Genomic DNA, 108,690 nt, shown 5'->3' on the forward strand with positions numbered 1-108,690 from the left:
GGTTCCCTAGTCGAGGTCATCAACAACAAAAATGGCTTCTAGTTCTGGAGTGTCTGGTATCTTGTCACCTTTCTCCGACTGCCTCCTTCCTCCTTTTCTTCTGCAAGAAGCGCAAATCCAAATTCCACCCCAATAGTAAGGCCTATGTCCAGTACCACACCCTCGTCGCCGAGGAAGGCACTAGCGTCCCTCTCCATGAGTACGTCAATGTCGAATACCTCCGCCCTTTGCCTCTTCCTGACCCTCTTTCTTCTGAACCCTATTTCGACCTAGGCGACGTTGTCGATACTTACTATAGGGACGGCTGGTGGACTGGTGTCGTCACCTCTCTTCTTCTTCAACACCAAGACGCCAACCACCACTACCACCACAAAGCAGCCCCAATCCCCTCCTCTTCTGAGGTTTGTCGTCACCTTTCACAATCCACCCAACGAACTTCACTTTGCTTCTTCCCAATTGAGATTTCTCTTTCTCTTGCTCCCACCCAGTCTCAGAGAGCTTTCAGTTGGAGCAGTGGGTTGAATATCATTTTCTTATCTTACGATCCCAGTAGTGACGTACCCAAAATACCCTTACTTAATTTCTCAATTAGAAGATTGATTGAAATTACATGGTGGCGTCGCCGCGGCGTTCCTCAATTGGAACCGCTAAACAAGTATAGGGATTAAAATGGACAAAAAAATTAAGTAGGAACCAAATTAACACTATATAAAAGTTTAGGGGCGAAATTAGCCATTTTCCCTATATGTTTTTATCTGGAGACTAAATTTGGGTCGGCAGTCGGGGGTTGGGCAGCTAGCAAAATGGATAATATATCCAGTACATGTGTATAGTGCGGTTGGATCGGGTTACAAACTTTGACTGGCCTAACTGACATAAGGCGGAGCCTTTTTTTTTTTTTTTTTACCTGCCTAACCGAATACAACTTTCTATGCTTCATTTTGAGTAGATCCATCAATCGTGCCTAATTAGTCAGACTTTCATAAGTTTGAGGACTTTCATAAGCTCGAGTTTAGCTCATTTAATTTGTAACATTTTCGAGTTACGAATTAATCAATGTGAAATTCATATTCAATTCACATAATATTCAGGTTGTGAGCTTTATTCGGATTTAATTCAAACTCTCTTATTGCTCTTTAATTTTCTTAATATAATTACTATAACTATTAAGTTGTAAAATTAATTTAACATTTCCAAAACTACTACATAAAAACTAAACATGAATAAATAATAGTTTTTAAAAAATATACAAATAAAAAATTTTCAACAATATTTATATTTAATTCATTCAAAATACATAAAACTGGTAATAAAACATGCAATCATAATCTAATACATTTTCAAAGGTTGAAAATTCTTTATAATCTTGTGATTTGAATCCAAATATACTTAATGATTTGTGTTTCTAGACCAAAAGAAAATTAGCCAATATTATATCAATACAAAAATTTACTCAACCATTAAGAAAAGTTAGAGATAAGTTATGCATTACTAATGTTGGTTCTCAAGAAGTTAGTAGAAGAGTCTTCAGATGTATTTTTGTATTTTGTAATTTGTATATATTTAGTATTTAGTAATAATATATATAGAATTTTGGATATATAATTATACATAATATCAAAATATAAATATTATATATAGGTAATTAAAGGGTCGCACTTATATTGAGTTTAAGCCTAATCAGGCCCAAACTTAACTCGTATTTAATTTGAACCTAATTTTTAGACTCAAACTCAGACCAGTTCACTAAACTCAGACCAGTTCACTAAAAGATCGGACTCATTGGACTTTTTCTCCCTACCGAACGATCGAAGTCGGGTTGGTCTGCCCCATTGACAATCCCAATTTTGAAGCACTTCTCTTCTAGTTCTGCGAAAAGATAAAAAAAATACCCCTGACTGCCATAGGTAGAGCTTTGTGGCCAGTTTCGACATTTCACCAATCTGACCACGTTTGTTCACCCTGATCCATACTGAATTAGCATTTGGTCAAAACACAGAAGTTGTAGTGCTATATCTTAGCTTTCCAACGGCTCTGAAAACACCTTAATCGGACTTCGGTAGTCTGAGTTATTGTCGTTTACGCATAGTGCAGTTAACTAGCCTGAATGTGAGATTCTGGTTCTGTAATTTGAAATTTTGACTTGGATACACTATGAACTGGATTGAGTGGTCTTCATCAAAATTTTAGGCCTTTGTTTTAGCTTCGAAACGATATAAATTTCACCCTAATCCGATAAGCGTAGTTTCGGTTGTGCCCGTTACGCTAAGCGACGGCAAATCTGTCTTTTATTTTATGACTTAAACTTCATTTCCGGACATTTTCCTAACTTAATTTTGTACTTGTATGACTTTGAACCTATTGAATGGCTATTGAAATGAGATGATTTTTGTGTGTGACTTTGGGACTGATTGAGGAAAAAGAATGAAATCATAAATGGTTGAAAAATAGGTAAATACAAAGGGCGTGCCGCCCAAATTTACGCTTGAAAACTAGGTAGATATACTTGCGACTTGAGTAAGACTTGAGAGTTAATACCACGTGAACCATCTAGGACAATTGCGTCTTCTTTTATCGAGGTATATAAGTTAGAATTTGGTCAAACTTGTACCCTTGAGGAAATTAAAATAACGACTACTTGAAATATGTTTTCCTCATTCTTTCGACTCCAATGGGAGTTCTAAAGTTTTAACCGCTTCCTTACCGAAACTAAACGAGCGAGCATGAATTTTTCGAGATTTGATAAGTATCTTGAATACTACATAACGAGTTGCATTTATTTAATTTTCTTGAACCTATGTTTCGAACTCTAGAAAGGTTTACATTCGTAAATGATATTTTATCGCATATTTGGACTCCAACTAAGAAGTTGGACCGGAACGTGATTTTTTTTTAGAGACACTAGACTTTTGGTGAGTGCTTCCAAATACCTGATTGAACTGGACACTTGTTTTCAATACTTGACCAATGTGATTTAAGGATATGTACTTTATTTGATCGGGTAAGAGTGTACTTTATCGCACTTGCCCTAATGTGATATATACTTGTTTATTATTGCAATTGACTTGATATACTTGTACTTGAGTTGTAAGTGCGGAGCGGCAGTATGTACCACACTCAATCCTAGTGGGAGGTGCCTCTCATTCCCGTCTCCGTACTTTTATTTTGATTCAGTCAATTTGAGATGTTATCTCATCGACATCTTGGGGATCCAAACTTCACTGGCTAGTTAATCGAATCGAACCGGTAAGACTTGGTCGATTAGATAACGAACCATGGGTAGTTAGTGATGTCGAGTGGAGTGCTATCTCCTCACTAATCGGTATACTCAAGTATTACCACCAGTGCTTAGTTGGTGTTCGGACCCGGTAAGGGGGTTGAATGGTGGATAAATTGGAATTAAACGAAGTACTACTGGATTGGTTACTTTACGTGAAAGTTGACGGAGTGTCAACTAGTACTTGATCAAGCTTTGGTGAAGCAACGGGAATTTGGCTCCTGAGAGCCATCTGTATCCTTATATTTTGATTGTTATGCATAGTGTTATTGTTTCTTTTTAAAAAAAAATTTTACACTCGTTCCTTTTGAAATTGGCTGCTTGAAGTGTATTGTTCACTTTTATGAACTTGTTATGCTCGTTCTTTTGCTACGTTGATACTTGTACTTTTAAATAATGATCAATTTGCTCTTTGGAATCTCACTGGACTTTTAACTCATTCCATTCCATTTATTTTCCTTACAGGGGGTACGAGCGAGGCGTGAGACTTGTACAAACTAGTGTAGTCTAACTGTTTTGAATTTTGACTTGTACTCGCGCTATCACTCGCTTATGATGATTTGTACTTGGATTATATACACTTTGAAGTATTTCGGGTGTATAGAAACTTTGTATCTTGATTTGTGCATCGATGTATATTATAAGGTTGAATTGCGATATTACTTATTGTCTATAGATGTATGTGTGAGATACGAGTGAGTGAGTTCTGGCGAGAGTTGGGCAGGCGGTCCGCCGAACCCTTTGGTACGCCCTAGGGGGAGGTGGGGCCGTCACACTAGCGATGCAGTGCACTATTTGGAAATTACTTGTATTTCGAATTTAAATGATCTAAGTTTAGTATGGAAAACAATAACACAAATGATCAACTCACATTTGCTCACTCTAACAAATGATTCGCATGTCCTTCAACCCTCAAATGTTTCATTACTTTGATTTTATAACCATATTGAATAAAAGGAAACAATCAATGTAAAAATTTAAGTAGACACCAACATAGAAAATCCACATTCACATGTTTCTTATATCATCATCCTAAAGGATATTTTTTCGGTGTTTTTATAATATATGGTCATGTACCATAATGTTGTTGTCCTATTTTGTAAATACCATGTAAAAGAAAAACAGAGGAATAGAACAATTTGATCATTTAAATCGAAATGGTCAAAGCTAATATCTTAGGAGCCATTTGATTCAAATTTTAAAATCACTATCCGTATGTAATAAATTGGGTAATGACAATGAATTTGATAAAAACTCATAAAATGCTTGATAAATTTACGGTAATGGATTTTAGTAATTAAAAACTAGAAAAGTAAAATATTGGATCTATTTGAATGATGTGTTTTTTTTTGGTAGTTTCTATAAAATTTTACTATATAGCATACTATAGAATTTTTAGAAAAATTCATGTACTTGTATGTTTAGGAAATGTATAAAAGACTTCTTCTTTTTCTTTTTTTCATTTATTCCTCCCTCCCCACAGCCGCTACAGTACTCTCGCAGCGCCATCTCTTTCCCTACCTTTTTTTTTTCTCTTTCCTCCTTCCTCTTCGTCCACTCCTATCCACCATTGTCCTTTCCCATATCACCCATTTTTCCCATCCTTTTTCCTTCGCCATCCTTTCTCCCTCAATCTCTTCACCGATCTCACTTTTCTCCCTTCTCTAATTGGTCGCAAGATCAAAACCAGTTGCAACTTTAGTTGCACAACCAAATACAACCAATGTAGAAGGGAGAGGAGATGAGAATAGGTGAAAGAGGAGGAGGTAGTAGGGGAAGAGGAAGAAGAAGGAGAAGAAAGATGGAAGAGAAGGGAAAAAATGGAAAAAATGGAGTAATGATTGTTGGTGGTGGGTTGAGGTAGGAAATGAGGGAGGAGAAAGAAATGGGAAAAAACTTTATATGTTTTTAAAGGTATGTATTTTAAAAAACTTTGGAAATGTTTTTAAAGGATTATTGTGGGCAAAAGTTGTAAAAAAAAGAGCTTATCTATTAAATACAATAGTGCAAAATACAGGGCTTCAAAACAGAGCCAATTATTCTTTAATAGTTAGTTATGAAATAATTATGAAACTATAGAAGGGGTTTATAAAATCCATTAACTTATCAACCTTAGACAAATAAAAGTATTAGTATGTTTAAAAATTGAACCCCTTATTAAGCACCTCATTCTACTTTTGAAAATATATAACAAATTCCTAAAAAAAGAAAGACAAGAAATACATGTAAGCATATTATTGATCTATATGAGGAAAACCTTACCTTACCCTTCAAATTCACATTCCACAACTTTAACTTACCCTTTAAATTCACATTCCATCCATACATTTTAGTCAACATTGGTGGTCCACAATTTGTGATCCTCAATTTGTCAAATTGCACCAAAGTCTATTGGGAGTAGATTGGACGAAAACTAATTTGTTAAACTCATTTTGGTTGGTGCAAGTAATTTAATTTGTCATCTTTTAAGGTTTTTTTTTTTTGGTGTAGGAATCTTGTTTTGGGTGGTGTAAATAATAATTTATACTAGATAGAAGATATTTTCTTGGGATGATTGGAGAAACCTCCTGTGAGCTTTCTGATTATTTCAATGATCGCCCTTTATATTTCAAAAATTACACTAATATCTCTTGAGATTTATTATCTTATAACATCTAGATCCAACAAACAATTAAAAAATAATATCAAGAGAGAGAAAATAACATGATTTCACCATTGCCCCTTATCTATTATATTATTTAGTTAATTTAATACCAACCCACACATTAAAAAAATATTAGAATTTATCATCAGAAATCAAATCACATATAGTATCAAAAAATAGTATATCATTATATATATATTTCATTTAATGTAAAATCCAAATGACTTTTTTCACTCATAGATCTATTGTCAAACATCAGTAACAACAAATAATCAAAAAAAAATCTACAACCAAAATATTACAAAAAATAAATTTTAATACCATAAAAATTCAAAAATTACACTTAATATGTTGACGGGATACTTATGATGTTAAAGTGTACACTTTGTAATGTTTCAGTTGCAAATGTTTTTAATTATTTGCTGTTGATCACATTTGATAGTCGCTATGTAATTGAAAAAATAATTTGAAACTTGTATCAAGTGAAGAATATAGAAGATATACTATTTTTTGATACTATATGTGACATGATCGCTAATGATAAGTAGTAAATTTTAGTATTTTTCTTTAATGTGTGGATTTGTATTAAATTAACTAAATAATATAGTAAATGAGGGGTAATGATGGAATCACATTATCATCTCTCTTCGAATGCCTATTTTTAATTATTGATTGGATGTAAATATTAGTGTAAGATAATTAACCTCAAGGAAAGTTAGTATAATTTTTAAAAATTAAAGGGAGGCCAATGAAATAGTTGGAAACCTTTGGAGAGGTTTCTGAAATTTTCCCTATTTCCTTCTGCTTGAGTTTCACATGCTTAGTCGATGAGGTGGTGTTTAATTTCGGCACTACCACTCGGAAATAGGAAGCCGCTAAATGCTACGAACGACGGGGTTATAAATAGACAGGAGCCCAAGTGCCTACTTCCTTTTCACTTAACAGGCACTAACCTGAAAACGCTATCTCGCCTGCCTCCAAACTCTCATTCTCTCTCCTTACGATGGTGGCGGCGTCAACACTTCTCAGATCCCCCTTCCTCTCTTCTCCATTATATCCTCAACCTCACCAACCCACCGCCTCTAAACACCCCACAACCACCCACTTCACCACAGTCAAAGCCACTGCCTTCCCCACGTCCTCACCTGATCCTTCGGCCGGCACCAGCGCCTCTCCACAAGCCATCAAACACCGGCGCCCAACCAATGAGAACATCCGTGACGAGGCGCGCCGACACACCTCAACCCATAACTTCTCCGCCAAATATGTCCCTTTTAACCCCGACCCGAGTTCCACCGAGTCCTACTCTCTCGACGAGATTGTCTACCGGAGCCGCTCCGGTGGGCTTCTCGATGTACAGCATGATATGGATGCATTGAAGAAATACGACGGCGAGTATTGGCGGGCCCTTTTTGACTCCAGGGTTGGGAAGACCACGTGGCCTTATGGGTCCGGTGTGTGGTCCAAGAAAGAATGGGTCTTGCCAGAAATTAATAGTGATGATATCGTCAGTGCTTTTGAGGGAAATTCGAACCTTTTCTGGGCAGAGCGTTTTGGCAAACAGTTTCTGGGCATGAATGATTTGTGGGTCAAACATTGTGGGATCAGCCATACTGGGAGCTTTAAGGACTTGGGGATGACTGTTTTGGTGAGTCAAGTGAATCGGTTGCGCAAAATGAAGCGGCCTGTGGTGGGAGTGGGCTGTGCTTCAACCGGGGACACGTCTGCAGCGCTATCCGCTTATTGCGCCTCTGCCGGGATTCCCTCCATTGTGTTTCTGCCTGCAAACCGTATATCCATTGCTCAGCTGGTTCAGCCTATAGCGAATGGGGCTTTTGTCTTGAGCATAGACACTGATTTTGATGGTTGTATGCAGCTGATTCGCGAAGTCACAGCTGAGCTGCCTATATATTTGGCAAATTCATTGAATAGTTTGAGGCTGGAGGGGCAGAAGACCGCGGCTATTGAGATTTTGCAACAGTTTGACTGGGAAGTCCCTGATTGGGTGATAGTTCCAGGTGGAAATTTGGGGAACATTTATGCATTTTATAAAGGGTTTCACATGTGCAAAGAACTGGGGCTTGTTAATAGAATACCAAGGCTTGTTTGTGCTCAAGCTGCAAATGCCAATCCGCTTTACTTGTACTATAAATCAGGCTGGAAAGAATTCAAGTCTGTTAAGGCTAATACTACATTTGCTTCTGCTATTCAGATCGGTGACCCTGTCTCTATCGATAGGGCGGTTTTTGCATTGAAGAATTCAAATGGGATTGTTGAGGAGGCGACGGAAGAGGAGTTGATGGATGCTATGGGTCAAGCGGATTCCACTGGGATGTTTATATGTCCTCACACTGGCGTGGCATTGACTGCATTGATAAAGCTGAGGAACAGTGGAGTTATTGGGCCAACAGATAGGACCGTGGTGGTGAGTACAGCTCATGGATTGAAATTTACCCAATCCAAAATTGATTACCATTCTAGGGAGATTAAAGACATGGCATGCCAGTATGCAAATCCGCCAGTACAAGTTAAGGCCGATTTTGGTTCAGTCATGGATGTTCTCAAAAAGTATTTGCTGAGCAAAGATTCCAAGTACTAGACCTCATATTATGACTTGTGAGCATGGTAAGTTTTGCTCATGTATTCCTGTCATGTTTTTTGATTGAGTTTGATTTGGCTTAGATGCTGTCATTGTCGTCATATTTCATTGGCTTACTTCTTGAAGGATTTGGAGCTATTCTGCAGTTCGGTAGATTTACTGCAGAAAAAGGGAAAAAAGAATGCAAAGTTCAGTAGATATAGGAGCGTACGTGAGGTTTCACTTCTAATCTAAGAACTGCATCATCCCTTTGACGTGATAAATTTTTTTCCTTGGGAACTTTATCTTGAAATAGCCGTTGTACTTCATAGTTAGAATCTTAGATAGGGCCATGGTACAAGTTATTGTTGAATTTCTGTAATAAGCTAGCCCTTTTTGTAATAGATTGCTAAATCTTTGGAGTATCTAGTGTACTGTTTTCTTTATTGCCAAAAGAGGTCAACTCTAGCATCTCGTATAGCCAGTTACTAGTTTTTTTAAGTTATTTCAGTATTTCCTGTCAAGTAGGTAGCTTCCACAAAGTGACTTAATTGCAAATGAAATGTTTAATTTCGCTTCTGCAGTGAAGTGCTTTAATAACTTGTGGAACTTGGTTGTATGTTGTGTTTACTTTTGTGTTGTTAATGATGATGATTGGTTGATCCTGCCTGTTTGATTTGATGGTAAAGCATTAAGTTATTTCTACTTTTGTCTTTTTAATGATGACGGGTGGTGGATTCTGCGGTAATCACAAACTCATTGGATACGTGCGAGAAAGACAATCCTCGGCTAAGTAGAATTGGAATCCCTGGCTGCAACTGCTCTGATTTACAGCCTCCCCGGGCTGAATGAATATTCAGGAACTCAGACTTGGTTCCTATCAGGAAGCTATTGTGTAAATGTCTGAGGCCTTTCTACTGGAAGGCAGAATCTATTTGCTGAAAGCATGGGCTTGAAATGGATAACCTGGATGGTCAAGAATCTCCACTTCTTGACATGTCATATCATACCATACGATATTAATATGTAAAAGCAGTTTATGAAGGGGTAGGTATTCTCTGCAAGTGCTTGGAATTTGCAAGATGCAGTTAACACTTCTATCAGGAGCATTTCAGGTTCAGTGAAAATATTATTATCAGGGAAATTGTACATCAACTGCCCATGCTTTGCAAGCTTTCACATAGCCAAAGTTGGAAAAAATTCTATGCGTTGGTATTTGATGAGATTAATATGCTTGAGGTTTTCTGCTGTGCATTCTGAAACATCAATAGCAGCAGCAGAGCTTTTCCGTGGCTCTGGTCAGCCTCTACAACCACTTATTGTGACAGAGAGTTCGAATTGTATGGGAACTATAATCAATTTTAGCTCGAATGGTTTGTAGAGGAACCCTACCCTTTCTAATCCATTCGACGTGTGCAATTGCGCATGACTCTTGAACCCTGAAGTACGTTGTACATGAAATTCTTCGGTAAGCATGGTGGGGAAATAAACTCCATTTCTCCTGTCCATTTCCCCATCTTGGGAATGTAGTTTGATATAACTTGAACCTCAGGAAGAATTTTTACAGTTTTTACTTGATCGTTTCACAGAAACCACTTTTCCGTTGAATTTTCACCAATCTAATTTATTCTTTAAACTTTTGATTTGGCACCACCTTATCAGGATGCCATCTCTGAAACTCAGCATTCGGTAGCATCTTCATTCTTAATCAGCATAATATAACTTGGATCGAAAACAAAAAGCAAAAGATAATCCCATTATCATCCGAAGCTTAAAAACAGCTCGGATTGGTTTGAGTGCTCACTACTTGCCGGATTAACGATAATTTAAACTCGGCAATTGAGAACTTGGATCAATGGTGGAATCGGGCAAAACCAATTACGCATTATGAATTGGACAAGTTGGTGTGTATTTTTAAGTTCTATCATGACAAATATGTGTACGTAATGCTTGGTGATCGCAACACTTACAAATGAACTGGTTGTTCCTACGATCTGGGAATGATGGATTGGACAAAAGCAATCGTACGTACTGGGGAAAGTTTGCGATTCAAGTATATTGAAGGCTAGATATGTAAGAGACGTTTCACCTACATGTAAGCAAGGGTTAATGTTAATAAGATCAGCAACAATAATTACTTTTCGCACAAAATGTAATCCTTCACGTACATAAAGATAAACGGTTGTTCCTTAATCAGCAAATGACATGGTCCACTGGCTAGCTAAACGTTAAACTACTTGAACAATAGGATGGCGAAGGTAGCATGACCGAATCAACCAATGGGCCGGCATGTTGAATTTGACTATTGAAGTACCAATGAAAACGATTTTTATGTAGGTTTAATATTTGTTGGTAATGAATAGCATGCAAAAAGAGGTGGCGGAGGAGGTTTCTAACCTTCTACACCACAAATCCAAGGCCCGTGACTACCAAATTCTGCCAGAAATAAAAAAGCCAATATGCAATCACGGGCTGGCGTTATCCCATGCGTCCCCACCATTTATCTGTAGCTCCACGCTCTTGACAGTAGTCCCACCTTTCCCTTCTTTCATATCATGATATAAACAATGATCTGCTTCTGCCTATAAATATAGAGGATGCTCTAGTGCTCTATCCCACAATTAAGCATTACATTGAGTTTATTATAAAGAATTTCTGAGTTTGCGCAACTGTATCCCCGATGGAGATGAAACCTTATCAGAATATCTTTGTTTTAGTTCTTTTCCTAGTTGCTTTTGCTAGTAATGTCGTGGTAATGCATGGCCAGACAATATGCAAGATGTCGGCTCAGGAGCTGATGTCGTGCAAGCCAGCAGTGACTCCTCCCGAACCGTCCGATCCTTCATCTGCCTGCTGCGCTGCACTTAAACATGCAGACGTTGCTTGTCTTTGCTCCTTCAAGAGCTCCAGCTGGTTGCCTTCTCTTGGAATCGATCCAAACCTCGCCACGCAGCTGCCCGAGAAGTGTAAACTTCCTCATCCAGCCAATTGCTAGGGAGTGATTGGAATGGAAAAGGGCCGCCAATTGACGGAAAAACTGTGTGTTAATGTTGACAAAAACATATATCCAACTGTACTCCTTAAGTCCAGATGCTCCACTGGAGTAGTTCTGCATGCATGTGTTTCTTTCAGCTGCCTATGCTGTGTTACGGTCTACTGCTGTTTATGTTGCCTGAATCAAGTTGGCATGCAGTGAGCCAACACGTCTATTTGTACTGTCTTCATGCTGTCTGCTTAATGAAGTTATCAATTTCAAAGTTCCAAGTTTTTCCTAATTTTGGAAGTTGATCATTACGGACACAGGATTAATTTCTAGTTCTCACCAAAGAATTGGTGGAACATAACATTGCACCTTGTAGCAGGTATTCAAAAGGCATAAACAGAACAGTACCCCAGAGAACTTAGAGCTTTGACAATTGAAGATGAGCAGTCAGTCAAATGCGCAGCGGTTCGCGTGTAAATAAACTGGAAGAGGCAATAACGGTTATCTGAACAATTGTTCCTCAGCTTGTAACACTATTGTTTAAACAAGTTCCAATTTTTTTTTTTTTTTAACTACTTGTACAACTTTACAACTAACATATGATATTTAGTTACTATTACAAAGTCGCAGAACTAGTTGACAATAAACTACTAGTTGTTCAAAAGGTGCTACACTGTTCACAAATAGTTGTTACGGTTATACTCGAAACTGTTATTGCTCCTTTTCGAAAAACCTAACCATTTCAGTTAAGTAGCGGAGGAGTCTAGAAACAACATAACCCTGGTTTGTTTTGACTTCTACCAATCCAGATAATTGTATGTGTTAGAAACTCCGATTTAATTGTATGTGTTAGATAATTGTATGTGTTCAAGAAAACACTTGTCCGTGCTTAATTTCGCTAGTTTTAAAACGAGTTGCCATCTTTTCAAACTTGATTGAGGACTCGCGCCATCAAGAAGACGTGGGAGTTCAAAGTTAACTTTGGTTGTCAAATCATGAAAACCAACCTTGGGGAATGAAGTTCCATCAATCACTGGATTTCAAGGAGGAAAAGTATTGCTCATACATTTGGAAAAATTAAAAATTTAACGCATCAGCACAACTATTTGTAAAAGAAAAAGCCGAACAGCTTGTGTAGCTTTAACTCATCATCACTTGTCGTTGACAATGGGGGTTGCCGGAAAGGTGAATTGGAGCCCATGCACCGACAAATGTAGGAAAGCTACAGTCTTTGGTAATGTACAACATAAACACCAACCTGGGTCTAATATGATGGTTCTAACTGCTGTTGATAACCCGTAAAAATTGTTGCCCAGAAAGATGACCCCTGAAAGTGATGGACTCACTTTGCCATATATGAGCCAAAAAAAGATACCAGTACTGGTCTTCTTTTTTTGAGTTCTATCCACAGCACATATTACGGCTTCACAGCTTTGGCTTTTAAACCAACAATTTGTTGTACTAGCAAATTATTAATCTTGACTTTTGGGTCCAAGGCGATAGTGACCAAAAGGGGGATCTTTATTATTGTGTATTACTAATTTATTATCATCCCTTCTTTCACTTGCACTAACTGACAGAGAGGCAGGGAGATGGATTCCAGGGAAAAGAAGCTTGAGCAGTTCAAAGGTCAAACCAGACTTCCTAATTTTGCAGTCCCTAAACGCTATGATCTCACTCTCAATCTTGATCTTCAAGTTTGCACTTTTTCCGGTATTGTGTTAATTGACATCTCTATTGTCCAAGCCACAAAGTTCCTGGTCTTGAATACTCTTGACCTAGCGATTGATGATGTCTCTTTTACCAGCTCCGAAAACCATGTACGTTGTGCTTTGACCCAACTCGTTTATTTATGTCGGATATGATTGAGAGTTCTTGACTTTTGTTTGATTGACGTGATTAAGGTGTTCTTTATATTGCAGAATCATATTCCAACAGATATTATAGTTGATAATGGGGATGAGATACTTGTTTTAGGCTTTAATGACTCCTTAGCAACTGGAAATGGAGTTTTGAAGATCTGCTTCTCTGGAACTCTTAATGAACAACTGAAGGGCTTATACAGATGGTGCTCTCTCTTTTTCTATCCTTTGTTTCTTCGATCATTTGAATTGGTTGTCACTCCCATAGACAAATCAGTCATTATCCGAGAAGGAAAGCTCATGAATTTAGTTTTGGAGTCTTGCTAATTGGAGATAACAAGCTTTTCAAATCAGAACCAGAAAATTGAGCTTTGCAGTTTCGCTGATGACTACATCAATGAAACTCATGAGCTCACTGGATTGAATTCTGACTTTCCTAACATTGGAACCTAACTTTTGCAGTACTTATGTGGACGGAGGAGTGAAGAAGAATATGGTTGCAACTCAATTTGAAGCAGTGGATGCAAGACTATGTTTTCCATGCTGGGATGAACCAGCTTTCAAGGTTGATTGGTGAAAGCGCAGTAACTAGTGTGCATTCTATTAGCTGTTTCTTTCTTGAATAATGATAATATAGGAATTTTACATTGAGAATTTGGATACAAATATAAAGGCACTTGAGTTCAGGGGAACTTCATTAGTTTCAAATGATCTTTCACAAATGAGTTTGACCTTGAAGTTCTGACTTACTGATTTGTTGTTAGATGTTGAGGTCTTGATTTCAGCTCACCTGTGGTATGTCCATCATGTAATAAGTTTGATGGAAGTGATAGTTACGGTGTTTCTCGTGGTATTAGTTTTCTTGGTCTTCAGTCCCTAATTTTCAATAAACTCGGGAACTTGAGTCTCAAGCATAACAGGAGAATACTGAAGTCTGACCATTTAGGACTCAGACATGTTATGTTAAATGTGTCTTAGTGTTTCAAGGATGGAGAGTTTCAAATCAGAGGACTGGCGACTCAATTGTATTTGAATAGTTGTGTCCAAAGTCAATTGTCAATATGGTGAACAATTTCCATTGAGCTGGAAAACTGTGAATACTGAAGATCAGCTACAAGCAGGATGCATGCTCCGACTAGAAAGTTCTCAATACAGCATGTTAATGAATTATGTGACGTTTGCCAGTCCATTTGCTTTGTGAACTCTATGGTACCAAAAAAGTTGATATAGAAAAGGACTTTTTAACATGGTTTTTGTAGTTAGTAATAACCTCAAATTTTTTCTGTCTTGAAGAATTTGGTTTGTTTATCAAGTCTACTGCAACGCTTGTCTGCATGTTGGGTTGAAGCCAACTCAAACTTTTGGCTAATGACTTCTTTATATAATATAAAAGTGCAACTGGGTGCAACATATTCTCTGCTTGCCTCATCTTTTCCTTGTTAGCTCTTTGACGTTTATGCTGTCAACTGCTTCAAATCGTAATTATCTACGAAACTGATCTTATTAGATATGCTAACTACACATTCTTTCCAGGCTACCTTTAAAATAACATTAACCAATGTACCACTAGAGTTGACAGCATTATCGAACATGCCAGTTTCTCTGGAAAAACATAACGGGCGTCATAAGACTATTTACTTTGAGGAATCCGTGGTTATGTCAACATACCTGGTTGCAGTTGTAGTCGGACTGTTTGATTACATTGAAGACACAACTGACGATGGTAAGCATATAATTCAATTTGGATATTATAATATGATTGTTTTTGTATCCCCACTTTATAAATTCCCTCAATTGTTTCTGCAGGAATCAAGGTGCGTGCATACACTCCTGTTGGTCAAAGTGAAAAGGGAAAATTTGCTTTAAAAATTGCAGTTAAGGCACTTGAATTCTTCAAAGAGTAAGTATCTTATCTATGATGCTAAAGCAAGTAAAATGCACACCAGATGTATTGTCAATGTTTTTCAAATGCTGTCCGTAATCATAAGATGGTCAACTGACTCAGTGACTTCAGATTAGGGTGTTGCATTTTGTATGCCTATCATGTAGCTCGATGTGAGGAAAACCTTTTCGCTTTCAGGAAAATCAATTTGAAAATCTCCAAAGGATTTACATTGCTAACCCATAAATAGTTAAACTGAATCATGTGAAGATAACATTTAGACATAAGAATCGTATGACGTATTTAAGAATTAGTATGATTATGCAAGGAAAGATGTCCATGCATTCTTTGATAAATCATTATCATGATTAGAATTCAACGTCCTTATCTTATATGTTCAGAGAACAGGATTTCTTCATTTGTATTGTTCTTCGAATCATTGATTTTTTAGTTAGATCAACTTAGTATTTTCAACTGCTAATTGGCAAAGTGGAATATGCAGGTACTTCACATTCCCTTATGGACTTCCTAAGCTGGATATGGTTGCTGTTCCTGAATTTTCTGGTGGGGCAATGGAGAATTATGGTTTGATTATCTATCGTGAAAATGAATTACTTCATGATGACTTGCACTCTTCAGTGGCTAACACACAGAGGGTTTGTCATGACTTTGGCTGCATATTCACTTCTCTTTCTTTTTTATATTATTAGCAAATATTTAAAACCAAACACATTATCCCCGGAAATTCCTGATAATGCAGTGATGACATTGCTACCTGGTACTTTGTGGTTTGTATGGTATCTGAAGTCTTTTAAGTTTTACCCTCTTGGACTTATTGCAGATGACCATTGTTGTGGCTCATGAAGTTGCACATCACTGGTTCGGCAACCTAGTAACAATGGAGTGGTGGACTCATCTATGGCTTAATGAGGGTTTTGCTACTTGGGTACTACTTTCAGATTCCATTCTCTTTTATCTGCTTGATAGGTCTCTTCTCAATGTAACAATAGTTCCCTTCTTATGATTCTTTGCAAACGTGATCCTTTCAGGTGAGTTATCTAGTTACTGATATTTTATTCCCAGAATGGAAAATTTGGAATCATTTGCTTCAAGAGACCACTGATGGGCTACAGATGGATGCACTGGAACAATCGCACCCAATTGAGGTTAAAAGAAAAACATCACGATCAACCAAGACTGTTCCATGTGATTCAGTTCTTGTTTGTTCACATAAAGAATGTTGCAGGTGGAAATACACCATGCTCGTTCAGTCATCGAGTACTTTGATGCCATAAGCTATAAGAAAGGATCTGCTGTCATTCGAATGTTGCAGGATTTTCTTGGCAATGAAATATTCCAGGTAGGGAAGTTAGACAATAACTTGTACAGTATTTGACCAACGGAATTAATTTCTTTGAAGTTCATCTCCCTCCAAAATGACATTATATATGGCCATTTATAGTCCTAAACTTATGTACCCAACAAGTTCAAAGGTAGAAAACATCTTTAGTGGTCAGAATTTCCAACAGCTATTGTATCTACCCTTCCGGCTATCTTGTGCATTTTAAATCCACAACAATGCTACTCCAGCACTATTAATTTTGATGACAAAATCAACCCTGCCACTCACCTACCACTTTATCCTACTCCTAGGCTTGTTCTGTTTATTTGCACCTTTGAATGTCTATCAGAGGCCTGGAAAGGGAAAGAAATACCAACTTCCTGATCCTTCCTTTTAATAGTTGTGAAAATTTTGAAGAAGGAACTTAACAATAACTTGTGCATAGAATTCTCTCTCTTTCTCTGTTATCTCTATTCTCCTCTATTTCTATTTATCTCATCTGGATATCGATTATTTGAGACCAAAAACGATACTCTTGAGAGTCAGATATGCTGGCCAACCAGAAAATCCAAAAGTAAAACAGAAAATATTGATTATTTAAGTAATAAGAACTCCTTTGTTGTTTAAGAAGTGACGTCTGCTCATTTCATGGTATAGTTGCTATGGAACAGCTAAACTCCTCCATAAAATTGTTGTGCTTAAATACAATTATCTATATTATACCAACGTCCAAGCATCCCTTAGAAAAACTTCCCTAATTGGCACAAGTCAACTCTATTTGATTCGAGGAAATGGAACCTAATGTAGCAGCTGTTGACTCATCCTCATTCCTAGCTCCTTGTGTTTATTGATACTATTGTTAAACAAATAGAAGACTAAAACCAGCCTCACCTGTTAACTGTTGTATGCTTTTTGGAGTCAGAAGTCTTTGAGTTCATACATGGCAAGATATGCCTGGGGGAACGCCAAGACAGAAGATCTATGGAGTGTTCTGTCCGAAGTATCTGGTGTTGGAGTAAGCAAAATCATGAGCATATGGACAAAGCAAACAGGCTATCCAGTTATCTCACTATCATTAAAAGATTGCAGTCTGGAATTTAAGCAGGTTTTCATCTTCAATGAAAATCACAAGTATCAAAGTTTGGATTCACTGTTGATGAGACAAATTTGTATTACTGGAAAATCTTATATATTTCTTATCTGTTTTCAGACACAATTTCTGTCTTCTGGATTGCATGGTGATGGCCGGTACTGGATCATTCCAATTACCTTGTCCCTTGGTTCATATGATAGGCGCACAAATTTCCTCCTTGAATCAGAATTTGGAGAACTGGATATATCGGATATTTGTCATACAGGAGGCAGCTCAAACATGCATCAGAAGGAAAGTGCAGAAGACTTTCAGGAGGAATTCTGGATAAAAGCAAATGTCCACCAAGCTGGATTTTATCGGGTGAAATATGATGATGGCCTCTTAACTCAACTGGCTAAAGCTATAAAGAGTAACTGCATATCAGCAGCAGATGAATTTGGTTTGTAAAACCTCTTTCACAATAATCTCGAAAATTTTGATGCAGCAATGCTTTTGAACTGACTCACTCTCTTGAAACCTGATCAGAGCTAAGCGGTGGGCTTCACTTTTTTTATTGATAGATATCAAGCAACTAACTTGAAACTTTCACAGTAAACTCAGTTTTGTGTCAGAATTGCTCATTTAGCATGCATGAATGCGTTTGACAAATGATTGTATCTAGGGAGAAAAGTAGTGACAGCTTATTCTTTCCTGTCACGTAAGTAAATTACCTGTCAGACAACATAGGTGCAGTCTTTTAATTTTTTGTTTCATTTGCACGGTGTTGAATAAGTTCCTGTGCAGGCATTTTGGATGATACATTTGCTCTTTGCGAGGCTTGCGAGATTCCATTATCATCTTTGCTTTCACTGATTGAAGTATACGAAAAGGACCTCGAGCAGATCACATTGTCAAGACTAATTGATGTACTATTTTCTCTTCAGTATGCTAATTTTTTACATGCCTCAGAACACAACTAATTCCCGTGATGTTCATGACAGGTATGTCAAAATGTTGCAAAAATCGCTCATGATGCCATCCCAGATTTGCTGGCCACTCTGAAACAATTCTTTATCAATCTTCTACTATTGTGTGCAGAGTAAGAGTGGCTTACATAAATGATCATAAAGCTTGTCTTGTCTATTCCATTTGTCTCCTGAGTACTATTAAGAACTGCTTAAATGTAGTTGGTTCTACCTGTTTTCTCTGAATGCATGTCAAGGGAACCATATTCATAAAAAGGATCCATCAATCGAAAAAATGTTAAAGATTTTCAACTCTGTAGCTTTCACATAATTAACATGGTTTATTTACCATAACATCGATATTTTTACTAGATATTAATGTTGATATTTCTATTCCCTGTTCCTGAATTATGGAAGTCAACCTTAAGTAGATCAACTCCAGATTCATAGCCAGGCAAATTGATCTCATAAAGCTTCTTGCCTGGACCCCCTTGCTCCTCCAACATTCTTCTCCTTAACAATTTTTTCTCCATGGCTACTCTTCCATATGCCCCATCTCTTCAGCCTTCACAAGATTCACTTGCCATACGTGCAGAAGTTTAGGTTGGGATGTCGTACCTGGGGAAAGCCAGTTAACTGCCTTGATGAGAGAAGAAGTTCTGATGGCTTTGGTTCGTTTTGGTCATAGAGAAACTTGTGAAGAAGCGTTAAAGAGGTTCCAAGCATTTTTGGATGACAAGAAAACTACAGTTCTTCCAGTTGATACCAGAAAGGTAACTGGAGGACTCAGTTTCCAGATCTTCTTCCCTGTGTTTGTGATCCATTTAATGAGAATGTTCTGCAGGCTGCTTATATTGCTGTGATGAGGAATACCAGCAATGATATTAGGAATGGGCTTGAACATCTTCTAAGGTTATATAGAGAAGTTGACGCAGTGCAAGAGAAGACTAGGATTTTGCGTAAGAACCAGTTAACTTTTTCCAGATGAGGGGGCCAAGTACCTTGTTGATATGAGAAACTTTGTGTTTGGATTGTAAATTATTACACCTTATTTACACACACTAACTTGCTTGTATCATCAACACATTTTTCAATTACCTTTTTATCTCATATACATCATATCAAAAAAGTGCTACAGTATTTTTTTCACAAAATTATCTCAAATAATTTACTATCCAAATACTTCACCTCCTGTTGTTCACCTGTTTCTACGTCCTTTTCCATGTTGGGTTATGAAAGTGCTTGTTTTTTCTAGGATCTTATGTTTCAAATCTGTAGGCTGCTTGGCTAGTTCTTCAGACACAACCATAGTATTGGAAGTTCTGGATTTCATGTTTTCTGATGAGGTTGGTATATTTGGTTGAGAACATCATGAATATTAAGAAGAACATTTCTGTTTCCAGTTCAAATTACAGTCACTGATGACATTATTCTTCCATTATAGGTTCGCAGTCAAGATATAATATATGTTGCTTCGGGAATAAGCTTGGAAGGCAGATCAACAGCCTGGACATGGTTGAAGGTAGGCATCAGAGAGTTAAGAAAGTTTTTCGATAGAACCTTGAACAGCAACATCGGAAAAGTTGCTGCCTGGAAACATTTCTCTGTCAGGAAATTCAGAATCATAAACGCCTTGGAATATTGACTCTGGATCTTTACTCAAAATCTTTTGCATAAAAAGTATATGCATAAACTATCCAGGATAACTAGAGATGGTATTTCAGGACTTGTGGTATTTACTTTCTTTTGCACACATATATATATGTTAGATTCCAGATATTGTGTTTCACTGAGTCATATATGTCTGGGATCAATGCAGGAGAGGTGGGATATGATCCTGAAGAAATGGGGAACTGGTCCCCTACTCCACCCTCTCATTAGAAAAATTGTTACACCTGTAAGTGACCGAGTCTGTCAGAGTTAATTTCTACCTTTTCCTCAGTGTTTCACTTTCCTTGAAGTCGAGAAGGCTAAAATATGGAAACGAATATGCATGATTGCTTTTAGTCTTCATCCGTCATCTCCCCCTTACTTCTGGGCTCAATAGAAAAGTAAATTTTGTGGATTATACTTGGCGAGTAGGCATCCTATGTGGGTGGGTATGCCATTGTAACCACTGTCATGTGCATCAGGAGTTAATGATAAGCACCGCAGTACATTAGGAAATAAGAGAGAATGATTGAAAGAAGGTAGCAAGAGGAGTTATGCATGTACCCACCCTTGTGTTCCTTTCCAGAGGCATCAGCCCGTCTAAAAGCGTCTTCCCATTTCAGTTTTGCAGCCACGAGATGGCAGATGAAATAGAAGCTTTCTTTGCACCCCGAGTGGATCCTTCATTCGCTATGAACGTGAACCAAAGCCTGGAGATCCTTCGAATTAAAGCGAGGTGGGTTGATTATGTAAAGCAAGACGCAGTTCTTGGAGAGGTAGTCTCCCAATTAGCCAGCCAGAAATGATTGCCGTTGCCTTGGTAGTTACAAGTACGCGATGTCTGTTGAAGGACTCTAGAGCAGCACCTGGCTGTTTTCTGTTTTCCAGGAATTCAACTTCTCCACATGCTATTTATCATTCTCGTCTTTAATGGGAATAAGGGGAAGTCAGGTTTTTGGACAAGTTTTTTACCTACTAGTTTTTTAACAACTTTTGCTACAGGAACCCCAAAAAACTTCTCAAAATTTTTTACCTACACACTTAAAATATCCAAAACACAAAAAAAAATAAAAAATCCCTTCTCCTTCTCTTCTTCTTCTTCCTCCCCCACCCCAACCCACCACCACCTCTGCCGCCGCCAATCTTCTTTTTTTTTTTTTTGCCCTTTTTCCCTCTCCCCCTCTTCCTCCCTTGCCATCCTCCATCTGTCTTGTTTTTTTTCTCTCTGCGTCTCCCCCACTCCTCCCCCCACCACTTCCCCTTCCCTTTTGGCTGATCTGATCGCTAGACCAGATCGCACGGGGGAGGGTGAGGGTGGCGGGGGAAGGGGAGGAGGGGGGAGAAGGAAAATTGCCAAAAACAAAAAATTTCATTTCGCTGCTTCATCTGCCGGCAAGAGCAAGGAGAGGAAACGGGAGGAGAAGGAGAGGAAAAATGTGAAAAAAAGAAAGGGACAGAGGGAAGATGAGAAGCAGGAAGGGGAACGGGGGAGGGGGTGGCGGGGGAGAGGGGAGGAAAGGGATGATGGGCATAGGGGGTGGCGGGGAAGGGAGTGGGAGGGATGGCGGCCCAAGAGGGGTGGCGGGCAGAGGGGGGGAATGGGGAAGGGAGTGGGAAGGGGGTGGCAGGGGAGAGGGGAGGAAAGGGGTGGCGGGGGAGGGAGAGGGAGGGGGGAGAGGAGAAAAGAAAAAAAAAAAGAAGAGAGGTGGTGCTGGAGGTGGGAGGCAGAGGTAACGGGGAAGGGGGAGGGGGAAGGAAGAAGAAGAAGAAGAAGAAGAAGAGAGGAAAGAAAAGAAAAAGGAAAGAAAGAAAAAGAAAAAGAAAGAAAAAAAAAAAGGAAAAAAAATTTTCACCTTACAAAAACTTCTACAAAATTTTTCACATTACAAAAACTTCTATAAAAAAGTTTTTCACCTTACAAAAATTTCTACAAAAATTTTTCAAAAACTTCTACAGTGCACTACAATAAAGTTTTAGACAAACTCCTAAAAAACAGGTTCCAAACAGGCCTTTAGTAGTGTAGTACTCTTTTTATCGAAACGGCAAGACTTTTGCTTATTAACCTTATCTCAGAAGACACCTCAAAAACCGGCAACTCTTGAGGAGCTCCCAGGGACTAATAAATCCAAACCCAACCCCCCCAGAAACCGATGTGGGATGGAAACCCCACAGGGGCAAGCCAGTAGGGCCGCCTGACTACCCAGTTCCTCTAGACCCCAGTATAACTCCCCTGCGTGTCCCCATCGTTTGTCTTTTTACCGAAACGGCAAGACTTTTGCTTATTAACTTTATCCCAAAAGACACCTCAAAAGCCGGCAACTCTTGAGGAGCTCCCAGGGACTAATAAACCCAAACCCAACCCCCCCAGAAACCGATGTGGGATAGAAACCCTACAGGGGCAATTAGTAGTGTAGTACTCGACCGACTAGTAGTTGTTCAGTTCCAACTTCAATTTGAAAGTTGTGAGGGACACTTTGAAGGCGTGGGACTGCTACTCTTTGTGGAATCCCCGCCTTTGGTATTGGGACTAATTAGGATTAAATTGGGTTGTTAATCATGGTTAACAAATAGTTTCACAAAATCTGGTCCTGTTTGATACCTCTATTTAATGCTGAAGATTAATTTAGTCATAACTTTTTGAATTTAGTATATTTAGTGACATAAATGCATCATCACTTAATATACTATTAACCACTACTTAATTTGCGTAGACAACTTTTTGAATTTGGTATATTTAGTGACATAAATGCTTCACAGTTTAATATATTGAGCATTACTTAATTGGTGTACAAAATTTTAAGTGAAAAAAAAATTGCATTGAAATCTTCTTGAATTGACTGCACACTCACAAAATATATATTTGTCCTCTTTTAATTCGATACTTAAACACATCCTAATCGACACACTCATTCTCTTTTAATTCGATACACGCATATTCAAACACATCTTAATTATTCATTATTTTCTTTTGCACATGCGCACCCTTTTCTTTACTTGTTTCTCTTTCTCAAAATACACAAACCTAAGCAATTTATTTTTCAATTCAATGCTATAATTCAATTAGTTATCAAACAGATATATAATTTTATCAATTCAGCAACTTTTTAGATTTTAAACCACTAGCCCAAAATCTGGTGGCCACTATCAAAATATTAAAGTTTAGTGGGGTGGAAGACAACCTTATCTCCCATCAATTGGCACGTTAAAAAGTGGTTTTGCTTAAAAAAATTTAGGCGGAAGCATAGTGCATCCATTTAATTCGGTGATAGTTTAATCCCCTTCGGATTATACTTGGGTGTCTTTATGTCCGTCATTCCCTTTGGTATAGGGTATATTAGGTTATACACAGTCATCGTCTCTGATAAAAAAAAAAAAAAAAAAAAAAGCAACTGTTTAGATTTTAGACTTTTGAGTTTACCAAATCAATATCGGAAGGGAAGAGTTGGGAACGCCTATCATACGGTAACTGAAAAGGGTCAAGGTCAAGTCAATGACCCGTTATCGTAAATGGGAGGATAGGGAGCATATATATTCTGACAAACTGCGGTGCGGCCGGCGGGAGAAGAATTCCCGACTTTGCTGTTCAGAGCGTAATAACTCCAGTTGAATTTTACTAGTACGAAAAGGGGAAAAAAAACTGATCTTGGAGTTCTTATATCTGCATAAAAGCTTCGTTTATGACCTTTAACTCCTGCAAAAATCGTTGGTGAAATATTTTAATTAGGAGTTGTCTGGAATTCTATTTTGAGCTAGGCTTGGTGCATTAGATTTTGAAGCTTCCCATTTAGGGTTTGTCACTGGGAAATTCCGAAAGGCAGTAGTGTATTTACTAGCAAATGAGGAGCAGAAATAAACCTAACAAAGCCTCCACGGTCGAACTCAGCACTTCTGATCCTAAGCAACAACTGTAAGGCTTCTTTTATTCGAAAACTGTACTAGTCGTAAATTTATTTGGTGCCAACTTTTATTGTGAATTTTAATTATTAATTTTCCTTTTTTTTTTCCAGCTGCTATGAAGGAGAAAGTCTCCTTCGTCTCCTTGAGTTGATTCGGAGGTGAGTCTTGTTGTACATACTATGCCCAAAGATTATATTGATCTGATAGGCTTTGATTACAGGGAAATAGAATCTGCAAGAAATTTGGATAGAGCATTGCCTGAAAAAGTTTGGCTCAAGGTTGGTTCTTTCCCTTTATTATTATTTTTTTTTAAAATTAACTTTCTGCTTTTCATACTAAATACTAGTACTTGCTAAAGAGTTAAGGCAGTGGAAAAGCTTAATCTAAAATTGTCCATGGTTTCATTGGTGTGGGCAGCAACAATTTTCCGTAGGGGTCAATGATGTCACGCGTGTGCTTGAACGAATGCAATCTCTTTCTTCAGTGAAAAGCTCCCCTCAGGAGCAGTCTCTTCACGGCAGCCACAATATGAAGATGCCTTCGGTGCAACTCCAGGTTACTTTCTTCCATACCATTTTTCTCTCTATGTTCTTGACTTGTTACTCTGTGATATTATCACCATTTACATTATTTGCGTGATTTTTTATTGCAATTGCTTATTGGTCCTATTGGTTTTCGGATGTTTCATGCTACGATTACTTGGACTAGGTTTCGGTGGTTTGTAAAGCATACACGTAATTACATAGAAAGCGTTGCTGTCTTCCCTTTTCCTTCAGAACACCAAATCTCTGTGACATGTACATGCAATTAGAGGTCAAATTTCTTTAAATATAATTGAAACCTGATTAATGACTAACTATGTCCCAAGTGATCAATACTTATAATATGGTATGATGTTTTCCAAACCTTCAATGCCTTTCTGAATTTCAGAGCTCAGGGCGAGATGTCTTTCTGTTGGAAAATCCTGTGATATGCTCTTGCATGATGTACTTCCAGACTACACTTTACTATTGTAGCTCTAAGAACTCTCAGGCTTCATCTGAATCCAATCTGTGGCTGACTAGAAGTCGTTAAAACACTGTATATTTGCCTCAAAAACATATGGAAATAAAATCATGAAATCATAACATGTTGATGGATGTAGAAGACTATTAAGCTGACATTGTTAGTGTGGTAATACCGTTTAGACTCACATTTTGTTGATTTCTCTCAGCACCAAAATTTTTTGATCCTGGATTTTGCATATCAGACAAGTTCTCGAGATAGCATTTGGTTTATAAGCTTGAAATTTTGTCAAGGAATGAATAACTTTGATGCTTGTTCCTCTCATCAGGCCATTCTTTTAGCATCAGATTGCAACCCACGGTGGCTGTCAAAGCATTTGCCGAACTTGGCCCATTCTAGAGGGGTACCAATCCTGTTTGTCAGGGATAAGAAAGGGGGATCTTTAAGATTAGGTGAACTGCTCAAGCTGAAAACTGCAATTGCTATTGGAATTAAGGTGCATTTCATATGACTTCTATTTACTTGCACGTATCTCTCGTTTCACGGCATAGTTGTGAGCCAGAATGGCCTTTCACACCTCTCATTGTTGCACCTGAGACAGGCTAGAGGCAATGTCATCAATCAATTTGTTGAGAAGCTCCTTGACAATGAAATCCAGGTGGCTGTAAGCACTTGAATCGATTGATCTGCCTCATGACTGGAAATCAACCTTATCATCAAGAATTATGCTGGACGCACAACTAGCATCCATCCTTCCATAGACTAACAAATAGTTCGCTTGTAAAGTTTTGATAGGTTCACCAAATGAGTTGCAGCCCACGGGAATGAGAAATGATGATGTTAGGAATTTTGCAGTTGGGATCCTAAGTGCTACTATTCCATGTCAAATACAGTGTTAATCCCACCTATCATGTGAGGCCAGTGAGGGTAGAAAAAATTTAAATAAACAGCATATAACAAGTTAAATAAACAGGACACTTAATATAAATATAAGTGGCACTAAGGATTTTATGTGGGAATTTTGTATGCCATAAATTTTGGTAGTAGTTTATTCACGGTTTAGGTGTGAAACAGGTTTTGGTAACGTACCAAGTAAATCTTGAATTGGTGGCTTTAAGAATTTATTAGCATGATCGGCGTTTATGTTTATGGATCAAATTGGACTGGCTGGTTGGAGCTGAGCTTGTAACCAGCTCATGCATCCTAAATTGAAGTTAACGCTCACAGTTGGCATATTGTCATATTATTGTTTGTAAAGCTTCAACATCATGGAAGTCTTCCAAGTCTCAATTAATACCAACTACTACCATTTTGTCACATGTTGACCAATTCCCAACTCATCTTTTTGTTCTCCCTCAAAAATTTTCGGCAGAAAGCAGCTTGCCCCGGTGAAATTGCACTGGGTGACTAAAATATCAAAGGATGCGGCCGCAAATGGCCAAATACACTTTGCTAACTACATGGTATTAACTCGAGAATGAGATATAACTTGTGTTTTTCATCTTTGTTTGAACTAAATAATCTGAACTTTTTAACTTCCTCGTCCTTCGCCACACTGATACATTTGTTCAGAGATAGCAATCTCATTCTTGACAGCAGACTCTTGTTAACATACAAATACACGCTATCAAAACACCAGTTAGTTGGCTTGCTGAACAAACTGCTGGTGTGCGCTACCACTCTTTACGCCCCCAGGCAAAAATAAATCAATCAATCAATAAATCAGAATTTAATATATTTTTTTTCCATGAAAACTTGAAAACTTTCAAATATCAGTTGGGCCTGAACCTGGGCCGAGGTTAGAAAAGCCCACTCCGTGTCTTTTGTTCATGGAATCTATCTTCTCAAGCTTCAACCCGGCCCGAAATCTGCTGATGAAGCTCTCAGCTTTTGAATCCACGTCCGGGCTCGGACAGAACAATGGTGACGCCGCGAAGGGCGTCATATCACCTCCGTCAGCAGCAGCTGTGGGCGTGCCATCCGATTCCACGTCATCAAGATCCGGAGACCCACTCCGTGAGCTCAGGTTGCTATTTACCCGCACATAGTCACCTTGAAGTACAAACTTCCACGCCGGAGATTTGAAGAACGGCGGAGGAGGCGGCGGGGGAGGTATGGGAACTAGTGGAGATTCTCCGCCACTATTTGAATTACCTTCCTCACTGTCAAAGCTTCTCACTTTCACTGGTTGCAGAGCTTTTTGCGTGGGCTGGTGTCTGGAAGGAAGCTGCGGAATGGGAACTGAAATGACTGTATGTGTTGTCTTTCCTTTGGATTTCTTCGATGCGAACAAATTCTGCAAGACGGAGGGTGGCGGCGGCGGCGGAGGAGGAGGAGGAGGAGATTGTGGTGGTAGTTGAAGATGGAGAGGTGGCATTTGAGGCTCGTTAAGCAAAGCATCAAAGTTTTCAACACTTTTTTGCCTCTGCCTTTTCTTCTTCTTCTTATGGTAAAGAGAATTCAAGAAATCCTTGGTTGCATTTCCCCCAGTTCTTTTCTTCTCACTTTTGCCACTCTTTTGATCCACAAATTGCGGCAGCGGCGGCGGCGGTGGAGGAGGAGGAGGTGTGAGGACCCGCAAATTTCCTACTTTTTTCCTCAAAAATGCCTTTTATTTGAAAATTATTATTTATTAAGGCCCCCTACCTCATTATATCACACTAAGTGTAAATAAACCTAGAAAATAAGGTTTTACGCTTTGGTTTCAAGTTTTGAGCAAAATTAGGGTTTTTGCGATTTTTTCCGCCGGATGAATTTTCGGTACTGGCCAAGGATCAATTTGATGATTAAAAGTGACTCTTAAGTGAGAAATAATATGTGAGTAGTAGCAATGATATAAGGTTAGTGAATGGGAAGTAAAAACCCTAGTACGTGAGTTTTTAAGAAACGGCGCGAACCGGCGGGTCCCGCGCATTACCGATTGAACGCACCACTTGACCACCATTTTTCTTACCCAACAAGTTTGTTGACTTTTGCACATAATATCTTCTCTCTTGGCAGCATGTTGACCGAAAATTGGTGGCTAAGAAAGGCAAGAAAGAAAGAGAAAAAGAAAGGGTGGTGGTGGTGACAAGTGTCACCACCTCATGGCTTCTTACCCAAGACCATTACCAACCATATAACCTTAACACTTAGCCAATTCTTCCTCATTTCTGCTGGAGCTGGCCGAGAGCATCAAGGAGGAAAAACTCCAAGGGAAATCTTTCATTTCATCTCCAAATCCAACAAATAAGTGAGGAATCGAGCGAAGTAAACCGATTAAACTTGCTTTCTAGTGACTAGCTAGTGAGTGGTGGTGTGATTCTTGAAGGGGAGAGCTTGTGCTACTCTTGGTGACTTTTATTCAAGGTAAGAGAGTTTATCTCTCCAAGTTTTACATCTAATCTTGTTAAATTAAGTTTAGTAGGTGATTATAGTGGTGAGATTATGGATGATTAGCATGATTTAGAGGTTTTCCCCAATTTATTTGATGAACTAGGGTTTCTGATTTTCTGCTCAATGTGATGTATGATGCATGAATGTTGTAATTAAGGTTATATAAGGTTGTTTAGTGGTGAATAGAACCAGAAATTTGAGGAATTTACACTTAGAGCTAAAAATTCCAGATTTCTGGAAAATTGCCCAAGCATTCTGTCCGAAATTGTACCTATATGTTAGAGGCCGAATTGGCCTTTGGTCAAAGAAGGAAAGTTGTAGAGAATGGTGTTTTATAGGTGCCTATAAAATTTCAGCTCAATCGGAGCAACGCAGAACGTGAAAAGTCCAAAATACCCCTACTGTTTTAAGAATTCCCCAGCAGTCCGTTTCTTCAGTTCAGTCCAGTTTATCACGATTTTTGACTAGGATCCCTTCTGATTTAGCTCTGGGCCAAAACATAAAAGTTGTAGTGCTCTGAAGTAGCTTTAAAACGCCTCAAAGAAAACCTGATTCGGACTTGTGTACACTGAGTTAGGTTCATTACAGTGTTCTGCGTTTAAACAACCGACGAACTGGTTTCTGGTTTAGTAATCTGAGATTTTGACTAAGTTACATTAGGAACTGGACTACGTGACCTTCATGAATGTTGTAGCTCTGTGTCTTAGCTTCGAAACGGCGTAGGTTTCGTTTTAATCTGATAAGCGTAGCCTCGGGTATGGTATTACCGCATTTGTACGTCAAATCTGTCTTGAACTAAATTGCGTTTCTGCACTTGTACTTGATGCGATTCTTGTTGTTATGATATTGTGAGCCTATGGAACGGCTCTTGACATAAATTGCTTGTTTGTATGATGTTGGGATGTTGTTGAAGAAAAATAATGAAGCCTAAATGGCTGGAAATTAGGTAAACACAAAGGGCATGCTGCCCAAATTTTTACTCGAGGTCTAGAAAACTATCTTTGCGACTTGAGTGAAGGTTAAGTGATTATCACTTGAACTATCGAGGACCTTTGCCACTTGTTTAGGACTTGGCCGAACTTGTACCCTTAGGAAAATGATATGAATCACTACGAAACCGTTTTACTTGCACTTTTGACTCAAGAGTCATATTCAAGCAAAAATGTTATCAAATTTTCCAGTTTAAAGAGCGAGCAACTATTTCACGACTCTTCTCAAGTGAATTTCAATTTCTTGATTCTTATCGAACGAAACGCTTAAGTTTTGAACCTTGGTTGATTTCAAAGTTCTCAAGTAAAGTTTTATCGCAGATTTGGACTCCCAACCCGGAGTACCACCTCGACGCGAAAACTAGAAGCACTATTGTGGTGAGTGCTTCCAAATATCCGATTGTACTTGATATGTGTACTCCCTACTTGACTTGTGTGATTACATGACAATGAATGAAAAGGCAAGGGTGTACTTTATCGCACTTGCCCTAATATGACCTGTTCTTGCTATTGATCATACTTGACTTGTTGTACATGTACTTGAATTGTATCTTGCCTGGAATTCCAGAAACCCTGTGGCTAGTTAATCGAGTCGAGCCGGCAAGGGCCTGGTCGATTAGATAACAAACCCTGGGTCACTTGTAATGTCGAGTGGAGTGTTATCTCCTCGACTAACGGTATACTCGAGTATTACCACCCATGTTTATATGGCGTGCGGGCCCGGAATAGGGGGTGAATCGGTGGACGGAAATTGGCGTGTAGTGGAGTTTATTTGGACTTGAAATTACTTGAAAGTTGACGGAGTGTCAACTACCACTTGACCAAGCTGGAATGGAGCCGTAACATGAATACCGTATCCTTATATGTGAATGTGCATCTAATACTACTTGACTAGCTGAAGTACTATTTCCTTGATTTGACTTGTTTGCTCGTCATTTCACTTTTATTTTGCTATAACTTGGTTGTTGCCCAATTTGATATTTGGGAACTTCACTGAGCTTTGGCTCACCCCGTTAGTTTGTTTTCCTTACAGGGGTACGAGTAACGCGAGAGACTTGATAAAGACTAGTGTAGCCTTTTGTTTTGACTTTTGAATTTTGGTTTTGTACTCGCGCTATTCCCCGAACGAAACATGTTGTACTTGGATTGTATACGTTTTGGTACTAGTTGGTGTATTAAGACTTTGTACCTGATTCCTATCGATGTAAACTATAAGTTTGAATCGTGAATATTATTTATGGTGCATGGTTGTGTATATATGATTCGATTGAGATAGTGAGTGAGTCCTGGCGAGAGCTGGGCAGGCGGTCCGCCGAACCCTTTGGTACGCCTTAGGGAGAGGTGGGGTCGTCACAGGTGGTATCAGAGCCTAGGTTTGAATTGATCGGGATAGTTTGAGTGCTTGACTTGATAGGCTAGGGTTTTATTATCGGCTAGGGTTTTATTATTGCGTTTAGCCTTAGCCTTGTTTTGCGCTTGATGTGTACTTACCTTTGCAATGTTATTTGCAAACTTAGGTGATGGCAGACACTGACTCTTCTGGGGGTGCTGGACCGTCCCAGCCTGCACCTATTGACATACCGACCGAGATACCTACTGAGGTGCCTGAGGTGCCTGAGGTGCCTACTGACGCACCTACTGACGCTTCCGTGGTCGAGCCATATCTAGTGGGCCCTGTATGTCGCGTGATCACATACCAGGAGGTTCCCGGCGGGCCAGTGCAGCGGTGGTCCCCAGCGCGCAAGATCCGGCGCTGCGATTGCTGGAAGACCTACTCTTACCCTGACCGAGTAGTGCTTGCTATAGATGACGATCGGAGACGATTGGGTAGCACCAATCGTAGGTGCTTTGCGGAGATAGAGCGTCTCCAGGCTACTCTCCGAGATCAGGGAGCTCGGATACGCGAGTTGGAGGCCGCAGTTCTGGCGGAGCAGCAGCAGTCTGATGCTTACCGTGATCAGGCTCATGCGGTGACTGGACGTTTGATGCACATAGTTGGACACATACGAGACCGGACCGACCACATCCTGACTGAGTGCGAGGCACTTGTAGAGGATGTGATGCAGGACTTGGCCGAGGAGGGCCAAGCCCCTGTAGCTCCTGCCGCTCCCGGTGGCCCTGAGGAGGATCCAGAGGAGGATCCTGAGGAGGACATGGAGGAGGAGCCGAGCGCGTCCTCGGAGTCAGTTGGGTCGGCGTCTAGCCAGACCACTTGTTAGGATCGGGGTTTTAGGAGGTTTTGTGGGCTAGTTAGGAACATAGTGGGACGACATGTCTTCTTTTGTTTTTGTTTTAGACGTGTCCTGGTGGATGTAAATATCTTTTGTTCTATGTTCCTCGGCTGTTATAGCCTTTGACTACGTGACTTGTTGGCCTGTATATACGACTTGTTTGATATGTAAATAAAGTGCTTGTTTCTTACGTGTTTATTTGCCTCTAGTTATGTTGTTGCAACGCGATATATGAGTCGTACCTTACCCCGTTTATATGTTCTAGTTGGTTGACTCTCAAACATGGAAGATAAAAGGAGTCGGACCAAGAAAACTAATCGAGAACGCGGTTCCAGGCGAGGCCGTGAGGGTGAGAAAGTACAGGAACCGGTGCCTGAACCGATAGAGGAGAGGGAGGCAGCGGTTGAACAGCAACCTGAACCCCAGACTGCCGGGGGAGATCAGGTGGCCACTGCCATCCAACAGATGACTAATATTTTGACTCGGTTAGTGGAGCAACAGGGTCAAGGGTCTGTAAATCAACCTAGAGACCCTGATTCGGGGCAAGATAGAGCCTTGGAGAGATTCCAGAAGTTCTCTCCACCCAAATTTTTAGGAGGACCAGACCCGTATGAAGCTGAGAAATGGCTGGAGGCCATGGTAAATATCTTTGCTGCCCTAAACTACACTGAGGAGAGACAAGTCCAATTTGCCGTATTCCAATTTGAAGGGCCAGCTAGGGCTTGGTGGAATGTAGTGAGGGCCAAGTGGGAGAGAGAGGAAACTGCCTGGACTTGGCTAAACTTTGTACGGGACTTCAACGAAAAATACCTTCCACCCATCGTCCAGGAGAAGAGAGAGGACGAATTCATTAAACTCCGTCAGGGGTTGATGAGTGTAACTGAGTATGAGACTCAGTTTACCAAGTTGTCCAAATTTGCTCCCGAACTGATAGCTACGGAGCCGAGAAAAGTACGGAGGTTTATACAAGGATTAAATGTGGAATTACAAGAAGCCTTAGCAGCGGTCCAAATCAATACTTTTACGGAGGTTCTGGAGAAGGCCACGAGGATAGAAACTGCTAGGACGCAAGTAAGGAATTTCCACGCTAAGCGGAAAGGGGCACCTAGTGGAGCCCAAGGGTCGGTACGAGGCGAGCGAAGCATGCCACCCGCTAAATCCGGTCGTGGAGCTGGAAGTGGACGATTTTCGAACACGTTTAGGGGCAGTGCTCCGAGAGGGAATGCCCAGAGGGGAGGCCAGGGCGGTAGAAGTCAAGGTAGAGGTTTTACTCAGGGAGGTCAAACCTCCACTCCCCGAGTGACATGTGGGTATTGTGGAAAATTGAACCACACTGAGGACGAGTGCTGGAGAAAGGCTCGGAAGTGCTTGAGGTGCGGAAGTGCGGATCATCAGATGGTCAATTGTCCGCTAATCAATGACACTCAGTCGACTGCCAGGTCAAACCCGAAGCCGACTACTGCTGGAGGGGCTAGGTCGAGGGTACCGGCCAGAGTGTACTCGCTAGATCAAACAACTGTGCCTGAACCAACCAGGGTGATAGAAGGTACAATCCCTGTTTTTCACCGGTTAGCTAGAATTTTGATAGATCCCGGTGCTACTCACTCTTTTGTTAATCCTGCATTTATGCTTGGCATTGACTCGAAAGTTGAAAGGTTACCTTATGACTTAGAGGTAAGAACACCTACAGGTAATCAAATCTTGCTTGCGAATGAGGTGTATAGGAATTGTGATATTTGGATTGGCGAACGGAAATTGGTAGTGGACCTTATTAGTCTAGCCATTAAGGGGTATGATGTTATCCTAGGTATGGATTGGCTAGCTCACTATCATGCTCGGGTAGATTGTAAGATGAAAGTGGTCGAATTTGGTATACCAGGAGAGGCAACCCTAAAGCTTGATGTGAGGGGTATGATAGCCTCTTCTGCACTTATTTCGGGTATGAGGGCTAGGAAGTTGCTTAGTCGTGGGGCTCGTGGTTACTTAGCTTTCCTAATTAACACTCCGGGTGAAAAGACTAAGTTGGAAGACATGCCAGTAATCAGTGAATACCCGGACGTATTTCCGGAAGAATTGGGGTCTTTGCCACCCGAAAGGGAGATTGAATTTAAGGTTGATTTAGTACCCGGAACCACTCCCATTTCTAAAACTCCTTATCGTATGGCACCTGCTGAGCTTAAGGAATTAAAGGTGCAATTACAGGACTTGCTAGAACGGGGGTTCATACATGAGAGCGAGTCGCCGTGGGGAGCTCCAGTTCTATTTGTTAAGAAAAAGGACGGGAGTTTAAGGTTGTGCATTGACTATCGAGGATTGAATGCAGTAACCATTAAGAATAAATATCCTTTGCCCCACATAGATGAGTTATTTGATCAGTTACAAGGGGCTGTAGTGTTTTCCAAGTTGGATCTGCGACAAGGGTATTATCAATTGAGAGTTAAGAAGGAGGATGTGCCAAAAACGGCGTTTAATACTCGATATGGGCATTTTGAGTTCGCAGTGATGCCTTTTGGTTTAACCAATGCCCCAGCAGCATTCATGGATCTGATGCATCGAGTGTTCAAACCTTACTTGGATAGGTTTGTAGTGGTGTTCATTGATGACATCTTGGTGTATTCGAGGTCAAGGGAGGAGCATGAACAACATTTGCGGATAGTATTGCAAACCTTGAGAGAGCACCAACTGTTTGCTAAGTTCAGTAAGTGTGAATTTTGGTTGGAAGAGGTGGCGTTTTTAGGTCATATAATTTCGAAAGATGGCCTTGCTGTAGACCCGGCGAAAGTGGAAGCTGTGGCTAAATGGAAACGGCCAGAAAATCCCACAGAGGTTCGAAGTTTTCTAGGCTTAGCAGGATACTACCGCAGATTTATAAAGAATTTCTCGAGGATTGCAGGACCCTTGACTAACCTGACCAAGAAACAAGGAAAATATATTTGGGATGTTAAGTGTGAAAGTAGCTTTCAAGAGCTTAAGAAACAATTGACTATGGCTCCAATTTTAGCTTTGCCCAGTGGAAAGGATAGTTATACGGTTTATACTGATGCTTCGAAAGAAGGGCTAGGATGTGTGTTGATGCAGAATAGGAATGTGATTGCCTACGCATCCCGAAAGTTAAAAACTCATGAGCAAAATTACCCGACCCATGACTTGGAACTTGCAGCTGTAGTGTTCGCTTTGAAGAAATGGCGACATTATCTCTATGGTGTAACTTTCGAGGTTTATACGGATCATAAGAGCCTTAAGTATCTGTTTTCTCAGAAGGAGTTAAATCTAAGACAACGTCGGTGGGTAGAGTTCTTAGAGGATTATGATTGTACAATTAACTATCATCCTGGAAAGGCCAACGTTGTAGCAGATGCTTTAAGCCGGAAGGCTCAATTGGCAAGTTCTATAGTGAGAGAGTGGAGCCTATTGGAAGATGTATGTGAGTGGAAACCTCGTTTGGAACCGGAAAAGGTGATTTTTGGAAATATTGAGGCGAAATCGGCATTGATGGAACGAATCAAAGAGGGCCAAGTGAAGGATCCAATAGTGCAGAAGTGGGTAGAGAGAGTGAAGAGAGGGGAGTTACCTAATTTCAATCTAAGCCCTGATGGAATTTTAAAGTTTCGAAATCGTGTCGTGGTACCTAGGGATGAGGAATTGAAAAGGGAGATTTTAGAGGAATCACATTGCTCTAGGTATACGGTGCACCCAGGGAATAATAAAATGTACCAAGATCTTAGGAATCTGTATTGGTGGGAGAAAATGAAGGCGGAGATTGCCCAGTTTGTGCAAAAATGTCTTACGTGCCAACAGGTAAAAGCTGAGCATCAAAAGCCGTCAGGTTTGTTACAGCCTTTAGAGATCCCTGAGTGGAAGTGGGAGCACATAACGATGGATTTTGTGTCAGGGTTGCCACGCACACAAAAGGGGCATGATGCAATTTGGGTGATAGTGGATCGATTGACTAAGACTGCACATTTTCTGCCAGTGAACATGAAATATCCTTTGGAGAAACTTGCTAAAATTTATATGGATGAGGTAGTAAGATTACATGGGGTACCAGTGAGTATTGTATCGGATAGAGACCCCAGGTTTGTATCTCGATTTTGGCAGAGGTTACAAGAGGCTCTAGGAACTAAGTTGAGTTATAGTACAGCATATCATCCACAAACTGATGGACAATCTGAGAGAACTATCCAAACTCTTGAGGATATGTTGAGAGCCTGTATTGTGGATTTTAAAGGAAGTTGGAGCCAATACTTGACTTTGGTTGAATTCGCGTATAACAATAGTTACCATTCCTCTATTCAAATGGCTCCATATGAAGCCTTGTATGGACGACGGTGTCGATCCCCAATCCATTGGGATGAAGTAGGAGAGAGAAAAGTAATAGATCCAGCTACTATACCATGGGTTGAGGAAGCCTATGAAAAGGTGAAAGTGATCCGCCAGAGACTTCAGACAGCCCAAAGCCGTCAGAAAAGCTATGCCGATCATAGGAGGAAAGACTTGGAGTTTGAAATAGGAGATAAGGTGTTTCTTCGGATCACACCATTGAAGGGAAAGATTAGATCCGGAAAAGGGAAAAAGTTGCAACCACGATATATAGGACCTTTCAAGGTGCTACAACGAATAGGAAAGGTGGCTTATCGACTTGAGTTACCAGCTAGCTTGTCTAGGATCCACGATGTCTTTCACGTCTCTTTGCTTAAGAAATACCATCCGGATCCGACTCACATTTTGCCACCCGAAGATGTTGAACTTGACGAGTCTTTAACCTATGAAGAACGACCTATTCAAATACTGGATCGAAAGGTGAAGGACTTGAGAAACAAGCAAATTCCTTTAGTAAAGGTACTATGGAAGCATCATGAAGTGGAAGAAGCAACTTGGGAGCTAGAAACGGATATGCAAGAAAAGTATCCTGGCCTGTTCGCGACAAAAGGTATGAATTTCGAGGTCGAAATTCTTTTAAGGGGGAGAGGATGTGAGGACCCGCAAATTTCCTACATTTTTCCTCAAAAATGCCTTTTATTTGAAAATTATTATTTATTAAGGCCCCCTACCTCATTATATCACACTAAGTGTAAATAAACCTAGAAAATAAGGTTTTACGCTTTGGTTTCAAGTTTTGAGCAAAATTAGGGTTTTTGCGATTTTTTCCGCCGGATGAATTTTCGGTACTGGCCAAGGATCAATTTGATGATTAAAAGTGACTCTTAAGTGAGAAATAATATGTGAGTAGTAGCAATGATATAAGGTTAGTGAATGGGAAGTAAAAACCCTAGTACGTGAGTTTTTAAGAAACGGCGCGAACCGGCGGGTCCCGCGCATTACCGATTGAACGCACCACTTGACCACCATTTTTCTTACCCAACAAGTTTGTTGACTTTTGCACATAATATCTTCTCTCTTGGCAGCATGTTGACCGAAAATTGGTGGCTAAGAAAGGCAAGAAAGAAAGAGAAAAAGAAAGGGTGGTGGTGGTGACAAGTGTCACCACCTCATGGCTTCTTACCCAAGACCATTACCAACCATATAACCTTAACACTTAGCCAATTCTTCCTCATTTCTGCTGGAGCTGGCCGAGAGCATCAAGGAGGAAAAACTCCAAGGGAAATCTTTCATTTCATCTCCAAATCCAACAAATAAGTGAGGAATCGAGCGAAGTAAACCGATTAAACTTGCTTTCTAGTGACTAGCTAGTGAGTGGTGGTGTGATTCTTGAAGGGGAGAGCTTGTGCTACTCTTGGTGACTTTTATTCAAGGTAAGAGAGTTTATCTCTCCAAGTTTTACATCTAATCTTGTTAAATTAAGTTTAGTAGGTGATTATAGTGGTGAGATTATGGATGATTAGCATGATTTAGAGGTTTTCCCCAATTTATTTGATGAACTAGGGTTTCTGATTTTCTGCTCAATGTGATGTATGATGCATGAATGTTGTAATTAAGGTTATATAAGGTTGTTTAGTGGTGAATAGAACCAGAAATTTGAGGAATTTACACTTAGAGCTAAAAATTCCAGATTTCTGGAAAATTGCCCAAGCATTCTGTCCGAAATTGTACCTATATGTTAGAGGCCGAATTGGCCTTTGGTCAAAGAAGGAAAGTTGTAGAGAATGGTGTTTTATAGGTGCCTATAAAATTTCAGCTCAATCGGAGCAACGCAGAACGTGAAAAGTCCAAAATACCCCTACTGTTTTAAGAATTCCCCAGCAGTCCGTTTCTTCAGTTCAGTCCAGTTTATCACGATTTTTGACTAGGATCCCTTCTGATTTAGCTCTGGGCCAAAACATAAAAGTTGTAGTGCTCTGAAGTAGCTTTAAAACGCCTCAAAGAAAACCTGATTCGGACTTGTGTACACTGAGTTAGGTTCATTACAGTGTTCTGCGTTTAAACAACCGACGAACTGGTTTCTGGTTTAGTAATCTGAGATTTTGACTAAGTTACATTAGGAACTGGACTACGTGACCTTCATGAATGTTGTAGCTCTGTGTCTTAGCTTCGAAACGGCGTAGGTTTCGTTTTAATCTGATAAGCGTAGCCTCGGGTATGGTATTACCGCATTTGTACGTCAAATCTGTCTTGAACTAAATTGCGTTTCTGCACTTGTACTTGATGCGATTCTTGTTGTTATGATATTGTGAGCCTATGGAACGGCTCTTGACATAAATTGCTTGTTTGTATGATGTTGGGATGTTGTTGAAGAAAAATAATGAAGCCTAAATGGCTGGAAATTAGGTAAACACAAAGGGCATGCTGCCCAAATTTTTACTCGAGGTCTAGAAAACTATCTTTGCGACTTGAGTGAAGGTTAAGTGATTATCACTTGAACTATCGAGGACCTTTGCCACTTGTTTAGGACTTGGCCGAACTTGTACCCTTAGGAAAATGATATGAATCACTACGAAACCGTTTTACTTGCACTTTTGACTCAAGAGTCATATTCAAGCAAAAATGTTATCAAATTTTCCAGTTTAAAGAGCGAGCAACTATTTCACGACTCTTCTCAAGTGAATTTCAATTTCTTGATTCTTATCGAACGAAACGCTTAAGTTTTGAACCTTGGTTGATTTCAAAGTTCTCAAGTAAAGTTTTATCGCAGATTTGGACTCCCAACCCGGAGTACCACCTCGACGCGAAAACTAGAAGCACTATTGTGGTGAGTGCTTCCAAATATCCGATTGTACTTGATATGTGTACTCCCTACTTGACTTGTGTGATTACATGACAATGAATGAAAAGGCAAGGGTGTACTTTATCGCACTTGCCCTAATATGACATGTTCTTGCTATTGATCATACTTGACTTGTTGTACATGTACTTGAATTGTATCTTGCCTGGAATTCCAGAAACCCTGTGGCTAGTTAATCGAGTCGAGCCGGCAAGGGCCTGGTCGATTAGATAACAAACCCTGGGTCACTTGTAATGTCGAGTGGAGTGTTATCTTCTCGACTAACGGTATACTCGAGTATTACCACCCATGTTTATATGGCGTGCGGGCCCGGAATAGGGGGTGAATCGGTGGACGGAAATTGGCGTGTAGTGGAGTTTATTTGGACTTGAAATTACTTGAAAGTTGACGGAGTGTCAACTACCACTTGACCAAGCTGGAATGGAGCCGTAACATGAATACCGTATCCTTATATGTGAATGTGCATCTAATACTACTTGACTAGCTGAAGTACTATTTCCTTGATTTGACTTGTTTGCTCGTCATTTCACTTTTATTTTGCTATAACTTGGTTGTTGCCCAATTTGATATTTGGGAACTTCACTGAGATTTGGCTCACCCCGTTAGTTTGTTTTCCTTACAGGGGTACGAGTAACGCGAGAGACTTGATAAAGACTAGTGTAGCCTTTTGTTTTGACTTTTGAATTTTGGTTTTGTACTCGCGCTATTCCCCGAACGAAACATGTTGTACTTGGATTGTATACGTTTTGGTACTAGTTGGTGTATTAAGACTTTGTACCTGATTCCTATCGATGTAAACTATAAGTTTGAATCGTGAATATTATTTATGGTGCATGGTTGTGTATATATGATTCGATTGAGATAGTGAGTGAGTCCTGGCGAGAGCTGGGCAGGCGGTCCGCCGAACCCTTTGGTACGCCTTAGGGAGAGGTGGGGTCGTCACAGGAGGCGGTGTGGCTGGTTCTGAGATGGGTTCGTTGTTTTCCATCTGACTATCCCTTCTTTTTCTCCTTCTCTCCCTTCGATGAGCAACACTTTGATGGACTCGCTTTGGCTTTTCATTATCCAGTGGTGGTGAAGCAGGCCGCAGTAGTGGTGATTCTGGCGGTGGAGATGGTGGAGCTGGCGGAGGAGAAGATGGAGGGGGAGTAGCTGGAGTGTTTGAGGGTCGTTCCTGAGGATGAGGGTACGCAAATTTATCCACATAAAAGTTCTTGCTTTCCAGCTGGGAATCATCAAATGTGTATTTCCAGCTTCGTCGACGATGAAGCTCGCCGGTGCGGGAGTACCGGGGAGTTTCGATTATCATATCATCATAACACATCCACGGATCATCCCCGGAGGCCAATCTTGAGGAGGCTACAAGTAGATCAGGATATGAGCTATATGTCCTCCTCAGCAGTCCACCTTGGTTATCAGTACTAGAAGTACTGTTGTAGGCCGTCTGATCTGAATATCCATGCCATTGAAGAGGATTTGACTGATGCGTTTTTTCAGCTTCAATAGGGGAGTAATTATACCATCCCTGTGCGGTTGATGGATTTGATTTTCGGGTTTCAGTTCTGGTAGTAGTAGGAGTAGTATCATGATACTCCTCAAAGTTTCTATCTTCATTCTTGTTTCTACTGAGGAATCCAAAGACTAATGCAACTAGAACTAATACCAAATTAAGAGAATCCCAGCTTTTCTTAACATTATTTGGCCTAAAGATTTGAGAAGAGAAAGAAATGGTTGCAGGGACTACCAAAACCAAGAAGGAAACAGCTGTTATCAGCAGAACGGAGACTAAAAGTCCAGAGCTTAAGAAGAAAGAGGATAGGCCGTGGCGAAATCGGCGGACACGGCCGCGATTGCTGGTGCTTGGTACCCAAAAGGGGGTCAAGTCTTCCCCATCTTCCATGGTTTTTAGTTGCTTGTGTTGCTTTTGATAAAAGATGAAGAGGAGCGCTCTGTGAAACAACCTTTGTTCCCTCTTTATTGCTTTTGCTTTTCCTTTGCCTTCTTTGCTTGTACTTGTAGCAGCGCTAAGAAATGTAATGTTCGGCTCCTCGTTCTCTTTTGTTGCTTTCGTTGCCCTTCGAGCAGTTGGTGCTAAAAAAATGAGTTGCTTTATTTGGTGCTGGGGAGGGCTATGGATTTTAGGATGGAAGGAAAATGGATCAGTGGTAGGTATATTTTTATTCTTGAGTTGTGTTGAGCTAAGAGTATTCTAATTTTTTTTTTTTTTTACTTTTTTGATAATGAACTAAGAGTAGTATTCTACTTGAATGGAATGGAATGGTGGTCAGTAGCGTGTGGATCAAACTACTTGAAGAGTGCTAAGAGTAGGCGACTCGCATGACGGCTTTCACGCATTTGGCTTTTCTGGCAAGAAGAATGACAGCCTAATCAATGACGCGTATTTTGTCCATGTAATGTAACTTGAACTTTGGTCTCACGCAGCTAACATCTATCTGCTCGTAACAAATCCAGGGAACTTTTAGCTTTAAAATCAATTGAAGATTCCTCCCCGAGATTGCCGATGAACCAAGCGATCCACAAATGAAGTAAACAATAACGTGCTTTAATTTTTATAACGGCCAAAATTAGCAGCCGACTAGGATGCGCAGCCAGGCAGAGCAGAGCAGAGCAGCTCATTCACTTCACTTGGTATCGTTTTGGAATTCTCAATTCTTTAGTATTCTTTCAAAACCATGAACGATTTGGCTGAATGCGGAAAACCATGAGGGGAGAGGAGACGAGAGTCTTGGTCATCCTTCCGCGTTCAGTCTAGAGCAAGCAGATCTTACAAAGGAGGAGTGGTTAAAATTCGGGACAATGAAACGGAAAAACGCGTACTTAATTGGTAACAAGTCCTTTTCAATCACTTTGCAGAGAACGACAGAGCAGAATCGCTCCAGTCTTTCGCATGATTGTTCTGTCTTCAACTCCCTAAACAGAAATTACCCCTTTTTTTTTTTTTTTGGTCTCGTCTCGTGGGCTGTTTGCGTGCGCATACATCTGTACACCGGGAAATTTGTGGTTGCTGCCAAAACTGAGGCGTCTATCAAAAGTCATGACAAGCACACCGGGAAATTGCAAGCTACCATGGGTGTCCAAATACAAATAGTTAGTGTTAATTCTATACAAAGCAAAGAACCTCTAATGGGCTACATAGCATATGGCTAAGATAATCATACATTTCCCAGCAAGCTTCTTCATTCATACATAATCATACTAAAAAACTGTACATGTTGTTAAGGCTGCATCAGGTGCAATTGAACTCGAAGAATACGCCAAATATTGCTAGCTTCCAATGACTTTAGCTGAAAGTAATCTAATTTGTTATGACATCAAACTATTGCTTTTTCCACCCTCTAAAGTGTAGAAACCTACTTGAAAACCCTTTTTTTTTCCTTTTTTTTTCTTTTTTAGGGAGGCGTTGGACCCAATTGTACTGAACTTCAGGGGCCCTATGATACATGAGTTGTATACTACATGACAAACTGAGAGGATGACCAGGATCAAGCAAAACTTGGAAAAGCCCCCATAGTAGGATGCTGTTTAATCACAGGTATCCATCTCATGCCATTGTCTGCTGAAACTGATAAAGCCTGAGAGCCTAGGGACTAGAAGAGAATAATAGCCACAACAATCAGGACAACAACAGTAAATATCAGAGCCTGCAATCGTTGTATACATGATATTAGCAAGCAATAAGAGAATGATGAAAGTGCAGAGCATCTTCAAGCATTAGGCAAATGCAATCCATGCCTACATGTCATACCATGGTGCAGGCTCTAAAGAAGACATACTTGCTTTTCAATATTTGAAATAGCGAGAATCCTAGAATATAACGCAGGGGTAAAGGTCATGTCACCTCAAAGGGACACAGTAAATCACTAATGACTCAATAATCGTTTTTTTGGTTTATATCCCTGCAAGAATGGAATCAATCCCCATACCACAGAAAGAGTGAATATGACAACATATAGAGAACTGCATGACTGCGAGATAACACTTACAGCTATTGCATTAGCAGCGAGCCCAGCTCGTTCTCTGGGATCCTTGTGGTAGTAATTCCCAAAGTAAAGAATAGTAGCATAGTACCAGAACAAGGGGCAGAAAAACCCAAGCAGAAGACTGCAAGAAGAATTTGAATCCATAAGATGTAAACCCGGAGAAAAACACCATTAAGGAAAAATGTATAAAAAAGTAAGGACATACGAAAACCATCCTACTCCACAACCAAAACAAGGAAGGGGTTTATCAAACATTCCCAGCTGGGCATGTTCTATGTCGCCAGTAAGGGCATAGTCTCCATTCTGATGCTGCTTGGCATCTTCTAAAAGTTCTGTATCCATCCAAATGTTTCAGCCATCAATGCAGCAATGTATGGATCAAACATACCATGTTCAAGCTGATATATGAATAACATATAGATGTCCTCAAGAGGATAATAAGGGAATGCAGTTCAGTCATTTTAAATTTATAAACAGCACTTATTCAACAATTAGTAGCAAAGTTCTCTTCTATGAGATTTATCTGTCTTGCTGTGGAAACAACTTTTACAGTTAACACTCCTTATGAATTCTAACCCTGTTTGCCAGATATGACAGAATCCCAGGCTCAGAAGTACATTAGAACCGATTTAAACTACTGGAAAGTAAGCTTCTAGCTGAAGATACAGAGGGCAATGCTGAGACAAGCAGACAACAGCTAAGTGAACAGAAGAACTTTCCCCAGAAAAGGGAAAAAAGAAAAGGCAGCCAGAAGAGAAATTTCAATTTTTTATGCAGTTCAAAAATGCTGGCAAATCTTAAATCAGCCCTTATTCGAAGCCAACAGCACCAAAGAGAAATTGGAAAAATTTTGAGATGTGGTTTAACAAAATCCGGGAAGGATATCCTAGCACTAACTATATTATCTTGCTAAATTCAACAATGACAAAACTGAATCCTTTCCAATATTAACCAATCAAAGCGAAAGGTAAAAGCAATACAAAAACCATATAAAGAAAGGTATCACTGAAAAGAAATCTCATCCTGAGATAAAAGCAATTTTTAGCCAAATTTAATAATATACATGTGGAACATTGGAACATTCACATTCAAGACAAGCAAGACCACAGACCAACAAAACAAATGACCAAATATATGATGAATCACTTAGCCAGAATAAATCAAGAAAATTCATACTGATTAGCAAACACACTGCCCCACCACTTCCAGCACAGATAAAACACCCAGCACCCAATTCAACAACATGAATATACATATTGCAGCATATATGCAGTTTTGCATCAGAAAATAGGAACGATGGACATTTTAGGGACTACTGCAATGACACAAGAGGAAATATCGTGACACAAAGCTACGGTTTTGAATTTGCTGAAAAATTTTCACTGACAGCAAATTAAAGCCATGGCCATTAACAAAATGAAAAGAATGAAAAATGAAGGGATAACACAAAATGAAATACTTTGATCCATATGTTAAAAGAAATCAACTCTCTGATCCAATATTCAAACTGCTCCGTCTTCTCTGTAACTCCTGCAACATATACCATGCACCAAATTAAAGAGCCAATCGAAACGTTCTGCTTGTTAAAACGTACAAGGTAAATAATCTTTAATTGCAGTAATTAAGTTACAATTAACCAATTGAAAGCCCAAGAAATGTTTAGCTGGTTGCGTTCTGACATGAAATGTAAGCTGTAGTCCAGTTTCAAATAACTAAATAGCTCGATCCAAAATGTTAGAAACGTACTCCACTTTCAATTAAAGATCGAGCACCAAAAGTACCAGGGCTACACTTAGATCACTGCAGAAGCCTCAGTAAGTAGCTACAAAAATCCGTGAAAATAAAGGCAATTGTAAGCAGACAGTCTTCAACTTTTAACATTAATAAAAAATAGATTTCCAATTTCCGTTACCTGACACCAATAAAGTCAACTACAGTCCCAAAATTAAGCAGATCGTCACACCCCAACCCCCCCCCCCCCCCCCCCAAAAAAAATCAATCCTACGCAGATTCTTAATCAATTGTTATGAGGAAAATAATGTAATCTTCAGCTATAATTTTCTGAACCCAAAACCACAGTTACAAAACAATAAGAAAGCTCCAATTTTTTCCCCGAGAGAAACTGTACTTGATATCCAAAACCCACCAAAATTGGCTAATTTAGACTGTTAAAGATAACGAGCTGAATATTAGAATTATCAGCAGATAAAATAAAGCTAAGAAACATAGAAAAGACAAAAAAGAAAGTAAAAAGAATAAGTAAATGATACGGAATGGGCTTGGCGACAGTAATACCTGAAAGAAAAATGTTGGAGAGATGGAAGATCGGTTGTGGGCAGTCGCAGGAAACTGACGAACAAAAGGGGCGAAAAAAAAAGAAGAAAAGAAGAAAACTGGAATATGCTTCAGCGTAAAGAATTAAAGAATGGATTAAAGCTCAAGCACAACAAGAGTGGATGGGGGTAATTTTGCACCTCCTCCTGCTTCTTCTCCTTTGAATGGGATGATTTTACTAATTTGACTACTTGTTTACCAGCCAGTCTCTTCTTCTTCTCCCTCACTCCACCCTCCACACTAAACGGAGGGTGCTGGACAACTCAATTTTTTTGCTTGTTAGTTTTGTAGGTAAAGGTCCAAATCAAAATGCTGTATTAAATCCACTACTATTTGTTAATGACGGGACGGGACAGGACGTCATGGACGGCGGATAAACGGAAACGTTAAATGGGCTGCGTATAAATCGACTGACGGGGTCAGGCGTGCGTGCAGTTGAATGCGTTTTTTCTCCAATAAATGAATGCTTTTCTCTATCTTAATGCACGAGATTTGATTTTTTTTTTAATTAGTTGTTAAACTTGGGCACATATGAATAATTCATGAATGGGATATAAAAGTATTCGTACTTTTTAATCACTCATATTTATTTTATAAAATTAGTATTATTATTACTACTCATAATGATTTGTTTCTAAGAGCTTTATTAAATTTACAATATAACAATTCAAATTCACTAAGTAAAATCACTCTATATGAATAAAAAACAATTATAGTATCTGTATTATGTGAGAATATGGACTTAAAATGGTTATGTTGCAAGATATTTCACATTGGTTATTTAGGCATTAAAAATTCTTCTTGGCAAAAATTATGCTTTAATGCGCGAAAAATACATTAATAAATCTTTTTCCAAAGTATGGAATGAATACAATGAGTGAAAGGGATGAAGAGGGGGAATGGGGGAGAAGGAAGGAGGAATAGAGAGGAGTGAGAAGGAGTGGTGTCAGTGATTAGTGGTGGGGGGTGAGTGATGCTATTTTTAATTTTTAAAAATATTAAAAATATTAAAAATACTCAAAATGCATTATAAAAACATGATAAAAAACTTAAAAATATAATAAAATTTCACATACATTTTTACAATAAAATTTTTGGAAAATACTTCTAAAAATGCATATTCATATTGATTGTTTATTAGGTTTTTCTAATGCATGCTCATTGGATACTTATTAACACACTGACAATTCATCTAATCTAATATACCATGTATATATACATACTAATAATTATTATTATCCTTTATCACATTTATATACTTTATTTATTTAATTTAATCTATCATTCCTTGTATTTATTTACTTTTTTTAATTAATCTTACATTTTCAAAAAACATGACATCCAAAATATATTTTAACGAGTATCCAATGATTACCCATTAAACAATGCTTGCTTATTGCAAAAAAAAAAAAAAAAGGCTTTTTCCCTACCTATGTATTGCTATTGCAGCATTGATATATACACACACACATACACATACACATACATATGCATATGCGTATTTTTTTATATGTATAATTTCTTACGGGAACAGGTTTAAATTATGGCACATAATATAAATTTAACATGGGTTGGCAGCTACGGTGTAGTATATATAAGATTAAGGTATAATTTTAGAAACTTCCCTGAGATTTGTCATAATATCACTCAGCTCTCCTCAAAATTTTAAAATCTCACTTACCTTCCTTGTCAACTTGATAAGATTAAATATTCCTATCAAATGTTATAAATTGATAACATTACCCTTACTCTTAATAACTATTTAATAAAAAAGCCAAAACAAAATAAAATTTTAAAAGTAAAAAATGTCAATTAAAAAAAAAACAAATTGCTAGCTAATAATGGTCCATTTTTTTTTTTTACATTATAGTCATGGTGGGATAGCAAAAAAATGGATAAATTAAATATAATCAAGATCAACCATTTGGGAGGATTTTGGAGAGTAATTAATACTTAAAAAAAAATTCGTGTATAGTTAAAATTAAGGAAGTCAAGATATTTTTTAGAAAAATATGTTTTAATTCATGGTATAGTTTAAGTTGTATTGCAAACTAAAATAATCTCTTTATATGTGTAAAATTTTCAATGTGTAAATTTTGCTTTTGTTCCAATGCAACTAAAATAAATAGTTTTTTTTGAACTAACTAAAATAAATAGTTTACGTCAAGAAATTAATAACTTATAAAAATTTAACCTTAACTTATTTTCTATTGGTGTTATAAATTCCATAAGTAGGATAACATAAGGATAGTATTAGAACAAAAGTTTATCTTTCTTGTATTTCTTCCAAAGGGTTTAAAATGCTACAAGAAATGTCAATCTAAGGGAAGTAAGTGAAATTTTAAAAACGTCATAGGAGCTTAGTGATATTATAGAAAACCTCGGGGGAGGTTTCTGAAATTATCCCTAAGATTAACTAAAAAGGTTAACCCTATGTATAGCCAAATGGTTCATAATTCGGGCAGTTCACCCGGCTGTGGTTACACGATAGAGTAGGGCTCGTACCTGGTAGTTCACATCTAACGCTGTTACGTCGACTTCTTGTCGCAAAACCATGGCCAAACCAAAGGAGAAGAAGAGGAGACCAATAAACCAAGAAATTCAGCAAGTAACGGAACCTACTCAGGAGTACTCCAGGGAAAAAGACGAAGGAGAGGAAGAACAAAGGGATGCAGAAGAGGCCGACCCCATAACATTAACAACTGCAGAAAAACTTGAGAAGAATGAGAAAAAGAAGCACAAGGAAACACTAGACGTCAAAATCGAAACTTTCGGTGAAAACCCTGATAAAATTTCTCCAATTGTGGGTTATTTTCCATCCGGGTACGATCCATTGAGGAGTTGGAAGGAAGGCGAAGAAGCGGAGCCTGAAGCCAAGGTTAAGGTATACAAGAATAAGAAGAGGAGTAATAGGCTGCAGTTGGTGGTGAGCCCTAAGGTTGCTCAGGTTAATTTCGTCGGAACTAACTACTCTGGCGAGGCTACGGCGGCTCAGATGTGTACTTATGGTCTCGGAGTTTTTGACAAGACTAGCCAGACTCTGAAGATTGTTCCTATTGCAGCTAACAAGGTTATTTTATCTTATTTTTTAAACCAAAGCCAAAACTAGCAGGGATATAAGCGAATGCGGTAAATTTTGAATATTTTTATTACTTTTGTGGTGCATTTGCCATTTAATTGCTGAAATATGGTGGCAAAGGGGAAAAAGCTATTAGCTTTGAGATTTATTTATTGGTATGCTTGGTTTATCTGTGGAATTGTGCTTGTTTTTGGCTGCTAAAATGCCTTGTGATTTTTGTAGTTTGTGGTTAAGATTACATTTGGAGGTTGTACCGTGATTTTGTTTCTCAGAAACTGTTATGAGAATTACTGAAGTTGCCCTCTGAATGAGAAGGTTATAGCTTTATGTTTCATGTGTAGGATTTTTTATTATTTTTTCAATTTTTTTTTGGGGGTAAGCGGGAGGGCTTGAAACCATGACCTCCTACTTACAATCCCTCCCACCTTACCACCCAATCCAACCCTACCCTCCACCTGTTTCATGTATAGTTGGTTATCTTTTCCCTAATATCTGGGCTACAAGGTTGTTGAACGAATGGTTAGATAGGAGTTCAATTACAGATGTAGCATCTTGAGGAAAAGGAAACCAATTTTTTTATTTTTATTTTTAATTCACATTTGATCAAACTCAAAGAACTTCTAGCTGAGTTGTGGGAAAATTTGTCATCTTGCAACTTTCCACCCAGGTTTATTACTTGCTCTCACTATGCTCTGATTTTGGCCGGAGCATGAGGTTGGCTTGTGTCTCTTGCCAGTTGCCACTACTGGCAGATCTCTTTTTTGGTTTCGATTCCAGTTATGTTGGATTGCAAACTGATCAACATTATTTATTTTATTCTACTTGGATGCCCCAGATATTCAGATTGGAACCGAGAGTTGCTGGGTTAGACCTACCTGAAAATGAAACTCCAGAAACTTTGAAGCATGAACTTACTGCAGAAGAGAAGGCTGACAAAATGAGAGAATTGACTCTTATGTATTCATCCAAGAAGACTATAAGACAGGTATACCCTTTTTCCTGCATAGAAGGGATGTGACTTCTCCAAGCTCTAGCTCTTTCAGAAGGTCTATTCTTGCATGTATTGAACACTAAATACTAAATCAAATTTATTTCTTTAGTCATTATATAGCTCTCTGATGTATTCCAGGAACCCTTGATGCTGCATAACCATGTTAGTCCCATACTGATTTTGTATATTTTTTTTAAACCTTTGTACTGTTGATAGGGTCATTCAATGTCAGAAATGGAATTCTTTGTTGCACTCGGCCACCCAATGGAAATAAAGCTAATGTGATTTCCATACTCTCTACGTTGGGCACTTAATAACTAAAAAGTGAAAACATACAAAAAATTGGGCTGATTAAAACAGTACTGGAAAAAAATTAGAGAGAGAAACATACTTTAGTTTTGACAATTCTGGTCTAAAGTTTGGTAGAGAGATTGTATTCATCCGATATCTGTTTTGCAGACTCAGAAACTGGAATCACTTCGTCAGAGACAAGATCCTGAAAGTCAGCAGGATTTGGACCAAAAATTAGGGGGTATTGAGATAAACAAAGAGGGGCTCGAGGTTACAGAGACTACAACTAGTGCTCGAAATATCCCACCCCATGATTTGTCTGCCACTACACCTCAAACAGCATATCCATTGCACAAGATTATCTTTAGCGGGGAGTGGGATTACCTTATGGACATTCTTGAAATTTCACAAGCTGGAGCAGAAGTGACGTCTCATAATTACCCGAGCTTTGTTTGCAATCGAGTATATAAATTGGATGATATTACGGTAAGATTTGCAATAGACTTTGTGCATCTTTACGTGGATGCCTATCAGTTATTTGGTTAGCATTTTCACCAACCTGCGCGTCATGTTCTTCTATTTCAGTATAGCACCCTATAACTTCCATAGCGTATGAATGACATAAATTTGTGCTTTTGACCGTTGAGAAATATGGTCAACTCCCATTCGTGAGAGTTCTATCCCTTTCCTGTTGAAATAATTTCCTGGATTATCAGGTTAACAAGTATGGCAAACTGCATGCCTTTGTGCATCACAGCCTCTTCTGGTTGTTAAAAAGGAAGGTCAAACAACCTGGTGATTTAGTTTATGTTACCAATCTTTTTTATCTATGCCAGTCCATGAGACTTGTAGCATGATACTTTATTATCATTTTTTTTTGGCAAGGTTTTATATGCAAGTCAAAACAAATTCCCCTATTAATTTTGTCATGTAATACTTTCTTTTATGTTCTAGGATGAAGTGGAGAAGAGGCAGCTTGCTGGCATATTTTCATACATCACCCATCTTGTCAAGTTCAAGGATAAGCACTCCATGGATGGTGTTTCATCGGCAAAACATCATAAAATTCCTGGGATCTTGTACCAGAAGTTCTCTTCCTTGTTTGCTAATTCAGACTCGAAGAGGATTGCAGATGACAAAAAAGATCTCCTTATCAGCTACATCTTGGTGCTTACTTTATATGTTGACAATTTTCGGACAGACTTATCTGACATAGCGAAGGATCTAAGAATGAACCCGATAGCATTAAGACCTCACTATGAACATTTGGGCTGTAAGCTCGCGCGCGAGAAGCAATTGTTACTGGCGACACTATCTCTGCCACTGCAGTTCCCAACGGTGAGAAGGAAGCGGCGAAGGTAGATGGGGCCGTTGAGTCTTTTCTTCTCATAGCTTTTTACAGGCTTGAGACTACTTGAGAATGCGTTTTTACCGTCTCATTCCTTTCTTTTCGTTTTTTTGGTTGGCCCATTACAAGTTTGCTGTGGATCGAAGAAAAGAAAAAAAGAAAAACAGAGAATTTGCTTATCAGAAGTTTTAAGGCCTTTTTCCACGTGCATGTTTTATATTTGATCTGCTTTTGCTGGATCTGAATTCATACAATTAGAATACAACTAAAAGCTTCATTATAAATTCCTGGAAGATGAGCACCAGACAAAATCTTTTACTGGTAAATTAAAACGCTAACTCTCATCTCACGACATGACTCAAGCAAATAAGTTAAAAAGTTGACTTGTACGGTTGTATTCAAATTCAAGCACATTGAGGAGAAGTGCACTTACACAGCTACGCTAACTTATTGAAGCTGGTGCATAACAAAACATTTGGAGATGAGATTTAAAGTCATTTCTTGACGTTGCTATGATACATACTGCCTACCCTTCCGTCGAGCTTTCAAGTCTATGACAATCACTGAAATATCATCCTTGCTCCCCTTTTGAAGAGCAAGCATGGAAAGGTACTCCGCTGCCGCTTGTGCTGCAGGATCAACTCCTCGTCCCCTTTCTGGAAGAGGGTTAGTTCCGTTCTTCTTGTGCCAAAGCAAAATTCGTCTCCTAGCAACTTCACATGCTTCTTCATTCGTCATGACATCCCACAAGCCATCACTTGCTAAAACAAGACATTCATCCTCCCTTGCACGGGGTAGAAACATGACCTCTGGGGTTGGTATGATCCACGGTTTAAGGTATCTATCACCTGCAGACAAGATGGGGCCAAAAACATTTGAGGCAAACACTGATTCCTTTCTTCACAAAATCCAGCACCATGCAACAGATTCAGAATCAACTCAGTTTTCCCCTAATTTTGAAACAAAGAGAGAATCTTTCTCCAGGTTCAGAACAATCTCATTGAAAGAGCAGAAAGCGACATTGGATTTACAGTGCCTACACATGCTACACATATGCCAGTGCATGTGTATTGACATACGATCGCAAAGTAAATCGAATTTCTAATGCACTTACCGATGGATCTAGACATTGCAAGAACACCGAATACACGGTGACCATTCCACTGTATGACTTTGCCACCAGATGCTTCAATTCTAGCATATTCATCTTCTCGGTTTGGCTGCCAAATAAGTTTAAAAGAAAACAAATCAAATTAGCTTAGATTACAAGCCTATACAGACTACTAATCCCCCCCCCCCCCCACCAAAACAAAAAAAAAAAAAAACTGGGCCCAAAAAAAGGAAGAAAAATGGCAAAAAAAAGTTTTAAACTTTTCGTACTTTATGGTCAATTGACAGTACTACAGCTTCTTTGCCACGATAAAGAACTGCCCTGGAATCCCCACAATTTGCAACTATAATATGGGATGAACATAGAATGGCCACCACTGCAGTAGACCCAACAGTTTCAGGTGCAACAGGTTCAGATGCATAATTGGAGGAATCTACATTTTCAGGAGACGTATTTCGGCTAACTTTTCCCCCTACTTCATCATCAACCTTTAGAAAGCAAGTAGTAAAGACCTTCTCCCACTGCATTTGTCGAGTGTCTATCAGGCTTTCCTTCACCAAGTCATCTGTTATATCTTTTAGCTCATCGCCCAATGCCATATGGATCCTATCACGGCAGTAATTTGCTACCTACACGGACAAGCTTACTTAACTTTGATAAACTATGATTGAAATTTCAACGGCATATCTAACATTTTATGCAGGTTTCTTAGGTTAGCCAAAACTTGGGGCCAAAAGCTCATTAATGAATAGTATGGAAATTTGATGTTTAACAAATAAAGCTTATTAACAGCTGCCACGAGGATAATACCTAATGAACCTACAGAAAGAAACAAATTCTAGGTTGAATTTGACAAGATGCAACTGTAAACCAGTTTTCCATTTAATGCTATCTTGTCCTTGATGGAGATTCATCAAGCAAACCATCTAAAAAAGTCAACAATAATATAGATGCTGACAAAATTCTACTCTGATAAGGAAATGAACATTTAAAATCGAATTTAAGAAAAAGGGAATATACCTGAGATCCTCCGTGACCATCATATACTCCAAAAAAGTGAGACGTCAAGTGACTCAACGTTTGGCTTATACCATCCCCGACTCGGTCACCAATGAACATCTTAATAGGAATTCTCATGAAATGTGGCACAACCATAATGGCATCTTCAATTTCCGGCCTCTGTCCACAAATTGACACGGAACCCCATAGTGGCACACATTCTAATTCAAAAACACTCTTCATACCGCCTTTTACTGGATCTTTCTCGTTGGGCAACTGAAGAGCCACTACAGATGCCTTGAGTGTGGGTACACTTGAGTTTTCTTCATTCAATTGAGCAGCAGTAGTTAAATTGTCCTCACTCACCTTCCTTTCAAAACTTCTTTCTTCCAAACTGATTACCTTAGCAAGTATTTGACCATTGTTGATGCCCTCAATCTGAACAGCAATTGGTAAGCTCATTTCTGAAGTCGGCTCCAGGGGAAGCAACTCCATGCCATTAATTCCATTCCGGTCATCTCTAACCAGTAATACCTCATCCTCTTTGCTTTCTTGCATTATTGCATCTCCTACAATCTCATTGTTTTGAGTTTTCTGCAACATTTTAGATACCCCCCCATTGTCTATAGGTGATACCGACTTATCCTTACTACCTTCTGTACCTATCCCATTGCAACTGCCGTCCCAATTAGTACTTGAATCTGCATGCAACAGTGATGCTGGATCTGAAAGCAACATGGCAGTGTCTGTCACTATTTTGAGTCGTGTGATTTCCATATGATTCGAGATTCCAGCATTCTCACACATAGGACTACCTAAACTAAGTGGAACTGCAACTGCTGGAGACATCTCTTCCATCTATTCTCCGGATTACAACTAACAATACAGAGCACAAAACTCTCCAAACTTGCAAAGTCAACAACTCTTTAGTTCAATCATCCAGTTCCCAAAATGATCAAAGGAGGGGAGAAGCTCCAAAGTTTTGTAAAGCACACAGTCCAATAATGAAAACCAAAACTGACAACACCTTGATACAAATTAATAAACCATGTCACACACTCATACCAAGATTAGGTCGTTGCTCGTGTGAGTGAAGGATGAGAAAGATACAAGATTGGAGATGTCACAACTCAAAAGACTTAAGTCAACAGCTATCCAAGTTGTACAAGAAACAGTAGGCATACTACTTAGAGCAAATTACAGGTGGATTTAGGTACTTGCTTTAAGCAAAGCAAGAAAGAGTTCCCAGATCTGGATGCACTAACATTCCATCAATCAGAAACTTAAGCTGAAACAGTCGTGCCTTTCTCGTGCCTAGAGTTTTGCCAAATTCTTCCCTTGTAGCAAAGAATTAAACCAAGATACCAAATCCTATGTGCACCACCAACCCTTCTGTACACTGAACCGGAAGGAAGAAGACAAAATTAAATCCTTATCCAAACACCAATCTAGAAGGGAAATGAAAAGAAGTCATCGAAAAGAACCTAGGAATGGGAAAAGGACAACCTACCCCCCAGGATTCACAAGCAAACCCTAAAAAGGCTCTAGACTTTTTGCCACGTGGTACTTGGTTTCGGGGATTTGAGGCAATTCTTATCAGCCTCTTAAACTAAATCATGGGTTTTTCTGAAAATTCAATCTTTCTTCCTCCCCAACATTTTCCACCCTAAAATCAAGAATCTTGTGTAATAAAGGAAATTCTAGTGCATACATATCTTCTTGGAGCACAAGAACATAGGATCAGCTTCAATACATTTTAGGATAAAAGAAAATGAAATTGCCAACAGAATTACCACAGGATCAATCAAGAATCGAAGAAAGAAAGAAAGAAAGAATACTTACAGAACCGAAATAAACACTTAAAAACACTTGCCCCAGAGCTGAACTCCTCTCTAACTATGGCCGGTAGTAATGCCAGTTTTCCTAGACTGTTTACTCTTCACATCTACACTATTTTTCCTTTTCTTTTTCTTTTTCTTTTTTTTTTCCTGGGCATGGCGCAAAGAAAAAGCTTTTACTGCTGTGAGGTGACACGTGTAGACTCATCCAATCAATGCTATGGACGGAAAATGCTTTTGGATAGTGCTTACATTAATAATAGTAGTAGACTGCCTCATGGACTTTTCATGAGACAAACTTCAAGAAAATGCAACGTGTCCCTGCGTGGCAGCTCACCACCTGACCTGCAAAGTCTCCCATAATCATGTGCCTTCTTTACATGGGAAGATTTCATTTTAAGTAGTACTTACAGTTTTTTTTTTTTTTTGTCAAAAAAGTAGTACTTACAGTTGGATGGACTGAATTCCTTGTAATGCCAGCAATTCTTGCGCAATCATGTTAGTGATTACATGTTCTCAAATAAGCTCCCCTTCAATGCAATTTTGCACTCTATATTTGTAACTTGATTCAGAAAAACAGTAAGTACACCGCATTTTGTCTGCGTTATTAGGGGTACAATACAAAGTCATTAATGCACTGGAGTTAGGATAAAGAAAAGAATGTAGATGTGCTTAGTGAATAAATCTAATTTGTTATCAAAGATTTGGCAAGGAATTATTAAAATTAGCGGCAAAAGGAGCAAGAGAATGAAAGGAAGAAGTAAAGCAGGTTAGGCAAATAAAATAATGTTGGGTTAGGTTGATATGCCCTTGACTTTGTGTAGATATGGAATCGAACTTATAGATGATTATTTGTTTTAAAGTGGTTAGGTTGTCGAAATAGATTGGCTGGAGAAGTTGAAAGAGAAATTAATGACCAAAACTTTGCGTAGGTAATCGATAATCGCAGCCCCAGTCTCTGATTTACGTACCATAGAACTTTAATTTCTTGATTCTTTACCCAAAAAAAAAAAAAAGAAAAGAAACATTGCAGGGATATTTTCTTTTACTGTTGAAAAAGGTTTACCAGGAAGTGACACATTAATTGCGTTGAAAGAGTCGAATTTATGGTTTTGTCTTATGTCGGCAAAGTTGCAGGGACCATTTTATTGTCTATTTTTTCAATTATACATAAAAGATGATCTTTTTAGTTCAAGAGTCCAACGCCTGCGACCGTCCAATCACGGTTCATGGATTACGATGTGATGTGAACAAATTTGAGGGTAAAGGCTGGCCCGAGTTGTGCTCCAAGAAGTGAGGAATCTTAAGAAAATTAACAAATATTTGTTGGATTTCTCTTCTACAGGGCAGTCCAGATTGTCCAGCTGGCGACGAACAGCTACAAATCTTTCCAACTTTCACGGACCGCAGATGCTTGATTCCAGTGACCCCTCAAAAATCTTTGTAGAAAAAACTGCCCGCGACAACTCTGACGCCAACCCTCAAAAGTACTGTTTATTTAATTTAAGGCTTTGAAATTCACGGTTAACAGATTTACATTAGTATGCTACTATTTATGGTTTGTTAAAACTGGAAGAATGATAAGAATTGAAGTGGACTGAAAATGGACTCGGTCAGCAGCAGGACATAAAACCAGGAAAGGAAAGAGAGGTGTGACTGTACGTAGAATTTCAAATGACCAGATAGGCATTTTTCTTCTTTTCTCTTCTTTTGGACAACAAGCTAGCTACTCGATTTTTGCGGTTTATATAACCAAAGCAAGCGTGAAAGAGAAACCTTAGGGGTTATGGTACTCCTGGGGACAGCTACATTTTTCATTTTTCCCCATCTTCTTGTGGTGGTGGCGGTGGTTGTGGGTACATGATGGGGGTGCCGTTGTAGCAGCACCACCGAGCTGGTGCTTCCAAAATTAACTACTATAATAAGCAACCCGTGGAAGGCGGCCAGGCATTTAATTGGCCCTTTGGGTTTTATATAGTTTTTGATCTCCCATTACTTGGGTCCTAGGCTAACAATGGCAAAGGCGTTGTATTCACCAGAAATGATTTTCAATGCGGCAGTAGCAATTGACGCAGACAAGAATAGCCAGTTTGCTGTGAAATGGGCGGTCGACCGCCTGAACTTGAATGGTTTTATCACCCTCCTCCATGTCAAAACTCAACAGAATTCCTCTCCTCGTAGGTCCCTTGGCCTTTCCACTAATCCTCCTCGTTCTACATTTCATCCTTCTTGTCTTTATGGGATAACAAGGGGCATATATGCATGATAGTTGAAGATGTTTTCAATCCTCCCTGTTTTGAAGTAAATGCCTTTGCAGTAGTTGAAGACGTCCAACATGCATGACAGAGTTCCATGAATTACGATTAAAATTCTAATATAGCAAACGTGATCCGTATAGTTCCTAGAGAATGCAAGAAAATTGACATTTCATTCGACAATTGAAATTTCTAAGATGTGTTGATCAGCTCATGTCACCCACGGGGTGGAAGTTTTTGAGCGCCTTAAAACTCACTTGTTGCATAATTGCAGAAGAAGATGTTCCCAAAGAAGGACGTGCGCCTACGAAAGATGAGCTGGCGAAGTTCTTTCTTCCATATCGTGGATTTTGTGCTCGAAAAGGGGTACAATCTTGATATTCCAATCCCCCAAAGATAAAAGTTCTTGTTATTATTATGGAAGACTGTAAAAACGAATGACGAGAACAATATATAAATTTCAGATCAACAAATTGCTTATTGCATGATTTCGAAATGATCAGGTTAGAGTACACGAGGTGGTTCTCCATGACATTGACGTTGCCAGAGCAATAGCTGAATACGTTATTGATAACTCCATCAGCATGATTGTGCTCGGAGCTTCATCTCGGAGTGCCCTAGCCAGGTACTTTATCTTCTCCTACATTTTGTGCCTCTATCTTGTAATGTAGATATTTCAGATCATCCTCGTTTGGAAGGAAATAGCCGATAAGAAGCTGATAAGAAAATGTCAAAAGCATAGATTTGCAGCAGTTGAACCTCACCTGTTCCTTCTGCATGCATATATAGCTTCTTCTTGATGAGTTTTTTTCACTGACTAGATTTATGTGTAAAGAGCTTGACAAGCTGCAGTAGTGGTTTTCTTAAGAGTCGAGTGACAGAAAAACGAGATAAAAGAATTTTAGGGTACGCGCTACTGATGATCTTTTTTGCCTGCATTACTCAGTGAACACCTCAATGTTTGGTTTATTGAACAGGGCATTCAGAGCTCAGGATATGCAAAGTCAATTAATCAAGTCCATCCCAGATTTTTGTGCAGTTTATGTTGTATCCAAGGTAAGAGCTCAGGCTGTTAAATCAGCTACTCGATCTCCCAATGCAAGCAGCATAGCCAGTTCCAGGCAGCAGCCTCAAGTAGGATATTTATCAGATACTCCAGGTTCCCAACAGCTTACATGGTTAGTCAGTCACAAATGCTTTCGCATTACTTTGTTGATATGCCCCAGGAATCACGAACTAACTAAGATTGATATTACACTCATCTGGATGTGAGGAAAGAGACACAATTCATATGTTGACACTGTTACAAAATTTGCAAAAAAGATGTTTTAATATTTTATTGCACCTATTGAGTCTTGTAGCAAGGGAAGCTGGAGAAGTGCAGGCTCTGATAGATCACACTCCGATGGAGGTAGCCCTGCAGTATACTCTGATAAGAGTAGTAGAGACTTTGTGCCAATGACTTCAAGGAGGGGGCAAAGCAAGAATCGTTCACCTCAGTACCCCTCGCCTCAGCATCCATTAAGTAGTTCGGGAACTGATTTTCTGCATCTACCTCCATTGGACCGGCAGCCCAACAGCAAAAATATTTCACCTCCAAAAACCGCAGATTCTTTGCAAATCTGTCTCTATAACAGAAATCCAGGCAGCAAAACACCATCCAACCAGCTCTCAGGGAACAATTTAAATCTCCATTTTCCAATTCCAGGAAGTCCATCCCATTCCCTCTCTGGCTCCAGTGATCGCTCAGAGCCACTAAGTTTTCAATCATCTAATTTGTCCTTTGAGCTTCTAGACCAGTCACATACGTCAGATGCGTCCTGGACCTCCTCCTCTTCACAAGGCACAGTAAGTTCAAAAAATAAATTCTGTAGTATTAAAGCTAACAAAGATTTTCCTTATCGCTAAAGTTATGTTTGTCACAGGACCAGGGCCTCATGCAGTTTTAGAAGCGTAAGCATTCCTAAAATAGACTAGTAAATTCCACTTATATCAGATGTACATGAAAACGTTGACTTAATGACCTCCACGATAAACACTAATTACTTGGATTTCAGTGAGTGGCTTCTGTTAAAAGAAATGGCAGAAGTAAACTGATAACTGACAGATTAAAACAACATTGAAAGCAAACCAAATGGAAATGAGCACCGGCACTGATTTTCCAGGCCTGAAATTGCTTTCTACTGCAGGGGGAACTAGAGGAGGAAATAAAGAGATTAAAACAGGAATTAAAGCAAAGTATGGAAATGTATAATTCAGCATGCAAAGAAACACTGGCAGCCAAAGGGAAGGTACAATTCTGGGTTCAAATCACTGTTCGTACCATTTTCATAAAAGCACAAAACCATGTGACCTATTATTGTATTAATCAAGTTTGTTTTCGTTTCCAGGCAAGGGAGATTGATGAATGGAAATTGGATGAGGCACGCAGAATAGAAGGGTGCAGGCAAACCCGAGAGTTTGCAATGATTATGGTGGAGACTGAAAAGCATAAATGCAAGGCGGCTATTGAAGCAGCACAAATGGCACAACGTCTTGCAGAATTGGAGTCCCAAAAACGAAAGGAGGCAGAGATGAAACTCCTGCAAGAGGCAGAAAAGAAGAAGAAAGCTATGGATGCTTTAGCACACTGTGATATTAGATACAGAAAATACAATATTGAAGAAATTGAAACTGCAACTGGTTATTTCTCACCTTCAGAAAAAATTGGTGAAGGTGGATATGGGCCTGTTTATAAAGCCTATCTTGATCAAACGGCTGTTGCTATAAAGGTGTTGAGGTCAGATATTTCACAAGGGAAAAAGCAATTCCAAAGAGAGGTACTCCATTTTTTTATTTTCTTAGCTTCCAACTTCCAAACAGAGCAGATACATAGAAAGGCTCATCTAAAGATTAGCATCAATGTTTTTATCATCTGCAGGAATGGAAACTTCACAAGATATCTCTCTCATTCTCTCTCTCTTTTTGTGGACCAAAATATTTTCACATGTACAATTACATGCATAAGTCATAGCCCTAGATTACAAAATACATGGGGGCCAAAGTCAATGAAAACTGTCTATTTTATGGTAAAGCACAGAAAGTATTATTTTGAGTAGATTACTCATATTAAATGTTGAGTCTGACCATTTGACAAGCAATGGCATTTGGCAGTGAGCCAGTTTGCCAGCCATGTCTTCCAATAGTTATATGGAGCCAATTTGTAACCTGTCTTTACCTCCTATTTCTTCCATTGTTCATCATTGTGCAGGTTGAGGTGCTAAGCCACATGAGACATCCACACATGGTTCTCCTTCTGGGTGCCTGCCCTGAGTATGGGTGCCTTGTATACGAATATATGGAGAATGGAAGCTTAGAAGACCGGCTTTTCTGCAGGAATGGCAGCACTCCACTACCATGGACCATCCGTTTCAGAATAGTAGCAGAGATTGGCACGGCCCTTCTCTTCCTTCACCAAACAAGACCAGAGCCCATCGTCCATCGCGACCTTAAACCAGCCAATATCCTCTTAGACCGAAACTATGTGAGCAAGATTGGTGATGTTGGCTTGTCCAGGCTAGTTCCACCGTCAGTGGCTGATAGTGTTACTCAATATCATATGACTGCAGCAGCCGGTACATTTTGCTACATTGACCCAGAGTATCAACAAACCGGGATGCTATGTACTAAATCAGACATTTATTCCTTTGGTGTACTGCTGCTACAAATCATTACGGCAAGGACTGCCATGGGTCTAACATATCATGTAGAAGAGGCGATTGAGCATGGATCATTTCAAGAGACACTTGATCCCAAAGTGGCTGATTGGCCAGTTGAGGATGCTCTGTCACTTGCAAAATTAGCTCTAAAGTGTTGTGAACTGCGGAGGAGAGACAGGCCAGACCTTGGCTCAGTCATATTGCCTGAACTGGAACGGCTCAGAGATCTTGGATCAGATGCCAAAGCCGGAAGTGGGAATGGGAACCTAGATGAAGCCATTCTTCATAACCAAGTTTCCCAAGAAAGCATACCTCTCAGCCAGGTTCGTGTGCAATCTTCCCCACACTTTATACTGTCCTTTACAATTTGTCCATTTATAAAAGCTTAAATCTATGCGGCCATTGCTCTAGAATGCAGGTATTGGAAGCCACAAGGGCGTGCCTCCTTTCATGCTCTACTTTCTTTTCACTATTACACATATCGGGTCAAAGATAAAAGATACAAAGCTCATGAAAGTTAAAAATAAAAGATACTTTGGATGGATCTATTTAGCTGATTTTCTACGTTCTGAAATGGAAATACAAACAAGATCATTTCATTTTAAGAGTGCTAAAACAGAATGAAGGATGTGTCTTCGGATGCAAAAAGATGAATATGTCAGAATAGAAAGGTTAAACCAGAGACAGATGACAATTTTCTTCTCAGGTTACATGCATTAATATTATACTTTCATGTTGTGTTTACCCAGGAGGCAAGCAGCAGCAATTCTGATGCTAAAATGGAAAACTAATGCAGATACACTTTAAAAAATGGAAGCACCTGAATGCAACCTTGAAGAATCTTCTGAGCTAGTTCTTCAAAAGTGGCTACCTGATTATTGCTTGTATAGATCAGATACGCTTGGGCATCTTGCCCTGCAGGACATTTTTCTTTCTCTCTGCTTTTCCATTTTGGGACAGTGTCCTGAAATAATCTAGACCTCGTAGTAACTAATCTTGTGCATGTGCACACTCCAAATATGGGGTGAGCCTGACAGGTGCACTTAAACCCTAGAATATTTGAACTCAAGACTCGAGTAATATAACCAACGTCTTGGATATCTATTGCACTTTCCTGGGGCTTCTAAGACTTCATTTATGTTGCATCAAGACTTGTGATTTAACTCTTGCAAGATAAATTTTCCCTCTGTATGCTTCTTTAAGTCATTTAGATAAATTAATCCTAATGTTTTCCTTTTGTATGCTCAAGTTATGGTAAATGATCGCATAAATCTTCAATGAGATTTCCTTAGAATCTTGCATACCATAAATTGTCAGCATCAATTACATTCGAATACTTAGAATAAGAGTGATATTTTGAGCACTTGCCCTTCTATGAGCTTCAGTGCACAATAAAAACAACATAAGATGAAAGTTTCCACGTCAATGAGACAATAGATTCTTTCATGAAATGTGATGAAGGACTTCAAGTATGCACACAAAGCTACTTAGAGCTGACAGTCAAAGGTACTCTTATGCAGCTTCCGGCATTATATTTTTCTGCCAATTTACAAATTACAGGTTGGCTATTAGCAATATGAAATTCCATCAATAAACATAACTATCGGGGCCAAAGGCAACGGCTCACTCACTGTTGGCAATATACATTCTATGAAGAGATCAAGTGCTCAAACAACCGCTACTGAACTGACTAATATCACTTCATTGCAGGGTGCACTGAAAGCTGGCTGAAAATGGCACGTATCCAACGCCTAACCACAAAAACCAAACTATGGTTAAAGGAAAAGACACCAATTTTAGAAGACAATGGTACTGCACCATCAAGATACTGTTTCTCTAAATCACGAAGCTAAAGTTGTCAAAAATGGGAATAGAAGGACAAGAGAGAATCACAAAAGTGAAATTAAAAACATCCATGCATTTTCAACAGATAAATTGTGCATATTTGAGGGTGCAGTTGCATATGTACTTCAGCAAATTCATGACTAACAGATGTTATAATTCTTTCCGGGAATCTAAATATTGCAATTTGACATGCCAAGAACCAACCAATCTTCATACATTGCCAAAAGAATAAGAATGTTAGAGTTAACGTAATTTCCTTTCAAACCCCTATGTGCAAAAGCTTCAAACTTGAGAGATTGGCAATTAAGACTAAGGCAACCTTGAAAAAAATTATAAATTAAATGGACACCTCGAAATTTCGATATTCTTGGAACGATTCTCAATTTTTCTGCAATATGTACTGATATCCACAATGCTGAAGCCAGCTCTCTCAAACAAGGATGACAAGAAATCCTCTGAGAAATAAAATGCACACTGTGGACAGATGAACGTTAGTAGGGTTTGCACAAGCACTAGATTAACAGACAAGACATACATTGCAGATCCAGTACATAGTACTTACAGTACCATCTCCACGGAAGCAATAGTTATCGTCAATTATTTGGTTTCTATTCTGCAATTTCACCTGAGATAATGGAAATGGTTGAAGAATTTTGTTGCAATAGTAGAGCTTGGCAATATGCCTCAGAAGATTGTATGACCATGGCAATGGGAGGGGAGGGAACATGAAGGTAAGAACACTTGCATGGCATAAATTCTATTGCCCATTCACATGGTTGTGAAGGGAATAGTGTTAGCCAGCTACCACACATTGTCTAAAGTGATTGAAGTGTCAAGCAAACCTAGTGGCTTTTCTTAAACTTAAATACCAAAAGTAAATAATGTTAAAAAAAAAACGAAAATATTGCTTTAGCATAAATGAAAAGTGCAAAATGCAAGAGGGAAACAGAGCACTGAAAAGGAGAATTTACCTGGGCAGAATCTCCTAGAGCATAATCTCGTAAAAGAATGTGACCATCTGGCTGCAAAATGAGATATCCACCCAATGACATTATGGTGAAAATCCACAAATAATAAATAGTGGGAAAAAAAGGCATTATTGAATATGTACCTTTAATACTCTCTTAAGGTTCTGCAACACCAAAGTCATTTTACTTGGTGTAACTGCAGACAACACAAAAATCTGCTTAAGAAGTTAGTTGATTATGCCAGCTTCTCTCCATAATATACCATTACAAGTACTATTCATTTAAAAATTGCTTGAAAGACTATAAGTGCCTTATCAGGCCATGCTTTTTCCTGATATGATGAAGAAGATAACAGCATTATATGTATAGATAATACTAGAGATCTTGTCAGAAAATAAGCACTAAATAGATACCAAAACTGTGATATGGCCTACTTACCAAGGTAACAATGTCAACAGAAGAAGGTTTTATGTTAATGCAAAGGTCATCTTTTGCAACATCACAGACAAAAGCATTTACACAACCATTGTTGAAACTTGCATGTGACTGCATTCAGCAAAATAATCTATGTTATTCACACTACTCATGACGATTATGATCTATACTAGCTTTAAAACCACGCATAATTCTATAAGGGAAATATTTTCACTAACATCTGCAATGATACTGTAACGTTACGCTAATTTTGATGAATCACCATAACATGATCATACATGTAAATATTATTCTGATTATCATAATAGAAAAGGTTGATGCTGTAAGTGTCACACTGAATTTAATACTACCAAACTTGGACAATTTCTGCTCCATCTGGGGACAAATTATTGCAATGATCTCTGCAAGTTCATTAACAGTAAAATGTCACGAGACACAACAAATTGGTATTACAGATACATGAGGAAATTCCATTATTTCCACCCATAGGAGATCCTGTCACGAGACACAACAAATTGGTATTACAGATACATGAGGAAATTCCATTATTTCCACTCATAGGAGATCCTTTCAGCTCATATGAGTTATGGTACTTCATTAATCAATAGAAGTCTACCTCTCTCTCGCTCCCCCCCCCCCTCCTACTGATTCTTAGCTCCCTTCTCTCATGGCATGCGCGATTATTTGTTGGAACAGAAGATGTAAATATCCTCTCCCTTGTTTTCTCTCCCATTATAGTAGTTCTTTCTCAAAACTCATCAATTATGCTGTCTTTGGAACTTCAAATTCAACTACATACTATATCTGCTTACAGATAGATTAACGGCCATACTAAGAAATAACCTCTGTTACCCATAACCCTTACATGCAACCTTATTGCCTTGCATATTTGGTTCTAAATTCACATAAGGAGGAAAAGGCAACAGCATGTTTTTTTGGAGTTTGCACTTAAATTATAACCGTACGAGAGAAAGACTCCAAGTTGAACAAAGGAAATCAGGTTGCATCTAGCTTATTGGTGACTTTTGAAATACTGAACTATGAAAAGTTACATGTGAAAAAGGTCCATGACGGCAAGATTGAGGTTGAGTGACAAACCTTAACAAGACTGACAGCCTGAGGAGAGAAATCACAGGCATGAACAAATATATTAGGGTATGCAGCAATAAGTGGGAAGATGGTATTCCCCGCTCCACAACCCACCTGTCAGTTACCCTATCAGCATCAAAACATATGCTGACTGTGATGAGTTAAAAAATAATAATAAAAAAGGCCCAAGATAGGGTGACTAAAGGGCCATTGAGTTACCTCCAAAACAACCTTTCTCTTTGGTGAATTTGTATCATTGATATCATTATCACAGAAATATTGTCCCCAATCCTTCTGCAAGTAGTGCCTATCCTTAAAAAACTGTACATTTATTTGATGCACTTGAATTTAGACAACAAGCAAACATTTTTTAAAATACAAAGAACTAAAATGAGAGAGTAGTAATAGTAGAATAAAGGGGTGACCTTGTTCTTGTGGCGATGGTAGAATTTGTCCCAGTAATGAATGGCGTTTCTGCTGTAATGGTGTTCTACCTCAACTTCTTGTTTATCCAATTCCGCAGCAAGTAACAGCCCACATCTGGGGGTAGTAGAAAGTAGATGAGGGGTGCAAGTGGATGTCCGAGGAAAGGTTGTCACGGATAATAAATTTACAAAGTATGCTGTGCAAGTAGACATTCCTAAACCTTTGGAAATTGGAATGCACTGGCTGGCCATTAATAAAGGGTCATTTCACATAACATAGCTACTTTTTAATTGAAACTGTTTATCTCATTCTCCATTCTTTCTTTTCATACTTCTCTCAACAGCCGAGCAATCACAATCCTCCTCATCCCTTACTTCACTCCTTCCTCCTCCCTCTCCTCCCTTCAAATCCACAAGATATCTGCAAAGGTTTCAGCAAGAATGAAGATATCTGGTATCTGGTGCAATGGTGCAGAATCCAGCCATAACCACGACAGCGGTGGCTGCTTTGATGGATAAGAGCGGTTCAAGATAGAGCTTCGTGGTGGATTTTTCTGTATTTATTATGTACGAAAGAGAGAGAGAGAGAGAGAAAGGAGGGCTTTATGGCATTGGTGTAAGTTGAGAGGAGGAGGGAGCTCTACTTGGCTGTGGAGGTAAGACGAGAGAAAGAACCAGAGAAAATAAAAGGAAAGCAAGAAACCAAAGAAATAAGCCAGGATGGAAATAAAGCTGAATTATGTGTTTTCATTGTAGATTAATTGAAGAAAAGAAGAATTCTGTTCACTTCAACATCTTCTATTGATGTGTTTGGGACATAGAAGGATGACTGAAAACATTGGGGGAAAAAAAGGTCGTAATAAAGGTCGTTGGAGAATCTTAAAATTTTTATTTTTTACCAAATAATTTTGCAATCTTAATAAGGTTGTGAAGTAAATTACCCAGAAACCAAATATTTGTTCCCCGAAGAAAGAAAAAAAAATTTGCAAATAGACAAGAGTTGTGTTTGGATTACATTTTTTTAAATTTTTTGTAGGAAAATTATTGTAGCAATTTGATACACGTGAGATAAAAAATAATTGAAAAATATGTTCACGAAAAACATAACAAATTTTCTTTGAAAAATGGCTGTCCAAACAAGACCTGTATTAACAATCCTCTGGAAAGAACCAGTCGTCACGCCCGCCATCCAACGAGGCCGAGAAAACATCACAGGCTGGAACCGGGGCCCATTTTTTTTTATGGTCAACCGGGCCCCATTTTATTTGCAAATGTCCCCACGCTTTTCTTTACAAACGCTAATCAATAAGCATACGCCTGCAGGGCTGGGGAATCATTTCCTCTCTTTCTCTGAGAACCCTCCTCCGCCTCCGATCGCTTCCACTTCCCTCCACCCCGAAACCCTAACCCTAACTAGCTTTCTCTTAAGAGAGAAGGGAGAGCCGAACCAACGGAAAAAAAATAATAGAAAAATCATAAATCATGGCTTATCAACCTCGAGCTCCAAATTTCGACGACGACGACCAAAACAACACCGCCCCCTCCGACGGGGCAAGACTTTACAACCCATATCAAGATTTAAAGGTCCCCATCCAAACCCTTTACCGCCTCCCTACTTCCCCGGAATTCCTCTTCCAAGAAGAGGCCATCGCGCAGCGCCGTTCTTGGGGAGAGAATATGACCTATTATACCGGGATTGGCTACCTTAGCGGTGCCACCGCCGGAGCGGCTAAGGGCCTGGTGGAAGGAGTCAAGGCGGCTGAGCCGGGTGATACTCTTAAGCTGAAAATTAATCGGATCCTCAATGCGTCGGGTCAGTCGGGCAGGAAGATCGGAAACAGGGTTGGGATTCTCGCGTTGATGTATGCTGGGATGGAGAGCGCCATGGTCGCTGCGAGGGATACTGATGACGTTATCAACTGCGTGGTGGCTGGATTGGGGACTGGCGCTCTTTACAAGGCGGCGTCTGGGCCGAGGTCGGCTGCTGTTGCCGGAGCTATTGGAGGGGTGCTAGTTGGGTTAGCCGTCACCGGAAAACAGGCTTTGAAGCGATACGTGCCGATTTAATTTCTTTTTGATAATGTCCTTCTGGGGTAGTTTGTAACTTCTGTGGGCTTAACTGAGTTTAGTCTTTTTACTTCGTTGTTACAAGTCTACAATTTTGATGATATATTGGGAATACATTCTCATATACACTATATCTGTGGTAATATGATGTTATAAGTAGGAAAGGCCCATGCTTTGTTAGCAAAATTTGCAAACTTGTTCTCGAAATGGTTTTTGATTATGATGTATTTTTTCGGTGAATGCGACCCATGAATAAACACATTCCTTCCTAGAGACCTTTACATGGATTGTCCATTATATTTGCTGTTTTTGCATTCTTTAGCGATTGGAACTTGAAGGGTTCGCAAAAAGATTTCAAATAGAAGCTGTGAGAATGGTGAATTGAATCTTAGGATGCATGTGGTAATTTATTCTTAACTTTTTGAATTGATGTTTCTTGTCCAATATTATGATAAAGTTGATAGAGATAAGTTGATAGAGATAAGTTGTCCAATGTACTCTCTCCTCAAGACTGTTGATATCATGAGACATTTTATCGTTTCTTAATGGTGGATTCTTGGGTTGGGTTATTGTTTGAAAAATATTTTGTGCTGCAGTGGACAAAATTGTGATTGACGAGTTCATGAATTGCTGTGTAACACTTGCGTTTCCATTGATGATGATTTCCTGGTATATCTTTCTGTTTTTCCTGAATAAATTCATTATTCTCAAAAGAACCCTTTTTTGGTCCTTTCTTCAATCTTAGCATGCAATATAATGGTTGCGATTGATATATTTCATCAGATAAAGAATTGTAACTTGTTACTCCTATTACGATTGCCTGTTTAATGAAAATTATACTGAATTTTAGATTTCTGCAAAAGTGGTCTTTCTTTCAATTTATTGATCTTCTACATATTTCAGTTGGGTTTTTCCGTGTACTGTGGTAGAAATCCTCAAGTGATGCTCATTATATTACAATGAGCATGTCTGTGTAAAGCAGGAGGGGCTAGGTCAATGAAAAAGTTTGTGGAAGGCCTACATCCTTGAGAAGTCAGTGATGTGAATGGCTAGCTTGTTCTGAAGAGTAGCATCTCTGTCTCTCCTCTCTCTCTCTCTCTCTCTCTCTCTCTCTCTTCCCCCAAACAAAAATTTTGTATGGTAAATCAAGGGGATGGTTACAGGCCATATGGTAGTTTTTTTTTTTCTTTTTCAAAACGATAATTTTGCATTGATTATAACAAAATCATACACAGTTTGAGCAAAGGCTTAATAATCACTTTACAATTTGTGCATTTAGCACAACAGGATAGGGTTGACCATATGGTAGTTAACGGATGCAGAGTTTAAATAAAAGGCTGGGAAACTCTTGAACCCCTACTTTGTATGGTAAAACAAAGGAATGGGTTGAATGATTGCATGCGTGGTGGAGGATCAAAGAGAGGAACTCTTTGTACAAAGTCCATATGGTAGTGTTATTGAATGCAGATCTAAACAAAAATATAGGCCAGGGAAATGGGGGTATCTGCTAAATAGATCTACACAGGAGTTTTTGATGAAAACACCTAAATCAGGACTCTCTGCTCCCTCTGAATCATGACAGATCACTCGTTTTTCACAATAAGGTAACAAGATTGTCTTCCCATGTTTATGTGAATGTGTAACATGATGGTTGATGGGTATGTGTAGCAGTGACTTTTAAATGCATTATTAATGTACACACTCCCAGATGAGGTCCTAGAACTTTGGAAATTTTCGATCTGAAAGAGGATAACGTCAGAGCTCATTTTCGTTGCAAAAAGCGTATGATTATACTTCGTTTGTCAGCTAAAAGGAGGTCTGTCCAAACTTTTTCATTATGTGGTTTATATACTTCTTGATTTTCTGCTGGCCTTGCTGGGGTACATGGTCTTAACGAGAATGCGGCTTGGAGCTGTTGTTGATCAACAACAATAATAATGCACTGCCATTGTCATCCGTTTACCTTGACCATTTCTTGAGCGGAGTTATTGTAGAGAGATCTGGCAAGTCGGCTTGTCGGGTGATGCAGCTACGTGTAGAAGCATATCGGAAAGCCTAGAACAGAGTCATCAACAAAGTAGGAAAACTCTCTACCTTAATTACTTACGAGTTGTCTCTAATACAAATTAAAACAAACTTGCATGTCATTGGTAAGGTCAATTTCAATGACGGAATTTTATCATTAGAACCTCGAAAGCAACAACTGACTCTGTCAGGAGCAAAGTGTTTTTGCTCTGTACATTAGCAAATTGAGTCAGTGTATCACCAAGAGCATTATTATTATTCCAAAATTATCTTCCTCTCTTGATCCTTTGGAAAGATAAGATATGAGAGATACAATCGAGCACAAGATGGACAAAACCATCGAAATCAGTTTATGGAAACGTGAAAGTCCCTCGTTAAACTCAATCAACATAAGAGGGAAAATTTGTAAGGTAACAGGAACCTCAATGCTAGCTGGCGTGAGAAGCGAACTGTACGTCAATTTAAAGCAACATGGACTCTGGATTTTCAATGTATCCTTTGAATGCTTTTAGCCATTCTGCTCCAATTGCACCTAAACACCAAAAAGCCACACCAACAAGTATAGGACTTTAACCTCCAATGCGGACACTGACACAGGAGTACGAAGTATTATTCAAGGCCAGTATGTTTACCGTCAATAACCCTGTGATCACAGCTTAATGTCACAGACATGAAGGATGCAAACTTGAACTGTTCAGGGCCCGAATCAGGCACAACCCTCCTTTCAGCTGCCCAAGAACAAATTTTAATATGAGGAGAAAAATTAGAACCATGCAGGAAGAGAAACATTATCAGAATTCCTTCTTACCAGACCCTACTGCTAAAATTCCAGCCTGAGGAGGATTGATAATGGCACAAAATTGCTTGATGCCAAATGGGCCTCCTAAATTTGACACTGTGAATGTGCCTCCCTGCAAAGAATCCATTTTGGTGCAAATATCGTTAAACAATCACCTAGCGCAGCAATATTCCATTACAATCACTAAAACATTCCACCACCTCATAATCTTCCGGTTTAAGGCTGTTATCTTTTGCTTTCTGGGCCAAATACTTAACTTCATCAGCAATTTTCGACAAGCCTTTCTTATCAGCATCCTGCAAATATCCATGAGAATATGAAGAACAATAATATTTGGGCTTATCAACAGAGGCAACGCAATATCCAGGACGAATGACATACCCTGATTACAGGAACATACAGTCCATTATCTGTTTGTACCGCGACATTGATGTTCACATTGCGATATCTGCACATGCCAAAGAAAAATTAGACAATTAACATAAGGAAAATATCCATAACAAGTTTCCCACCACTTGCCAAGCATATTACCAATCTGCATTTACTAATCATACTTACTGGCGAATATAGTCATTGGTCCATGAACTGTTACATTGTGGAACTTTCCGAAGAGCCAAAGCAGCAGCCTACATCCAAAGTCAACAGTTATTTGGCTGAGGCTCTATCCTACCAAGTCAATTAGCATGTCATTTATTTTGAGACTTCAACTAGGCAAAAAAATCATCCACCATATTGTTTTTTCTTTTGGTCCTACAGTCATCCACCATATTGTTATCCCTTGCTAAATGTGTTTGTTTTACTAAAAGAAAGAATCTATCGAGCTTATATTAGAAAATGACCATAATGTCTTTTTAAAGGTAAAGGATTAAAACCTAGAATGTGACCATTTAAGGAAGCCTAGAATAGACCTGGACTCAGGCCATGGCAACCTTCCAGCAGTAGTCAGGTTAGAACAGCTGGTGAAACAAGACATGACAATGAGTGGATTATTGTTCACAGCCAGCTGATAGCAAGCTAAGACTGCAGGGTTATAACTGCCCACTAATGATGTTGCTAGGATATGTAAGAGAGAAGCCACATCGTAAATCAAGTATTGCATTATTCCCCAACTATGCTAATCCTAACACCTAATGTGGAAGACCAAGCTTGTTAAACATCCACGAATATGCAACCCAATCCCACCACCTATTCGCCTCCCAAACAACAGATGTTAAAAGAGAAAGAAGAGAAAGGGTCTCCTCCAACAGAATTTGGCAGTCTAGAACAAGGATCAGAATATAAGATTTGCTTTGGAGATTATGCTTATACCAAAAATGATTTTGAATGCCTGAAGTATCATATTTTCACTCATACCTTAATTACAAGATCGTTCACAGATATCCTTTTCCCGCCTGAAGCTTCTTGTAATGAGTTGAGCTGGGAGCGCAATCTGCACAAGAAGATCATAAAGAACAGAGTTCAGTAATCAAAGACCTGTTCAAATTTAGCATTAATACAAGGTGAAGACCATCACTTACTCCATAAGTTTGTCCACACATGTATCTACAGTTAGATAGTAATGTGGAATTGTTTGCTTTGAGAGCAATAACCGTGATGCCGTCACCTGTAAAGATTGTAAAACATATTAGCCACAACCAGAATTTGCAAAAAGATGAACGGACAGTACTTGGCATGCTGCTGGCACAACTAAACAGAGATTAAGGATCCAAAATAGAAGCTTCTCTAACTAAAGAGTACTTTTAGATGCATGATTAGCAGAGAAAATGCCTCAAACAACCTTTCTTATTTGGGAAAGAGGGATGTCAGCATAATCCAAAGATGTAGCTGTTGCAGTGGCAGCCTTGGGAGCAGGTGCTTCCTTCCCACGAGAAGCTACAAATCATAAAAGAGTAACAAAGTGAAGAGTCATTTCAGCTGTCCAATTTGTGCACAGTTTAAAGGTAGGGACCACCTACTGATGCACACCAGCATTAGCCCCCCCCCCCACACACACACACACTCTCTCTCTCTCTCTCGTGTGTGAATATCATGTACATGTATCTCTTACACATCTACCAAACACAAATACTAAACTCTCATAAGCATCAAGCATGAGTATAAGGACATCTCTTCCAGTCAGAAAGGAATACCCAAATAATCTTCAATGTCAGCCTTCACAATGACTCCATCAGGACCAGTTCCTTTTATGTCCGCAATGGGTACCTGCATCCAAAATAAGATGAAGTAAACTGGAAAAGCATCCAGGAATCAAAACCAGTAGATACAAAAGGTAGAACCCAGGAAAGAATATAGATTTCAAAAGTTCAAATATACACAGTGGCAAACCATACATTATGCTCCTCGGCAATTTTCCTAGCCAGAGGACTAGCAAAAATGCGACCTTCTGCTGCAGGAGCTGCACTTGGCTTAGAAACTTTTTGCTCTGTTGCAGTGACAGGTTCTCTTGCAGCCTCGTCTTTAGCGGGAGATGGAGTGGAGGGCTCTTTAACTGGAGCTGCAGAAACTGATTCGGCAGGCTTGTAGTCTTTAAATTTTGAAACATCTTCCTCTTCTTCAACAGTTATAGCAATCACCTGCAGAATATTTTTCAAGAAAGATATACAATCTCTTTGTGCAAAAAAGGGTTGTCATTATCACATTGCCTAGCTAAAGTCACGTGCAGCTGATAACAATCGCTAAATCACAGAAAATTTGCTACAGGATATCTTAAAGCATCTCTTTGAACGGAAAGAACAGCAAATTAACATTGCAAATATCAACTATTTGACACAAAGAGTCCAGTAGTCAAAGATGCGTGGCACATAACAGTGTGAATTGAATGACTCAGCATTGAATCTGTGTCATTTAAAAGCTTAATGAAGAAGGAAGGAACAGTAACTTCACAAACTGGTACCAGTTGATTAATAACATGACACAAGTAACTTCAAATAAAATATCAACTGTTTTACACGAGGTGTCCAGCAGTCACAGATTTGGTTGTGTATAATAATGCAAGTAGAAGGACGCATCATTCAATCTGTGGTGTTCAACAATTTAACAAATCAGGGAGAAACAGTGACTTCACAAAAGGGTGAAATTGGACAGATACCAGAAATTTATGGCCAAATGCAGTAGAAACCTATGGTTTTTAACCAGAGTCTGGATGGTTTTCTGAATTCACTAATTCACAATTCACCAACTGTTCAGTGAAAACAAAATACTGAACTTCTGCAAGGGTTCAATTTCTCAGAATTCAGAAAATAAAGTTTGAGATCTTTAATGATGTCAGGGAAGACATAAAGAATACATTTACAAGGCCTTTCAGGGACAATAAACAGAAAAAACATTATCCATTTTACTAATAGATACAACATCTGCCAATGTGAGATATTTCTAATGAACGGGTCAAACAGACCTAATTTACTTCATTTAAAATGCATTCTTTTCAAATAACAGTCAAAAAGCAGAAAGAAGAGAGAAAGGCAAGGGAAAAAATTAATATAGATCAGGCCAATACCTCACCAACTTTTATTCCACTTGCTCCATCCCCTTTTAAAATCTTAGCCAGATATCCTTCCTCCATGCATTCCATCTCTACTGTTGCTTTATCCTATGCATTAAAATCATTATAGAACTTGTACATACACAATAAAGCACATTGAAAGAAAGGAAAGTAAGACTAAATAAAAGGCAACATCATAAGAAAAAATGAATAAGCATCTTGAGGACCCTACTGTTTCAACTTCACAGAGGACTTCACCAGGAGAGATTCTGTCACCCTCTTTCTTCAACCACCTTGCAATATTTCCCTACATCATTGGAAAGAAAACCTAGTATGATTATCTCAGACTCCGAAAAGGGTGGTCTAGTTCTGAGCATTCAAAAGGCACATACCTCTGTCATTGTAGGTGAAAGGGATGGCATCCCAACCTCCTGATGTGGAGGAAGGCCTGAATTTAGGGGAAAAAAAAAGGAGGGAGATTCATCATCTTTGGTTTTCAAACTTCCTAGGTAAAGTTGACTATTCGACAGAAAATAATCACTGAACCCTAAACCCTAAACCCTTAAAGATGCTACCAAAAAGAACTAATCACTGAAGATCCTCGTGATTGTAAGATCATAGGCATGTTAAGGCCAAATCAAGCAGAGACTAAAACAGATAGAGAAGCATCACTCATTTTCTTCTATGCTTTTACTTTCTATGGTTCAGGAATGTGGGAGCAGGGTACATAACAAGCATACCTTATCTTGGTGGGAAAACTTTAAAAGTGAATAAGCGATTTAGACCTCGTCGATTGCTTTTAAGAATCAGACTCATGCAGCAACATAACTAATAAAACCACGCGCACAAAAGAGAGCTATATTTCAATCATTTCCATTCATATGGCATGCACAAACTGACCTGCTTCAGTTGAAAAACATCTTCCCATTGGCAACGGTGACCTGGCATTCAAAACTATTATACAAAAAAAAATAATAAAGAAAGGTTTACTAGACATAACAAAATCTAAACTAAGTTCACAACAAACCATGAACTTCTAGTGTTGAATAAGATGCCAGCCATAGGAACATCCAACTTCCTTCCAGTCCTTATAGAGTTTGCTTTTTGTGTTCCTCTAACTGATATCTGCAGGATAGAATTCAAGTAGTCCTTAACCCACAACAGTGTCACATGCATAAATTAAATAGGATAGTATTTTATAAATCCAAATAGAGCAAGCCTTGTGAAGAAAAAGGAGAAAAAGTCAGATTTGGCAAGTATAACTACGAAGCAAAGAGGGCTAATGCTGATTGATCAAGATAAATATGTAATTATAGTTAATTAAGTCAACAAGAAAAAAAATACTCAATCTAGAAAAGGGGCGCAAAGGGGGGCAAGTATGCCAATTACAATAGTACCATGGGAGGATCTATTGTTCTACATCTGTTACTAAATCCTGCTGTGCCTCGAAAGCGTTCTTTAGGAGATGCAAAACCAGCTTTCTGAAACTTCAAAATGTCTACAACACAATGGAAACAGCTTCAAGAATCAGAAAGTGGTATACTTTGAGTGATTATACTCGAAAAAATAAATAAATAAATGAAAATAAAATACGAGAAGATAAGTCCAAACACTTACCATCTCCTTTGTCAGCAGACAACCTAGCTTCATTACTAAACCAGCGGACTAAAGACAGATTGTCATGCCGTACTAAGTTGGAAGTGTTATGGATCTGAACAGTAGTTAAGAAACACAAATATGGAAGGTGAGCAGTATCACTGATCAAGTAACGGCAAGCAGTAGCTCAAAACATAGAAGTCATTTACGCTATGCATAATTTCTTGTCTAAACCACATATATAAGTTCATAAATCATAACTTCTTCATGACAGGAAAAATAAGAAAAGCAATTCATTAGCATTTTGTTCATCTTTAACTAGTGATTGTAAAATTAAACCATAATGTTACTTCACGAAGTTCATCTCTATGCAGGCCATTAAAATTTTTAGGACCTAATTTATCAGTTGTCAGCAATTCCGGCATACTTATCAACAGCACTTCCAAATTAGGGACTTGATAACCAAAATAGTGCTCACAATCTGACACTTGGAAAAGAAAAGGTGAAGACTAACTTGGAAGATCAATTGCAAAGCCAGACTAATGCACAAACATTTGAAAGTCAAAGTAAATGAATTCTGTAGCACGTCTAAAACTATTAGCGATGACAGCATAACTGTGTTGATATTCCAAATGCAAAAGATTAAGTAGAAACATGTCCTGTACTGGCAACCCAAAGGCTTTTGCTTTTGCCATAGACTCCTCCCCATCAGGCAATTCAGAGTACCCACTCAAAGAACAGGATCAGATAAACAGAAGATCTTAGGCAAAATGGAAATAACCTAACAATAGGAGCAAGTAAGAAATGGCATCAACCTCCTGGTATTACTTACGACTAAACTTAATCTAACATAAGAAACACAATTTTGCAAGAATGCTACTTCACCAAAAACTACGGCTATATACTCGAGCTAATCAAAGCAAAGATCATACTATCATCTGCTGAGAAGATCCAGCCAGAGCTAGAATATTTCAAATGCCCCCTTTTTCTCTTACGTTTTTTTTTTTAATCACGCAACTGGATGAACATAGCAGTCATCTTTTACATACATCACCTTTTGGACACAGTAATAAATGGTAAATATCAATGTCTCAAACAGTAAATCCACCAAACCTCATCATTGTCCTTTTATTTAATTGCATTTGTGTCAAACATCCTATTGTATGACAATAAATAACAAATTAAATGGGGCTTGACATAGATTAACAATACAATAGCTGGAGTGATATGAGAAATTATTCCGTGAAACCAGAAGTTGAGCATTGGTTAAACAGATGCACCATACCTTTCTGGAGTGACGGAGGACGTGAGACGCACAACTCATGATGTAATAGCACCCAGTTCCAATAGCCCTTTGCACTCTTGAAATAGCAACTTTGACAACCTCCCTGAAGTGGTGATATTCATGACTAATCAGTAATAATATGAGCAATAAATTGTTTCGTGAGTGAATTAAATATAATTAAGATCACCGACTATCTTCTCCCTAAAAAGGTTTCAGAACTCAACAAGTTGTTCTTATAAACTTAAACATTACACTTCATGCCAACCTAATTACCTGAGAAAGAAAATAACACAAATACAAAAAAGTATACGTATATACTAACATGAATGGGCTCAAACAAATCCAACGTAATATTTCGTAACAAAGTTCAACAAAGACTAACGAGCAAAACTATCATACCACATCAGAAGCAATTCATTACCTGCAATTGATATTTGTGTCCAGAAAAAGATCAATAATGCTTGAATTTACGTCACAAAATCAAAATGTAAATTAAAAAACATACATGGGAAATGAGCCTAACAGGGCAAATCAAATTCTGATAGAATTTCAGTCAGGAAAAATCAAAACTAAAAATCTAAAATAGGCGAAATGTTAATTAAAACCTTAAGTTTGTTGGGTTAATGCTCTGGCTGGTTTATAAACCAGGCAGCAGAAAATCTAAACATTAATAAAAAAAAAAAAAAAATCCCTAGCCCAAGGGTCCATGATTGACAGTGGAAATTCAGCGCAAAATTACTAGCATATTTATTAAAAACAACAACATTAATAATTTTTCTAAAACAAATAGGTAAATGGAACAGCTAACAAAGGATTCGAGGTTTGACGACGTGGATACCGACCGGCGGCGATTATTGGGCAGCTTTTGAGCTTGTCGTCCAACCTGACTCCTTTTCGGATCTCTGCTGCGTCTGGAAAAAAAGAGAAGCCGACTAATTTTCTGCTGCGTTTGGTGGACAAGTTTTTCTTTTTCTTTTCTTTTTTCACCTATTCAGAGTACAGAATTGTTTAGTGATTAAAAGTTTACTCTGATTTTGTACTTTTTACTTTACATCACTGAGGTTTCAGTAATATCATTTTGGCCCATCATATTTAGATATCTAGCAGATTTTCCCCAAATATAGTTTTTGAGTGAAAGCTTTTGTTTATCCGTGACGACAAAACATGGATTGTTTATTAAACTAGTCTCAACTTGTGAAGTTGTGGAATTCTGATATAGCCATTTTGGCCCCTCGTATTCTTCAGTTTTGTTTCCAGAAATAGTAGTAGCATGTTGGGAAAAGGGCTAGCAGAAAAAGCATGCAATCAAGTTTTATTGCAAATTTGACGTCGTATTGTTGTTTTCATCTTTAATTTCAAATCCAAGACGAGAAAATAAAAATTGTTTCCATCGGCACATTATATGAGGTTTTAAAAAAAAATGTATTTTTTATTATCACGTACAATTGTATGATAGCAAATTCTTTCAAGAAATAATACGGTGGACTTTTGATGGAATTGGCCAGTAATCATGTGCAATATTGCAAAGTAAAACTTAATAGAATCAACAAATCACTCCATTCGAATAGCACAAGAAGTCAATTTATTTGATGTAGCATAAGTGTCAATTGTTGAGCAACAAGCTCAAATCCTAAATTAAAAACACATGAAATTTTCTTAAACAGAAAGGAGTGGAAAAAATAGATGCGCATAAGCTCAATTGTAAAATATTTTAACATCATAACTACTTAGAGTTACAAATGAATCAAATTGCTCGTGAGCCGATTCGATCAAAGGTTGACTTGAATTTAGTCAATATTGAATTCAAACCAACAAAATTGGATTATTAAATTTAAGTTGAGCATAAAAAAGTTCAGCTCGTTAGCTCGTGAGCCGATTTCATTATATATATATTATTTTTATTTTAATAGTGAAATTATAATGTATACCCCTAATATTTTTATTATGTATTAAAAAATAAATATTTTATTCATTTTAACAAATAATATAATTATTTTTATTTTTTTAATTCGAATGGATTCGAGTTCGAACTAAACTAAAGTTGAATTTGAGGTCGAAATCAAGTTCAGATTTTACATTAAAAATTCGTTGAATCGACACTTAGATAAATTATACAAAAATTCAACTCAACTTGTTTGCAACTCTAGTAACGCTATCTCTCTTTGCCAAATAGTAGGTGTACTTGTCAAATAAAGGAAAAGTTATCCATAACGGCCCGATTTTAGTACTTGCCAAATAAAAACAAACTGCGGCACCGCTGAATCCTCAATTGGCAAAAAAGACAAATCAGAAGGACTAAAAGTAAATGACCCCAATATCCGGTCTGAAACTTCACCGTGCGGGAGCCAAAGCACACCGGAGAGTTTCCTCTGGAAAAAAGCTTCCAACGCTCTTCAAAATATCCCAATTATCCAAACCTACAAAACCAGATGAAAATCCATAAATCTAATATCATACATTGGTTTTAGTCATCCGGAAGCAATGATATATAATTTATAGGCTCAAAAATTATGTAATTTTCTGCTGTAAATTATGAATTTATGTAGATACAAGGTCAGACAGATAGAAATATAGTTTTTTTTTTTTTTGTTTGGTTGTAATGGGGAACCAGAAGCAGAAGTGGACGCCGGAGGAGGAGGAAGCTCTAAAAGCAGGAGTGAAGAAGCACGGCACCGGAAAATGGAAGAATATACTCAAGGACCCGAGTTTGCCCCTTTTCTCACCAATCGTTCCAACATTGACCTCAAGGTTCAGCTTTTTGTCTTGCCATTGCTTCTACCTTTTTTTTTTTTTCAATTTAAAATACCACCCAATTTGATTTTTATAAGTCTTATTAATGGTTATGCGCCTATTCCTCACCAATTTGAATTTTTTTTTTGGTTGTGTGAAAATTATTTAAGTTATGCACCTGTTTTCAACCCAAGTTCTTTCCCATGGCCATGGCTATCGGTCCTTTAAGAGCTTTACTGTGGTTAGCCTGAATGGCGTGAGAACTGTGGCATTATTTCTTTTGTGTGACAAATTAAAAACACTTCTGGTGGAATTTCCTCAACTGGAAGTAGCTATGATCTCTTATATTGAAAACTTACCACTAACAAATTGTTATATTTGATTAATTTTTCTTGTTCGTATGTTTAGGATAAATGGCGGAATGTGAGCATCAGTACTGGACAAATCTCTAAAGTTAAATCCATGGCTCCTAGAATAAAACAATCGACAGCTATAGCACTGCCCATTACCCCAATTTCTGCTGTTCCTATTTTAGTTGTTGAGGATGATGCAGTAGATGATCCATCCAAAAGCCCACAGGAAGGAAGGAATGCTCCGCGGTTAGTGTTTTTCAGTTTTCTCTTCTGATACTTGTGCATGTAAACTCTTTGGTTTTCAAGCTTTTGATGAGTTACCTTGCACAATTCAACATTAACAAGTATAGGGTTTGTGCAAACCAGCAACTTTACACTCTAAAATATGGGGAAAAAAGAAAAGACATTGGAATAACTGTCCATGTATGCACTGACACTGGCAATCTTGACCAGTTATCACAGATCCACGAAAGTCTTTATAGTACAATCTGAGCTTAAAATTGGTTGTTTTAGTCAGATATTATTTGCATTATAAGCATATTTAGAGGCTGTAAATAAGGTCTTATGCATTTGATAGCTAGCATGCTAGTATTTTAGTTCATGAAAAGAATATTTTTAATTATATCATAGTAAATTCTTTATTTCTGCAAGAAGCATGTGATATACTGGATTAGTTTGACAAAACATTCTGTCAATATTTTTCTCTACTGAATGACTACATGCGCTCACCAGGTATGACTCTATGATCTTTGAAGCAATTACAGACATTAAAGATCCAAATGGATCTGATATTGGTGCCATTGTTCGCTTTATTGAGGTCAGATGGAGTTGCTTATTTTAGCTTCTTTGAGAACATCTTCTGGTTTTTAATAGTAATTATTCCGTCTACAGCAACGGCATGAGGTTCCCCAAAATTTCAGAAGGTTGTTGAGTTCAAACTTGAGAAGACTTGTTTTGAAAGGCAAGCTTGAAAAGGTTACGTCAACACTGATAAAATTTTCTGAAAAGGTGAATAACGACTGATTCTTGTCACCTAGCATATGTCTGAAGTAATTGTTCCTTGCAAATTCAAATTAAACGCAGGTCCAGAATTGTTTTAAGATGAAAGATGCAGCATCGGGAGCGAAACCTCCTATGCCCAAAAAGAAAGATGTTTGTTCCAGACCATCACAGAATTTTGGCTCAGTGACCTCAATTGAAAAATTGAAAGATGCTGCTATTAATGCCGCATACAGGATTGCTGAAGCAGAAAACAAATCATTTGTAGCAGCTGAAGCAGTTAGGGAGTATGAGAGGGCTGTTAATATAGCCGAAGACACAGATTCAGCACTATTACTAGTTAAAGACATCTATGATCGATGTAAGTTTCTATATTCTTTTGTCACTGTTCTGCCGCCACCACTGGATACTATGATGACTGTTGATTCCTCTATTATAGAAGTAATTGTGCACAGCAAATTTATGTTCTGCAAAGATGGTGGTTGAATTTGGAGGTTCAGGTCATAGTATTATACAAGTTCCTCCTTTTGTGCGTTTGTGCAGGTTCGCAAGGTCAAATGGTCCTCTTGAGTTGCAGATAGGCAGTCCTTCAAGTTGCTAATAGTATATATAAATGTTAACGAGGAAGTTTTCTTCAGTTTCCTTGTATCTTAGAGCTGACTAACCTGCACAGCAACAGGTACAAGTAACTTAGTAGATCAGCTAAGAAGGATGTTTTAGGGTGCATGAACTGTCCAACGATTTTGAACGTTGTGATCATTACCTAATTCTTGCTCTGTATCTTTCTTTGATCAACGCTCTGCTCTAGCTATGAAATGTTGGCTGTTTAGCACAACATGGTAAGCAACTACTTCAACTGGTCCAGGATTTTCTAGTTCCTGGTCGCCAACCTTGGCTAACAAACGTTAACTTCAGGCCTCGCTGCTCATGATACAGAAAAAGTAGAAACTACTGTGTGAGGATGGGTCCCTGTTAGGGTAACGTTTTCAATCTTCAAAAGTTGGAGTTATTTAAAGTACTAGTTTATTTCCGTTTGGATTAGCTGTTTTTGAGGGTGTTTTAAAAAATTTTACTGTAACAAAGTTTTTAGAATATATTTTGGGATATTTTGTAAACATTAAAAAAAATTTAGACTATTTTTTAGAGTACCTTTTAGAGTATTTTTTAAAAATTTTTATAATATTTAAAAAATTAGTTTTTGATAAACAGCCTTTTGATTAATACTTGCTACATTGAGCTACACCAACTAACATCAACACAATACTAGTACATACAAATTTTGACTTTTGAATATAAATGATCTAGACAACAAAATTTGTGTTATTAGCATGGTCTTAAAACGTTTAGAATTTGGATTGAAAATTATGCATAATTACGATTGAGTGGCGAAAAATTAACTGCAGGATAGGAATATATATATATATATATATATATATCAATAATATATCATAATTTCTTGCTGTACACAAGGGATGTGCAAATTGATGCGCTTGGCTCGACTCTGATTATTTTTATTTTTGTATTCATGAATTTATTGATCAAAGCAAATTCTAGTTTAAGGAATTAAATGAACGTGCTCAATGAACTTGGAAAAGCCATTCGCAAACAGAGCGTTTCTTTACCCAAAAACAATAGAGCGACTTTGAAAATCACGGAAATTTGGCAAGTTCAGAAAAGATAAAAAAAAAAAAAAAAAAAAAAAGTCGGCGGATGATCCAGTGGGTCCCAGGAGTGGGGAAACGGAAGACGAGTATGAGAGGAAGGGAAGAAGGGCAAAGTGGGAAAATCACGGAAATTAGATTCCACAGGGACAGGGTTTTGGGACCGAAGCAGCAAAATCTCGTATGGAGTAGTCTATAAAAAGGAAGAGATGAGTCGCGAACACAAATCTCTCTCATGATTAGAAGTAGTTACGAACGTACTTTCGGTTCTTCAGCTCAATCTTAACAGACAATAAAAGCTTCCTTTTTCCTCTTACATTACCAATCAACAATTTCAGGTTCGTCCGCCGCTCTCTCTCTCCCCTTCTTCTCCTTCTCAATGGTATTGGATATAGATTTCTTCCTTATCGGGTCTCGTTTACGGCCAATGGTTTTGTAGATCTACGTGTTTCTGTTGTTGTCTGCGCATCACAGAGTGTATTAGGAATGCTATTAAACCAATTATTGCGTTTTTCAGTTAGCTCTTTTGCCTGTTTAATTTAAAGCAACTCTGAAAATTTTCCCATTCTATTTCTTTTTTGAATTTTTTTTTTTTTGGGCCAAGGGGAGGGGTGATTGGGACTTGGGTACCGTGGCGGCGGCGAACTTGTTGGTTTTTTCAAGCAGTTTGTGATTAATAAAGCAAAAATTTGGGTTTTGGAGTTGTCTGAAGGCGATATCTTTTTATAGAAGGGGTAATTTGTTTAGCTTTTTTAGACTCCTTTTGGATTTGTTTCTTTTTCGTTTTTTATCGTAATGGGATGTGTTGGGGTCTTCATGCACACAATTCACCTTACGGGTTTCGTTCAGAATGCAATTCTTTTCTTCGTGAATATGTCAAAAGATAAAACTGTTAATAGATTAGAACAAGGCGGCTCGAGTTCAAATCATAAGTGTTTTTTCTTGATTTTCGTTTGACAACTTTACAGGGCACACAAGATATTGTTGTTTTTGCTTCTCCAAACGAAACACATCTAGCAAGTTTTTGTCTTTTACAACAACCACATAGCATAGACACTTGCCACTAAAACACCCGCAATCCGTCCTTTTTAGTTCTCATCATAGCCTCTTAGATTCCTGGTCACTATCTTCATCAATTTTGCTTTCTACCTTATTAGTTCTTTTCATAGCCTAAATGGACTGTTATTTCCTTTGGATGGTTCTTGATTTTGGGGAGAAGGCAAAGGAGCTTCTTTTAGGTTGAGGACGTATATCCTCATCCATTGTTAGAAAGCGACCTGCCTCCTGGAATATCCCCAGATATAGAAACGGAAGTTTAATGCTTGTGCACCGTATTGTGTGGTTTGCAAGTTTGGCTCTTCTGTTACACATTCCACCACCTTCTTCATCTCTTTTGGGATTCAAAAGCCCCCAAAACAGAAAAAAGAGAATATTTTGATTAAATAAAATGCTTCCCTTTTGCTTTGAGTTGAAGCATACTTCAATTAGTTTCTATGGACTGCCTGCTTATTTCTTTCCATCTAATGCACTAGCATTGCTCTTGGTTTACTGCCGTTGGTCTTATTATTTCATACGGACAAAGCAGGTAGCAATCATGGCAGGTATGGCACCAGAAGGGTCACAATTTGATGCTCGTCAATATGACACCAGAATGAAAGAGTTGTAAGTTTTTCTTGTATCTCAGGGACTGCCTCGATGAGTATTCTAGAGATGTTTTATCATCATGGGATGTTATAATTTGATGGTATATGTAAACATATTACTCTTTTCTTGATGAATATTCGGTGCAGGCTGTCAGCTGATGGACAGGATTTCTTTACTTCATATGACGAGGTTCATGATACTTTTGATGCTATGGGTCTACAGGAGAACCTTCTTAGGGGTATTTATGCTTATGGTATGTGTATACTGTCTTAAAGGAGTTCATCTATACCTGCTTGCTGGTTTTAGTTAGATTGAATTGTAAATTCTCTAAATTGTTTGAGCACATATGTCGATAGGACCAATAATTGGAGAAAAGAAAAGGTGTCTTGTGATACCATGTCAGTTTGCTAGTGTTGGAGTCAATTTGGGGAACATTGAATGGAATATTCTCTTGCCAGTGGATTTTGTGATTATTGTTTACTTAGTTATTTTGCTTTTGTTCCCCCCAACCTCCTCTCCCCAAAATTTTGGATATCACTTTTTATGTTTTTGTCCCATAATTCTACATCTTACCTCTTATTTTTGTTTCTCTCTCTCACACATGTAAAGGATGTTTTGCTTGTTAAGTTGACAATGTTTTATCTTCCTTTTGAAGGTTTTGAAAAGCCCTCTGCAATCCAGCAAAGGGGTATTGTTCCATTCTGCAAGGGTCTTGATGTTATTCAACAAGCTCAATCTGGAACAGGGAAGACTGCTACTTTCTGTTCAGGAATTCTGCAGCAACTTGATTATGGTTTGGTCCAATGCCAAGCTCTAGTTCTGGCACCCACTCGGGAACTTGCACAACAGATTGAAAAGGTTATGCGAGCTCTTGGTGACTATCTAGGTGTGAAGGTTCATGCTTGTGTAGGTGGGACCAGTGTTCGTGAGGATCAGCGCATTCTTTTAGCTGGCGTTCATGTAGTTGTTGGCACCCCTGGTCGTGTTTTTGACATGTTGCGAAGGCAGTCACTTCGATCAGATTCCATTAAAATGTTTGTGCTGGATGAAGCAGATGAAATGCTGTCACGTGGTTTCAAGGATCAGGTATATTGGTTCTTGTTTGTATTTGAGTCTGTCTCTAGTGTCTGCTGAACGTTTCTTCATGAAAGCTCTATGTTGATCTGTTTTATTGCTGGTGAGGCACTTGTGATGTTTGCGTAGTAATGTGTTCAAGGTTCATTGTTCACAAAATATCTACTCATCCAATGTTGAAGGATGATATTGTATCTCTATAATGACGCAATGCTCTGCAGTCCAAATGTATTATATTTGAACTAAATATCTTGTAACTTGAAATATGATTATTCACTTGTCACCCTTCTTCATAGGAGTTGTGGTGTTCCTTCTCTGGTGGGGTAACTTTGAATAGGACTGCTAGTGGGAGTTGAATTCATGAGATTACTGTGCCTCTGTAAGGTTGATGGTTTCCTGAGAGATATAATATTGTGGCATTGATGCTACTTCTTCTGTCTTTGCTGTATCATCTGTACCGAGCTATGATTTTCTAAGTTCTGTGTGTTTTGAGCTTTTCTTTTGTGCCTATCACCAACCAATTTTTGATAATTCCTAAAATTAGCAAGTTGTTCAAAATCTTGGAATGTATTGTAATCTTTGTTGTATCATCTCTACTGAAGTGGTGAATTTATTGTCAGCGTAGCAGTGGCATTAAAATTCTTGACCTGGTTTTGTATGTTTAGTTCTTTTGTCAATTGGTTGCGCTTTCTGCTCTTTGTGGAAGATGTTATACTGTCTATTTGATGAAGCAGAGTCAGTTTTTTTTTTTCCAATATTGTAAACTTGAAGAGTGACGCTTGGTTTTTGCTTGAACATTTTCTTGAGGTTTTGAGAATTTTTTGGATACTGAGGACTTGATTTTGTCTTTATTGCCAGATATATGACATTTTTCAGCTTCTACCTGCCAAAGTTCAAGTAGGAGTTTTCTCCGCTACCATGCCACCTGAAGCCCTTGAAATCACTAGAAAGTTTATGAATAAGCCAGTCAGGATTTTGGTTAAGCGTGATGAATTAACTCTTGAGGGAATTAAACAGTTTTATGTGAATGTTGAAAAGGAAGAGTGGAAGCTTGAAACTTTATGTGATCTCTATGAGACTCTAGCCATCACCCAGAGTGTGATTTTCGTGAATACTCGACGCAAAGTTGACTGGCTTACTGACCAAATGAGAGGCCGTGACCACACAGTCTCAGCTACGCATGGAGACATGGATCAGAATACCCGGGATATAATAATGCGCGAATTTCGCTCTGGTTCTTCTCGTATTCTCATCACCACTGATCTCTTGGCTCGTGGCATTGATGTCCAGCAAGTATCTCTCGTCATAAATTATGATCTTCCAACTCAGCCGGAGAACTATCTTCATCGCATAGGAAGAAGTGGACGGTTTGGAAGAAAAGGAGTTGCTATAAATTTCGTGACAAGGGAAGATGAGAAAATGTTGTTTGATATTCAGAAGTTCTACAATGTGGTTGTTGAAGAACTTCCACAAAATGTTGCTGATCTCCTTGGATGAGGTTGATTTTGGCTTTTCTTAAATTGAGGTGGTTACTTAATTCTTCTTTTACCCGCCCAAAAATATGTATTATACATAAAACTTTCATTTCTTCCTTCTATTGGCTTTTCCGCTTGTTCGTTCATTCATTAGATAGAGTCTTACAATCAATAATGGTTCTTGATTTTGCAGCATGGTGGACGCGTCTGTCAAGTGTCAACTTAGCGGTTCAGCCTGGCGGACGTATGCCACTCCAAATTTTGTTGCTTGTAGGGATTGATTCTGAATTGGCATTCTTTTGACACACCAAATTTTGTCTAATACTACTAGCATTTATTTTTGTAGCTTGTTTACTCTTCGGTTCGGAGGCATTTTTTGATATCATTATAGAGTGGTAATTTTATGATTTACTACTAGTTATGCTTTGCTCCATTCCATCTTGGCCTGCCTTTTGTTTTTCCATAGTTAATTGAAAAGAAGGAAAGAAAGAAGAGAGAATTTGAGGCACCAGATTTCGACCTCTCTCTATGACATTGGTTTGGTCTGTCATTTGACCTTCAAGTGTGTGTTGAATCTTGCAGAGTCGTCATATAAATTATAAATGTATGTAGCGGACAAAGGGGTGTAACACACGAATTTTCCAATTCGGGTTGCCAAAAAAAAAAAAAGAAGAAGAAAACGTTTGCTTCGATTATGACAACCCTTTAAACAAAGGCTCAAGTTCTTTTTGCCTTTTGACTCTCTGTATCCCTTAACGAAACAACTGCTTTGAATAATCCGTGCCGGATTAGCTGGTTCAATGGCTCTGACCGTTGCACTGCATGGTTCATTTCTATCGCAAGTTTTTCAGTTTATGCAATCAAGTTCAGTTTCCGGTAATTACCATTGCTCCGGCTAGTTGGACAGCTGATACACCACACCGATTATTCATTCACTTTATCATACCCATAACACTCTCTCTCTACATTGCTTACAATAATACACTAAGTCATAATAAGCACATTCTCTCTCTCCCTAGTTATATACTACTTGCTAGCAGTACAATAGTACTTTTCACTACACCGGTGGTAATTCAATACTTAAATTGCAGTAATTTTTCATCAACAAAACTTTTCTCCGAGCCTTAAATGGGATCTCAACATGAATTTTGAGTGCATTTATGTCAATTACACTAACAGTAGCGCTGGGATCATATTAAAAGATTAGCCATAATGTTGGGAGACAAATGTCCGCAGTTTGGGGCAGGAAAGAGTGCTGGATTAGTTTTAACTTATCTTTGGCCTTCGTTCCCAAGAAGTTTAATAGGAGGAGTATATGTTATCAAGACAAATGTTTCCTATGCTGTCTCAGCATCCAAAGTGACAAATTTGGACTCAATGGTAATGGCTGGGCTGCGGCAATGGCACAACTGTTGCAGGTTGAAACTTTTAATGGTGCGTTGCCGCCGGGAGCGGGGGCGGCTTGAGAGATTCAACCCATGGATGCGTGGCAGATTAGGTCTGTTTGACCAGTCATCATGTTACGAGGCATCGCTACAACATGCAATGTTAATTATTATTACGACAATCGAAGAAATAAAATACTCCCTCCGTCCCACTTTGACAGTCCTGTTTTCCTTTTTCGTATATCTCACATTGTAGTCCACTTTCCAATTGAAGAATGTAATTATATTTTAATTTTTTTAAAATACACTTATTCAATGTAAGTTGTTGTTACTATAAATCTATCCATTTAATGAGAGTTGATTCTTTTTTTACCATCAATTTAAGTTCTCATAAAGTTGTACTCTAATTAATGTGAGGGCATTTTAGAAAAATAACTACCTAAATTTATCGTTCCAACAAAATTAACTACTTTTTCTTAAACTGTGTGAAAAAAAAAATCAGGACTATCAAAGTGGAACGGAGGAAGTAGTAGCAGTAGTGCTAACAAGAAAGTGTCCCACATTTTACAGTAAACTGCCATCAAGAAAAGTCATCATCTACAAGCACTCCATTAATGATTAAAGGATTTTCATTACCACATTTTACAGTAAACTGCCATCAAGAAAAGTCATCATCTACAAGCACTCCATTAATGATTAAAGGATTTTCATTAGTACTAGTAGTAGTATATCGCATTAAAGAATTGAAAAATGAAAAAAATAAAAAATTAAAGCATCAGACAATGAAACCATCCATCCCCCATTTTTTGAGTTGTTTCCATTTACTTGCTCACTAGACAAGAGCCACGCCATTGAATTCAACCACTTGAAGAAAAATCATCAAATCCTCAATCCTCGTAGCTTTCCCCACCTGTATCTTCTCATCCTCTCTCTTCTCTCTCTTCTTTTTGCTGGTTGATCTTTACTGATTTGAATTAATCTTGATGGAGAAATATACTAGATCTAAATCAACAAGGGAAGGAAGGATGCAGCATGGAGAAGATGGCTACTATGGAGACGGGGCAGCATCAGCAGTAGCAGGCCCTCTTAGCATGCATGAACTCAGGAGCTATAGCACTTCTTATACATCCTATATCCAGCCTCCTCCTCCTCCTCAGCCCCCAGCCTACGCGCAGGATTTAACTAAGGACGGGAAGATGAAGAAAAGCAAGAGCAGGGTTGCTTCCAGTTCAAAAAGTTGGAGCTTTAGTGATCCCGAGTTGCAGAGGAAGAAGAGAGTTGTCAGCTATAAGGCCTATGCTGTTGAAGGCAAAATGAAGGGTTCTTTCAGGAAAAGTTTCAGATGGATCAAGGATGTTGTTCATGGATTGTGGTGATTCATTCATTTATCTTGGCATTGATTTTGTCTGTTTTATCACCCCAAGGAAGAACCGCAATGAAAAAAAAAAAAGCAAAAAAGAGATTGTTTTGATCTTGTTTCCAATCATCTTTTTAATTCTTAATTATCTTTTGTTTTTTTTCATTATTGTCGTATAGTAATGTCTTAGCATCTGGAAGGAAAAGAACGAGGAAAAAAAAGATGTCGTTACATAATGGGTCTTGTCCTGTGAAGTTGTCCCCATGGGCCATGACCGAGTCTCCTCTCCTTCATAAACATGAATACATTTACTTACTTGAGAATTATATACCATCCTATAAATATTACTGTCTCATCTTACGTTTCTCTTGGGCAAAGCTATTGGATTGTCTTCTTCCTTCTATTCTATTTAATTTTTTTTCAAGGTGTGGAAGAATGGAATCATCTGTGGTTTCCTTCTATATATATATATATATACTTGGTTCCACCATCTGGGATTACGAAAATGGTTCTAGATTATTGCTGCTTTTCATTTTTCCAAAGCCATCCACCATATGAACAAATCAGGAGTAATACAAGAAAAGGTAAAGAAAGAGAGCTGTTGGCCTGTTAATTTTGGTGTGTTGATGAAGATAAGGTTGAGGCATTTTCTGCTTGTACCATTGCACATAAAAGAAAGTAGTATTAGTAGTAACATCCAATGCACTTGGTACAAAACCGCTAAAAGCCTCTCTATCTCAAAAGTTTCTGTGCTATTCATCACGCGTGTCCTGACTACTGGCTCTGTGTTGATGATGATTGCAAAATGTCAGCCGATTTTGTACATTTTTCTGCTGTTTATTTGTAAATTGCAAGATGGAATTGTTTCTTCTAGACTCTGTGGATTCCAGCTAGCTCCTCCTGCTGTGATTAGTCTGCTCATCCGACCAACTAGCACGCGTCGTCAATAGGAATAGGGTCGGTTAGTGACATTAGGCTAGACGCCTTGTTTGGATAGAGTATTATTTGAAATAATTACTGTAGCACTTTTTATGATTTGATGTATGTGAGATAAAAAAGTGATTGAAAATATAAAAAGATGGGTTGGAAAATGTGTTTATGATTCAAGCGAAATAATATTTGGAATAATTTCACTATCCAAACACTTGGCTTCAGCTTCTAGTTTTGGGTGAAGAAAAGACAGAATAATGCTCAGTTCTCACATAATTTGAGTGTTGTCTTGTTCAAACCTGTTTGTGTAATTCTTACAACGTAATTTATCAGTGATATGTAAACTCGTACACTTTTGATTTTTGGAAACTAGCCAGCATCGACAGAACTCAGAAGTAGTAGTAGTAGTAGTAGTAGTAGTTATTCTTACGCTTATTTATTATAGTATCATAACAATAATATCATCATCGCATTATTATTATTATTAGTGTTATCTTGAGTTGTTATTTCTGTAGCATTAAGCAATGCAGTGTGCTGTAAATTAAATGTCCACTTGATTTCTGTTGGAAAAACTGCATTGCTTTCTTCACCAAGCCGGCCTACTAATGCATGTCGTTGACTTTGAGAGTGCCGGTCAATTGAGTGCATTTACCAGTCGTTACTACCTACCCTATTACTAGCAATTAGGAGTCAGTGAGTTTGTTTGGATAAGAGTTTATTTGGATGATTTATTTGAGATATTTACTGTAGCACTTTTTGTGATGTGATGTGTGTGAGATAAAAAGGTGATTGAGAAGATAAAAAGGTGATTGGGATTTGTGAGGCAAAAATTTTTTTTTGTAAAAAAATTACTGTAACGATTTGATATATGTGATATAAAAAGGTGATTAAAAAATATATTCACAAAAAATATAGCAATTTTTGTTTGAAAAATTGCCGTCCACTGGGTCGTAATGCAAGTATCTCCATGATCAGCAATCCGGGGCACGGCTTTCTTTCATTTGTTTACTCACTGAAATAGTAATGGAGATTCTAAACGTTATAAAAATGGAAAACAGGCAAAGATCTCCCAGTCACCTTATCAATGTCAGTAGTATAAGTTCAGTTGGGGTTTCGAGATAATAATCCAGCAGGCCGCACAAACGCTTCCTTCTGGAGTTGAAAAGAAAACGTCACCCCTGCATTTTACCAGTCAATATCAACTTCCAAGTTCCAAACACAAAGGAAGAAATTTGGAGCCATTCTAGTCATCGAGGGAATGGTCATTTTGATTGTTAAGAGCACGGGATTTTGTGCTCAGACCCACCCCTCGGGGACATCCTATGTATAAAATAAGATACAATAATAATATGATTGGCACACGCACGCTTGAAGATCAACCTTTTGCAAATGTATTAGTAGTAGATTAAGCTACGTGCTGCAACCTTCAAATGTACCAAATTGAGCTCAACCAAACCAATACATACCTCTTAGTCACCATTGTACATAATACATAGGCCACAGTTCTGCTCAAGGTGGTCGACATAAACCTTAATGTAGGAGACTGACATATATATATATATAGGTGGGAAACAAGAAAAATGTGAACGCTAAACGCCAAGAACCACTCGAACGCGCATTGACAGAAGGTAGCGGAAAAATGCATCTAAACTTTCATTGACAACCCCTGTCGTTCCCTCCTCATTTCAAGTTCAAATTACGCTCCCAATTTCTACCCCGTTCACCCTCAGCTAGGTGGATGGATAACAGGCCTCCAACATTACCCCGAAGAACCACAGGCTTGCTCATTATACCAAGATTTGCAGTAAGAAATGAATCACACGCAGTAGCTAATAGTGCAACGTCTCTTCATTCCCAAAACTCAGGCCCTCTATACCCTTGATGGTGGATTCAAAAATCTTCATGTTAGAAGAACTGTGCTTGTGATCGGATGATACAACTGGAGAACTCCTTTGTGCAGTGCTGGAAATTTTACGAAGAACTCCTGGGCTTGCATCTGCTGTACAAGTTCGTGACGGTTCAGATTCATTACCCACCAAAATTGCAGGGTCACGACTACTAGAAACGGCAGGTCGCTTTGAAGATCCACTTGAACGGAGGAACATAGAACTAGAAACCTGCAAAATGCATGTGCCCATCCAAATAAGAAAAGAAGATGAAATTATAGAAGCCTGATAAGAGCGCAAGACTATTGTGGATAATAGATTTTAGGTTTGAGAGACGGACCTCTTTACCAGTCACCAAACCATTTGGTTTTTGTCTAGAGAAGCTTCCGGAATTCAATTGCATTCCAGTGTTTCGACTACGAGCTTGATTAGCTGTTGACCAACCAGTAGGCCTACCATCTTCGCCACCTGCATAGCAAAGCAAAGGTTACAGCTGTTACGTTACAACTACTAAAAAAAAATCTACATATTCTTGAAGAGAAATTGCCTCGCCAAAATGAATGCATCTCGATCAAGTTTGTGCTGTAAAAACAAAGGAAAAATACAAAAGAAAACAGATGGTACATGGACCTTGTATTTATGAATAAGAAAGCCCAGTACTTGTAGAACTACAATATGTAGCAGGACAATTGTAGGATACTCACCTTGTTGCCTATCATGATTGGCAGCACTGACCTGCATTCCCGAACTAGTTCCAACAGTTGTACCCTATCCGGAAAAACACATAGTAATCATCTTACAACCACGGGGCCATTAAAAAATGTAAACAGAGCTTCTATGTCACTTACAAGAGCACGAGAAGGAGGATTGGCAAGCTGTGACTGCTGATATTTTAAGATTGTCCAATCAAATACATAATCAAATTGAAAGCCTGGAAAACAAGGCGAGGTTGGAGAAGGGAAAGAATGACATTACAATTCAAAATGTAACAGATCATAATGCCTTTTCAAGTTTCCAAAACCAAAATAGCTTAAGTAAAGGTGGTATTATCAAACCTTCCCGGATGAAAAGGTCTCTGAAAATTCTCTTAAGATAGGCATAATCTGGTTTATCATCAAACCTAAGGGAACGGCAGCAATGGAAATAGGAAGCAAACTCTGTAGGATAGCCACGACATAAAGCCTAGACCGAAGAAAATACAGTTTGCAGTTAATCTCAGAAGATAGACAAGTAATGGCCTCGGTAATCCCATAAGAAATTTACCTCAATGGAGGTCGAAACTTTCTTTTCACTGATTTTTTCATACTTCTGTTTCTTGGTGCCTGCTTTCAGCCCCTGCCAAGGCAGACTATAGACTTTGGTGTTGGTGAGTGCATATCTATAATGGAAAAAGAGATTAAACACACAAAATAATTGAAATATACCTCCCTCTTAAGAAGTACATAAGAACATATCCCAGCGATTCTAAGTCATCCCTTCGACTTTGTTCTGAGAAGTAAACACCACATCAAGAAGAACAAATGTCAGATGTAAATAGAAGTAATTGATATATAGAAAAAGATACAAGCAAGAGCAAAAAGGCAACAAGCTTACCAATGCCAAGGTGAGTATTCATACTTGCATATCTGGCTGTTCCAGTCAGATTCTTGTTTTCTCTGAACTCAACATTGAACAAGATATATACATCAGTAATTTGCTAACTAAGGTAGATAATATAGAAAACTAGAAGCACCCCAGAAACAAGTATAATACAGGATGAACACAAATGATCTGTGACATAAAGAGTACTTATCAAAATAATTACAGGAAACACAACTCAACTGAGTTATCCACATAAACAACCATCAAGAACCTGGAAAAAGAAGAGTAAAACACTAAGCAACAGAGATTCTCAGTAAGCGGGCCAAATACTTAACAGAGAGCCCTAGTTATTTCTAGATTTCATTAAAATGCACTTACAGAATGACTACCACAAGCATAGGTTAGGCTCTGTTGTTTTTCTTTTAGATCAAGGAACACCTGCTAAGGTGGGGTCATAGCATCCTTTGGAGATTAGTCTCTTTAGTTGCTCATCCCTTGCTTTGTTGAGCTGAGTTTTAAACAGAAACACAGTACCCCATACCAAAAGTTTCCCTTTCCTGATGATTTGCGCTTAGAACTTTCTTATAAAGGATAATTAGATCAAACATGTTAAGTCAAACCGATAGGAAAATGATAATCTTATTAAAACTAGAAAACAATAGAATCAAGACCAGAAATTTTAACTGAAAATCAAAGAAAAGGCAAAAGAGGACAACGATCTACAATCTTTAAATATGATATTTGTCCTAATATTTGGGTTATATACGAAACAAGTCAATCACTTTACCCAACTAATACCAAAACCCTTTGAATTGGAGCATCATTAACCACATAGAAATCCAGAGAGCTCACCTATATGGAATGTGTTGGTGAGTAGACGAGTCCCTATACTTCTTAGCGAGTCCAAAATCGATGATATAAACCTACAATGACTGAGCGTCAGGATGAATCAAAAGAGACCACAAAATCAAGCAAGTAAAACAAAGGATGAGAAAAAGCATCAGAGTGCACCTGGTTTGCACGTCTCCCTAAGCCCATAAGGAAGTTGTCAGGTTTGATATCCCGATGCAAGAAAGATTTGGAGTGAACAAATTCAACCCGGTTAATCTGAAAAGAATGTAAAACTTACAACAAGGGCAACGAGAGGGACATTTTTAATAAACAAATGAGAAACAGTGAGACAACCATATGATCGGCAAGCATTAGAACAGTCTTCAAAGACAGCTTTCTACTGCAGAAGTTAAATAAATCTTCAAGACTAGGACCCAGTAAATCCATCACGAGAACATTATAGTCTCCTTCGACTCCGAACCATCTAACATTTGAAATTCCAGCTACCAAAATTTCAAAAAATTGCCAACTGATGAGGATATAAAACTGATAAAATTTGCATTTCTAAAAGATCACTACTAATAACTACTCTGACAAAAGAGTTCTTACTTCCTCCCTGCAGTATTTTATACAACTTTGATTCGTACAATAACTGCGGATGCTTTGTCTTGACATTTTCCTGAGTATAAAGGAAAGGAAAATGCAATCAAAGAACTGAAAATAAAATATTTCTTCTGTTAATCAGCCTAAAGAAGTTTGGTGACATAACACAAACTGAATAAAAAGACCAACTCCACACCACAAATTTCCAACTTCTTACCTCAACCCAGTATGTAAAGAACAAAAGATAAACAAAGAAAGTATCTCAAAATATTATGATGAACCTCTCACAAGATATGAGTTGCTCAGTTTAATTTACCACCCAATTTCTATCAAACTACAATCTTGGCCACCAAGAAGTTTGTTCCTTATCAAACCCTATAAGAAAATATAGTACAAAACGCAATCTTGATTCTTAAAACAGCTAATGCCCGCAACTCATCTTGCATTAGCAATAGCAAAAGCCTTCTGCAATATCCTTGGCCTCGCCTTACATTTCAATTATTGCAAATCCAAATTCAAACAAACCTTAGCCAGCATTCATCAGAAATGGAACCTATATATGTCAAAGCCCAACCCATACAGCTCACTTATTTCGCATTCATGTGGGAAAACAATGTAATCACCACGCACATCACATTCTTAACCTGAGCTTTTACCCAAAAAAAAAAGAAAAAAAGAAAAATCTTAACCTAAGCTAGCAACCAAGTCAAAAAATAGACCAGATGCCACATTAAAAAAAAAAGAAAAAAGAAAAAAGATTTGGGTTTAAATAGGATCAATCCCCAAAAGCAGAAACTTAAAGTTTCAAATACAAAAATTAAAGCGGACGAAAGAAAAAAACTAAAATTGGAGACAATTCACTTACAAGCTTGATAGCAACCTCTTCATTAGTTTGAATATTAGTACCTAAAATATCACATTAAAATTCCAATCAGAAAATTTACTTGCACAAACAAAATCATAAATAAATGTCAGAGAAGAAAAATCTAAGAGCATCCTAGTATATAGACAAACCAAGATAGATCTCCCCAAATGAGCCGCTGCCGATTTTCCGACCTAACCGAAACTTATTACCGACACGAGGCTCCATTCCAGTTCGGCTGGAATATTCAACAATCCAACGCAAACCCTAACTTAATAATTTTATCTCTTAAAGAATCAACAAAATTAAATTAAATTGAAACAAAATCCTAGCATATGAACGCTTGTTATGTAGACGAAATGCGTTGTAAAAACGACTCGAGGATATAAAAGAACCGAAAAATATACATATATCAACGTAGTGAAAGTCTTTTTTTAAAAAAAAAAATTTTCCCCTTCCTAAAGTAGCTTAAGAAAAATGAGAAAAACCTAGCAACTCGCCTAATTCTGCATTAATTGAAAAAACTGGCAAAGGTAAATTGGGGGTGGTTTTGGTTTTTTTTTTTTTCTTTTTTTTTTTTGTTGGTGGGGTTTTTGGGGAGGAGGTGGTGTGGATGGGAAGTTCTCAGGGGGCAGGAGGGGATGGTATCAAATCATGGCTTCTCCGTGGGAGCTTTGATCCAATCGAAGCACTAGCGGTTTTTACACTTATTAATTGCTTTTTATTTATTCATTCATTTACCCAGTTTTACCGTACGTTTTTCTACTGCGACTACAACTCTTTTGGCTGCAGTAACCTCTTTTTTTCCTTCTTTTTTTTTGGAACCCCAGAGAGGGGAAGGGGTGGTGGGGGGTAAATGTGGGGGGTAAACGGGGGATTCTTCTTCTTACGTCGTTTTAGAAATCTTCTGACAAGACGACATTGTACGAGTTCGTTTTCGGCGCGGACAACCCTTTTGCAGTTTTGTTTTCGTAGCTGTCTGTCCGATATCTTTGCAGTCAATGTGACGTCATAGATATGTATGTAAAAGTGTATGGATTGCTGTTTTCTGTCGAAAAATTACATCATTTTTCGTAATCACATTTCCTTACTAGCTTTTTTTTTTTTCATGTACATCAAATCGTTATAATAATTTTTTTCATAAAAAATGACAGAAAATGCAATCTAAACGGGCCAACTTTCGGTTTTGAATTCTAAGGCAAGACAGACCACAGCCGACGGGTCGTTGGAGCAGCACTCTTGTCCTTTCAAATTGACGCTCTGTTATAAAGAAGAGAGAGAGGTGAAATTGTTTAACAAATAATTAAAGAATTTTTCCTAATGGGTGTCTAACTCTAATAATCACCCCGAATTTTACCCCACATTGACAATTACTCCAACTCTCTCTTGTATTTATACACTTTTTTTTTTCAGCGGCAGTAAGGAGGAGGAGGAGGGCAAAAATATGCATTGGCTATATTTCAAAAGCTTGCAATAGACAGCTTAATATTGAATCAATACATACAACAGCCAAAAAGCTTTGACGTAATGAATGAACCTCTCTCGCTCGCTATGTACTATGCTAGTATACTAGGCCAAAAAAATGTTAAGAATGAGCCGTAGAAGGGACCATATATCAAAAACTGAAGATGGCCTAAAAAGGAAAAGAAAAAAAAAATATGCTATACTAGAAGCCAAAACAGGAAGAAAAAAGAGTTTAAAAAAAAAAATTCACAATCAAGATGAAGCCAAGGTGCTACGTCCTCCCAAGGTTGAATATTTCTTTTGCAATTTCCCTTTCAATTGCCTGATTCTTGCGTCCACCCGTGCAGTGAACCCGATTTTGGTCTTTTGCCTTGCCTTGGATCGCTCCCTCCTCCACATATGCCGATCCTCAACATCTTTCCCATAGTACTTGATCTCTTGAATGACGTGGTGGTCCATGGGATTGAAACATCTTTGGAATGCTATGTGAGTTAAGTAGGGGAGGTTGCATGCGACTGTTACTATGAGGGTAGTAGACCAATATATTGGGGCAGGGGCTAAAGCTTCCACGAGGATTTTGTAGGCATTACCGGAGAAGACCGGAGACATCTCCCCGTAAATGAAGAGAAAAACGTACCAAGTCACAACGCTGCCCCATACCAGGAAGTGCTGTATCCAGGTGAAGTGACTCATCGTCAGTGCAATCTGGCAGTTCACAGCCCAGATGATGCACGTGAACATTGTTGTGCCCACAGCACTCATATCCGCAGTCTGACCTCCAGCTCGGAAAGCTTGGTCGTAAAATATGATAACGTTGAGGAAGAAAATGATGAGGGATGTGTATAGACCGTTCCCCATCCACCCGAATATCCTATACCAGTCGAAGAACAAGTTTTTGGGCCCTTGTTGGTACAGTGCAGGAAACTGCATAGCGGGTTACTTCTGTATCAGCATGGAGCGCTAGATCCGTTGTTCGCTAGAACAAAAACATAGCAAACACCAGAAAAAGAGCATAACTTTAAATCTAACCTGTAAGCACACTTCAGAAGAAACGTCCTGCTCGAATACTCCAAGCGAAATGACAGGCAACGAAGTGAGCACAACGTTGAATAGTATCATATACCAATCGTCATATACGGATTGTCCAGAAAATCCAGTGAAGGCCTCGAAGTAGAACAGAGTGAGGCCAAAAGCAATATTTTTGTAGAAGAAATAGCATATCTGAAAGAAATTGGATCGTAAGAATTGACAGGCGAATGAAGCAAGGTAGCAGATATGGACCAGAGAAAAATATTTGACTTTTCAATAGTAGCATAAGCATTTGCCAAGAATGGAAAAGACACGAGCATCCATGACCGAGTATTACCATCTGGGCAATTCTCTTGTAGCACCAATGACCATGTATGACTAAGAGTCTCTCCAGAAACCGGAACTGTGCAATAGAAAAGTCGCTTGCCATCACAGCCTGTAAAGAGGTGATAAATTTGTCATCTTGAACACAACAGCTCAAAACCAAACCATGTTTACTAAAGTGAATTTATGAAATCCTAGTAGGCAACATAGTCCATAGACAAAAGAAGTACACGTAGGGAAGGATAAGCAAAGTGCAGCCTGGAGTTATGATGCTTCCATGCAACATACAGTTAACTTACTTGACATTTTGAAGGAAGTTGAATAATGACATGTAATTATAGAACAGTTGGAGGTTTTTGTAAATAGGCCAGAAGACGTCAATAACAATTAAGAGGCAACTACTTTGACAATTTCAGATGCTTCCTAACATTCCGCTTCATTTATTCCCATCATCTAAAGATAACACACTAACTACCCATTCTTATCTAATTGAAAATCCAGGCTACATGTAATCCTTTCAGCAGAATAGATGTTTTATATTCCAAAGAGTAAGCCTGAGTGCTTTAGCAGGCCTTCAATGCAAATAGCAGTTGTTTTATAAACAACATATGATGGCAAATGCAAATTAATTGCTTTCGGAGGGATGAGAACTTTCAAAAGTGGAACTTTTGCAGCTGCATCTGACACATCATTATGCAGACTATTCTGCAAGTCCTCATATTTCAAATGGAAGTAAGTAAGATACTTCACAAACCTGCATTCCTTCCACACCACTGATGCCAACACCGATATCTGCTTCTTGAATCATTCCAACATCATTTGCACCATCACCAATGGCTAGGGTTGTCTTTCCAGTACCTTCTTTTACTAATCTCGTCACCTAATAAAGGTCAATGGAAACAGAATGGAGAAAGGACAAGAGAGAAAGTCAAACGTAGTAGAAAAGCAGCTAAGTCTAGATATGAGTAGCACAAAGAAGATCTTAAAGAAAATCCCATAGGCAAATAGAACACATTACACACAAGAGCCTTCTGCTTAGGAGAGACACGGCAGCATATGACAGATGCACAGTCAACTGCTAAATTCAAGAACTGGTACTTCATATCATCTTCCAGGGCATAAGTCAGAGATTTCCCATCAATGATCAATGCAAATGCAGCATGGGGGTCCTTCTCAAGTTTGATCATTTGAGATGCATTGGCAATTTGCATCGAAATGCTGTCCTTTACAGCCTGATGAGTCAGATAAAAACAAAAGGAGAATGCAAAATTTAGTAAGCTTCAGACTAAGCTTTGCATAATTTTCCAGTAGATAGCTACCTTTTTTGGATCTTGAGCTAATGAGTCTGCATTTGCTGCTATACATATCTGCTTCATACCCTGTCGAAGCAAACTACAAGCAAATCTGTACAAAAGAAACAATAGTTTGAGCTTTGTGATTATGCAAGCATTAATTGTCGAGTCCAGACAAAACCAGCTTACTATAGGAGGAGACTGACCCTATGTTAATTGCAGTTTCCATCTTATCACCTGTCAGCACCCAGAGCTTAAGTCCAGCTTGTGCCAGTTTATCAATGCACTGAGGCACCTAAGAAACGACAAGCTATGGAAGGTAAGACAAACTTTAAAGCAACAATTATTCAGGCATCAAAAAATTCATTGTATACCCCTTTCTGCAGTTTGTCCTCCACAGCAGTTGCACCAACAAGGATCAGTTCCCTTTCCATCATATCAGATACACGTTCAAGCATTCCTTCCCTATCACCACCGATTGAAGTTTTTGCTTTGCAAAACTCCTCATTCCAGGCAGTATACTCAGCTTCATCGAGCTTCCTGTAGGCAAGTGCCAGTGTACGCAGACCAACTTCCCCGTATTCATTCAAATGCTTTGTGGTGGATTCAATAAACATTTTCCCATTTTTTGACAATCTATCAAAGATGATGCTGTGTAATCCAAGGAAAGGAACAACTTCGTTAGGCTAGGCCACATCTGAGTAGAAGCAATCAGAAAAGGTCTCAAAACAATTCCTGTCTGATGTCTAATTACACAAGCCAGAAGCTTGCATGCAGCCAAATGTACAAGCTCAACCACCCACCACACCACAGGACTGCAACATTTCTTTTTCCCTTTTGATGTTTCCCAAGGTGTTGCAAGTGAAGCACAAAAGGATGAATTGCTAATAAAATATATGCATATTCTCTACAGGTACTCTAACTTGATTGTTTTTCTTGGAATGCAACATAACACTATATTTAGACATTTCGGAAGTGTGGACCAGGCGATAAAAAACACAGACAGACACAGATGTTGAAAAGGAACCTGTCTGCGCCTTTGCATAGAAGAAGAATATGTCCATTCTCATCACGAAGAATAACAGACATTCGTTTCCTTTTGCTTGTAAAATCTAGCAGGTTGAGAACTTTGAACTCCCTGGAATTTTACACAAAAGCATAAGACACAATTAACCAAACAAGGGTAAATAGATTTGTGACCTCCAAAAATAAAACCCTCACCTTTCAACAGGCTTGTCAAAAGAAGGATATCTCTCCCGAACAAATACACTTGATTGAGTTCTTTTACAAAATTCAAACCCGAATTCTCTAGCAGCAACCAGAAATGCGCCTTCATCGGGTGACTCTGCTTCGTAAGTAAAAGTGCCAGTTTCTTCATTTAGCTCAGGAATTGCAGTATGACAAAGAGAAAGTATTCTAAAAAATAGTAAGATGAAATCTGTGTTGGGCTCTTTTAACCAATTTCCATCCATAAGATGGTCATCCTCAAAGCTGAACCCTTTTATAGCAGGTTTTCGGTCTGTTTCATCTTTTGAGGTAATAACAGCCTCTAATTCTATTTCTGATGCCCGAAGTTCCTGCCCATTGGTTTCCCAGGGAAGGGTTGTATGATTCTTTGGAGTCACTACATTTGCTAACTCAGGATCTGGCCCCTCAAGGTCCATTGCCATCTGCTTTGCTGCAGCGACTTCCACGTCGCTAGCTTTCTTGCCATATGAAGTTCCAGCAATTGAGCACTTGAGGAAGTCCATCTGGTTACATGTCAAAGTTCCAGTTTTATCAGAAAGGATCGTATCAACTTGGCCTAACTCCTCATTCAAGTTTGATGTCCTTGCTTGAGCAGGAGTTCCAGTCTCTTCATCATACATGTTAATGTCCTTATTGATGAACAATGCTTGCAGGACCTTGACAACCTCAATTGACACGTATAGGGATATTGGTATTAAATATCCATATAATATGAGAGCTGTGACTAGATGAAATGTGCCTGACAACTCGGGCCTGAGTGGATTGTAGAAGTTCTGGCTATCCGGGGCTTGCAAGTACCACCAGTTTGGCAACTGGTACTTCACCTTGATAGCAAAGCCTATTGAGCTAATCAGAGAAATCAAGACAAGAAGGGTAAAAAGTATGTATATTATTTTGTCCATCTGCTTTTCAATCTTACTCCTTTTTGATGGTGATTTGGTTGCATTCTGCATAACCTTGCTATCATGACCCGTAAATATCACCACTCCATAGACATAGGCGGTATTCCTGAGCTTTGAGTCTCTGAGGAGAATCTGACTGGGATCAAGAGGATAAACCTGACGATCATATTCCAGATTACCCACAAAAGTGTAAAGATTAGGATTGGGATCTTCGCATCTTATTGTAGCAGTGAAGTCCTTGAATGACAAATCTTCATCAAAAGCTAGAGTTGCCTCCAAAGCTCTTTTTACCTTCAAATTTGTCTCTCCATCCAAGTTCATAGTTTCCACATAACAGATTCCATCTTCATAACTAGATGATAAAAGAAGGATATCTGCAGGAAAAAATTTATCCTTTTCCACTTTCACTATATCTCCAACCCGAAGCTTCCTCCATGACCTATAACCAAATACACCATCTCCTTTATGTACACTAGTTTTACGTAAATTAACCTTCATATCCTGCATAAATCTCCGCCAATCTTCCAAAGCTTCCTTTGCCATACTCAACCCAACAACAAAGGCTAGGGGAGCAATCATGCTGACAGCTGAGAATGGAGCAACTGGAGTAAGTGACAGGATTGCTGCCAGGAGAAAATATAAGTTGGCAACACGTCTGAATTGCTCAAAAATAGCCTTGGGTAGAAATGTAACAATATTGTACTTTGTAGTGGATATATAATTTGATCGGTATCTAAGAGGTTTCTTTTCATGAACATGAGGCTGGTTACAGTAAACCATTCTTGAATAACCAGGGCCTTGGAACTGATGTGGCCCCTCGGTCTCTTGAGTGGTTGGCCGGAGACATGCAAATGTGTACAGGTTGCTCCTGCGGAGCTTCGCTCTTATCCTGCCCCTCGCCATTCTGATGGGTTTTCAGCTTTATATGAAGATAACAGCTGATCTAATCATCAGAAGAAACCCACAACGCTATCTTCACCGCCCCCCTCAAATGGCCTCCTAGTTCATATCATTGTTCTAGAAGAATTAAGTTAAAATTCTTGAAGGACGACTGAAGCCGAGGAAAAGATAATTGCAGCAAATCAGCATGACATTACCTGAAACAGCCCGTGTACAGAAACATAAATTAATGACTTGACCAGACTAGTACTCAAAATTGAACCATTAAATTTATCAGGCTGTGACTTCAATAAAATCAATCATAATGAAAACTAGCAACTCCAGATTCTCAAGATTTCAACTAATTTTGATAGGATCACCATGAGGCTCAACTCCTTTTAAAACCCCAATCACAACTGCATCTTCGGCAAAGCACAAAAGACAACATTAAAATCAAGATGGATCAAAAGAAGAATCAGCTTAAATTTCCGAGAAATAAAGGCTAAAAATCCAACCTTTTCCCATAACATCTCTGAGGCCCGCTTTAATTTCCTCTCAAACTCACATGTACATCGAATTATAGACTTTCGAATTGAAGAAAACCATCACATTGCGTTTCCCGGCTGAAATTGCCGCAAAAAAAAATCCTGAAACAAAAAACAAATGCCGACAATTTAATTCACGACAAGCAGATTAATTTCTTACAATCCAATAAAATATTCCCGAGAAAGAAGAACCAAAATCCCATTTACCAAGGATTTAACTGCACCCGCACCCGCATTAATTAAATGCAGAAACGAACAAGAAGGCGTGGAAATCAGATAGATAAATAAAAGGGGTACCTTGAATGAGGTGGGTCTCAAGACTAAAGAAGTCACAGCTCTAACGAGAAGTTTAGAACAAACCCAATTCGAATAACAATTAGATTAAACAGAAAAGTTGCAGAGATCGCAATGGAGGAGAGAGAAAATTCAAGAGAGATGTGAAAGAGAGGGAGGAGAGACCGAGAAAGGGCGACTTAGGCAAGAAAAAGAGCCCTTTCTCCGTCCCAAGTGCGAACCTATGCCAGCATTTCACGGTCACTCTCTCTTCCTTGCGTTTTAATTAACATGCTATTAAGAAGGTGCTTTTAGTTTTTTTTTTTTCCTTTAATGTAAATTCAAGTAAATGTGTACTACGGAGTAGTAAATATTTTGTTGTCTATTTGCCTTGGATTAAAAAATTTTATGAAGGCTAATTGGGAATAATACCAAAATTAATTAATCATTGTAGTGCTCCGATAGGAGTTAGTTACGGGAGTAATAAGTATCCGTTGAGAGCTAAGTAAAAAGGAAGTAGTTGTGACGTGGCAATTCCAATGTGAGAAAGAAAAGGCAAAGAAAAACGAAAGAAGACTTGACAACAATTGACATCTTGCGATTCGTCCGGAGCCGGAATCGGGTCTTCTGAATCTGAGCTCATAATACATAATGACAGAATCAACCTCCTTCTACAAAGGCCATGTTTGAAACTTCATTTTAGCCATCAAAGAAAATTGAAAATGGGAGTTGAGAAAATTTATGGCTAGTCTAATTTAGAGAATTATGATTAGGTTTGCTTAGCTTTATTCCTTTTTTTTTTTTTTTTCTAAGACGATAACTATTGTATAACTTATTCTATCCTATATTAGTATATTAGGGGGAGGGGGTGGACCTGAAGAGATCCAAGAGTAATCAAGAAGGGACTGAACCGCTACCTAACCAGACGGGTGCATGATTTTTTGAGCAGAGCCACTTAATGTGTCAATTGGTGGAAGGCAAGGTTTGAATCCTTGACCTCCCATCTTACTAAGTTTTAATGCTTTGGTGATGGCCACCAGTCAAAGGTTGGTGGTTGCTTAGCTTTATTCCAGAGGGTGATTTTTTTTTCTTTTTTTTTTATGTTGGTGGTGATGAAAATGGAAATGTCTTTTTTTTTTTTGGAAGAGTGTACTATTTTCTTTAACATACATAAAATGGTTTTAAAATTCAGAATAATATTTTACTTGCACGTGACTAACAAACAGTAATAAAATTCATAGTTTTATTTGAACGAATTCATGCTATCATTCAGCTGCATCAAGAATTGAGTTGGAGAAGGTAAGCTAGGACTTTTAGTTTAGTTGGTCTAGGTGAACTGATTCACTATTTTGATGATTCAACTCTTTCCACTTGATTTGTTTGGTTTGGGCTGGGATAAGAATTCTCAAATGATAAGGACACTGGATGGGCAAGTACCATTTGCACCGAAACCATGAGCAAATCCTTTGAAATTCCACTCACTAAAGATAGGTAGGGGAGCCAAACTTGCCCTAAAATCGCAACCGTGGTCAACACTCAACACTAGGGAGGTGTTGGTCCCAGTTAGAGTACGTGGCAACCACAACAAAAGATAAAACAACAAGGGATGATTGGATATTCTGCCGCGGTTTGTCCCCACATTTAAAGTCATTTTAACATGCCATCCAATCCAATCTCCATGCCACCCAATCCATCCTCCTCCTCGTCCCACACTTTCTTGGAATTATCAGCCATTTTATCTTCTCTCCAGGTGTTTGAGTTCTTTTTACGTCTTTACCCCCTCACAAAAAGGCCTCGATAAATAAGGCTTATTTGGATTAAGAAATTTAATGAAAGATTTGAATTTCGCTCAAATCGCATTTGGATTTGTAATCACCTAATTATCAAAATACATGTTAAAGACTACAATAATTGATGATTTACAATTTAAAAAACCTTTTAAAGTAATTTAAAATTCTTTGTCAACTCTCTCGATGTAAATACAGCCTAAGTTCATTTCAATAAGTTTACTACTAGTTTACTAGTAAAAACAAGTACTATTTTTTTCTCTATGACTCAGTTTAACTCCTTTTTTTTTTCTTTCCCTCCTTATAAGGTTTGGAGTATCTTGTTAATTTTTTAGAAAAGTTTACTAGTTTTTTTGTTCGGAGGATTGACAAGCTTGAAGTTTACTACTAATTTTCATCCAATCAATGCCTAAATAATCATCGGATACACATAAATACGATCAGAGTGAAAATAAGAGTGTGTTTGATAAAATTGAAATTTGAAATCCAAAATCTGAAGTTTGGATCTATTAAATTATTGATTTGTTAATTAATACTAAATTTAATACATCTGAGCGCATATAACATTAAGTGATAAGTTGAATAGTTTGTTGATTAAATTTGAAAGCATGTTTTGTATATAAAATTCAGTATCACTTTATTAATTCAAATGTTTAATTTTTTGTTATCAGATGCTCTGAAACATATTAAGATATGAATTCATTAAATCGAAACACTGCATCGAGTTATCAAACAAGACCTAAGTCTTGATCAAAACAACTCGAGAATACGTGATGTGTGCATATCCAGGCAGCACCATCATCAGAACCGTTAAAGATGACCATTGGTAGTATTACTTTGGTTTTTCTGTAATTCCCTTTTTTTTTAACTCCCCCCACCCCCGGCCGGGAACCCCATCAATTCAGCGTTAGCTCTTTAAAAGTCTCATTTGGAAGAGGGCTGACCCAAGACGTTGGCTCGCAAAGAGAGTATCGTTGGAAGTTTCCTGGAACCTTACGGTTCGATTCCCACCATTTACGGCGAAATAATTATTTCTAGACCGATACGTTCATATTTTTTATTAATTATATAAAAAAAAGTGGTCAAAATGTATAAAAACACAAAATTGTGTTTCATGTTTTGTTTGTCTGTGGGAATAGTTGTGGCATTAATCTTGCCGGCTTGTAACATTTTTCGTTTACACTTCTCCCCAGTCTCGAATGCCGTCCCGACGATTTCCAAAGCGTTTATTAATTTTTTTTTCTCTCCACTAGGCCCCGAATTTTCTTATATTTTTCTCACATTTTTTGCCGTGCTACGATGATTATTTTTTTCATATGGAATTTTTGGTCATCCATGATTATTATTGCCATTTGTCCTTCCATCAGCCCGTTTGATAACTCGACGGTCAACACACGTCGATGGGATTGATTGATTGAATATTTCCACTCCCACACGCTTCAAACCCTTCTTAACTCCAAATCCCTAAGTAGTCCGTCCCTGCACAAGCCACTCAATTCCGCCAAAAATGCTCACGGCACTTTTTTTTTTTTTGTTTTTTTTTTTGTGTTTTGAGCGATCAAACGGAGTCTCTGCCTACCTTCGATCATAGAACCCAATACCAGAGTTAAAAAATAAAAAATCAAACTATTCGATATTTGAATGAGACAAAATGCATAAGAGCTCATTTGAATTTGATTTGCTAACTAATCAAATCAAACTTGAACAAAATAATCCAATTTCTACTTGATCTCAACTCGATAAAAACTGGTACGGTCTCGGCTCAAAATATAAACAAGTCAAATTTAAATATAATTTTAAATTTATTCAAATAATTAAATAAACTTGAACACATGAATGTTTTGACTTGTTTAAATTCGTTTATACTCCTGCCCCAAATGCACAAGCCCACCATACCACATCGAGATGATGATACTACTATTAGGAGTCGCAATTGAGACCTTTGAGCCAACACCCGAGTGCCAAGCTAGAGGATCCAGAGGAGCCTATAAAGAGGCGAGCGGATTTAGGGCTTGCACCGTTGTTAGTGATCAGCTATGGTCACACCATGCAACATAGACTCTTAACACAGCGACAAATGTAGATATTAAATTAACCAATTCAGACACCAAAATAACAAGATGCAAAAAGACAAATACTTTTGCCATTGTTGAAATTTGTACCTACAAATTCAATCCCAATTATTCCATTTTAAAATAGAATTCACTTACAAAAAATGACTTTAATAACCCAATATATTTAAACAATAGACACAAATATAAAGAATTCCTAAAAGTCAGTAGGCACTTCATCTTTTAGTTTACGTATAAATTGGTATTTCACTTAATTTCTTTAAAATATTCATCTTATACACTACTAGTAGTAGTAAGTGTGTTTGGATTGTAAATTATTACACTTTATTTACACACACTAACTTGTTTGCATCATCAACACATTTTTCAATCACCTTTTTATCTCACATACATCCTATTAAAAAAGCGTTATAATAGTGTATCCTTTTTTTATAAAATTGTCTCAAATAACTTACAATCCAAACACACAATCCTAATTCGCAAAGTTACACGTAAACACGTTTCTCCAGTCACGCACACAAAAACATTTTCCATGTTAGTGGCTTATCAACCATAGGTGCAGCCCTGGACAGGAGCGGTCAGAGAATGAAATCTCGGGCCTGCCGTTGTTTC

The 108,690-nt window shown here is 38.5% G+C and overlaps 14 protein-coding genes, 2 long non-coding RNA genes and 1 pseudogene across 44 annotated transcripts; 10 read left to right on the forward strand and 7 right to left on the reverse strand.

Moving 5' to 3' along the window:
• Nucleotides 1-6,839: 6,839 nt before the first annotated feature.
• LOC140004224 (threonine synthase, chloroplastic-like) lies at nucleotides 6,840-8,954 on the forward strand. Its single transcript, XM_072046955.1, has 2 exons — nucleotides 6,840-8,546; nucleotides 8,647-8,954. Exon 1 carries the CDS (start codon nucleotides 6,925-6,927, stop codon nucleotides 8,518-8,520), a length of 1,596 nt encoding a protein of 531 aa, XP_071903056.1. The 5' UTR covers nucleotides 6,840-6,924; the 3' UTR covers nucleotides 8,521-8,546; nucleotides 8,647-8,954.
• Nucleotides 8,955-12,843: 3,889 nt separating this feature from the next.
• On the forward strand, nucleotides 12,844-21,218 carry LOC140004229 (aminopeptidase M1-like). 4 transcript variants are annotated; one of them, XR_003460826.2, is made up of 19 exons: nucleotides 12,844-13,302; nucleotides 13,405-13,550; nucleotides 13,807-13,909; nucleotides 14,878-15,067; nucleotides 15,151-15,244; nucleotides 15,729-15,882; nucleotides 16,068-16,172; nucleotides 16,276-16,392; nucleotides 16,473-16,586; nucleotides 17,491-17,673; nucleotides 17,779-18,100; nucleotides 18,445-18,566; nucleotides 18,642-18,739; nucleotides 19,201-19,378; nucleotides 19,450-19,564; nucleotides 19,861-19,951; nucleotides 20,050-20,127; nucleotides 20,425-20,502; nucleotides 20,879-21,058. XR_003460826.2 is itself a non-coding variant. In XM_072046956.1 (19 exons), the coding sequence occupies exons 1-19, from the start codon at nucleotides 13,075-13,077 to the stop codon at nucleotides 21,059-21,061; spliced, it is 2,676 nt and encodes an 891-aa protein (XP_071903057.1). In that variant the 5' UTR covers nucleotides 12,844-13,074; the 3' UTR covers nucleotides 21,062-21,218. The 4 variants fall into 4 exon arrangements, 3 of the variants coding, with proteins under 3 accessions (XP_071903057.1, XP_071903058.1, XP_071903059.1); XM_072046956.1 differs by having other exon boundaries at nucleotides 19,884-19,951; nucleotides 20,879-21,218; XM_072046957.1 differs by having other exon boundaries at nucleotides 17,494-17,673; nucleotides 19,884-19,951; nucleotides 20,879-21,218.
• Nucleotides 20,584-20,958, reverse strand: LOC140005848 (uncharacterized). Its single transcript, XR_011813394.1, has 2 exons — nucleotides 20,824-20,958; nucleotides 20,584-20,721 (listed from the first exon to the last, which is right to left on the reverse strand). It is a non-coding gene; the product is annotated as an uncharacterized lncRNA (long non-coding RNA).
• An 811-nt stretch (nucleotides 21,219-22,029) lies between the features above and the next one.
• On the forward strand, nucleotides 22,030-26,011 carry LOC140005849 (uncharacterized). The gene is made up of 6 exons (XM_072046961.1): nucleotides 22,030-24,162; nucleotides 24,263-24,310; nucleotides 24,373-24,430; nucleotides 24,570-24,707; nucleotides 25,486-25,653; nucleotides 25,759-26,011. The coding sequence occupies exons 1-6, from the start codon at nucleotides 24,092-24,094 to the stop codon at nucleotides 25,831-25,833; spliced, it is 558 nt and encodes a 185-aa protein (XP_071903062.1). The 5' UTR covers nucleotides 22,030-24,091; the 3' UTR covers nucleotides 25,834-26,011.
• A 908-nt stretch (nucleotides 26,012-26,919) lies between these two features.
• LOC113700978 (uncharacterized) lies at nucleotides 26,920-31,940 on the forward strand. Of its 7 annotated transcripts, none has more exons than XR_011813397.1 (4): nucleotides 26,920-27,606; nucleotides 27,697-27,722; nucleotides 29,843-29,899; nucleotides 30,555-30,792. XR_011813397.1 is itself a non-coding variant. In XM_072046960.1 (3 exons), exon 3 carries the CDS (start codon nucleotides 31,042-31,044, stop codon nucleotides 31,738-31,740), a length of 699 nt encoding a protein of 232 aa, XP_071903061.1. In that variant the 5' UTR covers nucleotides 26,920-27,606; nucleotides 28,158-28,505; nucleotides 31,039-31,041; the 3' UTR covers nucleotides 31,741-31,940. The 7 variants fall into 7 exon arrangements, 2 of the variants coding, with proteins under 2 accessions (XP_071903061.1, XP_071903060.1); XR_011813395.1 differs by lacking the exon at nucleotides 27,697-27,722 and adding an exon at nucleotides 28,158-28,505; XR_011813398.1 differs by lacking the exons at nucleotides 27,697-27,722; nucleotides 29,843-29,899 and adding an exon at nucleotides 28,158-28,505.
• A 4,789-nt stretch (nucleotides 31,941-36,729) lies between these two features.
• LOC113742293 (uncharacterized) lies at nucleotides 36,730-39,792 on the forward strand. The gene is made up of 3 exons (XR_003460827.2): nucleotides 36,730-37,505; nucleotides 38,843-38,899; nucleotides 39,555-39,792. It is a non-coding gene; the product is annotated as an uncharacterized lncRNA (long non-coding RNA).
• On the reverse strand, nucleotides 39,727-45,712 carry LOC113742643 (large ribosomal subunit protein eL20z-like). Of its 10 annotated transcripts, none has more exons than XM_072046966.1 (6): nucleotides 45,229-45,712; nucleotides 44,680-44,755; nucleotides 44,393-44,463; nucleotides 43,139-43,331; nucleotides 42,937-43,054; nucleotides 39,727-42,014 (listed from the first exon to the last, which is right to left on the reverse strand). In XM_072046966.1, the coding sequence occupies exon 6, from the start codon at nucleotides 40,830-40,832 to the stop codon at nucleotides 39,753-39,755; it is 1,080 nt and encodes a 359-aa protein (XP_071903067.1). In that variant the 5' UTR covers nucleotides 40,833-42,014; nucleotides 42,937-43,054; nucleotides 43,139-43,331; nucleotides 44,393-44,463; nucleotides 44,680-44,755; nucleotides 45,229-45,712; the 3' UTR covers nucleotides 39,727-39,752. The 10 variants fall into 10 exon arrangements, with proteins under 10 accessions (XP_071903067.1, XP_071903064.1, XP_071903065.1 ...); XM_072046963.1 differs by having other exon boundaries at nucleotides 43,139-43,265; nucleotides 45,229-45,708; XM_072046964.1 differs by lacking the exon at nucleotides 44,680-44,755 and having other exon boundaries at nucleotides 45,229-45,707.
• A 2,015-nt stretch (nucleotides 45,713-47,727) lies between these two features.
• Nucleotides 47,728-51,180, forward strand: LOC113742692 (uncharacterized). The gene is made up of 4 exons (XM_027270599.2): nucleotides 47,728-48,337; nucleotides 49,182-49,331; nucleotides 49,797-50,114; nucleotides 50,583-51,180. Exons 1-4 carry the CDS (start codon nucleotides 47,822-47,824, stop codon nucleotides 50,988-50,990), a joined length of 1,392 nt encoding a protein of 463 aa, XP_027126400.2. The 5' UTR covers nucleotides 47,728-47,821; the 3' UTR covers nucleotides 50,991-51,180.
• A 163-nt stretch (nucleotides 51,181-51,343) lies between these two features.
• Nucleotides 51,344-55,164, reverse strand: LOC113742690 (protein phosphatase 2C 16-like). 5 transcript variants are annotated; one of them, XM_072046970.1, is made up of 5 exons: nucleotides 54,929-55,163; nucleotides 53,108-54,103; nucleotides 52,357-52,716; nucleotides 52,091-52,196; nucleotides 51,344-51,824 (listed from the first exon to the last, which is right to left on the reverse strand). In XM_072046970.1, the coding sequence occupies exons 2-5, from the start codon at nucleotides 53,942-53,944 to the stop codon at nucleotides 51,487-51,489; spliced, it is 1,641 nt and encodes a 546-aa protein (XP_071903071.1). In that variant the 5' UTR covers nucleotides 53,945-54,103; nucleotides 54,929-55,163; the 3' UTR covers nucleotides 51,344-51,486. The 5 variants fall into 5 exon arrangements, with proteins under 5 accessions (XP_071903071.1, XP_027126397.2, XP_027126396.2 ...); XM_027270596.2 differs by having other exon boundaries at nucleotides 53,108-54,113; XM_027270595.2 differs by having other exon boundaries at nucleotides 53,108-54,485.
• Nucleotides 55,165-56,595: 1,431 nt separating this feature from the next.
• LOC113742416 (U-box domain-containing protein 35) lies at nucleotides 56,596-61,988 on the forward strand. The gene is made up of 9 exons (XM_072046972.1): nucleotides 56,596-57,101; nucleotides 57,454-57,545; nucleotides 57,683-57,804; nucleotides 58,157-58,357; nucleotides 58,541-59,027; nucleotides 59,369-59,470; nucleotides 59,570-59,998; nucleotides 60,430-61,200; nucleotides 61,627-61,988. Exons 1-9 carry the CDS (start codon nucleotides 56,939-56,941, stop codon nucleotides 61,666-61,668), a joined length of 2,409 nt encoding a protein of 802 aa, XP_071903073.1. The 5' UTR covers nucleotides 56,596-56,938; the 3' UTR covers nucleotides 61,669-61,988.
• Nucleotides 61,989-62,144: 156 nt separating this feature from the next.
• Nucleotides 62,145-66,454, reverse strand: LOC140005851 (tRNA N(3)-methylcytidine methyltransferase trm141-like). Of its 4 annotated transcripts, none has more exons than XR_011813400.1 (9): nucleotides 65,640-66,451; nucleotides 65,434-65,535; nucleotides 65,224-65,328; nucleotides 64,129-64,236; nucleotides 63,834-63,905; nucleotides 63,694-63,744; nucleotides 63,290-63,347; nucleotides 63,072-63,196; nucleotides 62,145-62,628 (listed from the first exon to the last, which is right to left on the reverse strand). XR_011813400.1 is itself a non-coding variant. In XM_072046974.1 (9 exons), exons 1-9 carry the CDS (start codon nucleotides 65,889-65,891, stop codon nucleotides 62,574-62,576), a joined length of 906 nt encoding a protein of 301 aa, XP_071903075.1. In that variant the 5' UTR covers nucleotides 65,892-66,454; the 3' UTR covers nucleotides 62,145-62,573. The 4 variants fall into 4 exon arrangements, 3 of the variants coding, with proteins under 3 accessions (XP_071903075.1, XP_071903074.1, XP_071903076.1); XM_072046974.1 differs by having other exon boundaries at nucleotides 63,285-63,347; nucleotides 65,434-65,508; nucleotides 65,640-66,454; XM_072046973.1 differs by having other exon boundaries at nucleotides 63,285-63,347; nucleotides 65,640-66,449.
• A 365-nt stretch (nucleotides 66,455-66,819) lies between these two features.
• LOC140005852 (mitochondrial import inner membrane translocase subunit TIM23-2-like) lies at nucleotides 66,820-67,987 on the forward strand. Its single transcript, XM_072046978.1, has one exon. It carries the CDS (start codon nucleotides 67,122-67,124, stop codon nucleotides 67,704-67,706), a length of 585 nt encoding a protein of 194 aa, XP_071903079.1. The 5' UTR covers nucleotides 66,820-67,121; the 3' UTR covers nucleotides 67,707-67,987.
• Nucleotides 67,988-69,850: 1,863 nt separating this feature from the next.
• LOC140003667 (dihydrolipoyllysine-residue acetyltransferase component 3 of pyruvate dehydrogenase complex, mitochondrial-like) lies at nucleotides 69,851-77,874 on the reverse strand. Of its 2 annotated transcripts, none has more exons than XM_072046976.1 (20): nucleotides 77,735-77,874; nucleotides 76,893-76,995; nucleotides 75,629-75,722; nucleotides 75,409-75,509; nucleotides 75,039-75,136; nucleotides 74,912-74,952; nucleotides 74,404-74,459; nucleotides 74,244-74,318; nucleotides 74,027-74,119; nucleotides 72,861-73,103; nucleotides 72,660-72,732; nucleotides 72,308-72,402; nucleotides 72,048-72,133; nucleotides 71,884-71,959; nucleotides 71,089-71,156; nucleotides 70,912-70,978; nucleotides 70,731-70,826; nucleotides 70,540-70,642; nucleotides 70,364-70,459; nucleotides 69,851-70,263 (listed from the first exon to the last, which is right to left on the reverse strand). In XM_072046976.1, exons 2-20 carry the CDS (start codon nucleotides 76,929-76,931, stop codon nucleotides 70,193-70,195), a joined length of 1,671 nt encoding a protein of 556 aa, XP_071903077.1. In that variant the 5' UTR covers nucleotides 76,932-76,995; nucleotides 77,735-77,874; the 3' UTR covers nucleotides 69,851-70,192. The 2 variants fall into 2 exon arrangements, with proteins under 2 accessions (XP_071903077.1, XP_071903078.1); XM_072046977.1 differs by having other exon boundaries at nucleotides 77,701-77,870.
• Nucleotides 77,875-79,173: 1,299 nt separating this feature from the next.
• Nucleotides 79,174-81,809, forward strand: LOC113741707 (telomere repeat-binding factor 4-like; annotated as a pseudogene).
• Nucleotides 81,810-82,835: 1,026 nt separating this feature from the next.
• LOC140005854 (eukaryotic initiation factor 4A-8-like) lies at nucleotides 82,836-87,261 on the forward strand. 2 transcript variants are annotated; one of them, XM_072046979.1, is made up of 6 exons: nucleotides 82,836-82,973; nucleotides 84,221-84,297; nucleotides 84,426-84,532; nucleotides 84,935-85,365; nucleotides 86,212-86,878; nucleotides 87,022-87,261. In XM_072046979.1, exons 2-5 carry the CDS (start codon nucleotides 84,230-84,232, stop codon nucleotides 86,848-86,850), a joined length of 1,245 nt encoding a protein of 414 aa, XP_071903080.1. In that variant the 5' UTR covers nucleotides 82,836-82,973; nucleotides 84,221-84,229; the 3' UTR covers nucleotides 86,851-86,878; nucleotides 87,022-87,261. The 2 variants fall into 2 exon arrangements, with proteins under 2 accessions (XP_071903080.1, XP_071903081.1); XM_072046980.1 differs by having other exon boundaries at nucleotides 86,212-86,851; nucleotides 87,022-87,245.
• Nucleotides 87,262-91,931: 4,670 nt separating this feature from the next.
• LOC113742065 (casein kinase 1-like protein 2) lies at nucleotides 91,932-96,983 on the reverse strand. Of its 2 annotated transcripts, XM_027269768.2 has the most exons (14): nucleotides 96,416-96,983; nucleotides 96,267-96,307; nucleotides 95,408-95,477; nucleotides 95,153-95,301; nucleotides 94,979-95,074; nucleotides 94,820-94,890; nucleotides 93,980-94,041; nucleotides 93,811-93,874; nucleotides 93,650-93,734; nucleotides 93,442-93,568; nucleotides 93,235-93,317; nucleotides 93,091-93,154; nucleotides 92,727-92,854; nucleotides 91,932-92,617 (listed from the first exon to the last, which is right to left on the reverse strand). In XM_027269768.2, the coding sequence occupies exons 1-14, from the start codon at nucleotides 96,489-96,491 to the stop codon at nucleotides 92,330-92,332; spliced, it is 1,404 nt and encodes a 467-aa protein (XP_027125569.1). In that variant the 5' UTR covers nucleotides 96,492-96,983; the 3' UTR covers nucleotides 91,932-92,329. The 2 variants fall into 2 exon arrangements, with proteins under 2 accessions (XP_027125569.1, XP_071903083.1); XM_072046982.1 differs by lacking the exon at nucleotides 96,416-96,983 and having other exon boundaries at nucleotides 95,153-95,282.
• Nucleotides 96,984-97,695: 712 nt separating this feature from the next.
• LOC113742066 (probable phospholipid-transporting ATPase 4) lies at nucleotides 97,696-104,674 on the reverse strand. The gene is made up of 12 exons (XM_027269770.2): nucleotides 104,244-104,674; nucleotides 103,917-104,048; nucleotides 101,594-103,619; nucleotides 101,400-101,510; nucleotides 100,747-101,023; nucleotides 100,579-100,667; nucleotides 100,400-100,484; nucleotides 100,103-100,312; nucleotides 99,835-99,960; nucleotides 99,094-99,192; nucleotides 98,757-98,948; nucleotides 97,696-98,651 (listed from the first exon to the last, which is right to left on the reverse strand). Exons 3-12 carry the CDS (start codon nucleotides 103,423-103,425, stop codon nucleotides 97,980-97,982), a joined length of 3,693 nt encoding a protein of 1,230 aa, XP_027125571.1. The 5' UTR covers nucleotides 103,426-103,619; nucleotides 103,917-104,048; nucleotides 104,244-104,674; the 3' UTR covers nucleotides 97,696-97,979.
• Between the last annotated feature and the right edge of the window lie 4,016 nt (nucleotides 104,675-108,690).

Source organism: Coffea arabica, chromosome 4e, assembly GCF_036785885.1.
Source record: "Coffea arabica cultivar ET-39 chromosome 4e, Coffea Arabica ET-39 HiFi, whole genome shotgun sequence".
Taxonomy (NCBI): Eukaryota; Viridiplantae; Streptophyta; class Magnoliopsida; order Gentianales; family Rubiaceae; genus Coffea; species Coffea arabica.

Excerpts from the sequence above, each read along its gene's own strand:
- LOC140004224 (XM_072046955.1), top strand. The coding sequence starts at position 6,925 with ATGGTGGCGGCGTCAACACTTCTCAGATCCCCCTTCCTCTCTTCTCCA.
- LOC140004229 (XM_072046956.1), top strand. The coding sequence starts at position 13,075 with ATGGATTCCAGGGAAAAGAAGCTTGAGCAGTTCAAAGGTCAAACCAGA. Across the intron at positions 15,245-15,728 it reads GCACTTGAATTCTTCAAAGA|GTACTTCACATTCCCTTATG; the intron begins GTAAGTATCTTA and ends TGGAATATGCAG. Across the intron at positions 18,101-18,444 it reads ATCAGCAGCAGATGAATTTG|GCATTTTGGATGATACATTT; the intron begins GTTTGTAAAACC and ends GTTCCTGTGCAG.
- LOC140005849 (XM_072046961.1), top strand. The coding sequence starts at position 24,092 with ATGAGGAGCAGAAATAAACCTAACAAAGCCTCCACGGTCGAACTCAGC. Across the intron at positions 24,431-24,569 it reads CTGAAAAAGTTTGGCTCAAG|CAACAATTTTCCGTAGGGGT; the intron begins GTTGGTTCTTTC and ends TGGTGTGGGCAG. Across the intron at positions 25,654-25,758 it reads CAATTGCTATTGGAATTAAG|GCTAGAGGCAATGTCATCAA; the intron begins GTGCATTTCATA and ends CACCTGAGACAG.
- LOC113700978 (XM_072046959.1), top strand. The coding sequence starts at position 27,520 with ATGGAGAGGTGGCATTTGAGGCTCGTTAAGCAAAGCATCAAAGTTTTC. Across the intron at positions 27,607-31,038 it reads CTTTTCTTCTTCTTCTTATG|GTGATGGCAGACACTGACTC; the intron begins GTAAAGAGAATT and ends TTGCAAACTTAG.
- LOC113742643 (XM_072046966.1), bottom strand. The coding sequence starts at position 40,832 with ATGGAAGATGGGGAAGACTTGACCCCCTTTTGGGTACCAAGCACCAGC.
- LOC113742692 (XM_027270599.2), top strand. The coding sequence starts at position 47,822 with ATGGCCAAACCAAAGGAGAAGAAGAGGAGACCAATAAACCAAGAAATT. Across the intron at positions 48,338-49,181 it reads TTCCTATTGCAGCTAACAAG|ATATTCAGATTGGAACCGAG; the intron begins GTTATTTTATCT and ends TGGATGCCCCAG. Across the intron at positions 50,115-50,582 it reads ATAAATTGGATGATATTACG|GATGAAGTGGAGAAGAGGCA; the intron begins GTAAGATTTGCA and ends TTTATGTTCTAG.
- LOC113742690 (XM_072046970.1), bottom strand. The coding sequence starts at position 53,944 with ATGGAAGAGATGTCTCCAGCAGTTGCAGTTCCACTTAGTTTAGGTAGT. Across the intron at positions 52,717-53,107 it reads ATGGTCACGGAGGATCTCAG|GTAGCAAATTACTGCCGTGA; the intron begins GTATATTCCCTT and ends TTGTCCGTGTAG. Across the intron at positions 52,197-52,356 it reads TACTGTCAATTGACCATAAA|CCAAACCGAGAAGATGAATA; the intron begins GTACGAAAAGTT and ends CTTATTTGGCAG.
- LOC113742416 (XM_072046972.1), top strand. The coding sequence starts at position 56,939 with ATGGCAAAGGCGTTGTATTCACCAGAAATGATTTTCAATGCGGCAGTA. Across the intron at positions 57,546-57,682 it reads GATTTTGTGCTCGAAAAGGG|GTTAGAGTACACGAGGTGGT; the intron begins GTACAATCTTGA and ends CGAAATGATCAG. Across the intron at positions 59,471-59,569 it reads CACTGGCAGCCAAAGGGAAG|GCAAGGGAGATTGATGAATG; the intron begins GTACAATTCTGG and ends TTTCGTTTCCAG.
- LOC140005851 (XM_072046973.1), bottom strand. The coding sequence starts at position 65,891 with ATGGCCAGCCAGTGCATTCCAATTTCCAAAGGTTTAGGAATGTCTACT. Across the intron at positions 64,237-65,223 it reads AGGCTGTCAGTCTTGTTAAG|TCACATGCAAGTTTCAACAA; the intron begins GTTTGTCACTCA and ends TGCTGAATGCAG. Across the intron at positions 63,906-64,128 it reads CTGTTGACATTGTTACCTTG|ATTTTTGTGTTGTCTGCAGT; the intron begins GTAAGTAGGCCA and ends CTTCTTAAGCAG.
- LOC140005852 (XM_072046978.1), top strand. The coding sequence starts at position 67,122 with ATGGCTTATCAACCTCGAGCTCCAAATTTCGACGACGACGACCAAAAC.
- LOC140003667 (XM_072046976.1), bottom strand. The coding sequence starts at position 76,931 with ATGAGTTGTGCGTCTCACGTCCTCCGTCACTCCAGAAAG. Across the intron at positions 72,733-72,860 it reads AAATTGCCGAGGAGCATAAT|GTACCCATTGCGGACATAAA; the intron begins GTATGGTTTGCC and ends TTTTGGATGCAG. Across the intron at positions 70,264-70,363 it reads TGATCACAGGGTTATTGACG|GTGCAATTGGAGCAGAATGG; the intron begins GTAAACATACTG and ends TTTGGTGTTTAG.
- LOC140005854 (XM_072046979.1), top strand. The coding sequence starts at position 84,230 with ATGGCAGGTATGGCACCAGAAGGGTCACAATTTGATGCTCGTCAATAT. Across the intron at positions 84,533-84,934 it reads TAGGGGTATTTATGCTTATG|GTTTTGAAAAGCCCTCTGCA; the intron begins GTATGTGTATAC and ends TTCCTTTTGAAG. Across the intron at positions 85,366-86,211 it reads CACGTGGTTTCAAGGATCAG|ATATATGACATTTTTCAGCT; the intron begins GTATATTGGTTC and ends CTTTATTGCCAG.
- LOC113742065 (XM_027269768.2), bottom strand. The coding sequence starts at position 96,491 with ATGGAGCCTCGTGTCGGTAATAAGTTTCGGTTAGGTCGGAAAATCGGC. Across the intron at positions 96,308-96,415 it reads ATTTGGGGAGATCTATCTTG|GTACTAATATTCAAACTAAT; the intron begins GTTTGTCTATAT and ends GTGATATTTTAG. Across the intron at positions 94,891-94,978 it reads TAGGGAGACGTGCAAACCAG|GTTTATATCATCGATTTTGG; the intron begins GTGCACTCTGAT and ends CAGTCATTGTAG.
- LOC113742066 (XM_027269770.2), bottom strand. The coding sequence starts at position 103,425 with ATGGCGAGGGGCAGGATAAGAGCGAAGCTCCGCAGGAGCAACCTGTAC. Across the intron at positions 100,668-100,746 it reads AGGACAAACTGCAGAAAGGG|GTGCCTCAGTGCATTGATAA; the intron begins GTATACAATGAA and ends GTCGTTTCTTAG. Across the intron at positions 100,485-100,578 it reads GAAACTGCAATTAACATAGG|ATTTGCTTGTAGTTTGCTTC; the intron begins GTCAGTCTCCTC and ends TCTTTTGTACAG.